This window comes from Arachis duranensis, chromosome 3 (assembly GCF_000817695.3).
Source record: "Arachis duranensis cultivar V14167 chromosome 3, aradu.V14167.gnm2.J7QH, whole genome shotgun sequence".
Lineage (NCBI taxonomy): Eukaryota > Viridiplantae > Streptophyta > Magnoliopsida > Fabales > Fabaceae > Arachis > Arachis duranensis.
Window position 1 is genome coordinate 120,390,481 of NC_029774.3, and position 144,179 is coordinate 120,534,659.

Sequence of the window (144,179 nt, forward strand, 5' to 3'; positions counted from 1 at the left end):
CGAGTTTCATCAAGTTATTACCTCATATGGTTTTGAGGTAAATATTATAGATAAATGTGTATACCGCAAGTTCAGTGGGAGTAAATACATCCTTTTGGTCTTATATGTTGATGACATTCTACTTACTAGTAACGATATAGGCTTGTTGCATGAAACTAAGAAATTTCTATCGAACAAATTCGAAATGAAAGATCTTGGTGATACCTCTTTTGTATTAGGAATCGAGATACTAAGAGATTACTCTTAAGGTATTCTTGGATTGTCACAAAAGAACTATATCGAAAAGATTTTAAGTAGATATGTCATAGAAAGTTATAGACCAATGGACACACCCGTAGTTAAAGGAGACAGGTTTAGTCTCAAGCAATGCCCCAAAATGATCTTAAGAAGACAACAATGCATGATAAACCTTATGCATCAGCACTAGGGAATTTAATGTATGCTCAAGTCTACATACATCCTGATATATCATTTATAGTGGGAGTGTTAGGTAGATACTTGAGCAATCCGGATATGGATCATTGGATAGCTGTTAAACGCATAATGCGTTATCTAAAGAGAACAAATTTGATGACGTTCTACTTGCCAGTAACGATATAGGCTTGTTGCATGAAACTAATAAATTTCTATCGAACAAATTCGAAATGAAAGATCTTGGTGATGCCTCTTTTGTATTATATAGGAATCAAGATACTAAGAGATTGTTCTCAAGGTATTCTTGGATTATTACAAAAGAATTATACCAGAAGGATTTTAAGTAGATATGGCATGAAAAATTTTAGACCACTAGATACTTGAGCATCCTGGTATGGATCATTGGATGATTGTTAACCGCATAAAGCATTTTTTGAAGAGAATAAATGATTACATGCTTACTTATCAGAGATCAGAAAATTTGGAGATCATTGGGTATTCTGATTCTGATTTCATGGCATATGGTTATGACTCTTTGTCACTGAGCTTCGTATAGTAAATGACATTGAAAGGCCATTGAAGATATTTTGTAACAATAAGTCAGTAGTACTATACTCCAATAACAATAAAAGTTTGACAAAATCGAAGCATATAGACATCGAGTTTTTAGTTGTTAAAAAGAAAGTTCAAGAAAAATAGATTTTCATAGAACATATAGGAACAGAGTATATGTATAGCCCAAGTGGGAGATTGTTAGGAAATTATTTAATTTCCTAACTTATTTGTGGGCAATACATATATCAATTATAATCACAAATGATGCTATTTCAAATTAAATGACTTATATAATGATGATCTCATTTATTGTTATAAATGCTAATTGAATAAGTCATTATTACTTTTGATTTGGAATTAAATGAGAATAAAACCGGATATTATCTTTTGTTCCTTAGATAATTATCCTTTTGGATTTTAGATATATTATCTTTTGGGCTTTAGATACTATTTTATTTGGGCTTAAGGGTTTAATGAGTGTCATGCTCAAATATAAATAGACCTTCAGGGTTTCGGTCCCAATATACCAAAGTCGCCTTTGTTGCTCTTTCCCCATCAAAAGAGTTGCAGTACAGCCTCCTAGGAATACAGAAGGCTTTGGTTGAGGAAGATCGAAAGAACCACAAGATCCAAACTCTTCCAATCATAATTTATGTTTATGAATTCAGGTACGCTTCCGCATTATGTTATATTTTTGGTGATTCAATATGAATGATCTGGGTTATTGAAAATTAATTATTCCAACATTATATTTCTCAGGGACATGAACATGACATAGGCATTACGCAATTACAATTCACAACAAAACGCAAACACAGGTTTGAAAACGAGAGGAGCAAAAACAAGGAAAAAAGTATCTTGTTTAACCAGTGATCTGAATGGGCTTAACATCAGGTTTCTTAACTTCTGCCTTGGGAACAGTGACAGTGAGAACACCATTCTCCATGGATGCCTTCACCTGATCCATCTTGGCGTTCTCAGGGAGCCTAAACCTCTGCATGAACTTGCCGCTGCTGCGCTCCACACGGTGCCAGGTGTCGTTCTTGTCCTCCTTCTCAACGTTCCTCTCTCCGCTGATCTGAAGGACACTGTTATCTTCGATCTCAACCTTCACTTCCTCCTTCTTCAGACCAGGAAGATCAGCCTTGAAGACATGAGCTTCGGGAGTCTCCTTCCAGTCCACACGAGTGTTGACGAACGCAGAATTGTCGGAAGAAGTAAGAGAGCTCGGGAATTGGAAGTCTTTGAAGGGGTCCCAAACGTCGAGGGAAAAAGGATCGAAGACGTTGCTCCTTCGGCCACCGAAGAAACTTGGAATCAGCGACATCTTTTCCTCTATTAGATGATATACTTGCTACTCCGAAAGATAGTGATTGTTGTTTGCTATCTGAGAACTGCTTCTGTATGCTTTCTTGATGATGAGCAAAGAGGACACATCGGGTATTTAAACTGCCATAGAGGACTCATCCGGTATTTTCTAGAAAGGCCTATTGATTCGTTAACTTTTTTTTTTCCTTTTTTAAGTATAAATAAGTAAATTTTTGTTTGGTAAATTCCAAGTTTCGAAGAGCTTCGAGTCTTTGGCTTTATTTGGATATAACAATTTTAGCCTTATAGAATCAAACAGAATGCTAACTCGTCCCAATGCCAAAATATTTCAGTCATTTACAGCATGCATATTTTGGTGAATACTATATACATTAAGACACTTTTTAATTTGAATATGGAAGATAAAGTGGTGTTAGACTCAGATGTGGGGAATTCAGGTGCTTTACAGCCATGTGGTGTCAGTGAAATGAACTCGGCCCATGCGAGTTCTTCCTTTCATAAAAAAATTGATAACAACAAACAACTCGGAGGGTCCGTTTTCTAGCTTCCGAAATTCATATTTGTTTACCCACAAGTCGGACCATGCGATTTGTTAAGCAAAATTTTAAAATCAAACAACTCGCATGGTCCGATTTGTGTACTCTGAATTTTTTCAAATTTTTTAACACAAATCGGACCCTCCGATTTGTGTACTCTGAATTTTTTTTAACTTTTTAAACACAAATCGGAGGGTCCGATTTGTGTATTCCCACAATTTTAAAAAACACCCAAAATTACCATATTAAAGTATATCACTCATTTTATTTCCATATTAAAATTTTTTAACCTACATTAAGAAGTGAGGTTGTTATTTCCAAATACGATATTATTATTTTTATTTTATGTAATTTTTTAAAAATTATTTTTAATTTTTGTTATTTTATTTTTTTAATAATAAAAAATTGTATTAAAAATTATTTAGAGATAACGTATAATAGAAAAGTAATATTATGAAATTAAAAGTAAGAATATCCGCTTCCCAAACATTAACAATATTTTCATTAATACAACGAATCATATCTAGGGCTGTCAAATGGGCTAGCTCGACCTATTTAGACCCGGCCTATTAAGTTCGTGGGTTAAACAGGCTGGCCCGTTTAAACCCGCTTTATTCGCGGGCAAGAATTTTCTAGCTCGGACCGTTTATGGTCAGCCCGATGGGTTAAACGGGTCAACCCGTTTATCATTTTATTTTATTTTTTGAAAAAAAATTTTGGCAAAAAATATTACTTTTAGGTCAAAAACCAATAAAAAACAATATTTTTTAGCTGGTGGGTCGGATTTTTGGGTCGAATCGGAAAAAATATTAGCTAAAAGTGCTATTTTTTAAAAAAATGTAAAAAAAAATTAAACGGGCCACTTGTTTAGCCCGCGGGCTAGCCCGTTTAACCCATCATTTTTTTCGGGTTAATCGGGCTCAGCTCGTTTAACCTGAAATTTAAACAGGCTTAATTTTAGAGGCAAAACCCGCCCATTTAAACGAGTAAACGGGCTGACCCGATGAATTTAGCCCATTTTAACGGCCCTAACCATATCATTGTAATTTACATTTCACATTTACTTGTAAAATATTCTCTTGTATAAAATCAATACATAATTTGATCATATTTAGATATTTTCCTCTTAGGTAAATATTCTCAAACGATAGCAAACATTATTTGTCAAAATTAAAAATTCATACATGACCAAAACATAAGCATATTAAACCTTCAATTTGGCTTTATTTTTTTTGGTTGAAGCACATGTTTCTATTAATTTAAATGTTTAATTACTCTATTATTTCATATAGTTTCGCAAAATTTTTAATTAGATCCCTATACTTTTTTCATTTTAATTGAGTCTCTATACCTTTTTTTATTTATGTCCCAACACCAAATTTTTTTTAGTTAAGTCTCTATACAATTAAGCCAATTACAACTAAGAGGGGTTTAATTAAAAAAAAATTGATGCATAGACCCAATTAAAAAGAAAAAAATATAGGAACCTAATTTAAAATTTTGCAAAACTATAGAGACCAATAAAGTAATTGAACCTAATTTAAACTATTAGTAGTTTAAAAGAATTTAGATCATTTAAAATAAAAATATTGATAAACTAATAAAATGAGAGATTAATTAATCACCGTTAAAATTGTAATTTTCATTATATATTTATATGTAAATTCTATTATTTTAATTTAAAAATAATTAATTTTTTATTTTATCATTTTAGAATAATTTGATCCAGTTCTGTTGAGTTAATAAATTAACTAAAATAAATAGTAATGACAAACATTATTTTTGGGCAAAATAAATAATTAGTGTTGATTAATTATAATTGCATATTACTAATTATTTATAAAATATTGCAGGCCAAAATGTGAATTACAGCCCAAATGGAATGAGAAATAAAACAAGGCTGATGGGTCAATAATGTAAACGAAGCCCATAAGAAAACAAGGCTGAAAAATCAAAACGGACAAAAAGGTAGTGATCCGATCCATGTTCTGGTACTTCATTTGGTTCAAATTCCTTCCATGTGCTTCAACCAAAAGCAACGTTCACCTTTGTAAATTGGTCAGAAACTCAGAAAAGTAAGAAAGAGAAAAATAGCTTCTTCCCTAAGCTAGTAACCAAAGAAGCAAGAGAGAGAAGGTTCAAGCTTGAAAGATAGAATGTCAAATCAACAAGTTCAAGCCAAATCAAGTTTAAGAAAAGATCAAAGGTAAACCATTTCCTTAGACATGCAACTCAATTTTTTCTCTTCTTCCCAACTCTCTGCTCAATCCGAAATGGGATACAAAGAAAAGTTGGTTTCTGTTCTTTTCTGCTGTGTATTCACGATCTCAAACTTGTCTTGGGGACCAAGTTAGTTTTCAAGGGTTCAGATTAAGTTGACAACTAGAAGACTTTTGTGGTTGCTGCTTTATGGCTTTCGGCCAAGATGAAGGAGTCAGAAACAAAGTTTCCACTCTAAGGTTTAATGAGAAAAAGTGAATCTGTGGGTTGGTGAAGCTCAAGGCTCAAGATGTTGACCTTGGAAGAAGAATCAAGCAACATGCAAGGAGATAAAAGAAGTTTGGTATTCATTCAGAAACCAAGGAGAGATAACCAGAGTATTGGGGTTTTGTTCTGAGAAGTGTTCTTTGAGAAAGTTCAACTAACTGGACAATGTAACCTAATCAAAAAGTGCATTCTGCCAGTATGAAGAACTGAATCAGAGGCTTACTAATCTGGTTTTCGCATAGCACAAAGGCTGTTGATGAAGTCAATCTCCTTCATATTTTACTGATTGTAATGTACTTTTCTAAGTTTATCTTTCTGTAATTTCTTGTGAGAAAAGGCATTGCGAGAAAACTCAAGTAAAATGCATGAGTGAAAAAAGACAGAGTAATACACTTGAGAGAAAAGTCTAGAGTTATTTTATGATTTCTTTAGGTTGGTTAAGTGTCTTGTATTTTGTACCTGTTAGGTATTCCTTTCTTAGTTGGGTTAGCACTAAGAGTGAATAGTTAGGTGTTAGCATAGCCAATGTCAAATTAGGTTAGAACTTGAGTGTGAAATTGGTGTATGTAATACTTTTAACTATAGTGAAAATTCCTCCATTGTTGTGGTAGGTTGCATAGCACAAGGCAACCGAACCAAGATATATGCTGGTGTTAGCTTTTCTTTTCTCTGCTGTGTTTCTGTTTTCTGATATTCATGAGACAAAAATAAATTATCTCATAAATTTTCGCTGCTGAGTACAAACAGAATCAGAATTAAAAGTTTTGTTTTAAAAGGTTATAACAGCAACTCAAAAGAAAGACATAAATTCAACCCCCTTCTCTAAACCTACCACAACCTTCAAGTTCATATATATTAAATTGGTAAGAATTTTTCCTTTTTTTTTTATATATCGGTAACTATGGCTGGGATTCGAACCTGAGATGTGGCTTCTGTGAGGCCAACATATTGGCCATTGGAGCAATGCCTCGGCCACATACTGGTAAGAACTTGAGTTCTATTATTTATTTGTTATTGGGCTCATTGTTTCATTTTAATCAATCCTTAAGCCCTTTAAGTCATGGGCTTCACACAAGAGGCTGTAATGTTGAATCTAGAGCCTTCTGTAAACGAAAAAAAAAAAAATCTAGAGCCTTCTTGTTGTATCATGTTCTATTTCTCTACTAGCCCCAGAGGAATCCAGAACAGCTTCGAATCGAATAGATGAAGAAATAAGTAGGATATTTCTAGAAGCTGCATCTTCATTCCGTTCCACCATTAATCACTATAAATACCTCTTGTCCTCTCTCACCTTCAACATCATCGGGCACAAGCATTGACAACGACAATTACACCTACATTCTCTGCTTGCAAGTTACAACCTTAATCATCAAACAAAGAGAAGATGTCGCTGATTCCAAGTTTCTTTGGTGGCAGAAGGAGCGACCCTTTCTCCCTCGACGTCTGGGACCCTTTCAGGGACTTCCAATTCCCGAGCTCTCTTACTTCTTCAGAGAATTCTGCATTCGTGAACACTCGTGTGGATTGGAAGGAGACTCCCGAAGCGCATGTGTTCAAGGCTGATCTTCCTGGTCTGAAGAAGGAGGAAGTGAAGGTTGAGATCGAAGATAACAGTGTCCTTCAGATCAGCGGCGAGAGGAACGTTGAGAAGGAGGACAAGAATGACACCTGGCACCGTGTGGAGCGCAGCAGCGGCAAGTTCATGCGGAGGTTCAGGCTCCCCGAGAACGCCAAGATGGATCAGGTGAAGGCATCCATGGAGAATGGTGTTCTTACTGTCACTGTTCCCAAGGCGGAAGTTAAGAAACATGATGTTAAGCCCATTCAAATTACTGGTTAAGCAAAAGTATGCAGTATACAGTGATCTAGTAATCTCTTGTTCTTGAATGCTGTAGTGTGCTTTCTGCGTGTCATGTGAATAAATGGGAAATTGAACGGTGAGGTTCTTGTATTGTATTTTCTGCGTGTTTTCGTAAATGCCGAATCAATTGGTCTTGTAACGTTTTTATATTATACATAGTTTAATAATAGCATAAGTAATTTTCAATACAACTTATATTCTAGCCTCTGGTTGGATGTTGAGGATGGTCTAATTCTATTCGTCTCTGTTTAAAGTGAACACACTGAACCAGAAACAATGCGATCTGTTGGTTAATTTAGCAGCTACTGAGTGAAATCTGAAGAAACAAAAGTTTAGGAAAAAAAATCCCCTCGGACAATCCTGATTTTTTATCGTACTTAAGGGGATATCATGTGAAAATTTAGCTACATATCTTTCGGCGGATAGATAAATAATACAACACTTAAAAACATATCATAATGCAAGAATATTAAAAGTATTTTAGTTTGATGAATTTTTAATTTAAAAGATTTTTATAATAAAAGAGTAAATATTTATGTTTCATTTAATGTATTTAAGTATTTCATTTTATTTAAAAAATATTATATATATTTTATATATATTTGTATGTCATTATATTTTTTAAAAATTTATTTTAATAAATAAATAATGAATATATACTATTATATTTATGTATTAGTGTCTGTGTCCTATAAAAAAACGCAGCATATAATAAATGTGATTTTCTATCAAAAGGGAAACAAAAAATTAGTTTGTCATCGTCCACTACTAAAATAAATTAAACGCACTATTATTAATTCTGCTGCTGCGTACTTGGACGTAAGTGGACTGAAGTTAAATTTAAGAGAACTAAAATAGTAGTAATAAAAAATTAGTTATGCTATATATATAAGTCTTTTTAATTTGTAAATTTTATAAATTGAGCCAAATTTAATAGAAGTTACGTTCACTCAAAAAAACATGTTAATACGCATCATATTTTTAAAGCGCTTTCTTATCATTATGAACGACTCTTTTTTTTTGATAAAAACTATAATTATTATTTTTTTTTTGCGTTTCTCCTCCTTTTTCTCTTCGTCTTCCTTCTTCTTCTTTTTTTTCTTTTGTTTTTCTCCTCCTTTTTCATCGTCGTGTTTCTCCTCCTTCTTCTTTTGATTTTGCAGTATTATGCATTTTTTTATTCTTTGTTTGTTTTTCCTCAAAAAAAATTATGAAAATATGAAATAAGAAGATGAAGAAATAGCAAAAAATAAGGAGGAGGAGAAAGATGAATAATTCTAAATTATGCAAAATTTATCAGAATAAAAATACATCCAAATATTTTTGTTTTACACTTAAATATATTCGTTTTACACCTAAATTTGCTGCAAATACAGAAATGAGTTATGTTACGTTTACACTAAAATTAACCACCAAAGTCAGTCACCAGTATAAAATACATACTGAAATACAAATAATCCATTGAAAATAAATTAAAGCACACATATATTTATACACAAATACATTAGTGGCTGATTTTAGTGACTGATTTTAGTATACAGTAAAATATTTTCTCTAATGCTGTATTTTTTTCTTCTTTTTCTTTTCCTTATTTCTTTCTTTCTTTTGGTTAAATGAATGTAAGTTTATTCTCTTCTAAGTAATTTTGCAGTATTACGTGTTTCTTCTTCTTCTTCTTCTTTGTTTTTATTCTTATTAAGAGAGTAAAACAAAAAAATTTGAGAAGGTAAAACAAAAGATAAAAGATGAATAAGAAAAAGAGAAGAAGAAGATGGTGATGATGATGAAAAAAAAAAGAAGCAGCAGAAGATGATGAGGATGAAGAGGAAGAGTTCTTAATTATGCAGAATTTATCATAATAAAAATACACCCAAATATCTTCATTTTACACTCAGATATCTTCGTATTACACCCAAATATCTTCATTTTACACCCAATTTTTCTACAAATACAGAAATGAGTTATGCACCGTGTACACTAAAATCAGCCACCAAAATTAACTACCAGTATAAAATATATACTGAAATATAAATATACATTAAAAATAAATTAAAGCACAGATGTATTTATATACAAATACATTGGTGGCTGATTTTAATAGCTGATTTTAGTGTATAAATAACATTTTTGTACAGAAAAATATTTTCTCTAATGTTGTATTTTTTCTTCTTCTTCTTTTTCTTATTTCTTTCTTTCTTTTAGTTAAATGAATGTAAGTCCATTATCTTTCAAGTAATTTTGCAGTATTATATGTTTCTTCTTCTTCTTTGTTTGATTTTTTTGTTTTTATTCTTATTAAGAAAGTAAAATAAGAAGAAATTTGAGAAGGTAAAACAAAAATAAAAAAATAAATAAAAAAAGAAAAAAAAAGATAGTGATGATGATAAAAAAAAGAAGCAGAAGATGAGGAGGAGACAGGAAGATGAAAAAGTTTAAATTATGCAGAACTTATCAGAATAAAAATACACATAAAATTCTTATAAATAAATCTAAATATCTTTATCTTACACCCAAATATCTTTAAGTTACACCCAAATTTGCTACAAATACAGAAAAATGTTTCCTATAATGTTATATTTTTTCTTCTGAATTGAACCACATCTCAACCACTTGATTGGATTCAAAACAATAAAAAAATTTTGATTTCCCTACTTCAAATCCAGCTAAGGGATTTGTCTTCTCGGTTGGAGATATTTTCAATTTCCATTTTCCCTCTCTGCTACATGTAATCAATTGATTCTTAATTTCGTTTTCCTTTTTATTTGTGCTCCGAACTCTTGTAGAAAAACCTACAGCCTTCGCATAATTTTTGTAGAATTTTGCAGTATCTTCAAAGGTGTTAAAAGTCATCTCAACCTTGGATACAAACTGCTCATCAACACCACAGATTTGTTGCAAAATACACCCAAAATACACCATATTAAAACAAGTATATATAAACTATAGAATGCAAATACAACTATAAAACCATCATAAAAAATATCAAAAATTAGAGTCATGAATCATCAATAAACAGAAACTAAACACAATAAGACAATTCATCCTCAATGAGATGAAAAGTTATAAACTGTAAATACACCCAAACTTTCATGAAATACACCCAAATATTCTTGATTTACATCCCTCATATAAAATGTAGAAAATTCATTAGAACTAGTACATTAGATTCAATTTAAACAAGGAATAATAAACAGCGAATTTCACAGACAATGTTCCCGCATTATTTAGCTACACAATCATAAACTATTAACTGGATTCAAATTCAGATTCAATTATTAACTGGAATTAAACCACACCTCAGAAATTTTATTTGATTCAAATTCAAAATTCATTTCGCTCTGATTCAGTTGATAATTTGAAGTTGAAACATTCATTATTTTCAAAACAATTTCAGAGCTTAATTTCAGAAACAATGGAAAACGAGAAAAATGAAGAAAGAAAACAGAAAAAAAAAACTTACATAAACGGAGAAGGAGAAGGGAGAGAGAAATGTACGAAAGAGATCGAAGAGAGAAGACAAGAAAACGTAGAGGGAATTTAAAAAAGGAAACAAAATCTTTTCGAAAAAGAAAATTATATATTCGCGCGTTGATTGATTGAAAAATATGTTAAGGAGGCGCGTGAAACATACGTGCCATAAGAAACGCGTCTTAGAGATTAGGGATTTTCAAGACTTGTATGACTTATATATTGAAAAGGCTTGTATTTGGATTAATTCTAAAAAAATAATATGTTAATTTAAATTTAAAAAAAGATTAAATACAATATTTGTTGTGTTATTCAGAGTACAATCTTAAAGATTTTAATTTTTTTTTTACTTTGATACAAAATATAACAATATAAGCTAATATTTTTCATTTTTGTTTAATTTTTTATATTTCTTTCATCGATTTAAGAATTATTACCTATGGTACTTTTTTGTTATCCTTTTTTAGCAACAATATTGATATTCTTTTTAATTTATCTTTTTTATACTCATCTTTAATCGAATTCATTCTTTTCTTCTTAATAAAAACTGCATAAAAATTACAATTAAAATTGAATCAATAAATTTTAATACAAAATGCTAAAACAGAATAATTCATAATAGAAAACAATTCAATTTAAAAATGTCAAATAAAATATATATTAATAATACTAAAGAGATAAAAAAATTATTTAATATTTATTAATTATAATTATTATAATAATTAATAAATATTAAATAAAAAATTATGATTATTTTTAACTATTTTTTTGTTATCAAATATTTTTGTAATTGAAATGGGAATATAGTATGAACAAATATAATTTACATGTCAGTGTAGTTTAATAATCATTAGAGTTTTTATATATTGCTTGGTTAGATGTTCATAAACCATAATTTATGGGATTTATGTGATGATTAAAATTTCAATTTCAAAACACACACTATAGTCTTATTATCAATTAGTCTAAGTAATTTACCATTATTGGTTGAAGATACTAAGTTGTTTCTTCGAATTCTAGATATGAAGGAAGAATATAATTACATGAGTAATCAATCTCCAAAAAGTTTAGTTAGACAAATTAATTGTTAATAACTTTTAATTATTAAATCAGCTTTTAATATTTTATTTTGTTAGATATATTAATTTCTACGTTAAATTTATGTAAAAAATTAGACAAATGAATTATTATTATTTAATAAAAGACACAATAATTTTTAAGAATATTTTAATTCTTATGTCAATATTTTTATATAGACAAATAATTTAATGCGAGAATTTATCTATCTAACGAAATAAAAATTTTAAAAATTGATTTGATGATTAAAATTTATTGATGACTAAATTCAATTATAAATTATTTATGAACTGATATGGGATATTTATTCGTAGAAAATTAAAAAAAAACACTATAGTTTATGGGGCAATTTACATAAATAAAATGAATGAAAGAAACTGTGACGTAAATACAACATTCTGAAAAATCATACGCAAATAGAACAAACCTAATTATATGTAATTCGTGCAAACTAATACGGAACCTGGATACACGTAATTCGCTATACTTTGTCGAGGATTACGTTGAGAAGCTAAAAACTCATAAACCGCTACACCCTGTAGCGGTTTATGAATAGATAGGCCCGAAACCTATTCCGCTACACCCTCTAGCGGATTATGAAGAGAGTGGAAGCTTTGAAGATGCCTATATATACCCAGCAAGTTGTGTAGAGTGTCATTTTCATTCATTCATAACTTGAGGAATGGAGAGTGAGGAGAGTTTTTTGATGTTAGTGCACTCTTCTAGAAAAATAAAAAAGAGTAAGAGGCACGGTGTGAAGTTTACCGATAGGGAACCACTAAGTATTTTTATCAGGTCATCAGATACACTGTTGGATCTAAAGACCGCTATATTGCAGAAGTTGGGCGCGTGTGGCACAAAGTGGCTGAAGAAGCTGTTCTACAAGATTCCTATTGCGATTGTGTCAACCGGCGTGCAATATGAAACATTTGTGTTACGATCAGATGAAAATATGCAGGTGTTGTTTCATTGTCACCGAAGTTTTCCGAAAGTGAGGATACATGAGTTGTTTGCGAAGTTGGAACGTGACATCGATAGTTCTGGGGCATCCGTGCCAAACCCTTAGTCCACCACGATGGGGGTGCCTCTACCTCGATGCCCGTCGTTGCAGCTGAGTGTTTGTTGGAGTATGTAACTGGTCCATTTGAGGTATTCACCTCAGCCCATCCATCTCCAGATGTTGGACGTGAGGGTGAACCGGATCGGGTTGAAAATGCGATGCTAGAGGATGATTTGGATGAAGAGCTTGCTGACATTGGAGGGGACAACGATGATGAAATTCCGACAAACCCAGCAACATGTCAACCACCGTCAAGTGCCAGCACACATGAGCAACCTGCACATTTTTCTACCCTGAACCTGGAAGTTGTCGGCCAACCGGCGGAGTCAGTTCCAACCTTTTGGGGTCAAGGTTTGCGCGAGGAAAATTCTGTAGTTGAGTTTCAAGTTGGCTAATCTTTCCACAGTAAGGAGGAAGTTGTTCTTAGTGTAAAGGATTATAGCATTCGCCGCGGTGTTGAGTACAGAGTGATGGAGTCGGATCATCTTAAGTACCATGGGAGATGCAAGGAGTTCGGCAAGGGTTGCACGTGGATGATTCACATCAGCCTCGAGCGTGAAAGGGAACCTGGGAGGTTTGACGGTACAACGGACCATACACATGCTTGGCTACATCGATATTAAGCGACCACCGACATCTTGATTATCACATGATCTGTGCGAAAACAACATACGGGTTTAGGCCAACTTACAGGAAGACGTGGTTGGCAAAACAGAAGGCAGATCCGCAAGGACCATGATTGGGAATTTTTTTATCGTCTTTCTCCGAGGAAGAGGCGAAACATAATCAACTTGAATTCGGGACAGCTATTCGAAATCTTAGTGAAAGACTGGATTTATTATCTCATGTTTGCTTTTCGTGAAAAAATACCAATTGAAGTGGAGGTTTTCTTCAAACAACAAGGGGCTGGGTCAACTGCTCAATCAAATGATATTGAGCATGTTTCCCATCTCTTCTTGAGAAACAAGCTAGATATACAGGGACTGGGAAGAGTCCTATGCTGAGCTACCTCGTTGGATCCTTGGTGTGCAGTCTACCATGGAGGGGGACCGTTGCCTTGTTGAAGATGTCTCCGATTTGAGTCGGTGATGATGTTGACTCCTCAAGCGTGTACTTTCACCGTCTTTTCTGGACGTTTTCTCCTTGTGTTGAAGCTTCCCGACATTGCAAGCCATTGGTCAGCATAGACAGTACTCATATGTATGGCAAGTATGGCGGGACTTTGCTCCTAGCCATTGGCCAAGATGGGAACTCCAACATCTTTCCTATTGCTTTCACTATCGTGGAGGGAGAAAATGCCGAGTCGTGGTCTTTCTTCCTGACCAACCTGCGCCAACATGTGACTCCGCAGCAGGGGATACTGGTAATCTCGGATAGGCACAACGGCATCAAGGCTACACTAGAGAACCTTAACAGTGGGTGGTTACCCCCTCATGCGTATCGAGCATTTTGTATTCGGCATGTTGCAGCTAACTTCGCACTCAGTTTCAAGGGCACGGATGCAAAGCGTTTGCTTGTGAACGCTGCTTATGCAAAGACTGAGGCAGAGTTTCACTATTGGTTTGACATAATGCGAACTGAGAATCTGGCAATGTGTGATTAGGCGAACAGAATAGAATACGATAAGTGGACTCAGCACCAGAATGGTGGCAGACGATTCGGTCACATGACGACCAATATATCTGAGTGTGTTAATTCTGTTCTGAAGGGTACACGGAATCTTCCGGTTACTGCCCTGGTAAAGTCCACATATGGTCGGCTAGCGGAGTTGTTTGTGATTGGTGGTCAGACGACAGAGGCTTAGTTGGCCAGCGGTGCCAAGTTTTGCCAGTCTTTTATGAGGGTGATGGAGCGCAACTTGAGAGACTCCAAGTGCTTCACTGTCACCCTATTCGATAGACACCAGTCTGAGTATACCGTTGCCGAGACGACACCAATTGGGACCTTTTCACTTGGGACGTGCCGAGTTTCCCTTCAGGATCGTACATGTGACTGTGGATACTTTCAGGCTCTCCATTATCCATGTTGCCATGCGATTGCATGTTATGCCCAGTCATGGCTTGACTGGTCTATCTATGTCGACGAAGTCTATACCATGCAGAAGGTGTTCAGGGTGTACCAGATGGGTTTTGTGCCGCCAATACCAGAGGGACTTTAGCCACTTTATGATGGTCCGACCGTTATTTCGGATCCTAGCTTGAGGCGTTGTCATGATGGGCGACCGAGGTTCCAGCAGAATCCGGAAAAACATGGATGAGGCCGACCTTAATCGACCGAAGTGATGTGGGCTCTGCAGACAGGCTGGGCACACGCGTAGATCTTGCTCCCAGAGAGGCTCCACCATTGCTGGTAGTTCGTAGGACTTGTAGTGTTTATGCTTTTAGTTTTTGAATTTTATTTTCTCATGTAGCGATTTACATTTTTTGGGTGTTAGTGTTAGTGCCTTGGGTGTGTTACTGTTAGTTTCGACCTATTTGTATGACTTATGTTATTTTTATTTCCTGTTAGTGTTAATGACTTGTGACTATTATATTTGTATGACTTATGTAGTAATTACTCCGTGTTAGTGTTAATGCCTGGTGGCTATTATATTTGTACGACTTATTGCTTATGACAAGTATATTTTTATAATTTCGTACATTTTGCATCACGAGTTGTTACTATTATACTGGTATTCATGAATATATTCCAAAGCTTCCACTCTCTTCATAAACCACTAGAGGGTGTAGTGGAATAGGCTTCGGGCCCATCTGTTCATAAATCGCTACAGGGTATAACAGTTTATTAGTTTTTAGCTTCTCAACGTAATCCGTGACAGGGTGTAGCAGATTACGTGTATCTAGATTCCGCGTTAGGGTTTTGCGAATTACATATAATTGGATTTGTTGCATTTGCGTCTGGTTTTTCAGAATGTTGTATTTGCGTAATAGTTTCTTTCATTCATTTTATTTATGTAAATTGCTCTAGTTTATGGAGCACATGATATTGTGATAATAATTAGAATTGGTAGGATGACCGCATTTATAAATTACAGATAAGTTATAATTTTAGATAATAATCAAAATTTCATAGAATAATTAACATAAAAAAGAGAAAATAATACTAATCCCAGTATTAATATTAATATTGGGCTACAGAGAAGGTTTTTTTGGAGTAAAGAAAATGGAAACAACGGTATACCACTAGTGAGATGGGATATGGTGCAAGCTCCGAAAAAGTTATGTGGTTTAGGTGTGGGGGATGCTTTAATCAGAAACGCATCGCTTCTATTCAAGTGGTGATGGCGCTTTTCAAAGGAAGATTGCCCGCTGTGAAAGAAGATTGTATGTTCTTGTAACCATTTGGACCAACTTTGATATTGTCAAAATAGCCATTACCGTCAAGAGGTAGCCCTTGGAAAGACATTTGCCAGCTTAATGTTAAAGAGCAACAGGTAAGAGATATGATGATCAGTGGTCTATCTATAGAAGTGGAAAATGGCAGATGTATTCGATTTTGGGAGGACGATTGGTTACAAAGTGGCTCTTTGAAAGATAGTTTTTTGAGACTATTCTCTGTGTCAAATCAATAAGGATCTGTCATAGGGGACTGTGGGTTCTGGGATGGGCTAGAGTGGGTATGGAACTTTCAATGGAGGAGAGATTTATTCCAATGGGAGCTGGAGCTGCTCAATCAACTTCATGAGCGGCTACAGCTGGCTAGACTATCATCCGATAAAGAGGATACATTTATATGGAAATTTGACAGAACAGGTGTTTTTTCTACTAACTCTTTTGTGCAGGTGGTACAGAAAGAGACTCTCTCAGAGGACATCACAAGCTACAGTTTCACCAGTACCATATGGAGAGGATCGGTTCCTCCAATAGTTAAATTGTTTGCTTGGTTTGTCTTAGTAGGCAGAGTCAGCACGAAAGAGAGACTCAATAGACTAGGAATTATAAATTATGGTGATAATATGTGTGTTATGTGCAAAAAAATAGAATTTGTGCATCATCTTTTTCTTGGCTGTGAGTTTACATGACAGGTGTGGTGTGCTTGGCTGACGAGGGCTGATAGAGCTTGGGTTGTTCCAAGAACGGTCAAAGAGCTGTTTTAGAGCTGGATTGAAGCGCTTGGTCGTAACTCACTGAAAAAGAAGTGGCTGATATGATTTTTTGCAGTAATCTGGAATATCTGGCTGGAACGGAATAGCAGAGTTTTCTGGAGCTGCGAGACAGGTGTTGATGAAATAAAAAATAACTCGTTTTTGAGCTACAGAGAATGGTGTGGTGTGGATCCGTTCGGTTGTTGACGGCAACGCCGGAGATGACAACGGATTGTACCTTGCATCTCACTAGATTTGTCGATGCTAACTGGGATACTTGTGCCGATACTCGTCGCTTCGTTTCCGGTTATTGTTTCATGCTTGGAACTCTCTTATTAGCTGGAAGAGTAAGAAGTAAACCACAGTTTCTAAGTCCTCTGCAGAAGCTGAATATAGGTCTCTTGCTGTTGCCACTTGTGAAGCTAGTTGGTTATCTTTCTTAATGGATTTTATTGGTTTGCTGCTTCAAAAATCTATCACTCTATTTTGTGACAACCAGTCAGCCATTCACGTTGCCAATAATCCAATCTTTCATGAAAGAACCAAACACATTAAAGTGAACTTCCACATTGTTCGTGAAAAGCATTTGTCTGGTCTCATTCATCTTATGTCAGTTCGTTTCACCAAAGCTCTGCCACCGGATCCTTTTCTTGCTAATGTTTCCAAGCTAAGATTGTTAAAATTCTAGCTTGCAGGAGGGTATTACCTAAATTATTTCTTTATCAATAGGATAATTCTCCACATATAAGCGTTTTTTTATACAAGTCTTTACAAGTCATTTATATTAACGCGCTTCGAACCGTTACTGCACGTTCTTCTTCTTGTTGCACGTTCTTCTTCCTCTTCTTCTTCTTCTTCTTCTCTTTCGTTTCTTGCCTTCTCTTTCTCCTTCTTCATTTACGTGCTTTTCTCTGTTTTCTTTCTTTGTTATTCTCGATTTTCATTATTTTTTGACATCAAGCTCTGAAATCATTTTTGAAGAAGAAGAAGCAGCAGAAGATGAGGAGGAGAAAGAGAAAGAGTTCTGAATTATGCATAAGGTGTACTTCAACGAATTTTGGGTGTATTTCTTAAATCCTTTGGGTGTATTTTTGTAATCTTTTGGGTGTATTTCTGTAATTGTTTGGGTGTATTTCTGTAATCGTTTTTCTGAAGTTCCATTATCTTCAAAACAATTTCAAAGCTTGATTTCAAAAACCATGAAAATCGAAAAAAAAAAACGAAGCAAGAATACTAGTGATAAACGCAGGTAAAACAACGAATGAAAAGGCAAAGAGAAAATGCACGAAGAAGATCGAACAAATTTGGCAAGAAACTCGTTTTCATGGAGGAAGAAGAAGAAGAGTCGTTCATAATGCATGGTGAGTAGCGCGTTTTGGAAACAGGAAGTGGTTGAATAACTTGCGTATTATTGGGCTTATGTCAACTTGTAAGACTTGTAAGTCAAAAAGGCTTGTATGTGTAGCATACCTCTTATTAATAATATGTTTACTATTGTAATTATTTTTTTAGTGAGAGTACATAAGGAGTACATAGTATATAAAGGGTAATAACTCAAGAAATATTTTTTAAGAAAATTTTTCATTCTCTTCAACAATGAGAAGAACTTATTTTTCTCCCTCTCTTAGTCCTTTCTGGTTCATCAAACCATCAACATCACAATTTGAACAGTTTAGGACATGAGATTTTTTTTCAGTGTTTGTAACCTGAGAAAGAACTACACTCCATTTAAGGAATGCAAAAAGAAAACACTCAACATTTTAGAAAATAATTTCTAAACAAAATAAGAAGAAAAGTAAAAGTAATTGACGAATTTTGCTCGATAAAAGCTACAAAAACATAGAATTTAGTTGAAGAATTCTATGTAAGTAACCTTTAAATATATTGTCCTCATTGCTCCCCTTTTTTGGGCATAAACCTCTTTACTCTAAATTTGCTAACACATCTTACTACAAACCCACTTAATCGCAAGTTAAACAACACTAATTCAAAAACAGAATATTATTGTAGTCAAAGCTTTTAAAATCATTACATTGCATCAAAAGGTATAGTTTCCTAAAGAACAGTAGATAATAAATTGCATAATTTCTCATGATTTGTTTCATGTCCCAAGTCTTAAATTTAAAATAACGTGACAAAGGCGGAGGCAGCAAGTAACTTTTTCAACATGATGATATGGTAGATCTTAATGGCCATAATTAAAGTTTTCCTTTATTAAATGATTAGACCTCGTTTGAGTGTCACTAACTACTATGTACACGCAGCCTACTAACTCTCAATAATGTTTTCTATAGCTGCAGTTCAAACGGAGAAATGGTTGATTTTACTCTCTCCTACTAAAAAAACCAAGGCACAAATCAAGCTAGATCCACCCCTCCCATACTCAACGGCTAAGAAGACTTAAGAGTTGTATAAAAGAAACTATAAGTCATATCACAAACTTAAACTCTATGTATTATTAAAACTGATATATTATTCTTAGTCATTGCCTTTAATTATTTATTAATAAATCTAAACAAAATAGAAGCCTAAATGCTTGAACTCGTGTATTCAATTCTTGTAGATGAAAGGAATGATTGAGAAATTGAAATCAGTATTATTACTTTTAGATAAACTTCATTAACAAATAAAAAATTAGTAAAATACAGAAATTAGTATTATTACATACTAAATACACATGCGCTAAGTGCCTATTGCAGTAACTTTCACATTATAAAGTAATTCTCATTGTAAAAGCACCAAGACACTTTTATATTCATTTATTGAATAAATCAACCGAAACATGAATAAATAAAGGGATTACAATTCAGAGATTTTAGCTAAGGACTTAATAAGAGTTTAAAAAACATATCACATATGAAATAGCCAACTATACAACAAGACTCCAAACTTTGTAACAAACAACATAGTTCCAAATAAATTTTACGAAAAAATCCCTTGCAATTAATAATCCCAAACCCATTTCATTGTTTTAATAAATCCCTAGCAATCGATTTATTGAGGATCAAGTTTAGAGACAGAAATACCTTAATGAAGTCAATTACCTTACTGTTGCTATGAAAGCATTGCCTACAATTCAAAAGCAAGGATAATTGGTAAGGCAAAGCACATCCCTCACTTTTTCATCAACACAGTTCTTGCAAAATACAAAAATATTTATAACTTAATCTAATTATGTAAAACATAGAAAAGATAGAGAGAGTGGTGTCTAATGACCATAAACTCTTAAAAGGAATTGTATATTTACATATAAAAACATATATAAACTACGTTTGAATCGATAGAAAGTAGAAAAATAAAATGGAATAAAACAGGATAAATTGTACGAAACAGGATGTAATAATACAATTATTTGTATAAAATAATAATATTTATAATTATATTTTATCATATTTCCTTCCATAATTAGAGGTAAGAAAAGTGAAGGATAAGAAATAGCTATGTTGGATAAGAAATGGTTAAGGGCCCAGAGGATACACCTGGATATTGGGTTGTCACAGGTGCAAAGTTGTGTGTGGATAATGGCAGAATCTCAATCAAAGCCAAGTATTCTTTGTTGACTATTATACCAGAAGAAGCTATAGAGTAAGTAGCATTCGGGATTATAATATAGGATTACAATGTATGATTTAATATTATAGTCTGCTGTAAATACGTAACTTATATTGTATGATTCATTCAAAAATGAGTGTCATCTTATGCAAAGTGAGAGAGATTTGTTTTGGCATAACTGCCATCAATAAAAAAAGTATCTGAATTTCGAAACACACAAAATCGTGTCGTTTTTCCCTTTTCGCTGATCCTGATATCTAACTCTACAAGTGGGCAACAGAGACTTAAGTTTGCAACTTGGTATATCAGCAAATGCAACATGACACATTTGGCGAGTTCTATAGAAGTATATAATGATTGATATGGGGTGCGGATATGGTACTCAACAAAAATAAGTTGAATGAACGTCACATGTTAAAGGAGGACTCTTGTATTTAGTCAAGGTTCAAAATCTGTTAAAGAGTTCCTCCACGGCACCGTACTTGTGGAAATTTTAATAGGATACGATCAGATTAAGATTACATGGGAAAGAAAGTTTGGATTTGTGTAAAATTTTACTGCTGCTTTGACAGAAAAATGGGTCCAAATAACAGCTTCAAACACGTAACCGTTTTAACGGTAAAAACTGAACCAAAAGAAAATGAGAAAAATTTTCCCATGAGAAAGGTAATTGCTTTTAATTACAACTCAGGTAAATATAAAATAATAAAGAAAATTTTCTACATGCAATCTGCTAGCACGCTGGCCTTTTTTTTTTAAAATAAATTAAGAAAGTAAAATGTTCTAGAGGGAAATGGGGAAATCAATGGAGTAATTAAGAAGAAAAACCAAGAGATGAAATTTCAAATCCCTCAACTGATAAAAGAAGGAAATTATTATTATTCACATGCACTACATACTTGATTACATCTCATATCACAATAATCTTGCTTTCTTACTTACCACTACTACATGATTTATATTTCTCAGGGACATGAACATGACATAGGCATTGCTCAATTACAATTCACAACAAAACGCAAACACAGGTTTGAAAACGAGAGGAGCAAAAACAAGAGAAAAAGTATCTTGTTTAACCAGTGATCTGAATGGGTTTAACATCGGGTTTCTTAACTTCTGCTTTGGGAACAGTGACAGTGAGAACACCATTCTCCATGGCTGCCTTCACCTCATCCATCTTGGCGTTCTCGGGGAGCCTGAACCTCCGCATGAACTTGCCGCTGCTGCGCTCCACACGGTGCCAGGTGTCGTTCTTGTCCTCCTTCTCAACGTTCCTCTCTCCGCTGATCTGAAGGACACTGTTATCTTCGATCTCAACCTTCACTTCCTCCTTCTTGAGACCAGGAAGATCAGCCTTGAACACATGAGCTTCGGGAGTCTCCTTCCAGTCCACACGAGTGTTGACGAACGCAGAATTCTCTGAAGAAGTAAGAGAGCTCGGGAATTGGAAGTCTTTGAAGGGGTCCCAAACGTCGAGGGAGAAAGGATCGAAGACGTTGCTCCTTCGCCCACCGAAGAAACTTGGAATCAGCGACATTCTCTTCTTTTCTTTTTGTGTGATCGAGTAGAAAATGATGTGTGTGTGATTGATTACGAAATACTTTGTTGTCTTGCTAGCGTGATGCAGAGGAATGAAGATACTTGAGGTATTTAAACGCTGTGGAGGAGGAGTCAGGTATTTTCCAGAAAAGTCTATCCAGTATCTACCAATTATTCCTTCACAAGATGTTGAAACCTCCAAAACCTTCCAGATTCTTCAGGTTCCACGTAGAACCCTCTGGCTTACCTCTATTTTCTTTTTTGGGTCTTGCTGGCTTACCTCTATTTCCCTCTTGGTCATGGCTGGCTTACCTCTTAATCTCGTATGACTAATAGAGTATGTTTTGAAGCCCAAATTGTTTTTTGGGCCTACGATAGGAAGACGAATCTTTAAATGTTACATTTAGGGCCTGACCAAAGGCTGAAAGGAAAAAAGAAATAAGTGTTCAAGACAAACAAAGAAACAAAAAAGTTGATAAATACCGACTCTGAAAAAACAAAAAGAAAATCAAAGAAATTTTATTTATGACTCAATTTTGTGAACAAACATGAGCTTTCTCCTACTTCCACATAGTTAGCTTTTAAATTAAATAGTTGCACAATTGTGCAAATTATTAGTCATCACACGTATTGAATAATCAATAATCATATACTTTACAAATACTTTTAGATAATTTTAGTCATATCTTTATTATCTTTCATATCAAAAATCATATAACTATCAATCAATCAAGTACATCATGGTGAATTATATTAGTATTAATACTAGAATTAGTATTATTTTCTCTTTTTGTATGTTAATTATTCTACGAAATTTTAATTATTATCTAAAATTATAGCTTATTCTGTAATTTCTAAACGCGGTCATCATACCAATTTTAATTATTATCTCAATATCATGTGTTCCATAAACTATAGTGCCTTTTTTTAAATTTTCTACGAGTAAATATCTCAGATCAGTTCCCAATAATTTATAATTGGATTTAGTCATTAATAAATTTTAATTACCAAATCAAATTTTAAACTTTTATTTTTTTAATTATTATAATAATTAATAAATATTAAATAAAAAATTTTGATTGATACTATTTTTTTTGTTATCAAATATTTTTGTAATTGGAATAAAAATGATAGTATGAACAAATATAATTTCCATGTCAGTGTAGTTCAATAATCATTAGTTTTTATATATTACTTTGTAAGATGTTCATAGACCATAATCTATGGGATTTATGTGATGATTAAAATTTTAATTTTAAAATACACAGTATAGTCTTATTGTCAATTAATCTAAGTAATTTACCCTCATTGTTTGAAGATACTAATTTGTCTCTTTGAATTCAAAATATGAAGAAAGAATATTGTTATAATGGGTAACTGGAGATTAATAGGCTGGACTGGTAAGGTAGGTCTAATCGTCTGCTGGAGGAGGTCTCCGACTTGATTCGCGTTAGGGAGCCGCCGTCCGACTTGTATGTATGAAAAAATGGGGTGTGGTACTTGCAAGGACACTCCGATGCCTAAGTCAGCAAAGGGCTTTACAGGTTTATAGAGTATTGGAACTTAGAGATACCTGATGGGTGCCAGTGTATTTATAGTGGTGAACTAATAACCACCGTTGGAATAGTTCCACCTTTTAAGGAGGATAACCGTCCCTTTATTTTAGGGAAGTTGAGATATGACTTCTGGAAGTGATCCGAGAGATTTTAGGGACAGTTACTTATTTGAATAAGTATTATTTGCCAGTTATCTTTCAGGCCCCACTTCTCGGAAGCGAAGTAGGCGTAGAGTCCGACCTCTTTGAAGGAGGTCGATTGTCAGCAAAGGCAATTCTTTGGATTGGGCCTTCTTAGCTTATTTGGACTTGGACCTTAATGTTTAGGCCAGGGTATGAACAGTGCCCCTACTCGAGTCCGATCTCTTTCATTTACGAGTTAGGCTCGAGTATTTGAACTTGGGCTTGTAGCCGACGTGATTTAAATTTCTCAACAGTTGCGTCTAATCAAACATCGCGTTCGTTAGAGGTTGCGTATTTATGCGTGAGGAGCAGTTTCATTGGTAACGGCGTGTTTCTTTAATGATTGCGTCGATTTACCTTTCTGCCCCTGCTGTGTTTATAAATACTTTTCCCTCTTTTTCTTTGTTTCCTTTCTAAAAACTTTTGTTTACACTCTCTATTCGAAAGAAAACTCTTCCTTCTTCGAGTGCTTTAGTCGTCGTCGCGCCTTCTTCTTTTCACGAACAAAGGTCAGTTCTTTTCCTTCTCCTCTTTTATTATTGAATGCTCTATTTTGCATTTTTAGAGGAGCTTTTATGTGCTTGTAATGAGTCTGACTATAGGGCTAGTGACTCTGTTTTATTGAGGGGCTTGCTTTAGATTTTTGGAGGTTCTGTGTGTGATCCTTTTCCATTTTTCTTTGTAGGTCTTTGTTGCCTTTCACCTATTTTTTACCGAAAAAGATGTCTTCTCATGTTTCTGAATGGGTAGATGTTACTGTTCTTGGGGAGGAACCCTTAGTGGATACCAACTATCTCTCTGAACTTCGCGTTCATCATAGGTTTTGTGGCTCTGATGACGATGAGCCCAAGTATGAGTTGATTGCCCTGAGTCCTGAAGATTGGGTTTGTTTTGGGAAAGCTGCCAATGCTGACCCTCACTTCTTTTTTATGTATGAGAGTCTCTTTACCCGTCTAGGGGTTTTTCTGCCTTTTACTGACTTTGAGATAGAGGTTCTAAACCATTGCCGAGTTGCTCCCACCCAACTTCACTCCAAATCTTGTGGTTTCATGAAAATTTATCAACTTGTTAGCCGTGAATTGGATTTTCCGACCTCTTTAAAGATCTTTTTCTATCTCTTTCATATGACTAAGCCCTTTAGTGGGCAAAATAATAAGCAACAATGGATCTCTTTCCGGGCCATTCAAGGTCAGAAAGTTTTTTTTTCTATCTTTGACGAGTCTTTTTATGATTTTAAAAACTTTTTTTCAAAATTCAAGCCGTAGAGGGTCACCATCCTTTTTTTTCTGAACGAAAATTCTTCTCCTCGCTTTCTTCTTTACTGGCTGGAGGCTTCTCCTATGGAGAAATATGGCCTGAATGACTTGGATGAGGTTGACGAGGCTGTTGTGGGGTTCTTTCAAGAAGTTTGGGGAAGAGCCCCTTACTTGGATACAAAAAAGTTTCTTCAGGGATCTTCAAGTTTTGTGCGGACCCAATTAGGTGGCTTTATTGTTGATTTTGATAATTTTCGACTTGTAATCTTCTTATTTGTTATTTTCGACTTGTAGTTTTTCGATTTGTAGACTTAATTTTTGTTTCCTTCATTTTAGAGATGGTGAAAAAAGGTTCCAACTCCTCCTACCAGAAGGTCCAGGACGCCAAGAGGAGGTTTCGGGCTCGAGTCGATGCTGCCAGGGCCGCTGGTACTCTTCCTCCTCCTCCTCCTCCTAATGATTTGGGGACCTCTTCTCGTCCTATTTTGGTATCCTCCTCTTCTACTTCTTCTCTTCCTCCTCCCATTCCTCTAGCCCGATCTTCCCATGAACCCGCTTAAAAGAAGCGCAAGACTTCTGGCTCTTCTTCTAGAGGTTTTAATTTTGATGGTCTCAAATTCGTTCTGAATCACATCTTTTCCCATATTAAAATTGATATGGATGATGTTTTCGTTGGAAACCATCTTAATATTATAGTTCAGGGGAGTGTTAGAGCTGCTGGTGTGTGCACAAAACTTCTTCATATCTTGAAAAAGATTCTCCTTAGCTCTCTGGGTTCTACCCAAAAGGTTGAGGAGTTAGAGGGGAAGATCTTCCTTTATCAAGAGGAAGAGAAGAGGCTGAAGGAAGAGATCGCCGATCTGAGGGAGGAGAGGGACCGTCTCCAGGAGAGGGAGAAGAGGTTAATGGGCAAGTGTGTCATGGCGAAGGGCCTAAAGGAAAAAGCGGAGCAGAATTATGTCAGGCTCTTTAGGGATAATCTTGACCTGAAGAAGGAGCTGGCAAGAGGTCGGGAGGCTTATCAGGATTTAGAGGACTCCGTGGCTGAGAGCTCGGAGGAGGCCTGGAGGATCTTTAAGGAGTAGGTCAGAGTTATCGCTCCTGGCCTGGACCTTTCTCCTCTCGATCCTGATAAGATAGTTGTTGATAGGTTATTGTCTCTCCTCCCCGACCTGAGACTGACTCCGACCTGAAGACTCATGGGAAGAGAATAGTAGAATCTCCTCCTCGTGAGGAGCGGCCAGATAGAGACCTACCGAGTTCTTCAGGCGTGCCTGCTTCTGCTGCTGAAGAGACTGCTCCGTCCTCCCCTACTGCTGATCCGACTACTATCCCTGACGCTGATCCAACCTCTGGTGGCCCTTAATTTTTCTTCTTCCGATTGACTTGAGCTATTTTTTGAACAATTTCATTTGTTTTTTGTGGTTTGTTTATAACTCTTCCTGGCCTTTTATGGCCGTTAACAAAAAATGCGTTTAATTTCTACCCTTTTTTTGGATAAGGGGTTTAAGATTGATTTGGCGTGTTCATGCTTTCTGCAAATTTTCATTAGGTTTTTCTTAAAACAAAACCCCCCTTTTGATATTTTCATCTTTGAAAAAGCCTTCTTATCTGGGCAGGCTGTGTCTTGTCTAAGTTGTTTTTGGATTTTTCAAAGACTTGAGTCAGCTTGTGCCTTCGCTTTTGATGGCTTTCTTTTTTCTCTTTTTGGTATTCCTTATGGATTCGAATTTTCTTATTTGAATCATTCCTAACTTAGGTTATTTTCGCGATACATTTCAATTCTTCTCGGTTTTTCCAACTTGTTAGTCAATATATTTCCGAGTTATTATGATATGTTTTTATGACCTCTTTACACCGACTCGTACCTCGTCGTTTTATCCTGACAACCACTTAGGTCGGTCATGGGGTTTTCACATTTTGTTGAGCTTAAGTTCGGTGCGTTTCATAGAAAAATGGTGATAACTTAATGAAATTTACAAAGAGATGTAGGAAAAGACCTTTATTTATTAGGCAAAAGGTACTTTTTGCTACTAAGGGTTTAAAAATTGTTGCCCTTTAGTCTCCACTTTGATGCCTCGTTAAAACCCCCTTCAGGAAAACCTTTTTTTGGGAAAAAACCAAGAAGTCGGGAAAAAGAGTACATCAGGGAGTGGAGTTCGCTTTTAACTATAGTACCTTTTCATGTTACAAGCATGCCACGACCTAGGTAGTTCGGTGTCGTTTAAGTCGGTCACCTTGTAGTAGCCTTTTCTTAAGACCTCACTAATTTTGTATGACCCTTTCCAGTTAGCAGCAAGTTCCCTCCCCGACTTGTTAACTCCAATTTCGTTTCTGATCAAGACCAAGTCGTCTGGAGTGAAGCTTCTTTGAATGACTTTCTTGTTGTATCTATTCGTCATCCTTTGCTTTAGCGCTGCTTCTCTTATTTGGGCTTGCTCTCGGACTTTGGGAAGCAGCTAGAGTTCTTCTTTGTGCCCCTGTACGTTTCTAACTTCATCGTAGAAGCTCACCCTTGGACTTTGCTTGTTAATTTCAACTGGTATCATGGCTTCTATGCCATAAACAAGTCGGAATGGTGTTTCTCCTGTGGCAAACTGAGGTATGGTCCAATAAGTCCATAATACTTGAGGGAGTTCTTCAGCCCATGCTCCCTTTGCCTCTTGCAACCTTTTCTTCAACCTAGCCAGTATGACTCTGTTGGCTGTCTCGTCTTACCCATTTGCTTGTGGGTGCTCTACCAAGGTGAACTGATACATGATCTTCATACTGGCTACCAGGTTTCTGAAGGTAGAGTCTGTGAACTGAGTTCCATTATCAGTGGTAATAGAGTGGGGTACCCCATACCTAGTGATAATGTTCTTGTAAAGGAACTTCCGACTTCTTTGGGCTATGATGGTGGCTAGTGGTTCTGCTTCTATCCACTTCGTGAAGTAGTCTACTCCCACTATTAGATATTTTACTTGTCCATGCGCTTGGAAAAAGGATCCTAATAGGTCCAATCCCCATTTTGCAAAAGACCATGGAGAAGTTATGCTAATGAGCTCCTCGGGGGGAGCGACGTGGAAGTTTGCATGCATTTGGCATGGCTGACACTTCTTTACGAATTCATTGGCATCTTTTTGTAAGGTCGGCCAGTAGAACCCGACTCGTGTCACTTTCCTAGCCAAGGACCTTGCTCCAAGATGGTTCCCACAAATACCATTATGAACCTCTTCTAAGAATTTTGTTGTCCTTAAAGTCGGAATGCATTTTAACAATGGTGTAGATATCCCTCGTTTATAAAAGGATATTTTTTACCAAAGTGTAGTTTTGTGCTTCCATCCGGATCTTCTTGGCCTCTTTTTCCTCTTCGGGTAGGATGTCAAATTTCAGATATTCGATTAGTGGGTTCATCCACCCGAGGTCCAATCTGGAAACTTCAAGGACGTCTTGTCTGCCCTCTATTTTTGCGACAGAGGGTTCTTGCAGAGTTTCTTGGATCAGGCTTCTATTATTTCCCCCTGGCTTGGTACTAGCTAGCTTGGAGAGGGCATCTGCTCTGCTGTTAAGATCCCGAGTTATGTGTTTGACCTCGGTTTCAGCAAATTGCCTAAGGTACTCAAAGGTTTTGTCTAAGCACCTTTTCATGTTGGGGTCTTTGGCCTGGTACTCTCCATTAATTTGTGAGGTCACCATCTGGGAGTCGCTGAACACAACTATTTTCGTTGCGCCGACTTCCTCTGCCAGCTTTAACCCTGCAATCAAGGCTTCATATTCTGCCTGATTGTTAGAAGCCGGGAATTCAAATTTGAGGGAGACTTCTACTTGAGTTTCCTCCTGGTTGATTAGTTTTACGCCTGCACCGCTTTCGATTTTGTTGGAGGATCCATCCACGTATAGTTCCCATGTCGTGGAGGCTTCCTCTTGATCACCTGCATATTCTTCCACGAAGTCGGTGAGGCATTGGGCCTTGATCGCCGTCCAAGTTTCGTACTTGAGGTCGAATTCGGATAGCTTTATGGCCCATTGAACCATTCTTCCCGCAATATCCATTTTCTGAAGGATTTGCTTCATGGGCTGGTTCGTTCAAACTCTTATTGTGTGAGCTTGAAAATATGGCCGTAGCCTTCGAGAGGCTACTATTAAGGCATATGCAAACTTCTCAAGTTTTTGATACCTTAATTCAGGGTCTTGTAGAACTTTGTTGGTGAAGTATATAGGATACTTCCCGACCTCATCTTCCTCTATTAGGGCTGATGCTACAGCTTTGTCGGCTACGGACAAATGCAGCACGAGTTCTTCCCCAACTTTAGGTCGGGTCAGAATGGGAGGTTGGCTTAAAAACCTTTTGAACTCCTGGAATGCTTCTTCTCACTCAGGAGTCCATTCAAACTGGCATCATTTTCTTAGTAGGGAGAAGAGTGGTAGGGATCTTAATGCTGATCCTGCCAAAAATCTGGAAAGGACGGCAAGTCGGCCATTCAGCTGCTAGACCTCCCTTAAACAAGTCGGGCTTTTCATTTCTAGGACTACTTTACACTTGTCAGGATTGGCTTCAATCCCCTTTTGTGTTAACATAAATCCCAAAAATTTTCCAGCCTCTACCGGGAAGGTGCACTTTGCGGGATTCAATCTCATCCCATGCATTCTAATGGTGGCGAAAACTTGCGAGAGGTCAGCCAAGAGGTCGGTCTCATCCTTGGTTTTTATTAGCATGTCGTCTACATAGACTTCCATTATTAGATTCCCAAGGTGAGGAGCAAACACTTTGTTCATCAGCCTTTGATATGTGGCCCCAACACTTTTCAGCCCAAAAGGTATGACCACATAGCAATAGTTTGCCCTATGCGTGATGAATGATGTTTTTTCCTGATCCGGCTTGTACATCGGGATTTGGTTGTATCCCGAGTATGCATCCATGAACGACAAGTATTGATACCCAGAGTTAGAGTCTACTAAGGTATCAATGTTTGGTAATGGATATGGGTCTTTGGGACACGCCTTATTCAGGTCAGTGTAATCGACGCACATCCTCCACTTGCCGTTTTGCTTTTTGACTAGCACCACATTTGCCAGCCATGCCAGATACTTGACCTCTTTGATGAAACCGGCTTTTAGGAGGGCTCGCACTTGCTCTTCCACCACTTGGGCTCGTTCAGGTTTGAGCTTCTGTCTTCTTTGCTGAACAAGTCACGATCCAGAGTATACTAATAGAGTGATAGTTTATGTGACATGAGTTCAGGATCTATTCCTGGCATGTCGGAGACTTTCCAGGCGAAGAGGTCGGAATTCTATTGTAGGAGCCTTATAAGCTTCTGTTTCAAATCTTCTTTCAGGCTGGCTCCTATGTTGGTATTTTTTCCTTCCTCTTTTCTGACCTGTACCTCTTTAATTTTTCCTCCGGGCTGTAGTCACAATTCTTCCTTAGCTCGGACTCCTCCTAGCTCGATGGTGTGCACCTCCTTGCCCTTTCCTCTCAGGTTTAAGCTTTCATTGTAGCATTTTCTTGCCAGATTTTTATCTCCCTTGATGGTTATTATTCTCTCTAGTGTTGGAAATTTCATGCAAAGGTGTGGGGTGGACACCACTGCTCCGAGGCGATTTAGGGTTGTCCAGCCTATTAGAGCATTATATGCAGAATCTATGTCGACGACTATGAAGTCGATGCTCAGAGTTTTGGACTTTACCCCTTTCCTGAAAGTTGTGTGTATGGGTATGAATTCTGGTGACTTTATTGGTGTATCACCTAGCCCATATAGAGTATCGGGATAAGCTCTTAGCTCCTTTTCGTCCAACCCCAGCTTATCAAATGCCAGTTTGAACAGGATGTCAGCTAAGCTTCCCTGATCCACCAGGGTTCTGTGAAGATGGAAATTGGCAAGGATCATGGTTATCACCACTGGGTCGTCATATCCAGGAATGACACCTTGCCCATCTTCTTTAGTGAAAGAGATGGTTGGGAGGTCGTGTGCTTCGTTTTTGACCTGGTAGATTTCCTTCAAATGCCTCTTGCGAGATGACTTTGTGAGTCTGCCTCCCCCGAATCCTCCCGAGATCACATGTATATGTCTTTCCGGGGTTTGTGGTGGTGGGTCTCTTCGGTCCTCGTCATCTCGCTTCCTCTTAGCATGATGGTCCGACCTTTCCATAAGATATCTATGCAGCCGACCTTCTCTGGCCAGCTTTTCTATCACATTTTTGATGTTGTAACAATCATTTGTGGAGTGACCATATAGTTTATGATACTCACAGTAGTCGCCACGACTCCCCCCTTTTTATTTTTGATGGGCCTAAGGGGAGGTAGTCTTTCAGTATGGCAAATTTTCCTGTAGACATCAATTAGGGAAACTCGTAGAGGGGTATAGGAGTGATATCTCCTAGGCCTTTCAGGGCTGACTTTCTCTTTTTTCTTGGGCTCTCTCTCTTTCTCTTTTGATGAGTGAGAGTGCCCAGGTCACCAGCTTGGCTCTCGAAGCCTGGTGTTTTCCTTCATGTTGATGTACTTCTCAGCCCTTTCCTGTACATCACTCAAAGAAGTCGGGTGCCTTTTTGAGATGGACTGGGAGAAGGGGCCTTCTCGGAGTCCATTTACCAGGCCCATAATCACTGCCTCTGTGGGCAGGTCTTGAATCTCCAAACATGCTTTGTTGAACCTTTCCATGTAGTTATTCAAAGGTTCTCCGACCTCCTGTTTTACTCTCATGAGGCTCGGTGCGTGCTTCACTTTATCCTTCTGGATGGAGAATTGCATAAGGAACTTACGCGAGAGGTCGTCGAAGCTAGTGACCAAATTTGGAGGGAGACTATCGAACCACTTCATCGCTACTTTCGTCAAGGTTGTCACAAAAGCCTTGTAGCGAGTAGCATCAGAGACGTCAGCTAGGTACATCCGACTTTTGAAATTGCTCAAATGATACTTTGGATCTGTAATTCTGTCTTAGTGATCCATATTAGGGCTTTTAAAGTTCCTTGGAACTTTTGCCCTCATTATGTCCTTGCTGAACGGATCTTCTCCTCCTAGAGAAGAGTCTTCTCAGTCGTTGCGAGAACTTTGACTTTTGAGAGCGGATTCTAATCTCAGGAGCTTTTCCTCAAACTCCTTTCGTCGTTTGATCTCATTCCTCAAATTCCTTTTCGCCTCTCGCTGTCACTCTAATTCTTGTTCCAACTGCTCCAGTCGTCCCTAGTGGCCATGGAACAATCCCATGAAGTCAGTTGCATGGGATTGTCCTTTTTTCTGATTCATGCCCCTCAGAGGAGTTTTTCTTTGGGTCATTCACCCCTGAGGTTCTTTCTTTGTGCTAATTAGTCACCCCTTGGTGAGTGACTATTCCTCTATCGTTATTACTAGCGTCCTGATTCTCTTACTCAGAGTTAGACGCTGTGTTTCCATCCTTGTTGAAATCGTCTGTCATTACTGCTTGATCTCTCGGGTCCCCGGTAATGGCGCCAATGTTACGATGGGCAACCGGAGATTAATGGGCTGAACTGGTAAGGTAGGTCCAATCGTCTGCTGGAGGAGGTCTCTGACTTGATTCGCGTCAGGGAGCCGCCGTCCGACTTGTATGTATGAAAGAATAGGGGGTGGTACCTGCAAGGACACTCTGGTGCCTAAGTCAGCAAAGGGCTTTACAGGTTTATAGAGCATTGGAACTTAGAGATACTTGAGAGTTGTCAGTGTATTTATAGTGATGAACCAATAATTACCGTTAGAGCAGTTTTACCTTTTAAGAAGGATAACCGTCCCTTTATTTTAGGAAAGTTGAGATATGACTTCTAGAAGTGGGCCGAGAGATTTTAGGGGCAGTTACTTATTTGAATAAATGTTATCTGTCAGTTATCTTTCAGGCCCGACTTCTCAGAAGCGAAGTACGCGTAGAGTCCGACCTCTTTGAAGGAAGTCGATTGTCAGCGAAGGCTAATTCTTTGTATTGAGCCTTCTTAGCTTATTTAGACTTGAATCTTAATGTTTAGGTTAAGGTATGAACAAATTTAATTACATGAGTAATATAATCTTTTAAATCAATCTCCAAAAAGTTTTTAGTTAGACAAATTAATTGGTTAATAACTTTTACTTATCAAATTAGTTTTTAATATTTTATTTCGTTAGATAGATAAATTCTCACATCAAATTATGTCTATATAAAAAATATATAAATTAAAAAATTCTTAAAAATTATTGTGTCTTTTAATTAATTTGTCTAATTTTTTACCTAAATTTAACGTAGAAATTAATATATCTAACGAAATAAAATATTAAAAACTAATTTGATAAGTAAAAGTTATTAACAATTAATTTGTCTAACTAAAAATTTTTTGGAGATTGATTTAAAAGATTATATTACTCATGTAATTATATTCTTCATTCATATTTAGAATTCGAAGAAACAAATTAGTATCTTCAAACCTTAAGACTATAGTTTGTGTTTTGAAATTGAAATTTTAACGGTCACATAAATTTCATAGATTATGGTCTATAAACATCTTACAAAGTAATATATAAAAACTAATGATTATTAAACTACACTGACATGTAAATTACATTTGTCATATTATCATTTCTATTTCAATCACCAAAATATTTGATAACAAAAAAATAGTAACGATCAAAATTTTTTATTTAATATTTATTAATTATTATAATAATTATAATTAATAAATACTAAATAAATTTTTTTATCTTTTTAGTATTATTAGTGTTTTGGCAAGAATACTCCTTTCGAGTTATATGTCGGCCTCGCGTCACAGCCTCACGTTAATCCTAAGACACTTTGTAGCCTAAATTGAACTAGAAGTATCCTCGTGAATTCGAAAATATAGTACCGGTAAAAAATACTTCGACGCCCAAATTAATAAAAAAGATCTCTTAAAAATAATAGCGAGTATATAATTAGAATATTGTTTTATGGTGTGTTGTTGTGGGGTTGAATTTCTTCTTGTTATATTGTCGGTACCGTGCTTGATTTATAGCTCGGTTAATATTGAAATAGTCGTTGATTTTATCCGAGATCTTTGCGACCGATCTCGTGGCAAGATTACAAGGAGTATTCCGTTAAAATAGAGCCGTTTTTATAATAAGTTGTGTCGAAATATAACTTGGTTTTATCTATAAAGTGTGGTACAATAGTACAACTAGTATATCTTTTTATTTGACATTTTTTAAATTGAATTACTTTCTATTATGGATTATTCGTTTTTAGTATTTGGTATCGAAATTTATTGATTCAATTTTAATTGTTTTATGCAGTTTTTATTAAAAAGAAAAAAAAAGAATGAATTCTATTAAAAATGAGTGTAAAAAAGATAAAAAAATATCAATATTGTTACTTAAAAAAAGGATAACAAAAAGTACCATAGGTAATAATTCTTAAATTGATAAAAAATATAAAAAATAAAAAAAGAAAATAAAAAATATTAGCTTATATTCTTATATTTTGTGTTCAAAGTAAAAAAAATTAAAATCTCTAAAATTGTAGTGTGAGTAGTACAACAAATATTGTATTCAATCTTTTTTTAAATTTAAATTAATATATTGTTTTTTTATTACTACTATTTCAATTTTCTTAAATTTAACTTCAGTCCACTTACGTCCAAGTATGCAGCATGTCACGGCCTTGGACACACTCCAACGCTACCGTGCCGGCACTCGGACTTACTCAACCTCTTGAGCTAAGACCAAGTCAGCCTAACCCTCAATACTTAGCAAGAAAGCTAAGAACACAAGAGAACACAAGAGAAAGGAAGCTTTGGTGGAAAGAACCCTTTATTACTCAAGTGTTGGTTACAAATGATTCACACACACCCAAACTCTAACTCTTACCCCTATTTATAGCCATCCACCTCCTCAATGGATGGTTAGGATTAAATCTAATCAACGGTCCAGATTAATCATCCAGAACCTTCTTTACAAATATCTATCCTACCACAACTCTCTAAATGTTTCTAGATTATTCCATACCACTCTTTATACTTCTATATACATCTACACTCTTCTAGAATAATCTATGACCTTTCAGAGTCTTCTAGAATCTTCTAGGATATTTCGGGACTTTCTAAGACATTCTAAAATGTTCCGAAACTATCTAGAGTATTCTCAAACATCCCAAAAAACTATACAAATACTGTTAAATTTAACCTTCTAAAATTTACCGTGACACGATGCTCTAGAATTTATCGAACATGATCAGATGCAAAATTCTTCATGATATGGTTTAAGCATACTCACATGGAAGACCGGGTGAATCTTCATAGAGGGAGGAAGTTGTACTTTGTAAGCAACCTCCCCAACACGTCCAATGATCTCAAATGGCCCTTCGTATTTGCGGATTAAGCCCTTATGAACCTTGCGAAAGGCTTTGAATTGTTGTGGAAGAAGTTTGATCATTACCTTGTCTCCCACTTGATAGCTTGCATGCCTCCTCTTCTTATCTGCCCATTTTTTTCATCCTCTTGGCAGCTTTGTCGAGGTAAAAACGAGTGACATCTGCTTGTTCTTTCCATGACTTAATCATATGATAAGCTCCAGGGCTCTTCCCTGAGTAAGGGGAAGGAAGAGAGTGAGGTGTAAGCGGTTGTTGTCCAATCACAATCTCGAATGAGCTCTTCCCTGTAGACTCACTCCTTTGCAGATTGTATGAGAATTGAGCAATGTCTAGGAGTTTTGTCCAATCCTTCTGATTAGCGCTTACAAAATGCCTTAAGTAACACTCGAGTAACGCATTCACTCTCTCAGTCTGCCCATCGGTTTGAGGATGGAAGCTTGTTGAGAAATGAAGCTCCGACCCAAGGAGTTTGAACAGCTCTGTCCATAGTCGTCCTGTGAAGCGTGGATCTCGATCACTAATGATGCTCTTAGGTAATCCCCAGTACTTCACCACATTCTTGAAGAATAGTCGTGCTGCTTCCTCTGCAGTGCAGTCAGTAGGGGCAGTATAAAGGTAGCATACTTCAAAAATCGATCCACTACCACGAGAATAGATCCAAACCCCTCGGACTTCGGTAAGGCAGAGATGAAATCTAGAGAGACACTTTCCCACGGTCGCTCTGATGGAGGCAGAGGTTCCAACAACCCGCTTGGTGTCTTATTTTCAATCTTATCTTGTTGGCACACAAGACAAGTCTTCACATAGATCTCCACTTCATCTCTCATTTGAGGCCAATAATAAGAAGATTCAATGAGTGCTAAGGTCCTTCGCTGACCTTGGTGACCAGCCCACTTGGTGTCGTGGCATTCTCTTACCAACTTCCTTCTCAGATTTTCCCATTTAGGAACGTATAGTCTTCTCCCTTTTGTGTAGAGAAGGTCGTTTTCTAACCAAAATCTTTTGGTCTTACCTTCTCTAGCCAACTCCACCAACTTCTTGGCTAATGGATCGTGATGCAACCCTTCCTTGATGGTATGCACAATATCTCCTTCAACCATAGAAATGGCCCCCATCCTGTATGGTTTTAAGATAGGCGGTTTTGCTCCTAACTCCAATTCAATGTTGTCATCCATCTTTCTTCTAGGTGGTAACTGCTTTGGCAACTCGAGAGGTATCACATCCTTATTTTCTTCAAGGACTTCCTTGATTTTATAGGAAACATCTTCTCCTTTGGCTGTTGACTCCTCTTGTAGTAAAGCCAAAGACATCATCTCCTCCTTCTTGAAACCTTTCTTGAGTTGCATGGTCGAGAGCATCGGGATTCTTCCCAGAGTTGCATGGCAGACAGTATCGGTGGTCCGCCAACTTTAAAGACTGTAGGGACCATGCATGGAGACCCTTTCTCCATGACGCATACTATATTGTAGTATGGCATAGGTATTATATTTGCCTTCCTTTGCAAATCGAGCCTGATGACTATTTTAAAATCGTCCATGGGTGCTACTGAGAAATCCACAAGGCCCTTCCAAGAACCAAGAGTCATCTCAACCCCTTTTGCTACTCCCTTAAGGGGTTCACCCTTGGTGTTCACGGGTTTGAACCAGCCATTCTTTTCGGTGATCTTCAACCTAAGCCTCTTTGCTTCATCAGGCGTGATGAAGTTGTGTGTAGCACCAGTGTCGATCATAGCCATGACGGATTTTTCATTGATAAAGGCTTTGACATACATCAAGCCTTTCTTTTCTGCAGTGCTTGCCTCTTTGGTCTTCACAGCATTTATGTGTTGGATAGATCCAACACACTCAGTTACTTGAGTTTGAGCTTCTCGTTCCTCAGCGATAGATGCCAAAGTCCCTAACTTGGGACAATCCTTCATTTGGTGTGGTCCCTTGCACACGAAGTATCCTCCTTTGGGCACGAAAGCCTTCTTCTTTTCTTCGTACTCTTTCTTTGAAGAGTATTTTCCTTCCTTCTTGGTTGAGAAACTCTTCCCCTTGTCTCCCCCACCTTTAGCAAAACTAGGCTTGGAGGAAGACTTGGGTTTAGAGTCTCCCCTATGATACTCAGTGAGTGATTCGGCCGCCACGATGGCCTCATCGGCATCCTTAACATTCCTTCTTTGTAGTTCTTGCTTTGCCCAAGGTTGGAGTCCATCAATGAAGAAGAACAATGCATCCTCTGATGTTAAGTTGGGGATTTGAAGTGTGAGAGTAGTGAACTCCTTTACATAGTCACTAATTGTACTCTTGTGCTTCAACTCCCTCAACTTCTTCCTTGCTTCATAAACCACATTTTCAGGGAAGAATTGTCTTTTCAACTCCCTTTTGAAATCTTCCCATGTGGTTATGTTGCAAGTACCATTTTCCATATCTACGCACTTTCTCCTCCACCACAAAGTAGCATTATCAGAAAGGTAGAGAACTGCAGTGTGTACCTTTATTGCTTCTTCGACCACCCCTTGGCCTNCTTTCTTTGAAAGCATCTAGTTCTCCTAACACATGAGTTTCGAGGGTCTCCTTGTCATGTTCTATCCTTTGGAACCGCTCATCCATAGAGGATAGAACATTTTCCAACATAGAAACTCTTTCTTCTAAGAAGTTAGAGTCCTTACCACTAGGCTCACTTGAAGAACGTACCTTCTTGCCTCCCCATTGAGAAGGAATAGTATCCCTTCCCCTTTGTGACTCAACATGCTCCATGGTGATATTTGAAGCCATACCAACAAACCACTTGTGCTCCCTCTCGAACCTTGCTCGGATACCAAATTGTCACGGCCTTGGACACACTCCAACGCTACCGTGCCGGCACTCGGACTTACTCAACCTCTTGAGCTAAGACCAAGTCAGCCTAACCCTCAATACTTAGCAAGAAAGCTAAGAACACAAGAGAACACAAGAGAAAGGAAATTTTGGTGGAAAGAACACTTTATTACTCAAGTGTTGGTTACAAATGATTCACACCCACCCAAACTCTAACTCTTACCCCTATTTATAGCCATCCACCTCCTCAATGGATGGTTAGGATTAAATCTAATCAACGGTCCAGATTAATCATCCAGAACCTTCTTTACAAATATCTATCCTACCACAACTCTCTAAATGTTTCTAGATTATTCCATACCACTCTTTATACTTCTATATACATCTACACTCTTCTAGAATATTCCATGATCTTCTAAAGTCTTCTAGAACCTTCTAGAGTATTCCAGAACCTTCTAGGACATTCTAGAACATTCCGAAACCATCTAGAGTATTCTCAAACACTCCAGAAAACTATACAAACACTGTTAAATATAACCTTCTAAAAAATTTACCGTGACAAGCAGCAGAATTAATAATAGTGCGTTTGATTTATTTTAGTAGTGGACAATGATAAACTAATTTTTTGGATAGAAAATCACATTCATTATTATCTTCACCGAAATATATATTCATATCTGTTTTTTTTTTTTTATGACAATGATATCCCATTCGGTACGATAAAAATCAGGTTGTCAGAGGGGCTTTTTATTCCTAAACTTCTGTTTCTTCAGATTTCACTCAGTAGCTGCTAAATTAACCAACAGATCGCATTGTTTCTGGTTCAGTGAGTTGAAATTTGTTCACTTTAAACAGAGACGAATAGAATTAGACCATCCTCAACTTCCAACCAAAGGCTGAGAGCACTCCTATATGACTTCATGATTGATTATATAGCACATCAAATGGTGTTTATTATAACTCACGGTTGCATTGGGAACCTATCGGCCGTTTGGTTCGTAATTCCCAGATTTGTACCCAAAATATAAGTTGTATTGGAAATTACTTAAAACTATGTATAATATAAAAACGTTACAAGACCAATTGATTCGGCATTTACGAAAACACGCAGAAAATACAATACAAGAACCTCACCGTTCAATTTCCCATTTATTCACATGACACGCAGAAAGCACACTACAGCATTCAAGAACAAGAGATTACTAGATCACTGTATACTGCATACTTTTGCTTAACCAGTAATTTGAATGGGCTTAACATCATGTTTCTTAACTTCCGCCTTGGGAACAGTGACAGTAAGAACACCATTCTCCATGGATGCCTTCACCTGATCCATCTTGGCGTTCTCGGGGAGCCTGAACCTCCGCATGAACTTGCCGCTGCTGCGCTCCACACGGTGCCAGGTGTCATTCTTGTCCTCCTTCTCAACGTTCCTCTCGCCGCTGATCTGAAGGACACTGTTATCTTCGATCTCAACCTTCACTTCCTCCTTCTTCAGACCAGGAAGATCAGCCTTGAACACATGCGCTTCGGGAGTCTCCTTCCAATCCACACGAGTGTTCACGAATGCAGAATTCTCTGAAGAAGTAAGAGAGCTCGGGAATTGGAAGTCCCTGAAAGGGTCCCAGACGTCGAGGGAGAAAGGGTCGCTCCTTCTGCCACCAAAGAAACTTGGAATCAGCGACATCTTCTCTTTGTTTGATGATTAAGGTTGTAACTTGCAAGCAGAGAATGTAGGTGTAATTGTCGTTGTCAATGCTTGTGCCCGATGATGTTGAAGGTGAGAGAGGACAAGAGGTATTTATAGTGATTAATGGTGGAACGGAATGAAGATGCAGCTTCTAGAAATATCCTACTTATTTCTTCATCTATTCGATTCGAAGCTGTTCTGGATTCCTCTGGGGCTAGTAGAGAAATAGAACATGATACAACAAGAAGGCTCTAGATTTTTTTTTTTTTCGTTTACAGAAGGCTCTAGATTCAACATTACAGCCTCTTGTGTGAAGCCCATGACTTAAAGGGCTTAAGGATTGATTAAAATGAAACAATGAGCCCAATAACAAATAAATAATAGAACTCAAGTTCTTACCAGTATGACAAAAAATAAGTTCTTACCGCTAATATTTCCAAAATAAATAAATAAAATTATTCTTAACAGCTTACCGAATACCGATATAAAAAGAAAAGGAAAAATTCTTACCAATTTAATATATGTGAACTGGATCAAATTCTTCTAAACTGATAAAATAAAAAATTAATTATTTTTAAATTAAAATAATAGAATTTACATATAAATATATAATAAAAATTACAATTTCAGCGGTAATTAATTAATCTCTCATTTTATTAGTTTATCAATATTTTTATTTTAAATGATCTAAATTCTTTTAAACTACCAATAGTTTAAATTAATAGAAACATGTGCTTCAACCAAAAAAGTAAAGCCAAATTGAAGGTTTAGTGTGCTTATGTTTTGGTCATGTATGAATTTCTAATTTTGACAAATAATGTTTGCTCTCGTTTGAGATTATTTACCTAAGAGGGAAATATCTACATTTGATCAAATTATGTATTGATTTTACACAAGAGAATATTTTACAAGTAAATGTGAAATGTAAATTACAATGATATGGTTCGTTGTATTAATGAAAATATTGTTAATGTTTGGGGAGCGAATATTTTTACTTTTAATTTCATAATATTATTTTTCTATTATATGTTATTTTTAAATTATTTTTAATATAATTTTTTATTATTATAAAAAATAAAATAACGAAAATTAAAATAATTTTTAAAAATTTACATAAAATAAAATTAATAATGTCGTATTTGGAAATAACAACCTCACTTCCTAATGTATATAGTATTCACCTAATTGGACTAATGATTTATATATATCGTTTCCACTAATATGTAATATACACAATGAAATAAAATAATAGAGAACACAATAGTTTTAAATAATTGATAATTATTGCGTTTTTTTTAAATTGAAAGACGGGATTAAACTCACTAAAGTCCAGACAAAAGAAAACTAAGCTACAAGACAAAAGAGAAATTCCTCTTGAACTTAACACGAGTTAAGAGAATTTTAATTTGAGTAAAACCCATCTAATTTTTTTAGAACAATGCTAGGGGCCATCAATTTTTATGATTGTTAGCCATCAACTAGCCATCAATGATGATTTGATGGTGTGAGATTGGTATGAGATTTCATCCAATGGCTCACCTTCTTCTGCTGGTTACATGCTGGCCAAAATTCAATAAAACTGCTGGTCCCCTAGACTTTTCCTTCACGAAAGAGTAATGCTAGGAGGCCAGTAATTTTTATGATTGTTAGCCATCAACTAGCCATCAATGATGATTTGATGGTGTGAGATTGGTATGAGATTTCATCCAATGGCTCACCTTCTTCTGCTGGTTACATGCTGGCCAAAATTCAATAAAACTGCTGGTCCCCTAGACTTTTCCTTCACGAAAGAGTAATGCTATGAGGCCATTAATTTTCATGATTGTTAGCCATCAACTAGCCATCAATGATGATTTGATGGTGTGAGATTGGTATGAGATTTCATCCAATGACTCACCTTCTTCTGCTGGTTACATGCTGGCCAAAATTCAATAAAACTGCTGGTCCCCTAGACTTTTCCTTCACGAAAGAGTAATGCTAGGAGGCCAGTAATTTTTATGATTGTTAGCCATCAACTAGCCATCAATGATGATTTGATGGTGTGAGATTGGTATGAGATTTCATCCAATGGCTAAAATATTTTGACATTGGGATGAGTTAGCATTCTGATTGATTCTATAAGGCTAAAATTGTTAGATTTGGGTTTTCTAAAATTTCAATTTTATTTTAGAAAGTAAAGTGTAATTTTTTATTATTTATTTTATAGATAAGACTAAAAATAAATATGAGAGAGAAACCATTCAAGAGTAAAAGATCACATCTTATTCTCTAAAAAAAATTTAAAATTTAGAGGATTCAAATCCAAAATTGTTATATCCAAATAAAGCCACGGTAAAGACTCGAAGCTCTTCGAAACTTGGAATTTACCAAACGAAAATTTATTTATTTATACTTAAAAAAGAAAAAAAGAAGTTAACGAATCAATAGGCCTTTCTAGAAAATACCGGATGAGTCCTCTATGGCAGTTTAAATACCCGGTGTGTCCTCTTTGCCCATGATCAAGAAAACATACAGAAGCAGTTCTCTGATAGCAAACAAAGCCACAGAACACAACAATCACTCTCTTTCGGAGTAGCAAGTATATCATCTAATAGAGGAAAAGATGTCTCTGATTCCAAGTTTCTTCGGTGGGCGAAGGAGCAACGTCTTCGATCCTTTCTCCCTCGACGTTTGGGACCCCTTCAAAGACTTCCAATTCCCGAGCTCTCTTACTTCTTCAGAGAATTCTGCGTTCGTCAACACTCGTGTGGACTGGAAGGAGACTCCCGAAGCTCATGTGTTCAAGGCTGATCTTCCTGGTCTCAAGAAGGAGGAAGTGAAGGTTGAGATCGAAGATAACAGTGTCCTTCAGATCAGCGGAGAGAGGAACGTTGAGAAGGAGGACAAGAACGACACCTGGCACCGTGTGGAGCGCAGCAGCGGCAAGTTCATGCGGAGGTTCAGGCTCCCCGAGAACGCCAAGATGGATGAGGTGAAGGCAGCCATGGAGAATGGTGTTCTCACTGTCACTGTTCCCAAAGCAGAAGTTAAGAAACCCGATGTTAAACCCATTCAGATCACTGGTTAGACGTGCGTGAGAATGAAGCAATTCTGCATCCAATTAGCTGTTGAGTCTTGTTTGTTTTCCTCTTGTAGTAATGCGTCTGTCTGTGTGTGTGTAATCTCCGCTTAATTCTGTTATATTTTGCTTGAAAATGGTGTGATTTCTTCAAAAGAAGGACTATCTTGCAATTTAGTTTATATGGTTTGAAATTGAACAAGGTAAATAAAAATCACAGGCCTATTAGTTTTACGTATTTTCCTCGCCATCCAAAAAGGACCTAAATGAAGAATGGAGACTTGTAATTTAATCCACGAGTTTTGGCGAATAATTCTCCTAACCTTCCCCAACGCTTCCTAAAAGGAAACAAGTTATTTATTCTTGTGTTATTAATGTTGAACAAGTTAATTACAAGAGAAAATCGCAGATTAAGAAATGTCGATTATCCCAACGACGAACCCCCTGGAGGAAAACTCTTCCCTTGCACTGCCACAACTGTCACGGGAGGACCCCTTGTTCGTGAGCAGAGACGTGGATTGGAAGGAGACGGCAGAAGCGCACGTGTTCAGGGCTGATATGACGGGTCTGAACAAAGAGGAGGTGAAGGTTGAAGTTGAAGAAGGCGGTGTGCTTCAGATAAGCGCCGAGCGGAGCGTACAAAGGGAAGAAAAGAACGGTGATGCCACGCACCGCGTCGAGTGCGCCACTGGAAGATTCTCCAGGAGCTTCACTCTTCCTGCTAATGCTAGAATGGATCAGCTCAAAGCTTCCATCGACAATGGGGTTCTAACTGTCACTGTCCCCAAAGACGACCTCAACCTATTGCATGCTGTTTCCAATTGACTGCACCAAACTCTCGCTCTTCGTTTTTGCTGGATTTGAATTTCATTCTTTGCTTCCTTTTTTGTTTGTTTGTGGAGTTAGAAGAAAGAAATAAATGTGTTTGTGTTAGTTAACGTTATCATCACAAGTATTTTCATTCATTAATTGTATCAAAACAAGATATCTTCGAATAGAATAATGGCATTTTCTTAATTAATTGATCCCACCATGACCATTGTAGTGAAAATTGTTGAAATTTGTTCATTATTATTAGACTATGCATTGATTTCCCCAAGGGTCATAGTCAGACTTGGTTTTCTCGCTAGTATTACGAAGTTGATTCACTAGCAATTTCTAATCTGTACTAAGCAATTTTTCAAGAAGAACGAAGCTGATATTCAACGATGTAATCCTAGTGGAAAATTGATCTAATTAATAGCCGGAATGTCAATAATACGATGACCTTGACTTCGAAACCTAACGATTTAAGAACAGAGCCACACCAACCGGAGATAAATAATTAGTGTTATTGGATTCCTTAACGTATATAAGCTCACCAATTGCAAATCTTTTTTTCTTATGTGTGCGTTTGAAACTAAGAAAGATGTTACACATTGAATCTTTGTTTTTCCGTTTTATGAAGATCATCCAATTCTTTTTCATCAGGCTATCCGTTTCCAATGGAAATGAACTACGAATTATAATAGGTCTTATGAGTCATGAGGATGATTCAAGATTCATATTGCCAATATATAGCAAAATAATTCAACAGTAGGCTCTTTCTTTATCTTTTTTTGTTTTTTCCCCAAGAAAGCGATACATCTCTATCTACTTGTCTAGTGGAGTTGCTTACAAGGATGGATAAATTGATATCTCATCAAAGTGGGCACCATGTCAAAGGTGCCACTGCCACAATATCCAATCCAAAGGATGGATCTTTGTCCCGGTTTCCTGCATCAAAGGACGACTGTTGATTGATTCTTCTCTTCTAAGCAACTTAAAGCCTCTGTTAGTCGCCTAACAAGGTTGAAAGAAACAAATCCTGCACAAAACCAGATCTCCCAGCTGCTTGTCTCATCCTTTTCTCCCGCTCTTCAGCGCTCAACGACGGATCAAAGCTGCAGACACATACAGAACAAGGAATGTTATGTAACCCCATTTTTTTTAATATGCATTAAGCATGATGGTCCATGCACGTTCCACTTAGTGATGACTTGAGAGACTCAGAATTTTAAAGCACCTTGATTTCCATATATGTGAAGGTGCTGTATTCTTTGCAGAAGACTCTTCAGCACTGGTTACCACAGATTTAGAAATTTCTTCAGCTTCACAAGCAGGGAAATTTAAAATAAGAGAGGACAAGAACGGATCAGTGGCTGCATTAGATACTGTGGAACTGTTTGATGACCGATATCCGCCACTGCCACCAAGAAGCACCTGTAAATGAGCCTCACGAAGATCACGACCCAAGAGTGACAATGTTTGACTGTTTGGGATGGCAACTCTTCTTAACCTGCGCCTTCTCTGTAAGTAATCAATAGTTAAGGGAATCAATGAAGCGTGTTCATTTAGACTGCCCATCATCTTAGCAAGCACTTTGCAAATACATAAATAATAATCAGAAATGTAGAAAGGATATCTTAAACAAGTGCCCATGTTGCAGTGTTATGTGACTCAACATGTCCCTTGCAACTTTAACTGAGCATATGGGACAAATCTGTATCATAGAAAAAACAAACAATGAACCTATTATAAACAGGTTTAAAGATTAATTCAATCTTTGAGGCAGGGATATAAGGTAACAAGAGCACACAAGACAAATACAAACAATCAATCTTCAGCAGCTTTGATTTTTCCATTCAAAACTCGGCACAAACACAAATCATACATATTCTAGTTTCCACTACATGATCAGATGAGTTTAATTAATGATCTTTTCATCCTTAACATCTAGGGTTCAGGATTTGTAAGATTGTAACAAGCTACCTATCTGCATAAGAAGTTGCTGAGAACAAATGTCCTCAATGATGTTGAATATAATGTATAAATGAATTACACACAAGCATACAATACATACGGCAATTATCAAGAAACGGAGAAGATAACACAATTCTCGTTGAAGCTATATGCTCAATATCTAGGAGGAAATAAAAGGTTCAGCCTCAAGACCCCAAAACCTGTACTATCATTTAGCTCTGTATGAATTGTTCTTCAAGCATACTTATTCGAAATTATCACAAAATTTAAAACTAAACCATAGAACTCCTCTTCACACACACTTTCCTCGTCTACAAGGTTTACATTAATCAGTAAGAAATCTATCTAGATAATTTATCCCATATCTGATTATTCTAAATCCTGAAAAAGTATCACATCAAAGACATGCCAATTCTGAGAAAGTATCTCATGTAGCCACACTTTTGGCTCCGGATTTTATATGTAAACTACCTCATACAATACCTCTAAGCTAGAAACATAGAGAAAAATCCATTTCTGCTAAGCCATAAGGTTCAGCTTCCAATCAATTGAGTAAGCTATAATCTAATAAGCTACCAGCACCTTTGCTATCTATGCTAACCAATTTCTCTCCACAAATATTTAAGAACAAATAGGATCTAGCTTTAGATTGATTTATTTGTTCCTTTTGCGTGCGTGTGTGTGTGAGACAAAACAAACATAATCACATGAAAAATAACAGAACAACCATAAGATCTAAATAGCAACGTAAGGCAAGGAAGTGATATCAAAAGAAGAAGAATCATCATCTACCGTGACCCTGGATTCACATGAATGTTCATCTTCAAGATGCGAACACAAGGAGGCGATGTCGAAGTCCTCGTAACAATAGGGGCACGGAAAATCTGGTCGCACCTCTTCCTCCAAATCAAAATCATCCATTCCCAACCGATCTGAAAACACACCCCCAAATATATATAAAAAAATCAGATTTTGACTTGAACCAGAAATTTTTTCTCAACCATAAAAAAAAGATAGCAGCGAAGAAAAGGTACCTAGGTGTGGGTGATGATGCTGAAGAGCGTACTGTCTTTTTGCAGCGGCAAGGCGTGAGGTCCAGAACTCAGAATCCATCGAAGGATCAAAGATACAACTTTGATTGGAAAGGGGGGAAAAAGGTGCTATGAAATCAAAATTCAATAAAATACTAACAAAATAAATGGTTTTTAAAATTTGTTGCCCCGGATAAATTAAAATAATTTGTAATTGAAGCTGGTCTCCATGCTACAGGTCTAAAGCAAGAGATAGGTAGAGGATGAAGATTATTTTGTTGTCTGTAATATTATTTTGTTCAGAAATGAAGATTAGAAATATTTAGAATTGACTTATTCTAAGAGCTCGGTTGAGAGAATGCGGATTGAGATAGCCGACTGAAATGGGAAAGAGAGAGAGTTACTTTGTGGTTGCCGAAAAGATTTTTCATATGGGTTTAAACCTTTTTTTTTTATCGTTGTTTTTAATTTGTTATACCATAAAAATATCCAACTTATTTTTACAGTACGACTAAGTTTTATTATTGCTTCTTTTTTTTTTCTTCTTAAAAGCAAAGGAAAAAATTCCAAATACTAAAGTTGAAAATTAAAATAAAAATTAACAACTCTGTTCATATTAAATTTTAGTATCAAATGGTTTATATAATAATTCAACTTATGTTTTACAACTTTGAATATTACACTAAGATAAGTGTTTATAAATATATCATATATATTAAACATCTAATAATTATATCTTAATCATCATATTAATTTATATCATTGAATTTTAACGGAATAGACCATAAAATTAGCTTCCAAGTTGCGATGGCTTTGAGCAATTGGGAGGAAATGTCGGACTTGTCTTGGTTGTTGGGTGATGTCTCCGTTTTGCTTTCTATTTATTGTTATGTGGCTACGAGACAATTTTATGGCCTCGTTTGTGATTCTTATCTACGATATTAGTTTTTGCAGAATTTAAGAGACAATAAAAAATTAATAGGGTCATTGGATAATATTAAAAGGTTTATCTATTATAGGATACATCATACCGCTTTTTATTTTTCATATAAAAAAACTAGCGTTATCCATCGTTATTGAAGTTTTGTGTGTTATCTAAGGAATTAAATCTAAAGTAGTTTTTAAGGTTCACAAAATGAATTAATTTAGTTTTTGATTTTTTAATTGTACTATTTATGTTTATAAGATGGAAAAAAATACAGTTAATTGATTCCTTCTCATTTTTTCGTCCAAATTATTTTTAGACGGCAGTAATTTGGCAAATGATTGTCACATTAGAGTATTTAATGGTTATATGACATGACAATTGAAAGTGTTTAATTTAATGTGGTTCTTGAATCTCTTTTTTAATTCTAATTGCAAAAGTAGCGCACCACTTCTTATTTTTCTTTCTCTTTGTTCGTTTTCTTCGTTGTTGTTGTGCTAGTTGGAACAATGGTTGGACGTGCAAATGAAGGAGACTGGAGTTCTATTCGATCAACGACAAAGACGCCAAGTCGCAGTAGAACCTCGCGAGTGCCAGAGCAGTGTGGATTTGGAAAACGCCCTGTGTTCCGATGATCTGGAACGAATACCCACCAAAACAAACCCTTCTTCGGATGCGCGAATTACAATGTGAGTTTGTCTTTAAGAAGTGTTGTTGAATTTTTTCGATGGCAGACGTTGTAGAAGATGATAATGAAAATTTTGAAGACGCTGCAGCATATAACAATGAAGAATTGAGCATGAGTCTTGCTTTGAGGATTGGCAATTAGGAGGTTAAATTAAGGACCCAAAAATATATAATAGAAATGTTAGGATTGCTGATTTTTTTTCTTGTTAGTTGTTGTACTAGTTGTGATGGTAAAAATATAACAATTGTGTATGAAAGTATTTGTTTATAAATGTATGAGCACTCTTTGGATTATTGGTGTGGTCTGTGTAAATAGATTACAAAAATAATAACCAAACTGAATGAATAGAACAGAACAAGTAAACTAATAATAGCATATTTTGATTATAATTAACACAATGTCAATATAACACACTGTCAATGGATCACATAATGATAAGGGTTTTCGTCCCTAAAGTTTGAGGTAAAAATCAAAACCGTCTCCGACCTTTTTTTGTTATTAAAATCATCCCCAACGTTACAAAATGTTATAAAATCGTCCTTTTCTACTTTAATTATATTTTTGACCAAATTACCCTTAACTATTAATAAAAATAATAAAAAAAAGACTGAAGTATGAATGCGGAGCCATTTTTCTCTTCGACACAGACTCTCTGATCACCTCCCAACCCTAATCTCTTCAACTTTCTTCCTACGAAATACAAACGCCACCGTCAAACGAAGTCGTCGCGAGTCGAAGTCTCACCGTTGCGGGTCGAAGCCTCACCATCGCGGATCGAAGCGTCACCGTCACTGTCACCGAAGCGTTGGCATCGTCTGGTTGTCGGCTTGGTGTCGTCATGGTCATCAGCTTGTTGTCGTCACCATCACTGAAGCGTCGTCATCTGGCTCTGGCATTCTGTGCTCTCCTGCAGTGAGTACTAACTATTGAGGAATTTTGTTATTCAATCTTTTTGAGTTTTTGTTCTTTAATTAATTTTGAGTTTCTGTGCTCTGGCCTTCCGTCATCTTCAGGACCAAAAGCACGTTGCCCTCCCACAAAAGCCAACACATCAAGATCGGCCCAGCCATTCCATTGTATCACTTGGATCTGTTTTCACCTTTTCTTCGTCTTCCTCGCCTTTTTCTCGTCGATTTTGTTGTTGCCGCGCCTCTAGTAGTTGCTCGATTTTTTTAATGTGGCAGTGAGTCCCTGTATTCCCTTCTCTGTTTTCCTGTTCTGGAGATCCTGCTGTTCAATTTTCATTCTTGATTTTTTAGTATCTATTACAGACAATGCTTTCGATTTTCTTTGGATAATTGATTAATTGTAATAATGAATAATATAGGTTCTGAATTTTAGATAAGCAATCTTAATATTTGATGGAATGACTTATTGATTAGTTTTTAAATTTAGACCTTTTATGGAATTGTTTTAGACAAATCTACCAATCCTATGCACCTGGAGTGAGAAGTTTATGGATTAGCAATGGCGATATGGTGTTTTTGTGTAGTAGCTTGTGAAAGAGTCAGAGCAAGAAAGAGATGTTGGGGAGTGGGGTGGGGTGGGGTTTTTCTTTTTTTTAATATTATTTTTATTAATAGTTAAAGGTAATTTGATCAAAAAAATATAATTAAAGTAGAAAATAATGATTTTATAACATTTTGTAATGTTGGAGATGATTTTAATAACAAAAAAAGGTCGGGGACGATTTTGATTTTCACCTCAAACCTTAGGAACGAAAAAAGTATTTAACCCTAATGATAAATACCATAATACAGCCACCAAAAAGAAACCCAAGAAGATCTCCAAGTTTAAAGGTTTCTAACTACCAAAAGTGAAAATAAACCATACAGTCTGGTTATGTGCTATTCTTAATTGAAAGTAACAAAAAAAATAACTAATGCCCAAATTCTATATGTAATCAATCAAATATCAATAGCTAGTACATCTAATTATTTAGTGTTTTTCTTCCTTGGTGCTTTGAATCCTAGAGATGGAACAAATTTCAGAAAGCTTGCCAACTTAGAAGATGTTGCTGCACTTACTCCTTACATGGAATCAACAGAAACAGTTACTGGTGGTGGTGAGTTCCTCCTTTTGGTTGGTAATTTATGTGGCCTTCTTATTGTTGGTGGTGAGTTCCTCCTTAAGGAGCAATGACAAAAAAAAGTAAAAAATAAATAATAAGAAATTTTTTTTATCTCATCTTGTGTTCCACCATAGTTTGGTTGGGATAAATCTATCTCCGTAGCTTGGGATACAGCCACGGATGGTGGAAGGTTGTCTGTAACAACCACATGAGGAGGATTTTGAATACCTGTACCAGGAAGAGCTTCAACTACTTGTGGTGCCTCATTGGCAGTGTTGCTTACTTCTACTGCAGGTATACTCCTAGTTGGAGTAGTTTTGGAGTTGGCAGTCGCCACAACAGCCGCTGTAGCTGCAAGCGTAGCACCAACCTCATCAGCTCTCTTTTTTTTATATCCCCTCTTGGTGTGGCCCTTTACTCCACAATATGTGCATGTGAACGGCTTCAACTGTCTCTTTAGAGTAACGGTTGGCTTAGCTTTCTTGTTTCCATGAGTACCCTCATTAGCATCCTTTCTTCTTTTGGTTGTCAGTTTTCCTGATTTTCGTTTAATGTTAGGAGCTTGTGGCTGATTGTAAACTGATTTTTCCCACAAGGATTGGCTTGGGAGAGGATTGATGTTGAAGGTTGTAATAGGCTTAGAGAAGGGGGGTTGAATCTATGCCTATCTTTTAAATTACTGAACTTAACCCTTTAATGTAAACTTTCAATTCTGATTCTATTTGAACTCAGCAGCGGAAATTTATGAGACAATTTATTTTTGTCTCATGAATATCAAAAAACAGAACTGAGCAGAGAAAAGAAAAGCTAACACCATCATGTATCCTGGTTCAGTTGCCTTGTGCTATGCAACCTACGTCCAGTCTCTACCACAACAGTGGTGGAATTTTCACTATAGTTAAAGTATTACATACACCAATTTCACAGGATTGACACAATCCTCTCACACTCAAGTTCTAACCTAACTTGACATTGGCTATGCTAATACCTAACTCTTCCTCTTAGTGCTACCTAACTCTTCCTCTTAGTGCTAACCCAACTAAAAAAGGGATACCTCACAGGTACAAGATACAAGACACAGACTTACCTAAAGAAATATGAAAATAACTCTAGGCTTTTCTCTCAAGTGTATCACTCAGCCTCTTTCTACTCATTTGGCTTTTACTTGATCTCTCTCATTCTGCCTTTTCACTCAAGAAATTATAGAAAGATAAACATTAAAAAGAAAATTACAATCTGTAAAATATGAAGGAGATTGACTCTTCAACAGCCTCTTTGCTATGTGATAAACTAGATTTGCATGTTTCTGATTCAGCTCTTCATTTTTTGGTGAAAAGATTCTTTAAAAGAAAACACTGTCCAAATAGATGAACTTCCTCAGGGAGCACTTCTCAAAACAGAACCTCAATACCCTGATTCTCTCTCCTTACTTCTGAATGATAAAAAAATCTTCTTTTATCTCCTTGCATGTTGCTGGGTTGCTCTTCCTAGGTCAACTTCTTGAGCTTTGTGCCTCACCAACTCAACCGTTCACTTTCTTCTATTTTTACTGAAATTAGGGACTTTGGTTCTGACCTCCTTGGTTGACCGAAAGCCTCAAGATAGCAAACACAAAACATCTTTCAATGGTAAGCCAGATCTTGGCCATTGAAAAATAGCTTGGTCCTCAAGTTGTATTTGTGATCGTAGATGCACAGCAGGGAAGGATAGACTTTATCTTTCCCATGTATCCCAATATGGAGTAGCAGAGAGTTGAAGATGAAGCGAAGAAAATGAGATGCATGTAGAAGAAAATAAAATCACCTTTAACTTTTGACCTCTTCTTAATAAAGATTGATGTCGGTGATTAGACTTCTACCATTTGTTTAACCTTCTCTTTCTTGCTTCTTTGGTGAATAGCTTAGGGAAGAAGCTCTCTCTTTCTTCTGTGGTTTCTTAATAAAGATTGATATGGGTGATTAGACTTCTATCATTTGTTTAACCTTCTCTTTCTTGCTTCTTTGGTGAATAGCTTAGGGAAAAAGCTCTCTCTTTCTTCTATGGTTTCTAACCAAGATGGGAAAAAGTGAACGTTGATTTGGTGAAAGCAAATGAGAGGGAAAAGCTTGCTGTCGGGCTTGGATTAGATCATTTCATTCAATCCGTTTTTATTTCTCAACTTTATTTCCTTTTGGGCTTTGTTTGATGATTCGTAGCCTACCAGTTTTGTTTCTTATTTTCCATCCTCTTGGGCTACTGCAATAATAAGTTTTGGTCTGCAATATTTAATAAATAATTAGCAACATATAATTATAAACAATCAACGCTAATTATTTTATTTTGCTCAAAAATAATATTTGTCATTATTAATTAATTTAGTTAATTTCTTACTCAACGGATGTGATGTTCATAGGTCTTCTTGTATGACTCCATGGTGACCAAGGGATGACAGAAATTTTTGGGTCTCTTGTTCACCCGTGCAAAAGTAGCACAGACACGAACACAGAGAATGCTTATAGTAAATTAATCAACTCTAATTTAACTCCACACTAACTCACATAATAATTGAAGTGAAGCCATTTATAATGAAAATAAAAATAAAATCGGTGTAAAGGTTAATAATATCACATGTTAACATCCAGAACTGGCAGTGCAAAGTCTTTTGCCTATATCAACAATCATGTTTGTTGGGTGTCCATAGACTTCAAATTTTTCATAGTCTTCATCTCCAGTCCATATAGAGACACATTTCTTTGATTCTTTTCTAACCTTTTCTAACCGACTTTGAATAACAGAAGGAAGTTTCTAGACATGGTTGTTCAACTTTACCTTATTCTTTGGAAGTGAACTTGGACTTGGGCTTTGGTTGAGTTTTGTTGGGGTTTAAAATGTGGTTGGACTTTGGAGTTGGCTTCTGATTATGCTTGACAATGGGAGGTGGGTTGGGCTTCCTACTGGGTTTCGAGTTGGGTCTATGATTAGGTTTGGGGTTCTCAAGATCACCCATGGAGTTGGTGGGTCATCATTGGTAGGATTTGTGGTGGGGGGATGAGTAGCAAGTTTGTTTGCGATGGAATTTGGAGTAGCAGGAATTGGATTTGCAGTTGATTTGTTTGGAATTGGGTTTGTAGTTGATTTGTCATCTGGAGTTTGATTTGAGGTATCCTCAAGTGTGTTCTTGTTAGTCTTTAAGTCACTGTCACAAACCTCTTGTTCTTCATAATCAAGTAACATCACAGCTCCTTTTCCATCAAACAGTTCAGGTGTGGAAATTTCATGTTCAAAATAAACATCAACTACTCCATCATTCTTCTGTGCATGGAAGCACATCTCCCTTAATTCATCATCACTGGTCAGAGCTCTCAGTCCAACCTCCAAGCTCCTGCCCGGAACCAGCCACCAACACTCAACTACCTTGTGATACCCCAACTCCTTGAAATAGTTTCTCACGAAAAAAACATCAAGTGTATCCTCATTTAAATCTCCTAAGCAACTTCTATTATCAGGTGAGTAAACCAATATTCCATCAACATTCTTCTTAAACGTTCCACCATGGTAGAACATGATATCCAACAATTTTTTCATCTACACCGAAAAAAAAAGTATAACAATTTATCTAATGTATACTGTTAATAATACAATCAGCAAACTACAGTAGAACATAATCCAATATTGTTTATAGACTTCTACTTCATTGACATTGCCATTATAGAAACACATTTATTTCCCGTGTGAAAACAGAACATTCTGAAAACCCATACCTACACCATCCGGTGCAAAAAATCCTAGCTAATAATATAACATCAATGGTTTTTCATCAACCAACACGAAATTTTCAAGTCAAATTCATAACGATGGATACCTCAACACTATAAAAAATAAATAAAAAATATTTTATTCATTGCATGCCTACTCTGTGTCAGGGGGCTTCGCGAGGAAGCTTTACTCCTTCTTTCACCGATTTTGAGCCAACGATGAGCAGGTTTCGACGGACTCGAATTTGCTTCACCACAAAGTCACCAAGACTAGCGAATGCCAGGATATGGTACTTTCAGTTCGAAGAAGATGAAGTGGCGAAGTGATCTCTTTAAATATGGGGTTTTAACTTTTGGTAACTCCTTCCTACTTGAAACAGCATCGTTTCCTTATTTTAGCACCAAAACCTAATGCGACGATGTTTTCTATTGTCCAGCGTGACAATCATTTGCTAGGTCATTGCCGTCAGAAAGCAGTTTGGATGGAAAAATGGGAAGGAACTAACTAGGTGCATTTTTTTCAATCTCGAGGACATAAATAGTGCAATTGGGAAGTTAGGAACCAAATCGGTGTATTTCGTGAATTTCAAGACTACTTTACGATTTAACTCGTTATTTAGGAGTGTAGAAGATAATTATAAACAAATTAAAAGATCTGATTTAGCTTGTCATAATTGAAAGATCAGTATTGATTCAAATTAAAGGGTTAGATTTGAGTCTATCCAACAGCCAAGTTTAAATTCACCAGGATTGGACGGACGCTAATGGCTCCACAAAATCGAGCTTCAGATTTCGTTTACAATACCGAAAATCCGATATGTTCATAATCTTATTTTAAATTTACCAAACCCCAAATCAGACCTTAAGTTTTCTCTCTTCAATTTTGAATTGTAATTTTAAAAAAAGTCACCATATCTATAAAAATTACACCAACAATCCATAACAAATTAGCAATGCATAACACGTAATGAGAATCCATTACAACATGTTAAAATTATTAAAAATTAAATTTTAAATTTTTTAAAATAAGATTTTAAACTTGGAATCATTTTTAAAAATAAAATTTTTAATTTTTAAAAATAGAATTTTAAACTTGTATTCACTTCGTCAATGTAAAGTCCCATCTCATTCCTTCTTATCTGTTTGTGGCATGCTGCTGTACCTTCTGCCGCAACTCTTCTGTGCGTTGCGCGAGATCGGACCGACCTACATCGAAATATCCCAAATTTAAAAAAAAGAAACATCTAAAGTTTAACAAAAGAAGCATTCTAATTTAACAGTAGAAACATTCTAAATTTTACAATAAAAATACATCACAAAAAAAACATCCTACGGGTAGTTTAATGAAAGAAAATATTTTAAATTTTTACGAAAAAAATATCCTAAGTATAACAAAAAAACATATGAATCTCGGTAAAAGGAAACATCTAAATCCCACAAAAAAACATCTGCAAAAATGGGTAATACATTAAAAGAAACTTTATTATGAAAAAACATCCAATCATCAATTACATGTTCCAAAATTATATTAGGATTAAGTTTGAGTAATGTTACGAGGAATTTTTTTTTTTGTTATTGGATCTTTTTATTGCAACTCACATTGTAGCTAGTAGAGTTAACTAATATCCTAGTTGGTTTTCTAAATGTTTTCTATTATATTTTTTTAATATTACTTTAATCTTTAAGACTATTATTATTATTTTTTATTTCATTTTGCATTTAATTAACGTATAAATGAACATGCCGCTAGATTCAATTTGCTAATCTTTGAGTTTGGATAGGTTAATCTGACCCATTTAAATTTGATCCGTTTAGGTACGTCGATTAAACGGACCGACCTGTTTATACCCGTTTTATTTATGAGTAAAAATTTTTAATTTGGACCCTTTATGACCAACTCCATGAATTAAACCGGCTTGTTTGTTTATTCTATTATTTTATTTTTTAAAAAATATTTTAACAAAAAATTTTATTTTTAAGTTAAAAGTCTTAAAAAAAATCTTTTTTTTAATTGATAGGTCGGAATTTTGGATTAGATCAGGAGAAATATTAGTCAGAAGTACTATTTTTTATGAAAAAATAAATAAGCTACTGTTTAAGATTTTTTTTTGGGCTATTCGGACTTAACCTGTCTAGCCTGAAATTTTAATGAGTTTAATTTTAGAAACAAAATTCACCCGTTTAAACGAGTAAATAGGTCGACTCGATGAGTTTTGTCTATTTTGACCGTCCTAAATTTGTATTAAATTGATTTTCTAAATTTGATTTTGATAAAAAGTAAGTTAGTGTTAATGTGATTTATATTTAGCAATTTTATATTAAAATAGATTATAATAAAATAAATATTATTTAAATTATACTACTAAAAATTACTTTTAAATAAAAAATTATTGAAAGATATAAATTGAAACAACTTTTAAAAACGTTAGTTTTGTATTTTTCAATATTCTTTTTAAATCATATTTTTCTTTTAATACTCTTAATACTTTTTTATTTAGTATTATTTTAGACTATAATTTTTTATTATTTAAAAGGTTGGTAAAAATAAATTCTTAACTAATTGTCCAACGATAATAAGTAAATGCAATAGAAAAAATAAGTAACCAAATAAAAATTGAAGTATTCAAAAGACTTGAACCTATTTTTCATGATTCAAGTGCTAAATCAAATACATCATATGTCTTTAAATCTTATTTTAGGAGGGTTTAGAGTAACGACTAACGAGAGTAGATCCCCTTTTTTTTATTATTATTTTGTTAAATATAATTTTTTATTATTTAATATTTTTTACATATTTTTTTGTTTCACTTAAAAAATATATAATAAGAGATCATATTTAGTAAAATAATTTTAAAAAATTAAAGAGAATCCATTCGAACCCACCATTTTATAATTGTCACAAAACTAATTAAATGCTTTTACAAGAAAAGAAAATAAAAATTTCTTTATATATTATTTAACCATTAAATTATCATTATTTTAAAGATAAATTACATATATAAAATAAATTAGTTAAAATATTACAAAATATCTTAAATCAGATTTAGTTACGTTTTCTTTAATTTATGTAAATCGACGAATTAGAACTTTCAACTAAATTATATACTATGATTTAGTTTAGAACAAAAAATGTACAAATTGTAAAAAAATTCCACGATTTAACTTGAAGGGTTAATTACTAAAAATATTTTTGAATTATTTAAATATTGATAAAAATGTATTTAAATTTTATTATTGACAAAAATATCTTTAAATAATTTTAAAACGTGACAAAAATATCTAATAGTAAATATATATTTGCAAAAAATGCTTTAGAGATTGAATTTTAATGTGATTTTTTGCAAGAATAATTAAAAAAAATGAGACATTGTTATTCTTAAAATTTGGTAATTTTTTTCTAAGTATATATTTTTTGTAATTTTTTAAAAATATTATTAGTTATTAGCAAAAAATTACAAAAAAATATACACTTAACAAAAAATTACCAAATTTTAAGGATAATAATATTTTTTTATCATGCTTGCAAAAAATTATATCAAAATTTAATTTTTAATTTATTTTTTGAGAAATACATATTTAATGTTAGTTTTTTTTTGCAAAATTATCTAACATTAAATATGTATTTCTCAAAAAATATATTAGAGATTGAATTTTGATGTGATTTTTTACAAGTATGATTAGAAAAATGAGATATTATTCTTAAAATTTGGTATTTTTTGTTAAGTATATATTGTTTTGTGATTTTTTAAAAGTATTATTGGTTGTTAACAAAAAAGTTATAAAAAATATATACTTACCAAAAAATTACTAAATTTTAAGTATAATAATATCTTATTTTTATAATCATATTTGTAAAAAATTGCATCAAAATTTAATCTTTAAGATATTTTTTTAAAATATATATTTACTGTTAGATATTTTTATTGTATTTTTAAATTAATTGAAGATATTATTATCGGTAGTAAAATTTTAATATATTTTTATCAGTATTTAAATAATTTGAGGACATTTTTTATAATTAACCCTAAAAAATAGAGAAGTGTATAAATTATGGGAAATCACCCCAATTTAGCATCTATTGTATTATTTTTATAGACTTCATTTTATGGTTGGTAATAGTAGCGACACAATCACATATTTAATGCTACAAGTTTCATCTTTTAAAATATACAATATTTGGTGTAAAAAATTTGATTATATTATTATATAAAAAAGTTCACCATCTTTTAGTTGATTATTTTATGAAAAAATACAAAATAATATGTATAAATATATAAAATAAATAATAACTCATTTTTTATTCATAAAATACTCTTATATACTATAATATGTCCGTTAAGAAAAAAAATAATAACCTATTACATTAACAAAAAAATTAATAACCATTTACTATTTTACTATTTAAGATGTTTTTATAAATTTCTTAATAATGGATAAAATAAATAAACAAATAAAGTATTATTGATAAATATACGAAAACTCTTTATTAAAAATGTAAAATTTTCAATATTTTTGTGACATATTTAAAAAAATAAAAAAATCCTATTTAAAAAAAATTATATACATGATATTTTGCATACGTATATATATTTCATATTTTCACTCTTTAATAATAAAAATATTAAATAAAAAATACTATAAAACGTCTTTTCTCAATTAACAAAATCCTACTGATACAATTACACGAAGCTGTAACAAGAAGAACTAGGTCTATTATAGAACCATTAAAATAGATTTATCAAAATTCAAAAGTCATGTGTTAAAATTATTAATTATTACAGTTTTTATTAATAATAATCTTAATATATATTTTTACTTTTTTAGAAAACACTTGTGAATTGAAACTACTTTCACATATAGTTAGATGTCACGTGACGTTTAGCGATTCGATGTAAAACTCAAACGACGTGTCGCATCATTTCCAACAGAAACATTTATGAGCAAAAATAAGCAACTGATGTAGAAAGGGAAAGCCTTTCATTTCAATTATACACTCCTCCGTCTTGTGTTGCAGTATCTGAGAGAAACCCATCAATCGATTTCATCAGAAAGTAAAAATCAAAATAAAAAAGTGGAAGCTTGTTGCTGTCGTTGATCAATGGCGTCGAATCAGCAGCAGGGAAGTGCGGAGAAACCGGCGAAGAGGAAGCCAGTGTTCACCAAAGTGGATCAGCTGAAACCGGGAACCAACGGTCACACCTTGGTGGCGAAGGTGTTGTCTTCAAACACCGTCTTGAACAAAGGGAGACCCTCCTCTTCCCAAAACCTTCGCCCCACTCTCATCGCAGAGTGCCTCATCGGCGACGAAACCGGCACCATCCTCTTCACCGCTCGCAACGATCAAGGTAGATTCCCTTTTTTGCTTATATTCTCCTTTTTGCAATTGTAAAAATGTAAACTTTCCATGTGGGCACGTGCCTTGTTTCGAATCTAGTAATGCACTTGGGAATGGAGATCCCGAATGTTGTGTTGTTTTGTTGGGTTAGGTTGCGTGGAATCTAAAATCCTACTTAATTGGAGTCTCTTTCGCGTTTGGATGTGCTGAGCTGGCTTCATCTGCTTTAAGATTTGATTAAAGCTGTAGTACAGACACAGTGGATTCCTTAACTGTTTTTTGTTGTGTATATATGTTGCTTAGTAAACTTGTTGGGTTTGGGAATGGTGATGATCAATAGTGAATTATCTTGCAACTGTAAGGGTGTTAGATGGATCCAATCCATGGTTCAGTTATGTAAAACAAAAAATGAAAAATAACATTGATTTGGAGGTGATAATTTTTCAAGTACAACCAGCTATTAGTCTTTCTGCCTTTGAGTTCTTATTAGCTCATGCTTGTTTTACTGCCATTGCCCATTTGGTTACCGGGATCTTGGTTTTATTGTGCCTTTTCATTTATCTCATCTATAGTCCTTTATCGTATTGGAAGATCGTGTATTCATATATTGATCTTATTGACAATGATGTGTGGGTAGTTTCAACTCTCAAGTGATTTCATTTTATGCACGTTACCACTGATTAGCTCTTGTTGATTGGTAACGCTGCTATTGATGCATGATATATCTGTAGAACAAGCTTTTTGTTCATGCCATGCAAGAAGTAACTTCTTTCCCTTACTTCTTATTGCAGTTGAATTGATGAAGCCAGATACTACGGTGATTCTCCGAAACGCAAAGATAGACATGTTTAAGGGATCAATGAGGCTGGCTGTCGACAAATGGGGCCGCATTGAGGTAACTGAACCAGCAAAGTTTGTAGTTAAAGAGGATAACAACCTATCTCTGGTCGAATATGAATTGGTGAACGTGGTTGAGGAATGATTCTGCTGAAGAGTGCAAACATGGCTTTATGATTTGTTTATTGCACAATGGATACTGGGAAGGTGAAACATAACTGGTGATGGATTGGACTGGTATACGTTCTTACTTGTATCTAGGCGGTATTTCCCTTTAACATGTGACATTTCTTAGGGCTAAGCTTAAGTCACTTGGATAGTATTGTCTCAACACTAAGATTTGCTATTATCTTTGTCAGCAGCTGTATCCAATGGAGAAAAGTATGATATTTTGTTTATATGAATATGTTATTCCCCATATTCGTTTCCATCAGCCTGCAATGTGTTTTTATTTTTATTATTTGGGTGTACTTGCAAGCCAGTGACTATTCCGTTGTTGACATTCAATTCTCGGTTACCTAAATGTTCAGCTGCTGAGTCTCGGCCTCTGGGGTACTCCAGAATCTCAGTATTGAGAGTTGTGGCTATTTTTTTTTTGTAATGGAAGTAAAAGTGGTGATATACTTTAACATGGTAATTTTTGGTGTTTTTCAAAACTGTGGAAGTACACAAATCGTTGGCACCGATTTCTGTACTTAAAATTTTTTAATTTTTTTTTAACACAAATCCCTGGCACCGATTTGTGTACCTACACAAATCCCTGGCACCGATTTGTGTACCTTTCACAAATCCCTGGCACCGATTTGTGTACCTCTCACAAATCCCTGGCACCGATTTCTGCTTCTCTAGTTAAACGATCCCACATTTAAGTATAACACCCCAATAATCCACATTTAAGAAAAACACCACTACCACTCCAATATTAAAAATAAAAAATTCGAGAGTTGTTTGCATAAAGTAATATTTTTGTTGGCAAACTAGCATAAGTAGATTTTTTTTAATTACGTTAAAACCGAATATAGAGATACTAATATCCAATATATATAAGAACGAAATTGAAATGAGCACATTTTTAACTAAGATCATATTTTTAACTCAATGCCAATGGCAAAAAATGCTATCACTCATCTGCATCACAATTTTGTTATAATACCTGTCACCCATGCTTAAACTCGTCATATCAGATCTACACAATATGTACCATCTGATTATCAATTTATCACTAACTCAACCAAAACATGGTACAATCATTTCCCTTTTATTAGAAGATTAATTGATTATGCTGGTTCCGGTAGTTACCATAATAGACTCGTTAATAATAGTTATGAAATCATCTGTAAGAATAGGGTGACATAAAATATTGTAAATAAACTAAAATAAGTTTAATAATAAAATTACAGTCGTTTCTAGCACGGTACCCTGCTGTGGACGCTAGCACATTTACACAAAAAAGTGTTGGAATTATCACACGGGGCCAAGCAGAAAACAACTGAAATCCATGGAATGTAGCGTGCACCTCATTCACAAACAACAATCATCCATCTACAATGCATCAAGAGGATAAGCATGAAGAAATCTATACTCTTAACACCCTATATAGTATATACTGATCATATTACTTAGGTATATAACTCGTCAAATAATAAAGCTATTTAAGGAAAACAAAGCAAGTGGAAATAACGAAACATTACACGGCAAGTCCCAAGCATAAAGCCAAAGAGCAAATGATCACGACCCTAAACAAGGAAACAACCAGGGTCAAGAAGGAATATAGCACCAGCAGAAACAATGTAGAAAAACATCAAGTTGCAGCAAACAAAAACAAACCTTCAAACACATTTTTCACTTTACGATATATGATGAAGTCAAAAAGTTTTATGTCTTACTATGTACTTCATCAAGGGACACCAGGATTGCAGCTGCGCAATGAAAATCTACCTCTATCTTGTTAAAAAACTAGCGCCCAAGTACAAGAGACACATAGAAACAACACGCAGAGAACATTCATGATTCATTGAGGTTAGTCTCAAGATTACATTGCAACTAACAGATGCTGCATCATTTTGGTATCTGAAAATGATGGTAAGCTTGACAATGCTACGAACATTGATGCTTTTACTTAAAACTGGACAGATCATGGAATCTAAAATCCAGAAGGACTAATTGAATTATGAATCTTGTTAAAAATTCATTCATTGGCTGCAGTTAGGCACGAAAAATTACTGGTAACATATTCCAAAAAGACATCAGTGCAACTCTAACAAGATGTGTATTCCTGATGGCTGTAATATATTGTGTTTGCCTTTAAAAATGGGTCATCACAAGTGCTATGTGCATGACAAGCAATAGTATCCAGAATTATATAAACTTTTCTTTTTTCCCAAAGATTTATGGTCATCTAAATTACTAACAGTAAATGAAAAGAAAGAAGAAAAAGAATTTTTACTTAACCACCTTATTTAGAGCTCATCTATATAGACTTTTCTCGAACCCTCTGTCATTCATCATAGATCATCATTGCAATCTGAATGAATACAATCAATCAGTATGGTCTCCATAATGTTATCTCTAAAAATTCATTCAGTGTGGTCCAGTTCAAATCAAATGTCGTGAATCCATAAATATGATTACTCAGTATCTCTCTTGCTAAAACAATTACTCAATATATCCAGAGGTCATATATGCACAAAATAATCAAAAGCTTGACATGCCAGCAGCTAGAAAAATCTTAAAACTATCCTACTTTCCAAAATAAACAACCTATATCACTGCAAGTTGATTTCAAAACATTATTAATGAACTAGACTAGGGTGACAATTTTCATCTGAAATCCATAGTAACTCTGCCAAGGGCAAAGGTTCTCTCTATAGTTCACCAAAAAAGGTTCTCTCTATAAGATGTTGCAAGACCAATTTATATGACCAGGGCAGCGGATCCATTTTGTGAGAATGTGATCATCATTTTAATTTGCATTCAATTTAGAAATCCTGCTCTCTAATCTAATATAAAAAAGAGACATTTCTCAATACTTGAAAACCAAAAATTTGAAACAAATCCAAGTGACAGAATCAGTGATGCATGCTCGATCTTCATCTAGTCTTCTGTTGCCCTACAGAGGGGAAAGAATATGCATGGTTTCATTGTGAGAGCATGGAAGTGCCCAGTTGAAAAATATGCCTAAATACTAGAAGGAAAAAATGTAGAAGTTTTCAATATGCACCAAAAAAGTAAAGTCACAGAACCCTTTCCTTTTGATCCAAAATGGTTAAGAGGAACACAATCAAGTCAGTAGTAAATGACATAAAATCAAACACTTGGTGATCATCACAATAAGGTCCTAGTACATAAGACCAACATAAAGCCACAATAGATCATCACACCAAAGCTTGCAACACAAAAGTTGAGTTTCATCAAAAGATTTGCAGTCATGAACAACAAGAATTGGCATGGTTTCAAATAATGCAGGCAAAGCAGTGAATGAAGGAATACCTTCATGAGTCCAACCATAAGAGCGGGGGCAAGCGGAGAGCATCGAAGTCAGCAATGCGGAAGCCGTGGCCATGTGATACGGCTGCATCGATTCAACGCAGCAACTCATTGCCGGCGGCGGCGACCTTTGCCGCAAATTTCGGGGGGAAAAATACAAATGTTAGTGTTGTCTAACTTGTCTTACATTTAGTAGACTTGAGAGTTAGTTAGGGAGTGTTACCTGAAAATGCGGTTAGAGAGTGAACTTTGCTTCGGCACCCGAAACGGAGATCGGGTGGGTCTTGACTTGCCACCGGCGGCAAAGTTCACCGTTCGTGATGCGGCAGAGCGCAGGAAACAGCGGGCGGCGACGGTTGACATCTTTACTTACGGAGATGGCGAGGTTCAGCTTCTTTTTTGCTTCCTTGTTCCTACTCTTCTTTTTTATTTTATTTCTCTTTGGGCTTTACGTTTTGGGCTTTTTTTTATATGGAGATAAAAGTAATGATATACCTTAACATTATAATTTTTAGTATTTTTTAAAAGTGCGGAAGATACATAAATCCAAAGGTCCAATTTCTATACTTCAAAATTTTTAATTTTTTTTATCAGAAATCCCTCGATCCTATTTTTGTACTTTCACAAATCCCTCGGTCCGATTTCACAAATTTCTCAGTCCAATTTTTGTACTTCTCACAAATCGAATTTGTACTTCTCACAAATCAGATGGTCCGATTTTTGTTTATCTAATTAAACGGTTTCACATTTAAGAATAACACTCTATTAATCCACATTTTAAGAAAACACCGTTGCTACTCCAATATCAAAAGCAAAATCTGTTGACAAGTATATAGTTTGGGTTGCTTAAGTGTCAAGTTTTGGATTATATAAAAAAATTTAAAATTTTGTTTCTCCAATAAAATATACTTTAAAATAACCATAAATATATAAATAATCCAAAGCAGCTTATTTTTCATGCATATAAAAAGAAGAAATAAAATCGATGTACTCAACCCCAATTCTTTTATTATTATGTATAATCCCCATAATCTGAAATATAATAAGTTACAATAGAGTTGTGAAAGATCAAATGGACCATTCAAGAAAAATGGGATGAAAATCACTAGTTAAATTCTTTAGTGTGACGGCATCATATTCATATGGTAGGTACTAGGTAGTAGCTAGTTCCTTGAAGTTCTCTTAGTTTTGGTGCTGATTCTGAGCAGGACATCAAGTAATGTGGGTATGCAAATGCCTTCAGACACATCCACTTCTTGTACCTTTGAGTTAGATGAATCAGAACAAGAAGCATCTCCTAATGTTTTCTTCTCACTAGTGTCTTCAAACCTCAGCGTGTTTGGCAAGTACAATCGTCCTCTCTCCCCTCCTCTTATTCCTATAAGACGCCCAAGGGATACACTCTTGTCTTGGAAGAAAGATGCTGTTGACTGCTGGTTTCCAATGCAAGAAAAAACAGTTATAAACACCAATTCTTCTCGATACATTCTTATATTGGTGTCTTTGGAGACTAATTAACTTGGTGTATATATTTCAATACAAAAAGGGGACAAAAGTAGATTTGGTTCATTTTACCTCAGTATCAAGGTTGGAGGATGAGAATGAGGAGAAGCTGGTGGATGGCATCTGCGTCGATGAGAAAGGCTCGACCGGTGCAGCTGCGGGTGCCTCTGTAACTCTAAGCTTTATATTCAAAAACCCAAGACCCAGTGGCCATCCATTGGGCATCTCATCATTCTGAAAGTATGTGGCAATGAAAACAATATCAACATTATTACAACTTACTTCAACTTTAAAATAAGTCTTAATCAAAGGTTAGCAAGCAAAACATACATGTATTCTATTGCATTTAGAAAAGGGTAAAAGCATACATCAGCAGATTAGTCACAAGAATTCCCAAAAGAATTTGGCATCTCCAACACAATATAGTCAACTTCTATTCATGGAATTTTCTCCCCAAACATGTACATTGATTTTGAATTCCCAATTCTACTACTGTCCACCTTATGGTACTAGCTAGTTCCTTGCTATGTGCAGAAAAAGAACCTTCAACAGAGATGAGGTTAGCAGGATACTGTGGCATCGGATTCTAAAATCCAGATAACTTTTTCTGGCCACTTTTTTTTTTCAATTGTCACTTATTAATCCATGTTACTAAACTCATCTTAAGGACCCTCACACCAACCTTACCATGATACATCTGCTAGATTTCAAGTCTACAGGGCTGGTTGTTTGATACAACAAATTAAAATATGCTCCATTTCTTGTTAGATATGATATCCTATTTCTACCAGCATTAATTATTTAAGGGAATAAGACCGATAGAAACTAATGGAGATTACACTGTCGGATTCACATTCAATTTTGGAGGCAAATAAAGTTGTAGAAAAAACATATCTATATGTGCTTACGATTCGGTGGTTCTTATGAGCTCATATATCTAGATATTTATTTTCCAGATCTATTTTTCACTCTTATGATTGCTATTGCATCTCAAAACTTTATTTGTATTTTATATTGTTCCTTCCTGTTTCGAATTTGGCCCACATCATGTGCCACTGTTAGACTTCCATAGTTCCATCACTTATTAGATATCATTGTTTAAGAGGAGAATGGTTTTACAGATAATAGTTCCAGTGAGAGAGACATTTTAGTGAAAATGTTTCTACAACATCTAAATTTGACATGCTGTGCTAGAAATGTATCAATTGGATCTGCAGTTTTAGTGCAACTTCTTAGTTCTTATTAGCTTAGACGTGATTATGAGAAATTATGAAGAAATAGAAATGCACGACACCTCTGATACAACTTCAATTGGATCCACTTCTCATATGTTACACTATGAGGAGTAATCTACATCAGCAACCACATTGTTACAATAAAGTTCAGACAAAAAATATTGAAGGGTTTTAATGAAATGTTAATTTCAGAGGCCACTGATTGAACAACCACTCGTCACTATGGTCCTAACTGAGACACAAATGGGTCTATCCTTTAATGTCAGTCCATCTGGAAAGTACAAATTAAATTTCACAGTATACTCATTTATTCATGCCACTCCATCTGGAAAATTCAAAATTTCACTTGCAGATAGAAAGATAACAATAAACTCTCTTAATAAGAGCATAGGTAGGTATTCATTAAAGAGACTACTTAACAAGAGGTACACATATAACACAGAACTTCAATTGCAATTCCAGTATAAACACCTCATACAGTCCAAAACATATTTGACATATATATTCATCAGTAGCACCACAGAGAAAATAAATGTCATTATCTTCTTTCACCGACACATCTATACAATAATGCTATACATGATCTAATAAACTTGCTGGAAGAAAATGGATGAAAAAAAGAAGGCATATATATAGGGTGAGAGAGAGAGAATGAGTATAATTTGTGAATTATTGTTGTTACCTCTGATTCTGAAACTGAAAGCATGTTGACTCTGGGCTCAAGCCGTCCAGTTGGGAGAATTAGTTGATAGAAAAATGATGATCACAGAAACAAAAAAAAATGAAAGAATTTTGTGTATACTGACAAAAACGAATGGAGCATTTACGTGTCTCCTAACTAGTAAGTAGTAACTAGTATTCTTCTCCTTAAACATTAATACCATGGGTCCCACCTCACCTGCTAGATCTATGCTCTCTCTCTTGGTCTATCTTAGTTTCCAAATATAAAGAAGAAGAAGAACAAGAACAAGATGGCATCCAATAATAATAATAATTCTAAGAGGGTACATATAATCAAATGTTAAATAATGTTGTGGCCTTGCCGTTAAAAGAGGATTGTGATGATTGATAAATATCTTTGAAATAAAATAAAATAAAATAGTGAAGTTTAGTTGCATTATACTGCTATTTCGCTGAATTCATTGTACCTTTGCTGTTTCTAGAAGTATCTCTAAAAGCATTTGGATATAATTTATCCTAATTGTCGGTTAATTAATAGCATTATGATTTGCAGGGATAAGAAAGACAATAACAAAAATATTTTCTTTCTATTCTAGCTAGCAAAACGTTAAGATCGAGTCTTATATATAATTTAATTCTTTTGTCATTATTGTGTGTCTACTGCTTGTTGGGTGTGTGGTTACTGTGTTATACACACGTACATAAATCCCTTTTATTTTTTTCATTAGTCAACAAGCATTAAAAATTTATTACGTTGAAAGGGATCGGAATCATAGAAACAGACATATATATAAGTCTAATTTGATATCCGTGGCTATAAATTTTAATTGGTTTGCAAGAATGTAAACTTTTCAGCAACTTATCTTTTCAAGAGTCGTCAAAATAACCTATTGTATGTTTCAACTTTCAATCAGTACCTTTGTAAGTATGTGAATGTAAGTACCAAGTAGTGCATGTGTGAATGTGAGTGACAGCCGCAACTTGGTTCATGCGTTTTAATCTTGATGGGTACTTGCTTGGTGGGAGAGGGAGGAGAAACCAATTGCATTATAGATATTTGTTGTCCCTGCCATATGACTATGTATAGTTTATATTATATCAAAATAATTGCATATCTTAAAATTTTATTAATGTCTATTTTCAAAATATTCATCATCATTCATTTTGAATAATAAGTAATAACTAGTGCGGTGACCTATATCTATATAAATTATGCTATACATATAAGTTTTTTGGTTTACAAGTCTTACGAGTAGGGTCAAGTCTAACAAAAACTACATTCACCAATTGGCGCGTGATAACACGCAAGTCACTCAATTATTTCCAAAACGCGCTCTCACTCACCATTATGAAAAACCTTCTTTTTTTTTCACGTTCCTCCTTCTTCTCCTCCTTATTTTCCTTCTTTTTCTCCTTCTTCCTTGCGTTTCTCCTCCTTTTTCTTTGTGTGTTTTATCTTCATCGTTGTTTTTTTATTACTGTTGTTGTTACTGCATTTTTTTCTCCTCCTCTTTCTATTGATTTTGTAACATTATACATTTTTTTCTTCTTTATTTAATTTTTTTTCCCAAAAAAAATTATAAGAAAACAAAATAAGAAGATGAGAAAGAAGAAGCAGTAAAAGCAGCTTAAAACGTAAGGAGCTTAAAACATAAAGACTTTTATTAAAAGCAGCTTATAAATAAGTTATTTTGTATTTGGATTTTTAGTTATAAAAGTATTTATTTTAAAATTGTAGCGTTTGGATAAATAACTCAAATTATAAATTTTTTTATAAAAGAGAATGAATATTAAAATAACCATGATAACAAATACTTTCCAATATTGAATGTTGATTTTACATAACCTAATCACTAATATTGTGTATGATATGGTAGGTGAAAATAAAAAATAAATATAAAATGTGTGTCAATGTATATTTTATTGCTGTTTTTTATTTTTTATTTTTACTCCTATTAGAACTCTCTTCTAGGTCAAGAACTTGTTATAATTAACTATAAAAATAATAATAAACTATAAAATTACATATGAAAAAAAATAAAATTAAAACTGAAATTTTATACCACACTTGAATACAAATTTAATAATAAAAAATAATGATAAAATGATAAAAAATACTTAGAAGGAATATATGCAGTAAGTTGTTCAGATGTAATATTGTCTGAAAATGTGGTGGAGGATCAATACTTCCATCAGATGTTTCATTACGTAAAAATGGTGAGACTTGGAACATTGCGTGAGAATGATGGTGGAAGGACAGTGCTTCTAGCAGACCTTGTGTGAAAATAGTAATGAAGGGTCAGTATTTTTCATAGAGTCAAGAAGGAAAGTAGATTCTTTTTTGTTTTAAAATTAATTTTTTTTAAGTAGGTGATAGAATGACTTCTCGAGAAGCAAGAAGTCATATATTTCTACTTCTTCAAAAAGCTGCAAATTAACTTTTTGGGAAGTTAAAAGCTTTTTTTAAAATAGTGCCAAACACATAAATTGTGACTTTTCATAATCCAAAAGTTAAAAAAAGTAGCTTCTGCTACTTTCCAAACGGACTCCTTCTCCTTCTCCTCCTCCTTTTCTTTCTTTTTCTCCTTATTCTTTGCGTTTCTCCTCCTTTTTCTTTGTGTGTTTTATCTTCATCGTTATTTTTTTATTACTTTATTGTTGCTACGTTTTTTTCCTCTTCCTCTTTCTATTGATTTTGTAACATTATACATTTTTTTATTATTTAATTTTTTCTCCCAAAAGAATTATAAGAAAACAAAATAAGAAGATGAGAAAGAAGAAGCAGTAAAAGATGAAGAGGAGGAAGATGAAGAGTTTTGAATTATGCAAAACTTATCAGAATAAAAATACACAAAAAAAATCTTAAAATACACCCAAATATTTTCCTGTTATACTCAAATATCTTCGTATTACACACAAATTTGCTGCAAATACAGAAAAATATTTTCTCTAATGCTGCATTTTTTTTCTTCTTCTTTTTCTTATTTCTTTCTTTCTTTTAGTTAAATGAATGTAAGTTCATCATATTCTAAGTAATTTTGCAGCATTATGTATTTCTTCTTCTTTTTTGTTTGCTTTTTTTGTTTTTATTCTTGTTAAGAGAGTAAAACAAGAAAAAACTTGAGAAGGTAAAAAAAAAGATAAACAAAAAAAAAAGAAGATGGTGATGATGATAAAACAAAGAATAGAAGATGAGGAGGAGGGGGAAGAGGAAGAGTTTTGAATTATGCAGAACTTATCAGAATAAAAATACACCCAAAAATTCTTAAAATACATTCAAATATCTTCGTGTTACACCCAAATATTTTCGTGCTACACCCAAATTTGCTGCGGAAAAATATTTTTTCTAATGCTATATTGTTTCTTCTGAATTGAACCACACATTAGCCACTTGATTGAATTAAAAACAATAATCAATTTTGTTTTTGTTCAATTGATAATCTGAATCTGAATTATCTGTTATCTTCAACAATGAAATATCTGATGATGGAGGAGAAAGAGAAAAAGAAAAAAAGAGAAAAAATTTCTAATAAAAAAAGAAGAAAAAAGAGGAGGAGGAGGAAGAGGCGACGAGAGAGAAAAATTACGAAAAAGAAGAAGATGAGGCACGGAGAAAAAAGAAGAAAGAAGAAGAGGAACGGAAAAAAAAAAGAAGAATCACGCCGTAAATCAAGTAATGTATTTGCCAAGAAAAATTAGGAAGTTATAATAAATAAACAAAAATGAGTCATTATCAAAAGAAAAATATTTGGTAAGAAAAAAAATAGTCAAAATCTGTCCAAACTTTCTATTTTTGGTTTTATTAATTTTGATTTAGAGTAATTTATTTTGCTTCTCTCACATGCATAGTTATAGTTGATTTTAATAATTACAGTTAATATGGGAAACATTCATAAACTTTTAATGTGATGATTTATTTATAGAATATGTTATAATTATAATAAAAATATATCCCATGATTCTTGTAGTTTAACTGCCGTCCTGTGAATATAAAAGCTTATTAGTAACACATTCACTATCTCAATTGATGTTCTGCAAATATAAGTTCTAGCAATCAAGAAGAAAAAAAAAATACTCCGTTAAATCGAAAGAAAAAAAAATTCATTGATGGTTTATTAGTGGCTAAGAGAATGGAGGTTGAATTTTAGCCCTTTTTTTGCTTAGTAACTCTTGCTGTTCTTCAGAACACTTAAGAAGATATTTTTTGTTTTTGTCTCGTACCTAGCCACGAGATTTTTTCGTTTTGTCTCGTGACCAGTCAGGAGATATTTTTCAGTTTTGTCTCCTATGCAGCATAATCAGAAATGGAGTAGAAGAGAGAGAAAATTACACCAAGATATATCTTGATTCAGCTGCAAAGTGCAATGCAACCTACATCCAGTCTCCATCACAATAATGATGGAATTTCACTATAATCATCTTTGATTACATACACCAATTCTCCCCAAAAACTACCCTTCCTATCCGGGACAAGTCCAGATTCTAATCCCAAAGACTAAACTTGACTTGGTCACTGCCAAACTTTCAACTGCTAAGTGCTAACCCAACTTGCAAGGAGATTCCCACAGAATCATGAAACACAACACAGATGTACAAAAAACCTCTAAGGACATCTATGACTTTTTCTTTTAATTTTTCACTCTCTACCTTTTTCCGCTCTATGGCTATTTCTTACAAACCTCATTGTTTGCCTTTTTCCATGAGACTCAAGACATACAAAATTAAACAGGAAAATACAAAATGAAGAACATTGAAGGAGAATAACTTCTGTTAGCTTAGGTAGTTATGTGAACACTGTGCTTTCACTCTTTTCCTTACTTCAAGCCCTAGCTATTCTCCCTTATTTATAGAGGAGGAAGCTTCCACGGTTGAAACCATTTGAACCAAGCTAAACTTCTTCTTCTTCATGCAAACCGGTTCGGCCAGAGAGAGAGGAGAGATAACCGAATGTAATAATGAACATACAATTACCTCTGTGTCTTCCCTTTACACCAAACTTCACCAATCCGAGCCATCCCTCTTGACTTGCACTCCAAGAAGGACTCCTAGCCCTTGATGCTTCTTGATGCATGACAGCTCCTCCTGCTCCACTTTTGCTTCCTTCTTCACGTAGTCTTCCTAGCTACCTTCTGTGTTGAGTGAATACAAAAGCAGAGACGAGTCATGCCTCTGAGATCTTCTTCCTCTGACCGAGATCTCCTCTTCTATTTTTGGTATGGAGAGCATGAGCTTACTTCACCAAATCTTACCTTATTTTGGTGAACATCTCAGGCACAACATACTTTTTGTTTTCTTTTTTTTGATGCCATAATCACAATGGCTTCTTACTTGCAACTAGCTTTTTTGTGATTTTTACTGATAGCTTGCTTCATCCTTCTTTTCCTGCGAGACAAGACCAAAAGAGAGAGGAGAGAGAACAGAGAAAAGCTTGCTATGTAACTAAGGAAGAAAATGAAAATGAGTTAAGTTTACTTACTCATGCCTAGTCTCTACTTCCTTTACTTGCTTCTACCATTTTCTTCTCTAACAGTGAGGTGACCGAATGCAAAGAAAGAGAAGAAAGAGAAGTAAAAGGAAAAACTTTGGAAGTAATGAGTGATATCTAGATCTATTATAATCAATTAAAATAAATTGAAACCCACTTCTCATGCTTTTGCTTTGTAACGTGCATAACTCATTAAATGCTATCAAATCAAATTTTCTCTTTCCATTTACCAAGGCATTTAAAGCTAATTTATAAAATTTGAATTCCAACCAAAAGTGGAGAGTGTTATCCGTGGAAAGCATGAAGCTTTGCTTTCTTTCCTCTTTTAATTTTGGACCAAGCTAGTTGGTCTCTCAAAATTAATTTGGGCTAATACAATAATGATTAAATCTGGCCCAACCAATATAATTATACTTTAGCCACAATTTTTAAAACATTTTTTGTAACCAAGGCTGGATTTCTTCAACATATTGGGCTTGTGATTTTTTTTCGGCCCAAAGTAAAAATCTTCAAGTGACAAAATTATTAATTAGCAAATATGAATTAAAATTCAAATTAATAATTTTGTAATTAATTATGTTAATAATGTTTGATCATGATCAATTTAATTTGGAGTTTTCCAAACTCATCAATCTTCCCCTTGATGACAAACATTAATTAAAATTGAAATGGAAAGAAATCAAAGATTTGAGTACTCCCTTTGAATACTTGAATTTCTTCCTTTCCAATTGTTACATGGCTCTCCCTTAATGTATGCTATTTTACCAAGGGAAGCTTTACCTGTAACTTTTGAAATCAAGCTTTAAGGCAACTATGTTATTCAACATATAAAATTTAAGCTTGATTTATGAGCAGAGTTGAAGATAAACAAAACTTAATTTGTTATTATAAAAATTTTATGCTCAATATACAACCAAATTAAAGCATGCTTAAGCATTTTTAGAGTACATTTCAACATATGGCCAAAACTCAACGTACTTTAATTTAACATGTACAAACAAATCCTGTTGATATGATTTTCTGCCTAACTATTCAATCAAATAACAATTCAACAATTCAAGTAAATACTGGCAAAATATCAGAGCAGAATAAAAAATATCAGAGCAAAATCATACTATGAAAACATAACTCATAACCGAAAATCAAAGCATAAAACATAAAAATGACCAATTTAAGCACAAACCAATCAGAGCACACAATCACAGGGATAATCATTAATCATTCAGATTTTAGTCCCTGTTCAATTCCTTGTTTTTCAAATTTTCCGACTTTTCTCCCCTTTTTGTCATTAATTGGGTCTTGCAAAATAAATAAAAACAACATACAAAAGGCAGGATATTTATTTTCATCAAAACACAATGGTCTAGTAAGCACACATGCATTTGAGCAAATGACAATCAAAGTTCAACTCGAAATTAATTCACTAACACAAAGTGCTCAAAACAGAGCAAAATAGGTCTGCAAAATAGTGCAACAAATCAATAAAATATAACAGTTTCAATTCAGCCCTTTTTCTCTTCTCCCCCTTTTTGTCATCAAGGAGGGACCCTGCAAAAAAAATGACAAAAAAGCAATGCAGTCCATAATAATTCAAGACAAGTGAAAATAGTTCCACTGAGTCAAATACACAGAGAGTAAAATGACTGAGCGTTCTGCAGTAGCAGCAACAGGGAGCAAACTTAGGCATCAGAATTTTCTTTATTTGATTCCAGAACATCATCTTCTTTCTCGAAAGGAGCCATATCCTCATCAACTGAATCCAAATGCTTTAAGAGCAAGTTTACCCTTTCATGAAATTTTAGCCAAGCCTTTTCATTTTGCAATGCAAGCTTTCTAGCTTCTTTGCTGGATTTTACCATTTGCTTAGATGTGGTAGCAAACTCCAAGAGAACTTCTTTACCTTTAGCATGTTACGGTACACCACCACCTTTGATTGTGGACACTTTATTCTCAACAGGCTCATTACTCAAATCAGCATTAAAATACTCAATCAAGCAAGTCAAAAACATACCATATGACAAGTTACTCCTTCCTACAAGATTTGATATGACAACTTCCCAAAAGTATGATTAAAAAAAAATGAGAAACGGGTCAGAGTGAGGTCAAAGAGATTTGGTGAGGCCCAAAATAATTAACTTCAGTTCAATCTTCTCCTGTATCATGGCCCGTTTAACACATTCTGAAATTTGTCTCCTGCTTTCCTATGAGACAAAACCAAACAGAATCAAAAAGTTCACAAATTTTCAATAGAACTTAATTCTATCATTCCCAAACTATTTCTTAAGGTGTAGAATCTGTCTTCACACAAGGGCTTAGTGAAAATATCCACAAGTTGATCTTCGGATTTTATAAATTGAATATCAATAGTTCCCTTTTGCACATGTTCTCTAATGAAATGATATTTAATTTCAATGTGCTTAGTTCTTGAGTGCAAAATAGGATTTATTGAAATATTTATGGCACTCATATTGTCACAAAACAAGGGTATACTATTGATCTTTAATTTGTAATCCTCTAATTGAGTTTTTAACCATATTAATTGTGAACAACAAGCAGAGGCAGAGATATATTCAGCTTCGGCTGTGGATAGAGCTACTGTGGCCTGTTTTTTGCTTGACCACATGTTGAGTGAGCTTCCAAAGAAGCAACACATGCCCGATGTGCTTCTTCTATCCACCCGATCTTCCACATAATCTGCATCACAAAACCCTACTGCACAAAACTCATCAGATTTTGGATACCATAGACCATAATCACTAGTTCCCTTAATGTATCTAATGATGCGTTTAACGGCTGAAAGATGGGATTCTTTTGGGTGAGATTGAAATCTTGAACATACACCCACACTTTGAACAATATCCGGTCTAGAGGAGGTAAGATACATAAGTGATCCGATCATTCCTCTGTACCTTGTTTCATCCACATCTTTCCCATCATCATCCTTTTCAAGTTTAGTGTTTTGATGCATTGGTGTTTCCATTGGTTTGGAATTTTCTAGGCCAATTTTTTTTATTAATTCTTTATCATACTTTTCTTGGTGAATAAAAGTATCATTAGGAGTTTGTTTAATTTGGAGGCCAAGAAAGAAAGTTAGCTCTCCCATTAAACTCATTTCAAACTCACTAGTAATGAGTTTTCCAAACTCTTCACACAAGGATTCATTGGCCGATCCAAACACAATATCATCCACATAAACTTGAACTAGGAGAATATCATCATTAGATGCTTTAATAAATAAAGTTGTGTCGGTGGTACCCCTTTGAAAGTGATTTTCCAATAAGAAGGCACTAAGCCTTTCATACCAAGCTCTAGGAGCTTGCCTAAGACCATAGAGATCCTTAGAAAGTTTAAAAACATGATTTGGAAATTTTTTGTTTTCAAAACCGGGGGTTGTGCCACATACACTTCTCTATCAATAAAGCCATTAAGGAAAGCACATTTAACATCCATTTGAAATATTTTGAAACCCTTATGGGCAGCATAGGCAAGAAGCAACCTAATTGCTTCCATTCTAGCTACTGGAGCAAAAGACTCATCAAAATCTATACCCTCTTCTTGATCGTAACCTTGGGCCACTAATCTAGCTTTGTTACGAAAAACTTTTTCATCATCACCAAGTTTATTTTAAAAAACCCACTTAGTACCCGTGACTTTCTTACCATCTGGATGAGGTACTAGTGTCTAAACCTTATTTTTGTCAAATTGAGCCAGCTCCTCTTGCATAGCTTTGACCCAAGAGGGATCTTCAAGGGATTGTTTCACATTGTTGGGCTCCCTTTGTGATAAGAGAGCAAGGTTGCTTGGTTTGGATTACTTTTTGGATGAGGATCTTGTGGTTACACTTTGTGATGGATCACCAATGATAAAGTCATGAGGATAACCCCTCATGGACTTCCATTCCCTTAGTTTTCGAAGGTGTGTTGAGCTTTGATGAGCTTCTGTGGGTTGTTTTGTTCCAGTTTCTCTTGCTGATTCAGGAGACAAATCAGAAGTGTCTCCTCCATTCTGACGAGACAAAATTGGCAGACAGATTCTTCATTTTGAACAGACTTGGGATTTTTTTCATTGGTTTCTTTATTGACAACTTCTTCACAATCTAAATCATTTTCTATAACAGTACTGGGAATTGAAATAGAATCACAAAAAGATACATGTATGGATTCCTCTATGGTTCTATGTTCTTTGAGGTAAATTCTATAAGCCTTGCTAGTGGTGGAGTATCCAACAAATATTCCCTCATAAGATTTTGGATAAAATTTACCAAGATTTTCTTTGTTGTTAAGTACAAAACATTTGCATCCAAAAATATGGAAATACTTAAGATTAGGAGGGGTTCTTTTCTATAGCTCATAAAGAGTTTTCTTCAACCCTTTTCTAATGATGGTCCTATTCAAAATATAACAAGCTGTATTTACAACTTCAGCCCATAGAAATTTTGGAACCTCATTTTCACATAACATAGCCCTACTCATCTCTTGAAGGCTTCTATTCCTTCTTTCAACAACCCCATTTTGTTGAGGTGTTTTTGGGCATGAAAAGTTATGAGCAATTTCAAAATCATCACAGAATTTTTCAAAATCTTGGTTTTCAAATTCTTTTCTGTGATCACTTCTCAAATGAGAAACTTTTAAATCTTTTTCATTTTGAATTCTTTTGCAAAAGGTTGAAAAGGCATGAAAAGCATCATTTTTATGAGCAAGAAAAAATACCCAACCGAATCTAGAGTAATCATCCACCACCACTAAGCCATAGTGTTTACCTCCTAAACTTTGAGTTCTTGTTGGTCCAAAAAGATCAATGTGTAACATCTCTAATGGCCTCTTGGTTGAAATTCCATCTTTTACTTTAAAAGAGGATTTTACTTGTTTGCCTAATTGACAAGTATCACAAGTAAGATCCTTATTAAATTTAATATCTGGAATTCCTCTTACAAAGTTTTTCTTAACTAGCTTAGAAATTTGGTACATGCTAGCATGACCCAATTTCTTATACCATAGCCATTTTTCAGATTCAAGAGAGGTAAAACATGTCACTTTTTTATCTTTTAAGTCCTCAAGAGTCAATCCATACATGTTATTGCACCTTTTAGCCTCAAACAAAATATCCCCAGATTTTTCACAAACAACTAGGCACACAAACTTTCTAACAACAACTTCAAATCCTAGATCACACAATTGGCTAACACTAAGTAAATTATGTTTCAAACCATCAACAAGAAGAACATCATTTATAGAAGATGAAAAATTTTTACCAACTTTTCCAATGGCCACTATTTTTCCTTTACCATCATCACCGAAAGTGACAAACCCTCTATTATACTCATCAAGCTTTATGAAGAAGGTTGCCTTTCCGGTCATATGCCTAGAGCATCCACTGTCCATATACCACATATTGTCCTTCCGCTTGGATGCTAGGCAAACCTATAAAATGAGCTCAAATGACCTTAGGTATCCAAATCTTCTTGGATCCTTTCACGTTAAACCATCTCCTATGTCCCAAGCCATTATAGTCAAAAACAACTTTGTAAATTTTGTCACCAATCATTCTTTCACCAAAAAAGCATTGAATGGGAAAGTGGCCATTTCGGTTGCATAATCTACAAAATCTTGGAGTTGTTGTTTTGCTAAAGCTTGTTGGGTTTTGAAACCTTGTATCATTTGAAGATGAGGCTATGTTTTCAAAATAAGATTTTTTAACAGATTTGAAATTCTTGTGAAACCCCAAGCCAGCTTTATCATATAGAGGTTTTTGACTAGCCAAGATTTGATTTAAATTTTCAGAACTTTGAGTGAACATGGCTAAGTCATTTTCAAGATTTTTGATCTTTTTCAGCAACTCTTCATTTTCTTTAAAACAGTTTACATATACAACAACAAAATGATCACTTTCACAGCTTCTAAGTTGAGCTTTTAACTGCTTGTTTTCTTCAACAAGTTCAACAACAATTTCAGTGTCCCTTAGTTTTTCTTTAAGAAAGCCATTTTCAGCTTTAAAAATGGTGATTTACTGCTCAAGATCTTGGTTATCAAGCAAGAAACATCTAATTTTTTCAGAAAGGTGGTCTATCATAAGATGAAGATCTTCAGTATCAGGGTTATGAAAAACTACCTGTTCAATGTGATCTGCCATGAGACATGGCTGGGACTTGGTCTCCGATTCTTCATCATCGTCCGAGTCATTTTCCAAGTCCTCCCACGAAGCCATCAGTCCCTTTTTCTTTCCTTTCTTTGGCTTCTCCTCCTTCTTCAACTTAGGGCAATCAGATTTAAAATGTCTAGTCTCTTTGCAGTTGTAGCATGTCACCTTACTGAAATCTTTCTTTTGTTTTCTTGAACTGCTTCCCTTGCCTCTTTCCTTGAACTTTACCATTTTCCTAAATTTTTTGGCAAACAACACAAATTCATTTTTAGAGGAATTATCACTGGATTCATCATCCAGGGTGTTAGTAACATATGTAAAAACAACTCCTTTCTTTTTTGAATCTTTTTTCAAATAAATGTTTTCGAAAGAAAGAAAATTTCCTCTCAAGTCATCATATGTCATGGAATCTAGACTACTATTCTCAGATATGATTAGTGGTTTAGTTTCCCACTCTTTTGTAAGACATCTCAAAACTCTTCTCACAAGCACAGAATTAGGATACGTAATCCTCATAGCATCCAAGCCAACAATGATGATGTTGAATCTTTCAACTATTTCATCAATAGATTCTCCTTTCTTCATTGCAAAAATTCCATACTCTTTGTTCAACATATCTATCCTGGTCTTCTTCACTATGGTGGTTCCTTCATGTGTGATTTGAAGTTTGTCCTAGATTTTCTTTGCTGTTGTGCATCGTGATACCCGTCGGTATTCCTCAAAGCTGATAGCACAGTTGAGCAGATTGATAGCCTTGGCATTGAGCTCAACCTTCTTTCTATCTTTTTTGGTCCAGGTTGCTTCGGGTTTGAGAGAGATTACTCCTTCTGCACTTGTGGTGGTTGGAAATTGAGGACCCTCCAGGATAATTTTTAAAAGTCTGTAGTCCACTGGTTGTACAAAAATCTTCATTCTCTCCTTCCAATAGGTGTAGTTTTTCCCATTGAAAAGAGGAGGTCTGTTGCTTGACTGTCCTTTTGTCAGGTTGTAGGATACCAGATTAGAGCCACTATTTTCTGCCATCTGGATCTTTTCTCCAAGCTGCAAAGCTTGATCTCTTTGAGACCAAGCTCTGATACCAATTGATGGTTTATCAGTGGCTAAGAGCAGGGGGTTGAATCTTAGCCCATTTTTTGCTTAGTAACTCTTGGTGTCCTTCAGAACACTTGAGAAGATATTTCTTGCTTTTGTCTCGTGCCTAGCCATGAGATTTTTTTATTTTGTCTCGTGACCAGCCAGGATATATTTTTCAGTTTTGTCTCCTATGCAGCAAAATCAGAAATGGAGTAGAAGAGAGAGAAAATTACACCAAGATATATCCTGGTTCAGTTGCAAAGTGCAATGCAGCCTACATCCAATCTCAATCACAATAATGATGGAATTTCACTATAATCATCTTTGATTACATACACCAATTCTCCCTAGGAACTACCCTTCCTATCCGGGACAAGTCCAGATTCTAATCCCAAAGACTGAACTTGACTTGGTCATTGCCAAGCTTTCAACTGCTAAGTGCTAACCCAACTTACAAGAAAATTCCCATAGAATCATGAAACACAACACAGATGTACAAAGGACCTCTAAGGACATCTATGGCTTTTTCTTTTAATTTTGCACTCTCTGTATTTTTCTGCTCTATGGCTTTTTCTTACAAACCTCACTGTTTGCCTTTTTCCATGAGACTTAAGACAGACAAAATTAAACAGAAAAATACAAAATGAAGAACATTGAAGGAGAAGAACTTCTGTTAGCTTAGGTAGCTATGTGAACACTGTGCTTTCACTCTTTTCCTTGCCTCAAGCCCTGGCTATTTTCCCTTATTTATAGAGGGGGAAGCCTCTACGGTTGAAACCATTTGAACCAAGCTAAACTTCTTCTTCTTCATGCAAACCGGTTCGGCCAGAGAGAGAGGAGAGATAACTGAATGTAATAACCAACATGCAATTACCTCTGTGTCTTCCCTTTACACCAAGCTTCACCAATCCGAGCCATCCCTCTTGACTTGCACTCCAAGAATGACTCCTAGCCCTTGATGCTTCTTGATGCATGACAGCTCTTCCTGATCCACTTTTGCTTCCTTCTTCACGTAGCCTTCCTAGCTACCTTTTGTGTTGAGTGAACACAAAAGCAGAGACGAACCATGCCTTTGTGATCTTCTTCCTTTGACTGAGATCTCCTCTTTCATTTTTGGTATGGAGAGCATGAGCTTACTTCACCAAATCTTACCTTATTTTGGTGTAGATCTCAGCCACAACATACTTTTTTTTTCTTTTTCTTGATGCCATCATCACAATGGCTTCTTGCTTGCAACTAGCTTCTCTGTTATTTTTACTGATAGCTTGCTTCATCCATCCTTTCCTGCGAGACAATACCGAAAGAGAGAGGAGAGAGAACAGAGAAAAACTTGCTATGCAACTAAGGAAGAAAATGAAAATGAGTTAAGTTTACTTACTCATGCCTAGTCTCTGCTTTCTTTACTTGCTTCTACCATTTTTTTCTCTGACAGTGAGGTGACCGAATGCAAAGAGAGAGAAGAAAGAGAAGTAAAAAGAAAAGCTTTGGAAGTAATGAGTGATATCTATTATAATCAATTAAAATAAATTGAAACCCACTTTCCATGCTTTTGCTTTGTAACGTGCATAACTCATTAAATGCCATCAAATCAAATTTTCTCTTTTCATTTACCAAGGCATTTAAAGCTAATTTATAAAATTTGAATTCCAACCAAAAGTGGGGAGTGTTATCCGTGGAAAGTATGAAGCTTTGCTTTCTTTCATCTTTTAATTTTGGAACAAGCTAGTTGGTCTCTCAAAATTAATTTGGGCTAATACAATAATGATTAAATCTGGCCCAACCAATATAATTATACTTCAGCCACAATTTTTAAAACATTTTTTGTAACCAAGGTTGGATTTCTTCAACATATTGGGCTTGCAATTTTTCTTTTTGGCCCAAAGTAAAAATCTGCAAGTGACAAAATTATTAATTAGCAAATATGAATTAAAATTCAAATTAATAATTTTGTAATTAATTATGTTAATAATTTTTTATCATCATCAATTTAATTTGGAGTTTTTCAAACTCATCATTCATCATCTATCTTAACTTTTGTAAATGTTCAATTTTTATTCATGATATAATAAATTTTTTTAATAAGTATTGCCTTTATTTTTTTATTTATTGGTTGTTCTTTTATTGTTTATTTGGAGTCCCTTTCAAATATCAACTATTCTATATTTCTATTATTTTCTTCTACATTTCAACTTTTGCCAGATGCATCTTCAAGTATGGTGGGTTTCACCACTGTGGACTGTAGTGTTCCGTCTCAATTTAGGAATGCATAATTATCACTAATTAATATTACAGAGCTACTACACATCCATATAACCATATAATCAAGTTGGCCTAAATTCAAATAGATTCAGGCGCATTAAATAAAGAGTGAAAAACATGCGCCAGACACAAAAAAACCCTCCTTTTTCATTCGTGCTTCATTATAAAAGAATGTTACATATTCAACACGAAACCAATACACCAAAATACTCATTCTCTTCGAATCTCTCTGAACATCACTCAAACTTTAATCACATTTTTTGCAGAAACCACTAATGCAAAGGAATCGGAAGAAGATTTTGCAAGCAACAACCATAAACAAACGAAAATAGCAACAAAGACTACAAAATATATGAGAAAACTACTGTTCATTTAAAATCTTGCAATGTCGTGTTTCGCTTAGTTTCATTTTTGTTTTACTGGTTTGATTTGCTTCATTTAGTAGATTGAACTATTGTGAATGATTTTTACAGTATAACTAGGGCTTTAAGATATATGTACTTGTTCTTATTGGTGTGGATAGTTTAACTAGAGCTCTGTTACTATCTTCAATACTTCTTTTGCATTGAAGAACACTATTCTTGTTGATTGAAAGTTGATAATGATTTATTAACCACATGAACGTTTTTTAGTTCGGTGGCCTTGATGATTTGGTTCTGTGCATGAAGGATTTTCGGTTCAGTGGGTTGTGGCATTTTAATTTACGTGATTAAGATATACATGCTTGTGGTTGTTGATGCATTAAATGAGTTTTGTTTAGGACAATTGACATTAGAGACAACTCTTTCACTTTGATAAGCCATACTACTGTAAAATTGTCTCATTATATTTGATTAAGATATATGTGGTTGTTCTTATTTGTGTGAATAGTTTAACTAGAGCTTTGAAAATGATTGTTACTATCTTCAGTACTTCTTTTGCATGGAGGAATAGTATTCTTGTTGATTGAAAGTTGATCATCATTTATTAACCACATGAACATTTTTCGGTTCGGTAGCCTTTGTAATTTTGGTTCTGTGAGTGAACGATTTTCGGTTCGGTGGGTTATGGCATTTTAATTGACTTGATTAAGATATACATGCTTGTGCTTATTCATATATTGAATGAAATATTGACCAAAATTTTTCATTACAACAAAACACAACAAGAAAATGGCAACAATGAAGGAGAAGATATATTATAACGTAAGCAGATTAAATATATTTATCCATTTTCATTCGAATAAAATCTATTTTGTATTATAAATATATCCTCACATTTTGTTTCAAAACTTGCAGAAAACTCACTATTGCAGATGTCAAACAAAAGCAATAGCAATAGTGTACAGGAAAATGACTCAAGAAAAGAAAGATATTGTGGAAGAAATGGGAGAATATACATAACTCCTCGAAAAGTAGCAGATGCCCTCAGCATAACCAAGGAGGTAATACATTTTCTATTTACTGCTTATTTTCAGTTCATTGGTGTCCGAAAAATTAAACTGACCATTTTTGTCTGATTTTTTGCTATTAAAATATTGTAGGGAATCTTTTTCTTGAAAAGGTTGATTACAACAACCTGAATCCAACAAACAAGGAATGTGCTAGATATGAGTGTAGAAGGGGAGGAGAACAGGAAAAAATTTAAGAGGACTTTTGTTTTCTTCATACAAAAGTGCTTCTTGCTCCCCACAATAATAAGTGTGGCCTCCCCAATCCACAAGCCACCAATCTTTCATTTGGACAACATTTGGGAATGGGATTGGGCAAAGCATGTGCACAACTTCTTGATGAAAGGAGTTGAAAACAAGAGAAAGGAGAAGAAATACTCTGTTGATGGCTGTGTTTTTGTATTAATGTTGATATATGATGAGCGGATAATTTATACGCTTTTGGCATTATTTTTAGGTAGTTTTTAGTAAGTTTTAGTTATTTTTTAGTATATTTTTATTAGTTTTTATGCAAAAATCACATTTCTGGACTTTACTATGATTTTGTGTATTTTTATATCATTTCAGAAATTTTCTGACTGAAATTGAGAGACCTGAGCAAAAATCTGATTCAGAGGCTGAGAAAGGACTGTAGATGTTGTTGGATTCTGACCCTCCTGCACTCGAAGTGAATTTTCTGGAGATAAAGAAGCCCAATTTGCACGCTCTCAATTGCGTTGGAAAGTAGACATCTTGGGCTTTCCAACAATATATAATAGTTCATACTTTGCCTAAGATTTGACGGCCCAAACTAGAGACCCTTTTCTGGTGTTAAACGCCGGAACTAGCACAAAAACTAGAGTTAAACGCCCAAACTAGCATCCAAGCTGGCGTTTAACTCCAAGAATGGCCTATGCACGTGAAAGCTTCAAAGCTCAGCCCAAATACACATCAAGTGGGCCCCGAAAGTGGATTTCTGCACTATCTGCACTTAGTTACTTATTTTCTGTAATCCATAGTAACTAGTTTAGTATAAATAGCACTTTTTACTATTGTATTAAAGAGCTTATGCCATTTTTCACATTTGGGAGGCTGGCCATTCGGCCATGCCTAGACCTTTTTCTCTATGTATTTTCCAACGGTGGAGTTTCTACACCTCATAGATTAAGGTGCGGAGCTCTGCTGTTCTTCATGAATTAATGCAAGTACTATTGTTTCTCTTTCAATTCACGCTTACTTCTTCTCCAAGATATACTCTCGTACTCAATTCAATTAAGTCAGAATGAAGGGGTGATCCGTGACAATCATCCACTATCTTCGTTACTCGCTTAGCCAAGATCCGCGTGCCTGACAACCACAAGTCTACATGATGTTCAACATAGTCATTGGACGACAGCTGGAGTATAGTCTCTTGGGTCTCTAATCCATGGATTTGACTCGCCTCTCTTGACAACAGAGCATTCGAATCCATGAGATTAGAACCTTCGTGGTATAGGCTAGAACCAATTGGCAGCATTCCTGAGATCCGGAAAGTCTAAACCTTGTCTGTGGTATTCCGAGTAGGATCTGGGATGGGATGACTGTGACGAGCTTCAAACTCACGAATATTGGGCACAGTGACAGTGTATAAAATGATAGAGAGATCCTATTCCGACACAAGTGAGAACCGACAGATGATTAGCCGTGCAGTAACCGTACCTGGACCATTTTCACTAAGAGGACAGATGGTAGCCATTGACAACGGTGATCCACCATCATACAGCTTGCCATGGAAAGGAGCACGCATGATTGGATGAAGACAATAGGAAAGCATAGGTTCAGAAGCAACAAAGCATCTCCAAACGCGTATCTGAAATTCCCACTAATGAATTACATAAGTACCTTTATTTTAATTTACGTTTTATTTATCTTTCAATCATCAAAACTCATAACCAATTGAATCCGCCTGACTAAGATCTATAGGATGACCATAGCTTGCTTCAAGCCGGCAATCTCTGTGGGATCGACCCTTACTCGTGTAGGATTTTATTACTTGGACGACCCAGTGCACTTGCTGGTTAGTTGTGCAGAGTTGTAAAAGTGTGATTGCAATTCTGTGCACCAATATACTTCCACGAAACCAAGTTCTCCCGTCCGTTTGTACCTGATGCTCCCCTTGCACCATGGGTGGCCCATTGGACAAGGAAAATGATGATTGAACGGATTTCATCCGAAGCAACACAACCATTGGTAAATATTCTACTAAAATTTCCCGAAAAATTTGCTTTCAAATGTTTTTAAAATACTCTACTAACTAAATAAACTTCTATTTTAGGTTATAATTAATTTATTTGTCCTACTTGCAATTGTTAGTTTGTTGATTTGAATGTTTCTACATTAAGAAATATTTTCCTTGATGATTAAATAGTTGTCATGTACTATTCACCATATGAATATTTTTTGGTTCGATGGGATTGCTTCATTTGCTTCACCGGATTGTTAATTTATTATTTTGATAATTAAATAATTGAGACCTTGTTTCTGTTTTAGGGACTTCTGTACAGAAAGGAAAAAAGAAAGAAAAAACAAAAATAAGTAACTTGGACAAAAAAGAAAAAGGAAAGAAAATAAAAAAGAAAATTGTTGAGATGGATTCTTCTTCGGAAGAGGAAAGACTTTCCGAATCTGAATCCAAAAGCCAGTAAGTTTAATTTTTATATTGATTTCATTTAATTTGTATTTGCTTAAATTTGTTCTTATGCGCTTATTCTTATGTATTGCAGAGAAGAAGAAATAAAAAAACCGGAACAAAGAAAAGAAAACAACCACTGAAGGTGGTTAAAAAATAAACAAAAAAAAACAAAGCCTGTGCCTATAGATTCAGAGAGCACAAGCGAATTTGATAGCGAGTAAGTATTGCATAATTTCTGTGAGACGTTTTGTTGATTGCATATATATTTATTTTCGGTTTAGTGGAGTTCTAAGTTTCGGTTTAGCACTTTAATTTATTTCGATTCGGTGGTGTCTGTGAGTTTGATTGACTTTATTGTTAGTGTCTTGTCTCCGGTATAAATTCAATGTGTTTATCTGTTTTACAGAGAAAATGAAATTGAGAAAACACCCGTAATAAAAAGAAAACAACCAGAAAGGGTGGCAAAAACACCAACCCAACCTGACAAGGAGTAAATTTCTCGAATCATATTTTATTTTATTGATACTTTCGTTCTAGATTCCTTGATACTTATTTTGTGAACTTTCAAAATTGAACAAGAAAAAGACAATACTTTGGAAAGAAGAAAACAAGCAATGGAAATGATAAGAGAAAAAATATCAAAGAGAAGAAATGATGGAGCTCAGTCAGCAAACATTGCTCCGGATCAGTTTGACTCTCCAAAGGCACAAAATGAATTCTCTCAGACGTAAGATTCAGTTTATTATTTGCGAGTTCTTTTTCTTTCTTTGCTTACTTTTGCTACAACCTTTTGTAATTCCTCTAGATTGAATTACTAATATTTATTTATCTTGATTAGAGTGCTGACTGTAAATCTGGATAGTGAGCAACTCGTACAAACTCAAGGAAGCTCTACACCTTCTGTAAATACCGCGAGCAATACCAGGTAAATTGGTTCACTGCATATTGTATTTTTGGTTTGGTGGTTGCCCAAAAATGAATTTAATGTGTTTTTAGACCTCTGCTTTTAATCTTGGTTTCTAATTTTAATTTGTTGTCTTTTTTTAGGAAAAATACCCCGAAAAGCATGGTCAAATATTTTAGAAAAAAAAATCTTCCCAAGAAAGACTCTTAAAACTCCACCAGTATAAGTTAAAAATATTTATGTTACTTTTTTAGATTTAGTTAGTAAATTTTGTTTAATTAATCTCAAGAAAATTGTGTTTAAATGTCACTAGACTACACCTGATTCTGACCTACAAATCGTTGAGTTTCAACAACAAACTCGTTCTCAACCTTTGGAAGTGCGAGTTTTTCAATGTACAAATTCCTATTTTTTAAAACAAATTCTAATTATTCAACATTAACTTTATCCTTGTTTACATTCCTTAGACCTCCTCTTGCATTGTCTCTTCCAAGTTCAGTTCAGGAAGAATTGATGAAGGATGACTTCATCTATGTCCCTCCACAAAAGGAAACACAACAAACTTCTAATAATGAGTAAGTTAATAAATATTTATTCACCACATGAATCTTATTCAATATTTACTGCTTATATATGGTTTAATTATAGTTCAGCTGAAACCAGAAATGAATTCAATGTGTTCTTGTCTTTGGACTCTCTTCTATTTATTACAACTGCCCTCAAGAACCCGACAAGCAGGGAGTTACAGTGTCTCTTACGAGTTTTGTAATTGAAGACTTATTCAAAGATGACTATGTGTATGAAGTTTCTAATGAAGAGTAAGTTTCAAATAAAAATTGTTAATTTCAATGGTTGTTATTGAACTGCTTTCTATTTAATGCAACAGCCCTGGCAAAGAACAATAGCAGCAAGCCCAAGAACCTCTGGTGCAACAGCAATCAGAACAACAAGTATCTGTTAATGTGTAAGCATTAAATTCTTTAATATTACTTTTGTTTAGTATAATTTGGTTCACTATAGGTTTGGATTTTGGTTCACTATAAGTTTGGATTTTGGTTCACTATAATGATTAATGTCATTTCTGTTAAATATCATTGTTAAATATGATAATAGTTTGGGATAATTATAGAAATATTTACTGTTTAATGCAGCAGACCTCTGAAACAGCAACAACAATCCTGTGAAGAACCAACAGCGCAACAATCTGAACAAGAAGCACCTGTTGATGCGTAAGTTTTACTGCTTATATAAATACCGATAATGTTTACTACTTATACATGGTTTAATTATGGTTCATTTGAAACCAGAAATGAATGTGTTCTTGTCTTTGGACTCTCTTCTGTTTCTTATAGCTGCCCTCCAGAACCCAAAAAGCAAGGTGTTACAGGCTTTCTTACAAGTTCTGTTATTGAAGAGTTTTTCAAGGATGCCGATGTCTATGAAGTTTCTGATGAAGAACAATCCAAAGAACCTCCAGTGGCACGACAATCAGAAAAAGAAACTCTAATCTTGTCATCATTTGATAGGTATGTTACTTGCTTTTCTTTAATATCATTTTTGTTTAATATCATTTCGGTTCAATTTAAGTTTGGATTTAGGTTCACTATTCGTTTGGATTTCGGTTCACTATAATGATTAAAATCAATTTTGTTTAATGTCATTGTTAAATATCTATCATCTTGCAGTGCTGCTCAACCTAGGGAAAGGGAAGATGAAAGTGGAAAACGATCCAACACAAAACTCACCGGCAAGTGTACCGGGTTGCATCAAGTAATAATAACTCACATGAGTGAGGTCGATCCCACAGGGATTGAAGGATTGAGCAATTTTAGTTTAGTGGTTGATTTAGTCAAGCGAATCAAGTATTGGTTGAGGGGTTTGTAATTTGTAGAAACTAAATTGCATGAATTGTAAAGGAAGAGGGAAGAATTGCAGTAAATTAAAGAGAACAAGGGGGTAAAAGTGCTGAATCTTAAACAACAAGTAATTTAAATTGCAGAAGCTTAGATTGCAAGAAATGTACATGACTGAAACTTAAAGTGCAAGAAATGTAAATTGCTTGAATTATAAAAGGAATTGGGAATTGGGATTGCATAATTTAAACAAGCAAAACTAAATTGCAATAAACAAAAAGGCAAAAGATGAATTGAATTGAAGTAGATCTCAAACAGAAGAGTAAAATGCTTTGAGAAATAAAACAGAAAATGACTTGTGCTTAATTGCAGCAAATTAAAAGAGGTTGAAGATCTCAGGAGTGGAAGAGACTAGAAAACAAGTCTAGATCTCAAATCTTTCCTTGATCCAACAAGAACAATTGCAACAGAAATAAAGAAAAGTAAATTGCAGAAAGAGTAGAAGAATGAAGCAGTAAACAGAAATGGAAATTCAATTATGCAGAGAAAGTAAACAAGAGATCTCAAGGTGAGATTGAAACAGAAATTCTTCAATTCTCCACCCAAGATCCAAAGCAAGAAAATTAAAGAGTGCTCAAGCAAGAACAAAGAAGAAGAGAGATCAATTCTCCTTCCCAATTCTCCAAGAACTCAGCTCCAAATTACAAACTAAAAGAAAATTTAAAAGTAAGTAAAAGGTGTGTAAAAAAAAGAAGGTTCCAAAAAGTTTTTTTTTCTTTCTAAATTAAACTAGCTTTTATTTATACACTTTCTATTCTTGGATTTTAGAATTTGGATGGACTCTCAAATTTGGTGAAGAAATGAATTAAATTGGATTTTTAGTGAATTTTTGGCCCAAGTGCACCTTCCAGGGGCAAGCTCAGTTCAAATACCAAACTGAGCGCCCAACTTGCATTGCTTGTCAATTTTGGTCCCTTGGTGTGTCAAAGTTGTGCGCCAAAGTGTGGGGAGCTTGGGGAGAGTAGCGCTCAGTTGGGAAAACCAACTGAGCTCTCCATGTGTGCCTTGCTCTTGTCTTCAAGGTCCCAGGTTCAACTCTTGGTGGAAGCAAGTGGAGGCTATTTTTCTTGGAAGAGTTGGACGCTCCTCCCTTGCTTTTCATGAAGTTTCCTGGTTCGAACCTTGGGAGAGCCATCTTGGCTCATTTTCTTTGCATTAAAAGTAGCGCTTCTCCCTTGTCTTGCATGAGCTCCCAGGTTCGAATCCTAGCCAATTCACTTTGACTTAATTTCCTTGCAAGCTAAGTAGCGTGTGGTTCCTTGTTCGATCCTTGGGTGAAGCATTTTGGCTATTTTCTCTTATTTTCCTTGCAAGGAGCGTTCCTTGCTCTTCTTTGGGTCATGAGTTCGACACCTTGAGGTTTCACTCCTTGGAATTGCATCTTGAATTAATTTTGAGAAGTCCCCGATAAAGCTCACTTAGGTAGCGTTTGTTTGCGAGACAGAGACAGAGAGACAGAGACCAAGAGACAGAGACAGAAATAAGTATAGTATTGTGTTTGGTGTAATGGTGTACAAGACTGAGTTATGTCTTAGTATCGTGTTTGGTTTGAAGTAAAAGATGAAGACTAAATTTATGAACTTACTAAAATGCCCCTTTAATTTCAGCAAAAACCCTAACCCCCCCAAAAACAATTTCATTTTCGATAGTGGCAAACCCTCACCCCCATTCTCCTCTCAGCCACCGTTCCTGCTGTCCTCTTCCGGCAACATAGGTTGGAGCCTGACCCGCGGCCACTTGGACCTCAGGTTTTCAGCCTTTTTTGGTCGGATCGACGAAGGCCCCTCGGCAGTGATCCCTGGTTCGACTTGGTGGACCCGTTAGTGACCCCTGTTTTGTGACGCCACTGCGGAATCGATCTTTGTGGGTGTGCGTCGCCACGGTGCCGGATCTGTGCCTCTGTTCATCGCCGTTTGTGAGGTAACGTTTGTTTGCATTGCTGTCTTTTTTGTTTTGCTCCTTTCTCAAAAACCTTAATTAGTTCATCTTTAATTTCAGCTTCTCTGTTCAGACCTCTCAACCGTTTGCCGAACATAGAATTGAATTTAGAATTTAAAATATTGAGTGAAGGCATTTCACAGGAATTGCTGTCAATAATTGCTCATATTTGTCTTCCAATGGTATTTCGTTTATGTATGTTCTACTGTGAAATTGTAATTCTGCTGGCGAATATTTTCTCTGCTGAAAAGAGAAGTGAGCTTAATTAAGCAGGTATCTGTTCCAGCAACTATCTAAAATTTAACCTTTTATCAATTAAATAACCTGTTCAATTTGAGTTATCCATTTATTTATCCACTTAACCATCTTTATGCTTTAATCACTCATAATAAAGTGTTTATATGTACTCAAATTTTGTTATTTGAACTTTGCCAAGTAAGAGGTGACACAGTTAACACTTGATATGCAAGTTATCATAGAATTTTCCTGGTAATTGTTTGCGAGATGTTTGTCACGAAACTAGCTGTAAGGCCGTTTTGCTGTAGTTGAAAGATCCTCCTAAGATGTATCCTATAGTTGGTTCGCTAGGTTCATTTTATTGTCTTGCAATTTAATGCAATTCAGATTAGGAGCTGTTTTGTGACCATACTCTACTACTAAGTGTAGTAGCAACTAATTTAGCTAGCAAATGCACTAAGCACACTTGTTCCTAGAAAATGCACTAAGCACACTTGATTTTCTCTCTGCAACTAATTTGTGGTTTCAATGAATTTGTCCCTTTTGCTTCCTAACAATGGTTTGTAGTGCAGTTGTTAGAAACAGGCTTTTTGTGTCTGCCTGTGTATTAATTTGTTATTGTATATGGTTGAGAGGGTTTATGCAAACTATTATATATACAAAATTTATATACGTTGTAATTGCGCAAAGTGGAAATCTTTTGGGGAATAATGACATATCCTTCTACACAGAAATTGTTCATTTCTTCTTATCTGATATTCATCCTAACTAGTTGACCATTTATAATATTCTTATAATGTAATCTCCTGTTTGTGAATTGCAAATGAGTTAACAATTTCTGAATCAGTGTAACCTGCAATACAAGTCTACAGCAGTTTTGATGATATACTATGTCTAGATGCTCAAACTATTCTAAGAAACTTTCCTTTTGTTTTAAAAAAAATGAGAAGAACTGGTACAGAGACATGATTGCAACCAAATTTTTTTTTTACATTTCTGCATTTGTTTCGGTTGAATCATCATTGGTTGTTTCATATATGAATCCTCTTCTTCTTTTATGTGTTGTGTGTACTACATTAAAATTGTTTGAGTTACTGTTAAATTTGTAGGGTGGTTAACAATGGCTTCCTCAAGTCGAAGATCAACAAGTGGTACGTACGGCAGCGGGAACATAACGGGAGACCGTTTTTGTGAGTGTGGGTTAAGAGCACCGTTACAAGTTTCGAATAGCGTGGCCAACCCGAGTAGAAAGTATTACGCGTGTCCAACAAGGTGATGTGGATGGTTTAGATGGGCAGGCCTAAATATCCAGCCTTCTGACTCCGGAGATGATCGATCTTCTCAGCTTAACTTTAATTTTAAGACGAGCGAATGAGTGGAAAAACTTCATTCTGATGTTGTGTATCTGAAGTTTCTAATGTGCGGTCAACTTGTTGTCTCTGTTTTTTGTGTTTTGTTGATCATTGTTGTGTTGTGTAAGTTGTAGTATGGCCTTTGAACAAGATGTGAATAACAGTAGCACATATTTGGTATAAAAGATGGAAGGAATTCATATTTTGAACCAATATTGTCTCAAGGCCATTTTTGCCTGTGAGAGAAATTTTACCTTTGTTTGTATAAGTGGATATGTATGTTTACACTCATGATGTAGTTTTGATGAAGTCATTTGGCTGCCAAATGTATCAACATGTTGCCTATGTGTGTGTTATAAAACACTATTTCTGTTAAAAAGAATTGAAACAGAATTATTAGACTTACTAGGAAGAAATCTTTGTAAGTTAAATCCTAATACAAATTAATATAACCGGAAAATGGAGGAACTTGTTAAGCTTGATAATCAACCACCAAAGTATTCATCCAAAAAAGATCAAAACAAAGGAAATTCCATAGTTAAGGAACCAAAACATAGCAACACACAGAGGGTACCAAAGTTTTTCCGTGCTAAACATAACAATGTTCTTAAATCCTAAGACCCAACCTCCAAAAAGTTAACACCCTTAACCAAGCTTAATACCAGAACCCAATGTTAATAAATTTAACTAGTCTTGAACTTCATATAATGGAACGCACAAGCGCAATCATTTGCGAATCTGACAAGCCCCAGAAATGTGCATACACATTAGGACTCTCGGCAAACTTCAGAATCGCCCTCACCACATCGTCATCACCGAATCCAAGTTGTGTGAGCTTCTCGCCAACCTTCCACTTCTCGTTCACACCAACAATGGCATCAGCTATCAGCTGGGCATTCTTTCGCTGGTCAGTCGATGATTGCTGAATCTGATCGGCCATCCTCTCGAGTAAGTCAACTTGTTTTCTCTTCCTCCCACATAGCCTTGTGCTTCCCGCGGTCGCACCGGCCTCAGAATGTGATGCTTGTCCTTGCATTGCTGAAACTCCCTCTTGGTCTGGAGGTGGAGACATCTCAGACTGATCAAATCCAGCAGCAGTGTCGTCTGTCTCCTCGTTAACCTGTTCCTCCGCATCGAAGCCACTAACGGCCCCGGCTCCCGTGGCTCTATCCCTGCCAAATATACCTTCCAGCCGGTGAAATAAAGGAAATGGCTTGCCAGGAGTGTAGAACTTGGTCGGATGTGCCTGCAAAACATGTACAACGGAATCAGTAATGTTCAGAAAATAACACAATTCCAGATAATCAAACTCGTCAAACAATACATGCGTAGTAATAACGAATCCGAATTAGTGGTGATTTGGGGTTCAATACATGAGTAGTTAGAATAAAAAAATCTGAATTAGTGGTCATTAGTGGTCTCTGCTTCATAACCTATTTAGAGACTACGATGTTAGAATAAAAAATCATAATCATGTCTTGCTGTTCTGCTATCTGATTAATTCTTTTGTAGTCAATGCTATTGCTGAAGAAGCATTTTTTAAAAGAAAAAGAAAAAAAAATCTAGATTGTAATGCTCTTAAGTTCACTGGTAACTAGGATCCTATCATGTCAAATTTCAATTCAAATAGCGAAATGCTAAAACAGAGCAATCCTAAAGGTGAAAAATTTCACCCAAATAATCATGATTGATTAAATTATAACCCAATTACTCAAACAGATTTATCAAGTAGCACAAAATGGCAACCACCCAATGGAATTCCTCAAACACACGCACCTTCAACCAAGCATCAAGGACGTCTTTGCTGTCAACCTCTACACATTCTTTCTCGTTGTTCCATCCGAATCCGCTACAAGCAAGCATATCAGCGGCGTACTGGTACTTCTCCTTGAGCCGCTTGTGCTTATTCTTGCAATGCTTCGTGGTCAGTGTACAACCAGGGAAAGCCTCCAACATCTTCAAAGCCAGCTTCTCGAATGTTCCCGGTTTAAACTGCCCACAGTCAGCCCTCTGACCGTCAACGACAAACTCCTCCATGGAGCCAACAAAGGCCAGTGTCTCTTCATCACTCCACATTCGCTTGTTCTCCATTTCTTGCTAGCAACATTAAGATAATAAAAACCCTACATTAATGACGTAAGTTACAATAACATTAATTAGCCAATGTAATAAAGTAGGTCATCAAAAATTACGAATGGAGTAGCAAAGAATTACACTACAAACAAAATTAGTAAAGCTGGTCTTTACCGTAAGAGATGAAATAAGGAAAAAATAGTCAAGTAGTTCAATTATTAAAACACTGGTCGTTGCCACGACAAATGGAAATAAAACAGCAAACAATATCACAAATACGCAGTAGCCGAAAATTAAATGATGTGCTGTTACAATGTCTCGACACTCTACTATTCATACAAATTAACTTGCCGCCATTACAACATCCCTAAACCACACAACACTACTCTGTACGACTTGCACGCCACTCTTCATACATCTCATTTGCTATGTTGTCACGCCAGTGACTCCACTCGTTCGTGTTTTCGACCACCTCGATCAATCCATGTTGTTCCTCGTCTCCATCGGGCGTAAATTCATCCAATATGCTACCTTCCTCCTCCGGATCCATCTCCATACTCTTTCTAATGAAATTTTGCAGCAAACAACAGGCAATAATTATCTGAAATTGTGTCTTTACGGGATAAAAGCTAGGGCTCCTTAAGATGGACCACCTCTTCTTCAGCAAACCAAAGCATCGCTCAATGATATTCCTTGCAGAAGAGTGTACCCGGTTAAAATATTCTTGGTAGTTGCCCGGTGCACGTGCTCCTTGGGCCCACTCTCTTACATGATATCGAGTCCCTTTATACGGTGCAAGAAACCCCGGACCATTTGTGTAGCCGGCATCAACTAAATAGTAATTATCTATGCACAAATAGCGCAAACAACGTAAGATGATGGCTATCATGAACTCAATCTAGTTGTATATACTTAACTTTAGAGATGGCAGAATTACCGTGGGGTATCTTAAGACTATTACGATGAGTTATTGCATCTCGAAGTACCCGTGAATCAGATGACGAACCCTCCCATCCACTGAGTACGTAGACAAAACCCATCTCCCGGTTACACACTCCTAAGACATTCATGCAGATTTTACCCTTTCTTGTGCGGTACCTTGCCTTCTCAGACTCGGGGACTGTCACCTCTATATAAGTGCCATCTAATGCTCCCAAGCAACCCTACCATCCATAGAAAGCTATGATATTCAGATAGAGAATCCATCAGATAAACATGAATCATAGAGAACATCGAATAAGCTCTACCTTAAACCTTCGCCATATGGGGTCAACACAGTCCTCGGCAACTGGTGTAGCCTTCGCGAACAACATCCCTTGAATCCGTATTACAGCCTTCAAAACTTTATTAAAATACTTACTAACTGTCTCGCCGGACCTACAAAATCTAACCTGTAGACTACGATTTTTTCTTGTGATGCGCTAAGATAATTAAGAAGGTCGCAACCTGCTCCGGCAGGCTTACATGACCATCCTCTGTAAGTCCGCCCTGAACTTGGAGCAACTCACACAAGTTAGCAAAGGCATTTGTGTTCATTCTCAACTCCCAGATACAATTCCTATCACCCTCACCAACAATATGCTCTAAAGCCTCACGTCTAATTCTACTATTCATTCTTCCGCCTAACGATAGTTGGCTACTAGTTCTATCCCTAAAGTAAACAAACAGCGTAAGCACAAAGAACAACATTCTTTCTTCATGGTTGGATCTCATCTCTTCATAAAAAGATACGCATCGCTTAATAATTTCTGACCGCTCCATTTCTTCCTAGCAAAATCGTTACAAAAAAAACATAAACTTTCCAAAGAACTCTTACACAACTTCAGAATTTTCATTACAATTTATTTATTAATAACATTATTTCATCCAAACAAATGCTTACCATATATTTTTATTAACTTAAAAAATATGAAACACACAAAACTTTAAAGGGAGTATGGAGTTTGGACTTTGGCATTTTTATGAAAACCAAGGTTAACAACAAAGCAGTGTAAGTCTCTAAATTAGGTTAACTCCCTTCTCCCTTTACCTTATGCTTATCCTTATACTTAGCTGTGACAAAAGAAAATTTTATTTTGACATTTTCAAAAGTAAGGTTATCATTTAACAATGAGTCAAAGAGTAATTAAAGATGTGGTTATTTGATTTCCGGTAGCAAAGTATAACAAGACAAGAATGTTAACAGAAATATGCAAGCGTGCAATCCCTTTGCGGATTCAGAAACAAGGGCATCATCTAAATCTGTATGTATCAATTACAAAACCTAAGCTCAAGCTTAGTAACATTGTCAATTCAACAATTAATTTCATTTCGTACCAAACTACAAACATAGTATCAGATTCAGAAAAAATAAACACATTATAAACATAGACACAACTACAAACATTGTATCAGATTCAGTTACATCAACTGTCACAAACTATGAATACCTTAATTACAACATAAAAAATGGATTCTGTTTGTCATATAGAACTGTAACAAATTAACAAAGTAGACTGTCTTTCAGCTGCATTCATGAATTAAATAAATAATCAACAAATGAATAAATTCGAATAGACCATGCAATTTGTCGTGGTTAACCTTCTACACATCTTGTTTGAATGTATAATCTTCTATGTTCAATTCTTAATCTGCTTTTTTCAGTACCCCTTAACAGTAACTAAAGCATACATTCCACTTCAACTTTCTTCTCCCACTTCCCAAACCCAGTAAACCAAAAACAGAGCATAATCCACAAAATAAATTACACCCAAACCTCTTCATACAAACTGCATCCCACACCAAATGAAGTAACAAGAACCCAGATCACAGACAGGGAGCTTTACTAACCTGGATAATGGAAACTGTGCTCGCAACAACTCTCAGATGGCCTCCACACCGACACGGCAGGTTCTCTCTTGTAGCTTCGTCGGACCACAAAATCTGTGAGCAAGCGAGAAGATGTCAGAAATGGAGGCCTCGAAAGGGGAGGTTGGAAGTGCCAATCGCTTACCTTCAACTGGTTAGGCCGGCGAGCTGGACGGACCTTTGGCTATGGACGCCGAGCAGGACCTCTTTCAAGCAACAAGGAGAAGATGTATCGAGGGGCTGTTATAAACTCAAGCCCTAATTTCAGATTGGGAAAGGATAATGTTGGAATTAGATAATTACATTAGGGGTATTTTAGTGATAAAATAATTAGTTGAAGTTCTGTCTCTGTCCCAATCTCTAGTGTCCCCAATTTTTTGAAGCACTGAAATACTCAAATTATTAAGACAGAGACACAATTTTTAGTGCTAGTCTCTACCTCAACAAACACAATACTGAGACCCTGTCCTCCAGTATCAGTTCTAGTCTCTGCAAACAAACACTACCTTAGTGAACTGAGCTTTATGTTATTTCCTTGCTTTCTTTAGTACTCAGTTCACTAAGTGAACTGAGCTTTGTATCTTGCCTTCTCCTTTTATTCCTTGTGAAGCTCAGCTCATTTTCCCAACTTAGCCTTCCTTCTTCCTCAATGTTGCCACACTTTTTCTTCCCTTGGGAACGCTTTTTGCTTCCTTTGGAACGTCCTTTATGCCACGCTTTTCTTCTTTTCTTCTTTCTTCACCTACAAGTAATCAAATCAACCAATCAAAGTATCCCCAAATTCACAAGGTTTATAAATCAATTAATTATCAATTAAATTTAGCTTAAACCTCATGATTTTGTATCAATTAAAGGGTGGTTGATTGATTCAAAGGAACCATGCAATTCCACTCCAAATTACTAACTTATAATGCAAGAAAGTGCATAAAAACTAGTGAAACAAGTGAAATTAGCTTGAAAAATAGGTATATGATGACTTGTCATCAGAAAGGCCTTCCTTTAGCCTTGGCATAAGTCCACCAGCATCTCAACTAACTCAGCCCTCTCAAAAGAGTGTTTCAGAGCTTGAAATCCTGGCAGAGGCGGTGGTAGATGTTGGAGTGACAGCAGCAATAAAATTTGCTAAAGCAACATCTTCCGAGCCAAACTTACCGACTGCTGAAGTTTTCAAAACTCCAAAAAAAAAAGATAAAAATCTCGAAGGAGTTGATCGAAAAGTGTTATCATTGGATGACACATGTGAAAAAGACAAAGGACAGTAGCAACGAATATGAACCAATATTTGTCTTGAAATATGAGGCGCTTTATGAGGGGTTAAGAGAATATTTCATGTCTCTAATGCCCAAAGAACAAGTGCATGCTTCGGTAAATTCTTTTCCAATTGCGTTAACAATAATAATTTTTCTAAACATTGTTATATAGTATATCTCATAACTTTTCTTTGTGTAGGTTGTCAGTATACATAGCATGATTCTCAACGAAATAAAAGTTCGGCGGTATCAGGAACAAATATAAATTGTGCCACTGGATATTGTGGTAAGCTAAATTTTTATTCACTGCTGATTCTTCTTCAGTTCGGTCAGAATGTTAATATTGGTTCACCTGATACTTATGTGTTCTATTGAGTTCTTTTGCATTAAGAAAACGTTTCTCTCGATAATTGAATGTTTTTCATGTTTTATTCAGCATATGAATTGTGTTCAGTTTGGTAGAAATGTGATTTAACTGATGTTCATTTTGCAGAATTTTATGTTGGGAACACATGGCGTGGAGTACACTGATTAGAGGATAAACAAGGCCTACAGGTTTGATATTAAGTAGAATGCCCACTACTGCCAGTTTCTTGACAAAAGGAAACTTGCATCGCATCCATTTGTAAGTTGTAATTTCTAAAAATTCTTTGATAATTCTATTGTTTGCTATTGTTTCGACTGAAATATTCTATAATTTTTCGAAACTTCAGCTATTTGCCCAATTTGCAATGGAGGGCATTGGTGGTTGTGGATTGCTAATGTAAACAAAAAGAAATTCTATGTCCTTGATCCTATCAATAAGCTGCTAAAAAATATACCTGAATCTAGAAAGCAACTGAACAAATTTGTTGTAAGTTATTTTCTTGTAAATTATTCAAATTATTCTGTACATGAGAAGAGTTTGGTTCACTGTTGTTGGTTCTGTTTATTTTTTTTGTCTCTTTCAGGGTTTAATAATTTTCCAGATGAGGGTGTACGCTGGGGCGGAACCCTTAATGGAGGATGGACTGGGAGAGGAAGCAGAGTATATCCAATTGAATGGTCAACATACAAAGTAAGAATCTTTCTCTGCTATAGTGCTATTTTTAATGTGTTTTATTTTGTATACTATTGATAGTATTATACTCAATTCTTGATTAGCTATAATTGTGGAATATACGTTATGAAATGGCTTGAAACAATAGATCCACAAAAAATCAAAAGCGGGAAGAGATATAAATATAAAGTTTGGACATAAGTAAGTACTTTCTAAATTAATAGACTTCTTTCTTTTCTTATTTCATTTAGTTAAGTTGATAGTGTAACAAGAGCTTTGAAGTTGGTTGTTACTCTTTTTAATAGTTCTTTTTCATGCAGAAATATTATTCTTGTTGATTGAAATTTGATCACCATTTATTCATCACATAAACAATTTTCAGTTCGGAGGGTCTTATAATTTTGATTCACCAAGTAAATGTTTTTCGGTTCGGTGGACTCATTTTAATTTGTTCAGGGTTTAGGGTTACTGTGATTGCATTTTTACAGTATAACTAGGACTTTGAATGAAATTTGTTATTATTTAATGTGATTTTGATTTACTTGATATTTAGTGTGTTCAGGGTTCAGGGTTATTGTGATTGCATTTTTACAGTACGATTAAGGCTTTGAATGATATTGTTCTTATTTCATTGGGTTCATTTCTTTTGTAACTAATTCATTTCAATTGAAATGTAGAAAGACATTGATGAGTTCAGATACCAATATGGTCCAAATCTTCTGTTTTATGAAATGAACAAAATCAGAGACAAAGTGATTTAGGAATCTGAAGCAATAAGACTCACCAAGCCATCTGCTTTCCTCTCTAGCCCTTATTGTAAATACACATATGAGAATTTAGATAGCAAATAGCATATAGTAGTTGTAATTAACAATATTTTGTTTAACTTGTTTAAAAAGTAAAAAAAAAATGCTTACTTCAAATGTATATATGTCAATGAATGTATCAAACAATGCATATAGTAGTTGTATATATTTTGTTTAACTTGTTAAAAAAGCAAACAATGCTTCTTTCAAATGTATATATGTCAATGTTAATATATATATCTATTCTTAATATCAATGTATGTATCAAATGTTAATATTTATATTTGATTCAAGATGGATTACTAATCTGAGATGTTAACTTATATATCTGTTGGAACTGTCTGGCTGCTGTTTTATTCCAGGTTCTCAGTGATTGCAATCACTGTATTTACCAATACATTACAAACTCCAAAAGAACACAGTGAACTGAAATTAATACACTGGGCAAACCGAAAGGTAGAAACACATTGAAACCCTAAACCCTGAACTCTACACCCGAAACCCTAAACCCTAAACACTAAAACCAGAACCCTGAATATTGAACCATGAACCCATAAACCCTGACTCACTAAAACCCTAAAACTATAACCTAAACCCTAAACCCTAAACCATGAACCCTAACCCTGAACTCTGAACTCTAAACCTTAAATCCTAATCCCTAAACCCTAAACCCTAAACCCTGAACCCTACCGTAAACCCTAAACCCCCAAAACCCTGAACCCTAAACCATAGACCCCTAAACCCTAAACCCTAAATCCTAAACCCTAAACCCTCAACCATGAACACGGTGAACCAAAATTAATACACGGGGCAAACCGAAAGTTTGAAACACACTGAACCCCTGAACACTGAACCCTGAACCCATAAACCCTAAATCCCTAAAACCCTAAAACCATAACCCTAAACCCTAAAACCCTGAACCCTGAACCCTAACCTTGAACCCTAAACTCTAAACCCTGAACTCTGAACTCTGAACCCTGAACCAAAAAAAAAAACAAGTTCTAATTATTCAACTTAGAAATTAATACACTAGACGAATCAAAAAATTGCATATATCAATATAGAATTTCACAAAAAAAAAAGTGACTATTCATTAAAGACTATCAACATTCAGAAATTAATCCTGCTATAACCATGGTGAACTGAAATTTGCTCATAGGAGAACAAAAGTTTACATTAATAAAAACTAAAACTTGTACAATCCTCTCTTGGATAATTCATATCTAGTGTATTGTAAAGAGTGGAGCTTGACTGAATCGATGATTTGAAGTCTAAAAGGTTCAACTACAAAAGACATAATTCTATATTAGCAAAATGAACAATTGAATTTTTAACTAATCAAAAGCAAGTCAATTTTACCTCGCTTGGAGCTGTCTTTTTCGTTTTCTTCATGGCATTTGAGATCTTTTTCTCCAGGTTTGATCCAAGTCTGTTCTTGGGCCGACCTCTTGTTTTGACACGTGGTGGGCTCTGAAGGTCATTCACATTGCTTAATGTCGCTTCTTCGTGAGTTAACAAACTTTTTCCTTTGCTTCTCCCTTGATATTCTTCCATCTCCGCCATGACCTTGTCAATTGCTCGGTGCAAAATTCTGGTCAACTTTTCAGACTCAGATGTAATTTCACATATATTGTGTGACTGAAACACCAATTCGTCAAATCTCTTAGTTCTTGGCTCCAGTAGAGGTTCATCTTGGCTGCTCTTAATGTGTGTATGCCTCCTCTTTATGTTCTTGCTCCAACGTTCCAATATGTATTTCGGTTCCACGTTATCCACTCGCTCAAAGCTTGGGACACTTAGGTAATGGCGGCACAATATACCCCTAGACTCAAACAGCAAGCAATGGCACTTTACATCTCGTGATATTGTGTCGTAGGTGACGAAAAACTTATTGAATGTGGAGTTGGAAACCTGCTCTATTACTTCATATGTTGTGAAACCTAAGGTGGAATGCATTGATCTTGTGATACAGTTCACTTTACCTCTGAATTGAGCTTGAACTTCTCATGGGTATATACATGCTGAAAATGTGCCTCTATTGCTGATTTTGTTGCACATTGTATCACGGTGTGAAAATTTGCAGCATCGAATTCTCTCTCTCTGCTTGCTCTCTTCTTGCTAGGAAATTGTCGTATTGCTTCACGAATTGTCTCAATGAGTTATTCCGTGTGATGAACTTGTTAAAAAATAAATGCATACTCTCGCTCCTTTGCGTGCTTCTCATCCCGGCCCAAAAGTGGTGATCCAAGTAAATTGGAATTCATATATGGCGATCCTCGTACAACTTTGCAAACCAAACCGAAACTATAAGGTCTAGTGAACCGAAAATAGTCTATGCTTTGGGTAAAAAAGATATGTGCATAAAAATTATTCGAATTGAAATCTCAATTACCTGAAAGCCACTTGTTGCCTCCGAGGCCATACTTTGTAAGGAAATCGTTCTAGTTTCTGTCAAATGCGTCTTTTGTGTACGAGTTCCAAACAACATGGCTCATCTCTTGTTCAATATCGATGTGCCCCTTGTAGCCATTTAATTTGCTTAGAAACTTCTTCATAATGTGCCAGATGCACCAGCGGTGAATTGTTGTTGGCATGCACAGCTCAATTGCCCTTTGAATCGATGCGCATTGATCGGTAAGAATACCTTTTGGTGCCTTCCCTCCCATGCAACGTAACCAATACTCAAATAGCTATTTGAATGATTGGATGTCCTCATTTTTCATCAGCGCACATCCAAGAAGTGTCGACTGGCCGTGGTAATTCACGCCAACAAAAGAAGCTAAAACCAAATTGTACCTGCATAAATAACAACCACAAGGTGGTGAACTGAAATATATACACTCACTGAACATCCAAAATATGTTTGAAAGAACCGAATACCTGTTTGTGTTTTAGGTGTCAAATAAAACCACGTCTCCAAAATAATCAAATGCAGCCCTACTTCTTGCATCAGCCCAGAATGCATTTTTAATGCATTGATCGCCTTCAAGGTTGAGCTCAAAGAAGAAATTTTAGTTCTTCTCTTTCATTCTAACTAGGTACTTCCCAAATTCTTTGGCATTGTCTTCTTCGAAAATATTCCGTACTTTCCTTGTGATGTAATTCCTTACATCTTTTTCTATAAAACCTAGTTTGCGATGACTGCCAGCTGCTGCCACAAATGATTGGTAAGTTTTGCTCGGTTTGATTCCGGCTTTCTCGTGGGTTTCGATGGTTTGACGCACGAACATGCTAAGCTCCCTGTGTTGTTTGAGCATCTCAGCCTGGTCTAGACACAAGGATGTGAGTGATTCAAAACAACTTTGGAAATTGTCCAAAGACCAACATCTTTCATTATGTGTACGTAAATTCTGGCCGGACAATTTAACCCAGCTAAAGGGTTTGTCTTCAAAGTTAGAGATATCTTTTATTTCCACCTCCCCTCTCTAGAGCATACAATTAGTTGATTCTTAATCTTGTCTCCGTCCCGAGTCGTGTTCCTTATTTTGGTAGAAAAATCGACAAGTTTGGAATAATATTTGTAGAACTTTCTAGCTTCTTCTAATGTCTTGAAAATCATTCCCACCTTTAGGACAAATTTTTCATCCACAATACAGCCGGTCTCCATGGTGAACCGAAATCTTAATTATGGTGAACCGAAATCTTAATTACGGTGAAACAATTATATAGTGCTTAGGGAACAAAACAGAATATATTCGTCTAAATTTTTTTAGACTCCTTTCTGCTTAACGAATCGAACACATGCACATGGTGAATCAACTCTTTAGTACTTATCGAACCGAAAAGTTACTCACAATTACTCACAGTTACATATTATCAATTCAATTCAATTCAATTCAGATATAGATCACCTCAATCCATTCAATTCACTTCAAATAAAATTAGCAATTTCATTTCATTGAATTAGATTCAAAATTCAATAATCTAAACCTCATCAAATTGATACGTTTTGGAATAATTATCCAAATCGCACTTATTCAACTGATTTGAAGTTGATTCATTCATTGTTTCAATTCAGAAGTGCAGATCGAAGAAGAAAACGAAGAAGAAGATGAACGACAAAGTTAATTACGTTAAAGTCAATCCAAATCCATAATGCAGAGAAGAAAAACGCGAATAAAAGAGAGCAACGGAAGAAGAAGAAGAAGAAGAAGAAGGAGGAGGAGGTTAATGATGAGCGGATAATTTATACGCTTTTTGGCATTGTTTTTAGATAGTTTTTAGTGAGTTTGAACTACTTTTAGGGATGTTTTCATTAGTTTTTATGTTAAATTCACATTTCTGGACTTTACTATGAGTTTGTGTGTTTTTCTGTGATTTCAGGTAAATTCTGGCTGAAATTGAGGGACTTGAGCAAAACTCTGAAGAAGGCTGACAAAAGGACTGCTGATGCTATTGGAATCTGACCTCCCTGCACTCGAAATGGATTTTCTGGAGCTACAGAACTCCAAATGGCGCGCTCTCAACGGCGTTGGAAAGTAGACATCCAGGGCTTTCCAGCAATATATAATAGTTCATACTTTATTCGAAGATTGACGACATAACTTGGCGTTGAACGCCAAGTTCATGCTGCTGTCTGGAGTTAAACGCCAGAAAAACGTCATGATCCGGAGTTGAACGCCCAAAACACGTCATAACTCGGAGTTCAACTCCAAGAGGAGCCTCAGCTCGTGGATTGATCAAGCTCAGCCCAAACATACACCAAGTGGGCCCCGGAAGTGAATTTATGCATCAATTACTTACTCATGTAAACCCTAGGAGCTAGTTTATTATAAATAGAACATTTAACTATTGTATGAGATATCTTTTGATCACTTTAGATCTTAGGATCAGATCTTTGAACGCATAGTTCTTAGACCATGGGGGCTGGCCATTCGGCCATGCCTGAACCTTTTACTTGTGTATTCTTCGTGGTATAAGCTAGATTGATGGCGGCATTTATGAGGATCCGGAAAGTCTCACCTTGTCTGTGGTATTCCGAGTAGGATTCCGGTAATGAATGACTGTGACGTACTTCAAACTTGCAAGTGCTGGGCGTTAGTGACAGACGCAAAAGAATCAAGGGATTCTATTTCAGTAGGCGCGGGAACCAACCAGTGATTAGCCGTGCTGTGACAGAGCGCGTGAGCGTAGTTTTCACTGCGAGGATGGGATGTAGCCATCAACCATGGGTGATGCCTCCAGACGATTAGCCATGCGAGTGACAGCCGCAGAGGATCATTTTCCCGAGAGTATTGAAAGTAGCCACCGCTGATGGTGAACCCCTATACACAGCTTGCCATGAAAAGGAGTAAGAAGGATTGAGTTGAAGCAGTAGGAAAGTAGGCGTCCTTGAGCCATACAGTACCTCCATTCGCTTATCTGAAATTCCTACTATTGATTTACATAAGTATTTCTATCCTTTTTATTTTATAATTTATTTTCTTATTTCTATTTTCGAAACCATAAACCAATTTTAATCTGCCTAACTGAGATTTACAAGGTGACCATAGCTTGCTTCATACCAACAATCTCTGTGGGATCGACCCTTACTCACGTAAGGTTTATTACTTGGACGACCCAGTACACTTGCTGGTTAGTTGAACGGAGTTGTGTCCACTCGTGCCAATTTCAAATTCCATAATTTTACAATAAGTACAACTCAAAGAATAGTGATCAGTTAACGTTGTATGAAAAGGTTTACGTTGAGAAAAGTTTAACAGACAAAATAAGAATTAGGTTATATACGTTATATGAGACGCGTGTACACAAATAAGTGTGTGGGGTGTAATGGGACATAGAGTAAAAGAAACTTAGACAACATTCATGTAATTTTTACATGAATGTAGAGCTTTTCCATTAATATTATCGTTGATTACTTAATGCAGCTATCTAAGTGTATTTTTTGTAATTAAATACAGGAATCTTTCTAGAGATCGTAACTTAGATGCTTAGATTTGATATTGTAGCCAGCCGTAGCGCATACGGCTTCAGAGCACTGAGTTATATCCGCATGTACTTGCTGGTTTATGATTCATGCAACACGAGATTTCCATCAACGGTTAGTTATGATTCATCAAGGGTTGCTACATTAAATTAATCTAATTATGATGACAATGAAGGCTCGTAACGACGTCCTAACATTATTATGGGGATAAAATAGTGGGTTTTTTTTCTCTCTTTCTTTCTTTCTCTTTTTAATAGACGAGATGATTGAGTAGAAGCAATGCTAAGCGGATTAAATTTGGATATGGTTTGCTTAAGCTTCAATGTAATTAAACATGGCATTTAATGGGCAATGTTTATCTCCTTCTTCAACTAATAAGTATAATCATATATGATTGACGATTCTGAGTTTTCTTAAAGTGATTTCTTCCTATTTCTCTTCGGATTATTACAATAATAAATGTATGATAAATTAGTTTCGTAGCACAATTGTCAACGATCGATGTGGTAAATTTTTGTGGGATTTGGTAAAGACTGCTTTGAATGGGGATTCGACTATGAAAAATTTTTTCATGGAGATGGGGATGGGAATGGGGAACAAAATTCACCCGAAGCAGGCGCGGGGATCCGAGCGGGGATTTTCGCCGCATTCCCGTTAATCTCCGAATCGTCACACGTTACCGTGCCATGATAACTCTCATCCAACTTCTCTGCAGCCACCCTCTCGCTGCTCTCCCTTTTGACCGCATCGTCACACCTTACCGTGCCATGATCCTCACTGCGTCGTGCTCTCTATTTGTGGCGTTCCTTTCCGTAACTTTACCGTCATGTCCATTCTCTTCTCTGTTGCCGTGTCTCCCACCTTGTTCACTTCTCTATGCTCGCCATTGCATTCATCCACTGCGTCATTTCGAAAGAAGTCACCATCTTATCGTTTAGATTTTTTTTTGTATAAAATCTTGTTATTTTTGTATAGAATGGATACTTACATCTCTATTCATATAGAAATTAATAATTAGTTAAAATTATCAGATAGATGGGGAATGGAGTCCCCGCAAGAAATGGGGCCTTATGAGGAATGGGGATGGGGAGCAATATTCCCCCACGATAGAGAACGGGGACGGAGACGGGGAGTAAATCTGGGGGTAGAGATGAAGAGCAGAGAATCATCTCCCGCCCCCGTCCTGCCCCATTGACATCCCTACACCACAGAAATTTTTAGGGTATTATATGTTGGAATATAAATACATATTAAAAATAAATTAAATTATATATGTATTTATATATAGATATATTAGTAACTAATTTTAGTAACTGATTTTAATACATACATGACATTTTTTTAACACTAACCCTCCTCTAATGCTGTAATCTAAAATGAGTCTCAACATGTTGGGAGGTTGATAAACTTTTTGTATTGATTTTTGTTTTTTGGTAGTATGTATGGATCTTTTATCTTACTAGTTGTCAAATCAAGCCCACCTATTAAAAGCTTATATGAATTTGGGTAATAGTAATACTATAACGGATAAACTGAGTGTGAGTAGTCTTTAATGGGCTTACTGAATGACGAAAAGAACTGCATTCCATAGATCTGGGCCTTGAATTTTCGCTGATCAGTGGGCTATGCTTTCAACTCAATGAGATCGGATGCATAAATCACAACCAACGTGGAAAAAAAAAAGTGATATGTACATCACATCACCTTCGTGTAAAAACTTTTTATACTAAAAATAATTAATAAAAAATTATTAAAAAAATTAGATTGATATAGTGATTAGCTTACTAATCTACTCAGGGTTCGAATCCTGCCTTATGCATGCAACAATTCATTGGCCAAGGACAAATTCTTAAATAAAACTACTAGTGGGAGATACGGTGAAAATAAAAAATTAAAAAAATATATTTAATATCATAAAAAAATTCAAAAAGATTAACGCAAAATGCTATGGGTGTTTGTGTTTATGTTTTTTGAAATAAAAAATGAAAAGCGTCCTTATAATTAGAAATTATTCCATTTAATTTTGCAAATTATTTCAGTATAACTACTTCTATTTTAAAAAAAGTTTTATGCATAAATTAAATTATGTCTTTATTGTATATATAGCAACATAATTCAGTTATTATTTATTCTAAAAACCTCATAAATATAAATATTTAATTAGTTTTTTTTGTGACTAAATATTTAATTAGTTTAATGTATAATAATTATACTCTTGTTTTATTAAAAGCAACACGAGAAGAGAAACAAAAGAACAGGTTAAGATGGTGGCAAATTTTGCGTCTCCATAAAAAGCTTTTGATTTATTTTATTGAAGGTGAATGCTATAGTGCCTATTTACTAAAAATAGTTAAAAGTTATTATTTTATTTAAAAGATATAAAAATAAATAATTTTTAAAAAATTAAAATTTACTACAAAAAATAAGTTAGGTAACATTTAAGTAAAAATTTATAGGCACCATAGAACCGACCTTTATTGAAATTGGTATCCAACCATACCATCAGTAATATAAATAATTAAGAAATGTATGGACGCCCTAATGCATGCGTTATCCAATTCATCTCAAACCTGACATTTTCTAAGTTGCAAGACTAATTGTCTTTTGGGATTAAAATTGAAAGACTAGATTTCTTTTTGGTGAAATTTCTATATTTATCTTAACTTAAATATAATATTGAGAAATAACTCAATTCAATATATTTTATACCAAACATAATATATAAACTTAATTTAGTATTTGTCTTTCACTTTATGTCTCAAATCTTTATGTGTGAGTCTCAATTTTTTTTTGTTCAAACGCAGCCTAACTGCTCTATCTCACCATTTCCGTGAGAAGCGTCAACCCTTACCCTCCTCTGTTGAATTAATATATCAATCTACAAAGTCAAGTACCTAACAAGTAGTAAGTACCGATAAATTGACTAAGTCTTTGAATATTTGATAGTACTACTAGTAGACATATAAGTAAGACATTTTACATGCAATGCAAGCCTTTTTTTAAATTTTAAAAATCATGGTGACAAAGAGCATAGATAAAGTGCGACAAAATCGGGTGGTGCGCTTTGTAGAACCGTCAATCACGGAGGGTAAAAAACTTTATTTGTCTGCTTTAACAATTTAGGTACTTTAGCTGTTTACCAATTAGCATGCGGGTCCAACCAATTATTGAATAAAATTGATGAAGTTGAAATATTAGATCATGCTACTGATTTCTGCACTGCCTAATTGACAAATGACAACCAGAGAGAGTGGGAAAAGGTATTCATTACATTATTTTTGTATCCCTGAGAAGCAAACATGAGTACATGAACAGAATGATAACAGTCTAACTATGAATTTTGGATGGAAATAAACTTGGTGAGAAAAATGGCACCACAGAAGGAATGGTATTCTCAGTAGTATAGAAGCGAATAAAGGCTAATTTAGCAGTCCTAACATAATCACTAATCACTATCTTTCTTACTTGCCATAGTTGAAACTGTAAGTGTGATACAGAAGGGAAGGTATCACTGTCAAAGTCATGCACCACTATCTTTGGGCTGGTTTTGAAAACAAAGTTAAAAGTAAAAAATTAAAACATTCAATAATATAAAAGTGTTACATAAACATTTGATGATATATTATCACGTTGACAACTAAATAAACGGGAGACAAATATGACATTATACATGGACAGTATTTCTAAATCTTGGGCAAGATTTAATAGGATTATCATTAAGTAAAAACATTTAATTAACACCCCATAAATAAACCTACCCTTTTAATTCTTTTTTGTGAATCTTGATCTAAGGTACAGATAAAAAACAACATTGAACACCCCATACTATGAATACTCCAAAGCAAGCAATAATGCAAAGTGAACTCTGAAGTTCACTTGGCTAGCTCATCATGGCTCGAAGACCTCTTGGTCATCCTCAAAAACCTCTTGGTTCTGGTAACCTTCCATAGATTTCTTGTTGTCGTAGTTGTTGTTGCCAAAGTAGCCCCTATTATTGTACCAGTTCTCAGAGCTCACTCCTGCTCTTGCTGTTGGGTTGTACTTCTCTGAGTTAACATCATAAAAGTATTTACCACCCTCCATAAACCTGGTGTCACTCAACCCTTGCCTCTCACCATTGTTGTAGAAGTACCTGTTGTTGGCACCATTATTGTTGTTGAAAGAGTATCTGTCATTATTGTTGTTGTAGTAATACTTCTGGTTGCTGTTCTGGTTTTCCATGGGAGAGTTGTATCCTCCTTCTGTGTACTTTGTGCCGCTGAATCCATTATCCTTGGTGTTGTCGAAGAAATAGTTGTTGTTATTATTGTTGCTGCTGCTGCTATAAGAATTCCCCGCAAGCCTTGCATCACTCAATTCATTTTGGTTGGTGCTAAAGGAATCTTTGTTAAAGCTATAGAAATTGTTGTTGTTGTTGGTAAACTTGCTAGTTTCCTCAGACTCAGTTTTATATGGCTGGTAAGTAGTAGTGGTGGAGGTGGAGGAGGAGGAGGAGGGAGGGTTGAGGCCAGATTCATGGCCATATAAGCCATAGCTGTTATCTGTCTCAGGGATGAACACAGCTTGCTTTTCCTCTGCTGGTCCTTCATTGTTGGGAACAACCTGTGTGTCTTTGACATTGTTGTTGAAGTGGGGGACTTTGCTGAAGAACTGGCTCTCTCTTGCATCAGTTTGCAGAGAAAACAGAAGGGTTGTCAAGAAAAGGAGAGAAATGAGGTTTGAGGATGGAGCCATACCTAAGTCACAGTCAAAGACAGGAAGGATGCTTGAGACTCTCTGTTACCCTATCATACCTTTGGTTTTTCCAACTTTATATAGAGCTACTTCAACTTTATTAATTAGCAGTGGCATATCGCATACATATATGACACTTGGACACGATGGATAATTTAATAGTGCAAAAGCCTGGTCATTTATCCTATCTTTCTCTTTCTCTTTAGACCATATACTAATAAAGCCAAACATTTAATAAACTAACATCCTAATAGATATAACGTTTCTTCTAAGCAAGCACTAGTGATTTCAGTAGCATCATAAACTGAAACAGCCACAGAATGAATGATGAATGCAAGTAGCAAAAGTGAGGGGAAGTTTGGGTGGGTGATTTGCATTATTATTCCCAATTACTGATTTTAGAGTTAGGAAAAATATAGTTAGACAATAAAAATATTAAACAATATTAACAATGAATATATCATATTTTCATTTCACTAGGTGTGCGGAAGGTTATTCTAATATTAAGATTTATGTGAGTAATTTAGAGATGTAGTGTGTTTTGATTTGATTGATGGTTGTTCATGTTGTTCAAAAAAAAGTATTGGTTACCTAACATAACCCAGTTAGTTATCCGAACACTGTCACAATTGTTTATTTAGTGCAAATTGCACCATAAATTAGGGCTCTATGAAACACAAATAAATAAAGAAATGACAAAGTTAACTTTTACAATTAAAAATTTTTGGACAGAAAAAATATCATTAACACCCATAAATGGCGTCAAAGAAAATCCCGAGGAAGATTACAGTTAAGTGAGACTTAATTAAGAAGATTACCACCTTATAAGATAATAATTAATGTTTGTCAAAAATTAAAAGTGGAGGGTAAGTAGTGTATACATATGAAATGAGAGCGTTCGAGAGAGAGTAATGATGCGTGTGGATTGTGGGAGTGGGTGGGACATAAGAAAATAATAGCATTTGGTGGCACTAACCATGTCCATGTGAGAATGGTCTATGCTTTTGTGTACACTATGGAGTGCACCTAATCCTTTTACTTCTTTGAGCAGTGATGACTTACTCTATGATCCGATATCCTCATCAACAACGCGCTTATTTAGTAGTGCCTATTTCTGAAAGTTAGTGGCACCAAGGTCGGTATTCAATTGAATTTCATTCATTCATTCGTTCATTATTCTTTTTGGTTTTGGAACTATAGAGTGGAGTCAATGAAATCTAAGTTGGTTAATGTCAAATTCAATATGTTTTTGGGAACTGATGGAATTTTCACGAATAATGCAATGTGTTTTAATTTCCTCGCTAAATAACACTTATTCAATGGTGCATTTTTGTGTTTCATCACTTTCATGTATTATGTATGCAAAGCCAACTACTACATTGGTCAGTGGTCATGTTCATGTGATTATGCTATGTTAGTTGTTTACTTGATTCATCCCATAAAAGGAGGACATAAAAAAATGTGACTACGTTATAGAAGATGTTAAATAGTATTTCCAATTCTGAATTTATTGTTATTGGTTCTTAGTGAAGTAAAAGAAAAAGAGGCTATAGGCATAGCAGTCTCTAGGCAGTCATTGAATGAATATAGTTTTGTTAAGCAAAGTAAGAAACTATATATTATAGTCATCATTCATAAGGTATGGAGATGGATGCTTATGAAAGCTAAGAGAAAGAGAAAAAGAAAAAGAACATGGGGGTGAACAATTTCAAAAGGATGGATTGAAGGTAAAGAAGGGCTTCTTGGAAGTTTCTTTGTGCAAGAAATGAGATCACAATGAGAAAGTGCAGGTAGCAATAATCATGAAAGTTGATTTTATAAAGTGGAAGTGTCTAGTTCAATTCAGTCACTTAGACCAGTCTAAAGCCCACTGGTCACTACCAAAAGAAAAACTAAAGGGAGTGTGTGAGTGCCAATGAACTTTAGCTCACACGGCATTCCGCTTTCTCCCCATTTCAAAGGTCTCGAGTTCGTTCTTCTTCCTAAAACAGTTTGCATTCTTGAAAGCATTAGAAATTCTTAGCGGAGAGGCCATAAGAGTGAAGTGAAGATATTGTTTGAGTTTGTGCTATCGTATTAGTGCAATGCTATAGGTGAATATTAGAGCAAATATCATAAGTAACAATAATGCACAAAATTCCAACCCAAAACAAATGTCCTGAATCATTTTTCTATTTTTAATACAGTTTATGTCTTCATCAATTTGATTAATTGTGTTCTATAATTTGTTCACATCTTTCTTTACTTTTGTTGTACCTTTAGTAAGGTTAATATTCTCTCGACATAGTTGTTTCTATAGACTTTTTTCAATTTTTTTTTCTGTCCCTATATCTGCCTTCAACTTCATTAGCCCATACAAAATACTCACATCTTTGTTGAGTATTATGTACGTTTTACACACTTATTATATCAAAGAAAGAAAGAAATAAATAGATGAAATCCTAAACCCAATTTCAAATAATAAGGCAAGATAAAAAATTATCTCTTATAGAGTTCATGGAAAAAATAATCTACCTATATTTCAATCTTCATACTTCAGTATAACTGTTTTAAATTCGTACAAACACTTCAATATCACTTCTTCTTTTTCTTTTTCTTTTTGATCTTCAGTAATAAAAATTTGCTGCCAGAAACACTACCATAATTTAGGGATATAAGACTCTTGGTTTCTTGAAGTGAAGCCATATTTTTCGTTCTCTGTTAGAAATTTAGAAATGTTGGCAATTTTTGGAAATAAAAAGATAGATGGTTTAGGTTTATTTTCACTTAAAAAATTAATTTTAAAATGATTTTATCTTACATGACAATAAAATAGACACATCACTTATAGTAACAATATCATTCTGGACCAAAGTCCTTTCACATGTGTAGTAAAACTAACGGAGGTACACGTCTTTGGTTAGAAGGATAAATATGTCCATCAGAAAAAAATAAATAAAATATATATGACTCATTAAATGATTTAGATGTAATTATGATCATCGTATAAATTTTCAAGTGTATTTTTATTATTTTTTTTTTTGAAACGAAAAAAAAAGCTCAACACACAAGTGGAGTGAGAAAGTTAGAAAAAAAATTCACCTTGAAAACACCTAGTAAAAACTCACACCAATAGTTATTCCGATGTCATTTTTGCTATTGCCATCAACAACAAAAGAAATTTTCGTCCTCTACTCCTTGTAATGAATTAGAGACATGTTAAAGATTTCTTTAACACCTTTTTTTATATTATAAAACAATCTCATATTTCTTTTCAACCAGAGGTTTCAAACAACCGCAAAGTGACTTATGAACCACTTGTTACGCTTTTTTTTCCTATTTATAACACCTGTCCAACTTTGAAAATGTTCCTTTAAAGTACCTCAGGATCATTGTCTGCCAAATACGGATAACCAAGTACACCACACCTGCCAAGTAAATTCACAACCAAGAAACAAGTGGTGAACATATTCAACATCCTGATTACATAATACACACAAATTATCACCTTGATTAACAACTTCTAGCCAACACAACCTTTCTTTTGTATTCACCCTGCCCATGGATGGTTCCAAGCATACTACTATGGGGGCAAGTGCCCCCACTACAATTTGAATTTTTTTTTTTAGTAATACATGGTAATAATATTTATTTGCCTCCATTAGATTATTAAATTTGACCTCACAATAATTTTTTATTTAACTTTTGGTAAATAATCGTCAATTTAAAAATTTCATAATAGATATTCGTTAGAATGATCAATTCTCATATTTAAATGAAATTAGTGTTCTTTTTTAAAAAATCAACTCAAAAGAATATTATTTATCTTTTTTTGAAATTAACTTTAATTTTTGCATAGCAACTGTATTAGTTGAAAGAACTTTTTTATTATGAATATCAATAAGAGTCGGCTTCTAATTGAGTTGGGAAGTGAATCTTTAAATAATTGTTTAGTAATATATATAGAAAGAGAAATTTTGATGGTAGTGTTAAGAGAAAAATCACTTAATTTTTAAAAAATATAAAACCTAAAATAATAGAATTTTAAATTATATATTATTATTTAAATTACAATTTTAATGTTTTAATTTGTATATTAGATATTTTGAAGACTAATTGTATTTTATAATAACAAAATATAATCATGATAATAATCATGCTATGTACACATAAAAAATAACTATCCGTATAAAATATATATTAATATAAAATATACATTAAAAATAAGTTAAATAATACATGTATTTATACACAGATATATAGTAGTTAATAGATAATTTAATATTTAATTTTTTATATACATATATTATTTTTATTATAAATATTATTATCATGTTATATAAATTTTGCCACTACTACCAAAATTTTCTGGATCCATCACTGACTCTGCTGATGCGTGAGCATCTTTTTTATCTTTTTCTAGTGAATTTGTATTTAAATTGTTGAGTTTAATACATAATTAATTATCTTTTGCCCACTATAGATGCTACTTTGAGTCTCATGCAATTTTGTTTATTTTAGATAGCATTTGGCTGGATTTGATGGAGAGGAAGCTTGCACAAATGGAAGGAGCTCAAGAATTAAAGGAGATGATCAGCGATGAACAACGCGTACGCGTGCCTGACACGTGCGCGTGATTTGGAGATTTGTGCAGCGACGCGTGCGCGTACCTGACGCGTACGCGTGACACGCGAAGAAGACCATCGACGCGTACACGTGACATGCGCCACGTACAGAAAATGCTGGGGCAAATTTTGGACCCCATTTTGGCACTCAAGTAAGGTGCAGCTCTCTGCCAAGTTAGGCGCGGATCCAATGAAGTCAAGTGGTCCCCACGTTACAAGGCGCGAATTATTTAATTGATTCTGATTCAAATTTGAATTTGAAAATAGGAAAAGATATTATCTTAATTTTAGATAATAGATTTTTAAATTAATTAGGATTAGTTATAAAAAGGAGAAACTTTTCTTCTATTAGGGGGATTCCATTAGGAAATTCTATTCCAATTTACATTCCGTATTCCACAGTTTACCTGAATCCTAGTTTTCTTCTCTGAGTCATGAGCAACTAAACCTCCATTGTTAAGATTAGGAGCTCTGTCTATTGTATGGATTGATACTATTATTTTTCTATTTTAATTCATGTTTAGATTTATATTTCAAGAATTGTTTTCATTCTTTATTTATGAATTTGGGTGGAATGGAAGTATGACCCATGTTCTAATTGAGTTCTTGTATAACTTGGAAAAACTTTTTACTTGAACAACAATTTGAAAACAATTTCTCCTAAATTTTAATTATTTAGATTTAACGGGATATGTGACATATAATTCTCTTATTTTTGGATAATTAGAATTTTTGTGGCATATAAACTGGAATTTGATCATCACCCTCTAATTGGAATTAATTGACTAAGGAATTGGCAGTTAATGAAATTTTAGAGGAGATTAGGAAGGTCTAAGGAATTAGAGTCTAGTCACATATAGTTTGCCATGAATTAAATCTTGCACGATTAAAATAAATTAATAAGAAAAGTCAATCCAGAAAATAGATATCTCTAAAACCTTAACTGTTTTCTCCCATATTTTATTCCAAACTTATTCACCTGCTATCTTCAAACTCTGAATTTACTATTTCATGCTCTTTGAACACTCAACACTATTTTCTGTTTTCCTAACTAAGTAGTTTAACCAACCATTGTTACTTAGTCCATCAATCCTTGTGTGATCGACCTTCACTCACCTGAGGTATTACTTGGTACGATCCGGTGCACTTACTGGTTAGTTTGTGGGTTATAAATTCCGCACCAAGTTTTTGGCGCCGTTGTCGGGGATTGACTATGATTAACAACTATCAGTTGTTTGATTGCTTAGATTAGGCGTATTAGTTTTAATTTAATTTAAATTTTATTTAAAAAAATTTCGAAAAAAAATTTATGTTCTGTCTTCTTTGTTTTCCTATTTACCACATGGTGCATTTAATTATGTTTGGTATTTTGTGCTAAGGAAAATAATGGAGAGAGATCACATGGGTTACTACTCACACCCAAGTAGTGATTCATATTATGGTGGATGAAAGAACTATCCAAATTTTGGTTGGCAAAGTCAAAACCAAAGAAACTTCAATGCTCTATGTTCCAACTGTCTAGAGCCACCACCTCCATATTCATATCAAGAACCACCATCTTCATATTCATACCAAGAACCACCACCTCTTTATCCATATCAAGAACCATCATCTTTTTACTCATATCAAGAGCCACCATCTCCCTATTCATACCAAGAATCATCCTCTTTTTACTCTTATCAAGAATCATCATCTCCTTCTTATTCATATCAAGAGCCACCATCTTCTTATTCATCTCAAATACCATCAGATCTTGAGCTTCTCATGAAAGAATTCATACATGATATAAAGACGAGTGTCAAAAAAGTAGAGAATTATGTGCAGCTGATTACCAAGTCCCAGGAAAAAGAACAAACAAATTCCTTCCCAAGAGATATAATACAAGATCCTATAGAAGAAAGTGAGGAAATCAATCAAAGGAGTTCATACTCTAGTGAATTTGAGAACTTTCCATCCTCACACATGGAAGAAGAGGAAGATGCAAAAACAAAGGAGGAAGATGCACAAACAAAGAAGGAAGATGCACAAACAAAGGAGGTTATAAGGGATGAAAACAATTATAGAAAACTACACTCCAATAAAGTAGAGACTAACATAGATAGTGAGTTTATTGAACCACCAATTCAAGAAGTTCTTGATGAAGGGTACACGCTAACCATCACACAACACCCAGAATTTGAAATCAAAGAAGTGAAGAAAATCAAGGAAAGCATTGAAAAGGGAATTGTGACCAAGAAATCAAAGAAAATACCCATGAACAAGAGAAGGTCAGAAGAAAACAATCCGACCTCTACACCAACAAGCAAGGTGAATCAAGTTAATCACAATAAAAGAAAGCTTGTTTGGAGGAATTTATATCAGGAGGCACTAATTTTCACCTCTCCCCCTAGAGACATTTCTTCTAACCAACTAGAAGAAGAGGAAGAAAATTCAACAATCAAGTGTCAAGCTAGTGACATTAAAGAAGCGCTTGTCGGGAGGCAACCCGATAATTTCGTATCCTTAGCTATTTTTTGTAGTAGTAGCTTTCTTACTTATTTGATTTTTTGAGTTTTTACTATTTTTCTGATCATGCAGCTATTTTAGAACAGGAACCGGATATTTCAAAAAAAAAGAGGAGAGAAGTAGGAAACTTACCCGAGAGATGAGCAGGAGTGGCGCTGGAACTATGCTCTGCGCACAAACAAGACCACGCGTGCGCGTCGTTTGCGCTTTTAGCCATCCACGCGTGCGCGTCCCTGTCGCCTACGCGTGACCCTGAAAATCGGCGTCAATGAGTGTTTGGGCAGAGAGTTGTGTTGGCTTGGGGGCTGGAAGCATGCTAGACGCACAAACTTGTTCACGTGTACGCGTCTCTGACGCGTGCGCGTCCTTTGTGTTGGAAATAAGAAGTATGACCACAATACAATTAATCATGTGTCAAATAATTTGTTATCATTTTTATATTAAAATGTTAATATAATAAGGTCCTTGATTAAATTTAGAGATTTATCATTGTGATAGTGATCATAATATTAAGAGATAAATCTTTTATAATTTAATCTAAATTGTTCTTGGTCATATGATTATTAAAAAGGACATTAATAAATGAGATCTATTATATATATATATATATTGGTCTTCATTGGATGAAGATTAATAGATCTCATTTATTAAATTATATATATATATGGTGCATATAGAGATATGACCATTGAACTGACTCACTTTGAGAATTACTAATAGTTATAATTACCGTATATTTGTCAATAGGATATTCTCAAGATGAACATAGTAATATAGTTTCCTTTGACCTGCAACTGTTATAGTAATTAACAATGTATTTATTATACTTTGATTATGGACACATAATACTCTAGGGTAATAATTGAATGGATATTGGGTATGATTTAAATACTTGTAGAATTAATGATTAGTCAATAAGAAATCTGTCAACTCTCGGTAAAGAGTTTGAGCTCTATGATTATAATGACTGAGAGGAATAAAACCTTGGCCAAGGAGATTCAATGAATGAAAAAATGAGTTTCTTAGGTCATTCACAGTTCATTATAATAATGGTAACAAGTTAGAGTTTGACAATTAAACCATACTCTAAAGGTTAACCAAGAGCTGGAAATATGGAAGGAATTGTACTTTGTTCTTCTAAGCTTCTTAGTAAAAATATATTACTTCATACTATCGGGTCGTTGAGGAGTGTTGCTAGACGCCAACCTTGATTAGTAAATTTAGTATGACTAATTTACTACCCGCTTAGTATTGAACCTATGGGGTCACACACTAACGAGTGTTCTAATCTTTGCTATAGAATTATTTAATTATTATTTTGATTTGATCAAATAAATAATTATATTAATTCAGATGGAATATTATTATATTTTTTGCTAGCACCAAGAATATAATAATAGTATGATAATTGAGAATATTAAATGAGATTTGAGAATAATTAGTTATTCTAGTTTAAAATTTGAATTCTAAATTTGGATGAGATCCTAACTGATTCTGTTTCAAATTGAGTTATGATATGATTCATAAATTTGAAGGATTCAGATTTAGAATTTTAAGATATGATTCAAATTTGAATTGAGATTCAAATTTAAAATCATTAACAAATCTCATACTATATATATGTGTATGCAAGAGTAGAGAAATCACAGAAAAGAGAGAATAACAAGAGTTTTATTCCTTTACCTCTACACACATAAAGGTATATAAGCCTAATTCTTGGAGAAGAATTTTATGGCATGCAAAGAGTTGTAAGAGGTTTCTCAATTTAGATCAGATGTTCATTGGTCAAGGAGTTGACAGTAAATGTTGGTCTCGGTGTGGATACGTATGGAGTCTTCGTACAATCGAAAAATAAAGTTTTTACTAAAGCGTTCAAAGGTATTTAGATTCGATCTAGATCTGATTGTTTATTATTGGAATAAAATTTAAGCAAAAAATAGATCTTTAAGATTACATTCTTTTCTTTCGCTGCATGTTATGAACACATGGTAATCCTTAAGTGGTATCAGAACTTTGGCTTTTTTATGTTTAAATTTTTATTCCTATTTTTTTAAAAGTTTGTAAATTAATAGGATTAATTCAAGTTGTTTTAAAGCATGTGATGTATTTATTTCTATTGAGATGGTTTTCTAATAAATTAAAAGTTAATTTAATTTAATTATTTAGTTGTGATTACATTATCATTCTTTTAATATAAAAGTTATATTTATAATCAAGTATTTTGTTTGATTTTATTTATATATTAAATTTTATTGTGATTTTGATCACAATAAAAGAAATAAGATGCAAAATATCTTTTGTTTATTTCTTATATATATATATATATATATAAGTATATATAAAGGTCAAATTTGATTTGATAATTTTTTAAGGTTAAACATTAGTACATGAAAAATTAAATTTTGATTTGATTAATATGTTTTGAGCACAATAATTTTAGAAATTATTTTTTCTAATATTCTTGATTATAAAGAGCGGCTTGACAACCAGGAGTTTTATTTTCAAGATAATAATCAGTATATACATTTGATGTATTAGGGATTTAATTTTATATTTTGCCTAGACAACCTGGGAGTATAAAATTTAATCTCTATGAGTACTGATGAAAAATTCTCTAACAATAGAGATAAATCCTAAAAGTTAGGAGATTGTCAAAAAAAATAAATTTATCTCTTGTTTACAAGGAACAACCTGACAATCAGGAGACTTGTATTGAAAGATGGAATTTATTTATGCATATGATGATGTATAAGGAGAATTAATTTTATACTTGAACCTAGACAACCTAGGGGTATAAAATATAATTCAGTTAAATAATTGTCTGACAACCAGATAATTATTTGGGATTATAATTATATGTGATACAATTTAATCATATTTATTTGGAATAGGTATAAGTAACAAGTTGACAACCAAGGTACTCATTCATGATTCTAAATAATTTTAACAGAAATATAGATTTCTTAATTTACTTTCATATTTTAAATTTTTAAATATGTCCATCTTTTGTGTGGCATACTTAAAAGTAATATAATGGCTAACATCTGAGAATTGTTCTCATGTATGAAAGGGTTATCATGAAAATGATAATTTTATTAAAATAATATCCTCCAATAAAATTGGTTTTGGAATGGTCATAACTTTTGAAGTATTTGTAATATTATTTTACCTGGTTGTTTTGACAACCATAAGTTCTAATTTCAAAGGCATCTCCCCACTATTTATTACTGAACATCTTGAGAAGATGTGGTGCCCAAAGTAAAATAGTATGACTATCAAAAAGTTTGTTTAAATTAGTGGGAGTATTGGGCGATATATTTTGATCTAAATAACTTTAGAAGTTGGAATGCCATTAGACAAATGGCTTTAGCGAGAATTGTTCTTGCAAGTATTTTTGGAGATTTATTTTGTTACAAATAATTTATAATTGGTCTTAATATGATTAAGGTTTGTGATCATTTTTGAAAAACTCAATATAAGTATTGAAGATATGAATTAAAATTGCTCTTAAGGGTTGGTTTGACCAATAATAAAGATATGAGTATTTTTATTATAAGAGCTTAAAGTAAAATCTCTAACATCTAAATTGATATTCTATTAAATAGAGAATGAGATTCTCTCAACGCACAAATACTAGTACTCTATGTACTCTATCATGTTTAAAGAAATATGAAATTTGATTTAGTTGAGGATTACTATTTGTTAAATATTTGGACTACGTTTTAGAAATGTTGCTAAATTAACAAATTTCTTACTAAATCAATTTTTTTATCCATATGAGATATGAAAAAGGCATAAGTTGAAACTCAAGAACATTAGAGTTTGGAGATGTCTTGTATGTATTAAGAGATTGCACAATAATAGAATTGATATTAAGTCCAATAAACGAGATTTATTGGTTATCTTAAAGAAATAATGAGATTATTTTTATCACTCTTCTTATGACAAAGTGACTGTGATAAGAGGTTAAACTCCTTTTTAAAAAAAGGATTCCATCTTAAAGAAATAGTGGGAGTACAATTATTTTTATTAGAATTGTATACCACTCAATAGAGGATATACTTTCTCTTGCAAGTATAAAATGTTTGATCGTCAAACTAATTTTTTAAAAAGTAGCCTATTTGTATAATGATACAATTCTATAAAGATAGATCTAATGGTTACTTAGATTTTTTATAATCATGTTTAATAAAGATTGTCCTTAAAATAAAATTATACACTATTGTAGTGGGAGATTTCATGTTTTGAGAAAACGTGATATTTATTATGCACTAAGCGTATCTTGCAAAAGGTTAAGCACATGTGCTCAAAAGCTAAGGTGTTTAATGTCAAAAGAGTTTTGATAAACACAAATGTGCATTGAAAATTATACACATGATTGATTGGCTCTAGTGCAAGTGGGAGATTATTGTGATAATAGTATGCCCAAGATCCAATCTATCATGATTGGCTCTTGTGCAAGTGGGAGATTGTTGGGAATAAGAAGTATGACCACAATCCAATTAATCATGTGTCAAATAATTTGTTATCATATATAATGGTTTTCATTGGATGAAGATTAATAGATCTCATTTATTAAATTATATATATATATGGTACATATAGAGATGTGACCATTGAACTGACTCACTTTGAGAATTCCTAATGGTTATAATTACCGTATATTTGTCAATAGGATATTCTCAAGATGAACATAGTAATAGAGTTTCCTTTGACCTGCGACTGTCATAGTAATTAACAATGTATTTATTATACTTTGATTCCAGACACATAATACCCTATGGTGCTAATTGAATGGATATTGGGTATTACTTAAATACTTGTAGAATTAATGATTAGTCAATAAGGAATTCGTCAACTCTCGGTAAAGAGTTTGAGCTCTATGATTATAATGACTGAGAGGAATAAAACCTTGGCCAAGGGGATTTAATGAATGAAGAAATAAGTTTCTTAGGTCACTCACAGTTCATTACAAGAATGGTAACAAGTTAGAGTTTGACAATTAAACCATACTCTAAAGATTAACCAAGAGTTGGAAATATGGAAGGAATTGTACTTTGTTCTTCTGAGCTTCTTAGTAAAAATATATTACTTCATACTATCGGGTCATTGAGGAGTGTTGCTAGACGCCAACCTTGATTAGTAAATTTAGTATGACTAATTTACTACCCGCTTAGTATTGAACCTATGGGGTCACACACTAACGAGTGTTCTAATCTTTGCTATAGAATTATTTAATTATTATTTTGATTTGATCAAATAAATAATTATATTAATTCAGATGGAATATTATTATATTTTTTGCTAGCACCAAGAATATAATAATAGTATGATAATTGATAATATTAAATGAGATTTGAGAATAATTAGTTATTCTATTTTAAAATTTGAATTCTAAATTTGGATGAGATCCTAACTGATTCTGTTTCAAATTGAGTTATGATATGATTCATAAATTTGAAGGATTCAGATTTAGAATTTTAAGATATGATGTAAATTTGAATTGAGATTCAAATTTAAAATTATTAACAAATCTCATACTATATATATGTGTATGCAAGAGTAGAGGAATCACAGAAAAGAGAAAATAACAAGAGTTTTATTCCTTTACCTCTACACACATAAACGTATATGAGCCTAATTCTTGGAGAAGAATTTTATGGCGTGCAAAGAGTTGCAAGAGGTTTCTCAATTTAGATCAGATGTCCATTGGTCAAGGAGTTGACAGCAAATGTTGGTCTCGGTGTGGATACGCATAGAGTCTTCGTACAATCGAAGAATAAAGTTTTTACTAAAGCGTCCAAATGTATTTAGATCCGATCTATATATATTATTTATCATTGGAATAAAGTTTTAACACAAAAATAGATCTTTAGGATTACCTTTTTTTCTTCCGCTACGTGTTATGAACACATGGTAATCATTCACTTTGCACAAATGGCCATCCACGCGTGCGCGTGCATGATGCGCACGCGTCATATAAAATTTTGATCCCCAAGCCAAGCGAGCAGAGAGTTGCGCGTGCACGCGGCTGGCTTCGCACGATTCGCACAATCCAAGCACATGCGTACGTGTGCTTGACGCTCACGCGTCACTATGATAATCGCGCCCTACGCGTACGCGTGCCATACGCGAACGCATGGCATGCGCCGCACACCTCCACCAGTGCGCCGTCCAATTTTTAATTTTTATTCTTTCTCTCCCAAATCCTAATTCTCTCTTGTTCTTTTATCATTTTCTTCTTCTTTCATCATAATATTCTTTTCTTCTTATTTTCAGTTCTTCTTTGCTTGAGGACAAGCAAACCTTTAAGTTTGGTGTTGACGCTTCGCTTATGGCTTTTCTGTCTAGCACCAAAGGGAGAAGAATGTTCTTCATGAAGGAATGAGATGACTACCAGCATAACTGAGGTGGTTGAGTTCCTTTCATTCTATTTCTCCTCCATTCTTATTTTGTTGTCTTCTATTTTCTGTTGCTTTGATTGCTTGCATGATCTTTAGTACTTTTAGTCAAAAAAAATTATGCCTCATGTATTGCTCACTGAGTTTGAATTTAAAAGAAAAAGAAGTGATGTATTGCATGAGAAATCGAGTTTATATTTAAGAGTAGACTTATTCACTTAAATATTGTGGTATTATTTGTGATTTTGAATGCATGACATGAACAGTGCATATTTGAATTTGAATTAAAGGATGTTGATGTATAAGGAATAGGAATTTAGAGAATTATTATGACTTCTCTACAACAAACAAAAATTTAATCCTTGAAACAAAAGAAACAGAAAAAGAAAAAGAAACTATAAAAGCAAGGTCCAAGGCTCTGAGCATCAATGACTAGGGAGGTCAGATATGATTAAAAGCTCAAAGAGTCATTTTCCTAGTCATATGCTTGTGGTGTGATTGTGTCAAATAATCCTTGAGACAGAACACTTAGAGTCGAGACCAAGTGCGTTTAACAGAGTATGCCAAAGGCTTTGAGCACCACTGTCTGGGAGTAACTGAAAGAAAAAAGAAAAAAAATTAAAACTCAAAGAGAGTCCCCCAGTTAAGTGCTTGTGGTGTTTCTGTGTCAAGTAACTCTTGAGACAAAATATTTAAAGTCACGGCTAGGCTCAAGGTGCAAAGCACCAAAGAAAAATAAATTAAAGAAAATTATGCTGTGTTCAAGAATTAAACTGAAGTATAAAGATCAGAGAATTCATAATATGATCTGTATTCTAATTCCGAATGACACTGACGTTCTTCTGATTCAAAGGAAAGTAAGATGTCAAAATTGTTCAAAGTTACAATGAATAAACCCCATTTTAAGAATAGACGTGAGCATGACTAAACTCTCACTTCTCATGCAAATTCACATCTTAATCATGCACTTATTTTGGTTGTTTGAGGACAAGCAACAATTCAAGTTTGGTGTTGTGATGCGTGAGCATCTTTCTTATCTTTTCCTAGTGAATTTTCATTTAAATTATTGAGTTTAATCCAGAATTAATTATCTTTTACCCACTATGGATGCTACTTTGAGTCTCATGTAATTTTGTTTATTTTAGGTAGCATTTGGCTGGATTTGATGGAGAGGAAGCTTGCACAAATGGAAAGAGCTCAAGAATTAAAGGAGATGATCAGCGAGGAGCGACGCGTACACGTGCCTGACGCGTGCGCGTAACACGCGAAGAAGACCATCGACGCGTACGCGTGACATGCGTCACGTGCAGAAAACACAGAAAACGCTGGGAGCGATTTTCGGACCCCATTTTGGCACTCAAGTAAGGCGCAGCTCTCTGCCAAGTTAGGCACGGATCTAATGAAGTCAAGTGGTCCCCACGTTACAAGGCGCGAATTATTTAATTGATTCTGATTCAAATTTGAATTTGAAAATAGGAAAAGATATTATCTTAATTTTAGATAATAGATTTTTAAATTAATTAGGATTAGTTATAAAAAAGAGAAACTTTTCTTCTATTACGGGGGGATTCCATTAGGGAATTCTATTCCAATTTACATTCCGTATTCCACAGTTTACCTGAATCCTAGTTTTCTTCTCTGAGTCATGAGCAACTAAACCTCCATTGTTAAGGTTAGGAGCTCTGTCTATTGTATGGATTGATACTATTATTTTTCTATTTTAATTCATGTTTTGATTTATATTTCAAGAATTGTTTTCGTTCTTTATTTTATGAATTTGGGTGGAACGGAAGTATGACCCATGTTCTAATTGAGTTCTTGTATAACTTGGAAAAGCTCTTTACTTGAACAACAGCTTGAAAATAATTTCTCCTAAATTTTAATTATTTGGATTTAACGGGATAGGTGACATATAATCCTCTTATTTTTGGATAATTAAAATTTTTGTGGCATATAAACTGAAATTTGATCATCACCCTCTAATTGGAATTAATTGATCAAGGAATTGGCAGTTAATGAATTTTAGAGGAGACTAGGAAGGTCTAAGGAATTAGGATCTAGTCACATATAGTTTGGCATGAATTAAATCTTGCATGATTAAAATAAATTAATAAAAAAAGTCAATCCAAAAAATAGATATCTCTGAACCCTTAACTGTTTTCTCCCATATTTTATTCCAATCTTATTCACCTGCTGTCTTCAAACTCTGAATTTACTATTTCATGCTCTTTGAACACTCAACACTATTTTCTTTTTGCCTAACTAAGTAGTTTAACCAACCATTGTTGCTTAGTTCATCAATCCTCGTAGGATCGACCTTCACTCACCTGAGGTATTACTTGGTACGACCCGGTGCACTTGCCAGTTAGTTTGTGGGTTATAAATTTTGCACCAGCCTATCAATACAAACCAGGCAAACAGCTCTATTTTTGGAGGGATTAATCCTTTCCAAATAATCTTAGTAAAGCTATAGCTTGTTACGTTATCCGAAAGCGTTTATTTTCAGACAACTCTATCCTCTCTATCAAAAACTAATTTAACTGATTTCTTTTTTTTTTTTTTAAAGCTCCATTAGTAATAACACATGATTTTGATATATGTTATGGACTAAGTCATATAATGTTTTTATATGTAATAAAATTGAATGAATCCGAAACACAATAGTATTCTGCATTAGACACAACCAACTAACAAGGTTTGACTTTTGGCCGTGGCCGAATCCCTTGGCTCAACTTCTCTACTATCCAATAGATTTGTATCTATTACAATTAGATATCCTTTAAATATTATCTTTTATTTGGTCTGTAGAGGAGAGAAAAAATAAAAAATAAATAATTTTCCTAATTTTTTAAACAACTAATATGTGAAAGTTGATATTTAAATTAATTAAATAATAATAAATCTTTAAAAAGACTGACTAAAGATTGAAAATTAAAAGATAACTAACATTTTTATTTTTTTATTTTTTTTATTTTACAGTATTCTGTATGTCTTGAGCGGTGTAATGTGGAGAGAATTCAATTTGCCATATAGTTTTCTCTTCTCATTTCTTTTGCTTTTCTTTTTTATTTTTATTTTCCCTTTATTCTCCTTGAATGAAGTGAAGTGGATTGCGCAATTGGCGGAACTAAACTTTCGATTACTTTCTGCTCTCTTCTAAAACGGAATAAATAGAAGAAGGATGAGGGGTCAAAGCAAATTAAGACGAGGAGACACCAAAAAGAAAAAAGCAAACTAAGACGAGGGGAACACTACATAGGAGAAAATAAAGTCAAAGTGAAAGCATTCACTTTCCTTTTCAAAAGACTTCTAGAGAAGGGGTACAATATTTACATGTTTATCATATCGTAGAAATAAATTAATTAAAAAGAAAGAAAGAACAAGTTTCACTACATCATTATCATCTAGTGAGCGAGACAAGTGAACTAATAAAGGAAGACTTCATTACTCAAATAAAAACCAAAAATTAACTGCTGATACATATTTTCAACTTTGAAGCAGGACCTGATGCTGAAACTTTTCGGTTGTTGAAATTGATTTCAAATTCCTTCTTCAACTGATCTTTCAAGAGAGAAATTTATGATCAGTAAACTCAAAATATCACATTTGGGTTTAACCCAAAGATATCCATGTCAGTTAAAGATGTCTCTTTTTTGAGTTATAGGAACAGAGCGAAGGGCAAGCAGCTGAACCCATTTCCTTAATAGAATAGAATGGGGCTAGTTGGCGGACTTGATGTCATCTAAATCAACTGGGGAAATCGGCTTCGATCCTCTTTGCGTTGATTCTCTAGTCGGAGAGTCATTTAATGATTATCCTCTTGATTTGTCTTTGTTACACCGGGCTTCCAAGTAATAGTATGAACCGCTTGCTCTGCTCGCAGCTTACACAGGGCTGTGGGAGGACTTGAGCGATGAGAACCTGCGAGACCTCATCTGAATAGGTCTCGCTCCGTCCGTGCCTTTTGATTTGACTTGGGATGGGACTGAAAAACCCATGATCTCAGGTTCGAACTCATTATCACAGCATGGGCTTCGGTTCGGAGCTCTGAATCGATCAATCAAATGGGACTACTCCGATCTTCGCATCGGTGAAATAACGCATAATAGATAGACCTGGAAATCGATGCTTTCTGGCTCCTCACTTCCGGCTTGATTAATGAAATCAATAAACTCAGAATAGCTATATCATTGACTTAAATAATAACTAAGGTATAAGACCTTTATTAATTAATGAATATCTATAACCAGGAAAGAAGCAATAAGGGTAAGGGCGGCCTTAAAGGCCCTCCCTCCGTTTCAGAGTGCTTAAAATTACAAAGCTCCATTTTTGCAATGGATAATATACAATGTATCTCTGTCTACTCTCAGTTTCAAGCCACGGAATGGCATGACTTGGTGCTTCATACTTAGTATTAAAGCTGCAATATCAAAAATGTAATGCAGCCTCCACATCCAACCCCTTCCTTCCGTTGAATCAAAAACATTGTTCTAATCAGATGAATCTTCAGAATCATCAGAGTCCGAGTCATCATTCAAAACTCTATCTGCAATTCCATCTGAACCCTCCTCACTCAAAACATCATCACCCTCTGATTCTTCCTCTTCGTTCTCTTCAAGCCCAACATTGTTGTCATTGTCCTCGTCTGAAGCTTCTACATCTTCATCCATCATTCCAACCACATCCCTACTCCACCTGTTGGGGGTGTTATTGAAACCTATTCCCCAGTTTCCTTGATCATATTCCACTGCTTGGCCATTGTCATCCGAGTCCACTGCTTGAGCATTGTCATCTGAGTCCACTTCTAGAGGATTGTCATCGGAATCCACTTCTTGAGCATTTTCATCCGAATCTGCTGCTTGAGCATTGTCGTTGGACTCTGCTACTTGAGCATTGTCATCAGAATCTGCCTCTTCGGCACTGTTACTATTGTCGACAGCCCCCATGTGGATGGAAGTCATGGGACTTGCCTTTTCATCATCGTCCCATTCCTCATCCAGGTTTCTCAATGGTTCTCTAACAATATTGGAACTGTGTGTGCCAGCCTTGTGGCCCAGCAGCAAATCTTCAACAGCCCTCTTTTCCACTCGTCTTTTCCTGACAGTTCGGCGACCACGTCCACCACTTTGTCCTTGTGCTCCTCGCCCCTGCTGTTTTAGTCTTTGACTAAGATTCTCTGTGACCTTAACACTGCGGCGGCCAGTATCTTGTTTGGAATCATGCATTCTTTTAGCTATCTTTTTACCCCGTCCTTTATCACTATTCCCCCGTCCACGTTTATTGCCACTTTGTACAATTTTCATGGGAGCAGACCTAACTTTCATGAATTCATCATGGTCCAAGTCTGCTGGTTCCACTACTCTACTAGATTTGAAAGGATTAGATCTTGAAGGAAGCTTCTGTATGAAAGCAAAGCAAGTTAGAAGATTATTGACTATTATTAGAATGAAGATTGTCCAGTAGAATGAAAATTGTCCAGCCAAACTCTTAAACCCCAATTGGTTAAAAGCTATTATAACAATAAGTATCTCACTTCAGCAGTTTCACAAGAATATAAATGACATCTTAACTTATTCATTTCAAATGTTTCGTGGTAATATCAAAGACTGATTGCAGTTAAATTCAAGAGCAAAAGCTAGAGAAGTTAAAAACAATGAAGGATAAGAGAGACTGACCATGTATTCTATAGTTTCTTTCTCCCTGCGATGCTCAGATTTTTCAAGCTGAACATAGCTAATGGACGCATCAAACTCAGAGAGTCTGAGAGACACAGCTGAGGTGGTCTGTGGAACCCATGGAAGTACAGCAACAGATTCAGGATCGGTAAAAGCACTCTCTGACATGCTGCTTGATCCCAACAATTCTTGTGTTGTTGAGAAGGATGACGATAAAAAATCTCGCTTTATTGCTCTCTCAAACACAGTCAATAACTGAAAAACATGTTAAATTCGGAAATCTCTTAAGTACGGATTCCTTACCTTAAAAATAATGTGAAGATATGGAAGATAAAATACTAATATGTCAAACCTGAAGAAGTTCCTCGACAGAAGATGATTTGCTTAACTTCAAACCCCAATGCCTTCTAGTATCTTCTGTCCAAGTTGATTGAAATGCTTCGGAGGGAACAGATGCCTGTAAATCAAAATATGAGTATAATATAACCCTCAAAGTTAACATAAAATTTCATCAAAAGATAGTTAACAACGTAAAGTAATAATCAACTCACCCAAAAGATAGTTAACAACGTAAAGTAATAATCAACTCACCTCAATAAAAGCCAGCAGGGCCTTAAGCAATCTTGTCCGCAAGGGAAGAGAACAATCCAGAATACAAATATCTTTGGACAACTTGCCCCCACATTGAAATATATGTTTTGAAAAATTAAATCCGTTATTTGAGGGAAAAGTACGATGGCAACAATTGCAATGGGAGTCTTCAAAGAAATAAGGGTTGAGGCAGATATCACAGATGTCCACCTGAGGTTTGCATCTCATTTTCCCATATTTCATTGCAGATAATATGGATGAGTTATAGCATTCTTTCCACATCCATTTCTGGAAATCTTGATACCTTCTAAAGGCACCTTTCTTCTCACTCTCACTTTTCCCAAGCTCAATTTTGAATGATGAAGAAGTTTCAGATGTATCAGAGTTCAAGCCACAGAGTGTACTGCTGGGACTGTCAGACAATGCATGGCAATCAGGACTGGACTCTGCTTCATCAGCTTCATTTTTAATATTAGTTTCATCTCTGCTTCCAATATTGGCAGATTGTGCATTCTTCCTAACATTTTCTTTGAAGGAACTTCCAATCTTTTGCAACATTATGCGCAAATGAGATTCCCTGATCCCACGCAAATCCAGTGAATTAAAAAGAGCATCAAAGGCCTGCATAGGATTGGTTGAATAAATTATAAATGTATATTGTAAGAATTAAGAAGAACTAAGCATATAGTTAAGATGGAATTTGTTTAGTGATGAGACAATGAAAACAGGATATATGTTGGATGCCTAAGAAGTGAGTCGATCAGCAAGAAGGATCCGCATATGCGAGAAAAATGGAAAAGGCAAAACCAAAGCAATCTCTACCTCTTCAGAATCAATAAGCCTCCAATTGCCATCAAGATATTCAACAAAGATCCTGCCAGAGCCAGGATCATTGCAAGAAGCAGATGCAACGAATTGCCAATAGCGATTATGTCTGCGATCTTGACCAAGGGGTAAAGACCTGTATACGGACATCTCTTCTGCCATGTGAGAAATATATGATTTCAACTGAGAACGAGACCTTTTCGAATAGGGAGCAGATAGTTGAGTTTGAGGGTTATCTGGACCAATGCAGTAATCTTGACCTATTGAGGGCTTTTCCATGGCAAGGTTCTGTACAACTGCAGCCTTTTTATTTTCTGCAGTGCTAGGCGATGCCTCATTATTATTATTATTGTCAATGTTTATGTCAAGCAATGGGCTTTGGTTCCCCCCCACAGCAGGACTTGTGTATTGTGGTTCAACTTTATTCCCATTGATAGATGGAAAATCTGATTTATTTACATTATCATCTCTCAGTCGAATTTTATCTATCTGAGCTTCTGCCCACATTTGCTTCTTCAGAGCATTTGCTGCTTCCAAACGATCCTGGAAAACTATTCAGGTCAATTCAATAAACTACACATGAAAATTAACTTAATACATCCTAAAGAATAAAGTTTACCTCAAGAACAACGCGGATTGAATTTCCTTCATTTGCTACACCAACCAATACAACAAGAGCATTTAAACGTTCCTCTACACTGAGATCAGAATATTCTCCTTCTGCAAGCCCTTCAACCCATGACTCTCCAGTCTTGCTTTCATCAATTTCCATATTATCTTCCTCAAAGTTTGTAATAACGGGTTGTCCAGTGATAGCATCTGGAAGATGAGCATCTTTAGAACCATCCACATCCTTAGTACCATTCTCCGGAAGATCCTTCTCAAACTGATCTTGAATAAGTTCTACCTTATGACCCAAACTTTCTTTTCCAATAGATGAGAAATCATCACACAGAACAGATGTTTTGTTAGCACTTGAAGGACCTAGCAAATCGTCAACTTCAGGATCATCATCAACTTCTTCACTTTCTGACTCTTCTTCTCTTTCTACATCATCATATCTTTCAACATCATCTCTTTCAATATCGTCTTCTCGTTCAACCTCATCAGCATCTTCACCAGCTAGAAACCCATTTTCAAATATCTGAATTTTCTTTCTTGCTTCTAAAAGAATAGACTCGGCATCCGCTGGATCCTTTCTAAATGCAGTACGTACGCGATATGTCGATGGAGCTATTCTTTCAAAAAGCTTAGCATCTCTTGTCAAAGCGACAGAAATCGAGGCCTCCGGTGTCTTGCTAGTTGTCAGGTCCCGAAGGCCGGATTTCTGACAGATTGTTATAAGAAGTTAAGCACAAAGCTAACAATTTACAAAAGCATTTAAATTGAAGAGGCAGCTTACCTGAATTTTTTCTGCAAGTTCTAGTACTGTCAATCCTTCACCACGTGTAGAAATGATATCTTCACAACTCCTGCCCTGTAAATTAATGAGAGGGAAAACAAAACATATTAAACTGGATTCCAAATGAAAGCAAACTTTTTATTAAAAAATGCGGGCAAAACATCCATGGCGACCAAAAGCTAACATCAAATTTGCACCCGAGATTTTATCTTCAATTTATTTTAAGTCTTATAATTAAAACAATGTAGTTCTTTTTCTTAACATCACTATTGTATTGTTTGGATGTTGCTAAGAAGGGAAAGGAAAAAAAATTGTCATTACTCTTGTTTGCATGATTTTAATGAGGGGAAAGGCCAAGTAATCCCCTCCTTCCATCCCTCTTAAAATCAAAATGCCTTTTTATTTGGAAGTTCAAAAGGAAAAAGGGGTTCTATATTTTTCATTTAAGAATTTATGGAATTAAAGGCATACTATGTACTTCCATCATACTATTACTTCCATTATGAGAAATATAATGCTACAACCCTTTTTCCCTTCTATTTTATCTCTCAAACAAAGGGAAAGGTATGCCTGCCTTATTTTTATTTGAACACTCAAACGACAGTAAATAAGTCTCGTTCCATAGTTCCTTCCCTTTCCACCCCTTTCCATATCACCTCATGTAAACATAAAATTCATAAAAGTTTAAGCCAAAACTTATTTAAAAAGAAACAAATTTGAGTATCGAACCTCATCTTTATCATTTGCATATGACCATGTAATATTTCTTTTCTTCAACTGTGGTCCATAACCTGCTGCTAATGCTAGCTGTCGAAAAATTTCTGGCCATGTCAACTGATTTAAGTGCTTATGCCAATTACGTATGTCAAAGCCCCATGCATATGCCTGATGCATTCAAAAAATAATAAATAAATCACAGGAGTGTCCCCCCAAATAAAACCACTAGTTCTAATGGGAAAAAAACAGATACAAAATATTACAAAATATCTGAACTGACCCCTTCCACAATCTCTGGATGGCCACCTCCTGAATTAGCTGCACCATTTTGGCTCATTCCTAATCCAGTGGAAGGTGTCCTTGCAACATCTGCAATGTCTTTTATTATCACCTTAAGGAGAGCAACATGTATTTCACCCAACAGTCTTGAATCCTGAAATCAAATGGTTTGAACACAGGATGAGCTTCACCAGTGCACAAAAATAGTTTAACTGAAAGCACAAAATCACCAGCTCATGAAAGCCCAATCTGACTCACATAATCATGAAAAGCTTGCACAAACTCATCGAGAGTAAAAGGCCACAACTCAAGAATATCAGCAAAAGTAATCAAAAATTTCCAAACCTGAAGTAGACCATCACAGCATTCAAGCGTTAGTTCAAGAAAAAAGTGGAATGTAAGGATCTGGTACGTTACGTATTTTATAAGGAAAGCATAATGATGATGATACCATACCATGAGAAGGTTGCCAACATTCTCTTCTGAGTTAATCCAGGGTTGGATCGCAAATGGTTTTCTTAGCTTTACACTCTTAGGTGGGAAAACACACAATGAATCTTCAAAATAACAAGAAAGTCTTAGAAATAAAAGGCAGAAATTCATTCAATTTTTCTGTATTTGCAGACAAATGGTAGATTACGAAAGAAGTTAAATATATAAAATTACAGAAAACAAAAACAAAATAAATTGCTTACCCCTAAATGATTCAAGGTTTTGCAGAGTATCAAAATCAAGATGAATTATAGAGGACAATCCCTTGCTTGAAGCAGCAAGCTCCATCAATTCCAGTTGTTCGTCTTCAATTAGTTCCATGGATTCCTTGGCTATTCTACGAGCAGTTGCCTTCTCCAAGGCAGCTTTGCGTCTCTCTGCTTCTTTCTCTTTGCGAAGCTCTTCCTTTTGCCTCATTTTCTCAGCCTTTTTAAGATACAACATGTGAAAACAGGGAAATGATCAACCAAATACCTAAGTTCTCTAAATGCAAGACCATCAATACTAGGATTACAATCTTACTTTCAAATTTTCTTTCAGCAAAAACTTTTCCCTTCGTTCGAGCTCACGTTTTTGCTCACGCCTTAATCTTTCCTCTTCTCGCTGTCTCTCACGCATCAACCTTTCTTCTTCCTTCCTTCTTTCACGATCTTGTCTCTCCATTTCTTTCCTCATTCGCTCTTCATTCTAAAAAAAAGGAGAGAGAAAAATGGGGATCAGTTTAAATGAATGCAACTGTGATTCATTTAAACCTCTACAAAGGTCATATAGCAAGCTAAATTTAATTTCAACAAAACCTTTCGTCTAAGGTTATCTTGTTTCTCAAGCTCTTTCTTGATCCTCATCTCATGGGCTTCAACTTCCCTTGCACTTCTAGCATCATCACTCTACAATAAAGATGGTTACAAAATTTTGGTCATCCTTTACAAAAGATACATTAAATAGTTTCAGCTTTCAAGAGTTGAGGATTTGAGTCTAACACATCAATTATCACATATAGAATAAGATACCTTTCGTTTTTTCTCAATCTGCATTGTAGTGATATGGGAAACTTGTCCACCTGGTGGGTTATAGGGATTTTCGGGCCCAACAATTTGGTAATCAGTAGAATGAGAGTTCACTCCAGTGTTCACTACATTTGTGTGCAATTGCTTTTGGGAAGCAACATCATCATCTTGAGGAGGAGATGGATGAGGAATCCCTTGCTTATCTTGTTGAGGTAAAATACGGACTCGAGAAGAATGACCTTGGGTAGCATGACTTCTATGTAACTGTTCAGTTCCATGTGCAAAATGGGTATTTCTTGCAGGACCTTCCATCGGATCATGTAAATGATGTTGGGGATATTGTCCAAAACCATCAGACCTGGGGCCAGCCTGGTTCCGTAGAAATTGATATTCATGGAATGCCCTTGACATAGCCTAAAATAGACCTCATTTATAAGCAAATTCTAAAATAAAGCATTCTAGCAGTATGAATATTTATCACCATAAGAATCCTGTATTCTACCAGCTATTTTTATGTTAATTAAAATAGTAACATAAATATCCATGTATCTAATTTCAAGTACTTCTACTCGTAATTGATCAAAAGGTAGAAAACCAAACATCATAAGAACTACAGGATAAATAAATGCCATTACATCACCAAACTTATGACTGAAATCATAAGCCACATATACAGCTCGACACTAGTTACATTACAAAGAGATCATACTGTTAAGGATAATGAAACCATAAAACCAACCTTATTTGGTCTAGCATTATGTCTTTCATAAACTTTACTGTCATAGGCATGACTTGGTCGCTTCTGCTGTTCTGCAATGGTTGCTCCATAGAAACAAACACAAGAAGCGTCAGTCACAAAACAAGTTGCACAACCCTATGACAAGCAACGTAGACCACGTCACCATAATTGTTTCAAGGCTTTATACCAAAACTTATTCAAACAAAACAGACTGCACTTATATATTTTCCAAAATATAGCCACCATGGTCAATAGTATCATCATGATGAACAATGCAAGAGAATTCGGTTAAGATATGTGAAACATAGGATATCAATGTTTAACTCAACAATTTTAGCTACGCAGTCTTTCTGTAAGTGAAAATAGGAATACAAATTCTCTGATTATATGTACCTAAGGGCGCCCCAAATGCATCTGGTGGCAATGCATCAAACTCTATTCCTAGAATGGGTCCATCTTCCCTCAATGGCCCCCCTAACTGTGCCTCCACACAAGAAATTGCTCTGAGCTCGAGCGCAGCCTGCTGTGATTCATAATAACCCCGTGGCGCCACACTCCTGGACTCTGACCGGGTAAACGGGCTTGACCCAGAACCAGACCCGGATCCATCCTCATTGCCTAGCTCGGGGCCCAATCTGTGGTCATCCACTGGGGAATCCGGCACTGGTTCAGGCTCTGGCTCCCGCACTTTCTCCACGGCCTTCTTCGGCGGCTTCTTGGGGGGCAAGTCTTTCTTGTCTTTCAGCCTCCGGTGGCAAAACCACATCTGCAGCTGCCGATCAGACAACGCCAATTTCTCCGATAGCTCGGCCCTCATAGCCTCAGAAGGGTACGTCTCCACTAATCAAAACACCAAAAAACAAAATCACCGAATTAACCCAAAAAAAAAATCTGAATTTTACTGAACAATTAAAAATTGAGGAACAAGGGTTGCTGGGTAAGGAAGACTCACAGGCATAAGCTTTCTCGAGGGTTTCGAGTTGATAGGGTGTCTTCATCTGGCGCTTGGGCTTGCTCTGCCCCTCATTGGAATTCGCAACTTTGCTATTGCTTCCATTGATATTTTCATTGCTATTATCATCTGTGCCACCCCTTCTCTGATTATTCTCTCCCTCTGAACCACCCTCCCCCTCCATCGACGAAAATCGATCAAAGATCGAAACTTTCTCCCTCTATCCGTGATTCCCCCTTTCACAAACCCTAGAAATCGCAGAACACGCTAGAGAAAACAAGTAAAAGAAAGAAACCAAACGAAGCAACACCAAAATTAGGGTACCCGAAAAGAATCAATTGAGTTTGTGTTTCTATCTCTACGGCTTTCTCTCTCTTCTTGAACCAAAATTCCGTGATAGTCAAGGAATGGAAAAAAGGCAGAACAAGGATTAGCGAATGACGAAATTGACAATAACAATAATAAATTAAGGTAAAAGGAAAATAGAAAAGCAGCGTGTGATGAGGGATTGAAAAAGAACAACAACAACAAAGAAGAATAATAAAAGAACCGAGAAAAAACAATAATAATGAGAAGATGAAGAAGTAAGAATAATAATAATAATCCAAAACCAAAATTAATCAACCAATTACAACAACAGTTGCTCTTGACTGCTCCTACTATAATTCCATCACCACCTTTCATATTAATTTCCCTTTAATTTTTATTTTCTTCTTCGAATAATAATAAACAGATTTTTCTTTTTAAAAAAAAGATTTGTTTTGAGATCTCCCCTTTTTTTATGAACGAACGGTGTCAGTGCGAGTGTTGTGTATAACTATATATGTTCCTGTCAAACAGGACGTAATGGGGGCAAAAAAAAACAAAAACAAAAAAAAGATGAGAAGAATCCCCGTTCCTTTTATTTTCCTTTTGATATTTTTTTCTTCTGTTTCTCTTTTTTTCAGTCTCGAATTTTACGTTTTCTATTTTATTTTAAAATTTGTCTCTTTTTTCTATTTGGTTTTGCTAAAACAAAAATGAAGTTTCTCAACACCAAAATAATTAAATTAAATGCTTCTGTGACTGCGTGCGTGTGTATTAATTTTGATGAACTTTTTTCAAAGGCTCGTGTCATTGTCTGGGGTTTCATATTTTTAATATTAATTTTGTTTTGTTTGTTTGATTTGTACTAGTAGTACTATTTTCTTTTCTTTGTTATTAACTTATTATAAACTGTAAAGTTTTGGTGAATTAATGTGTTTGTACGAAATTGTGCGATTATTGAAGAGAGATATGAATTGCTGACTTTGCTTCGGATTCGTTCTTCTAATTGTAAAATGAAAGTCATGTTTATTGGTTTTGGGTGGTGTGCTCTATTTGGTTGATTTCGGTGATTTGGATTCTCTCGATGTTTCACGTTTTTATGTTTTAGTGGGCTTCGATTTGGGCATTTTCATGGACTGCCTTCCATCCTCTTCTCTCTATGGGGTCCAAAAGAAAGTGCTCTAAAGTCTAAACTAAATTTTGCATTTTCCAATTTTGACCACATTACCATTTAGTTAGGAAAAATAGCATATTAGACTATTAGTACTTTTTCAACTAAATCATGTATTTTTTTTAATTATTGAATTAGTTAAATGTATTGAATTCATATATAAAATTTAGTTATTTTTGTGTCATTTATAATTAGGGATGTCAATAGGATAGGTGAGGGAATAGGAGATGCCTCTGCTCCTCATTTCTATTCCGGATTTACTTTCCATTTTCTGCTATGGGGGATATTACTTCCCATTCTTATTCTCCATAGGACCTCATTCTTTGCGGGGACCTCATTTTCTATCTCTCTAATAGTTTTGACTAGTTATTAATTTTCATAGGAATAGAGCTGAAAGTATCCATCCTATGCAAAAACAGCAAGATCTTATACAAAAAATCTAAACGACAAGATGGTGACTTCTTTTAAAATGACACAGTAGGAGATGCCACGACGAGCCAGAGCACAGAGCAGTGGATGAGGTGGAGGACGCGACAGTAGAGAGGAGAAAGGACATGACGATAGAGTTATGGAAAGGAACGCCACGAATATAAAGAACGATACGGCGAGTGTGATAGAACGGTAAGGGGTAACAATACGATGAGACGGGATGTTGAGTAAAGAAATTAACTAACTTAAATGATGATAACAAACATTGATTTAATGGGTTAAACACCTAATTAGTTTTTATTGTCTTAGTTAATGTTGTAGGCCAAAATTATAGTAGCAGCAGCCAAAGAGATAGAGCAATGAAACAAAGATTTTCGGTGGGCTCTCTAATTCTCAAAACCCAAAGAAATAAAGCAAAGAAATCAGTTGGGCAAAATGGAAAATAAATCCAACCCAAGTCCAAGAAGATTCCATCAAGTTGAAGCCTTTCAAAGCCGACGTTCACAAGTCTGCTTCGGTTAGAATCAGAAAGAAAGAGAGAGCTTCGACCTTCTTATTCATTCACCAGAGAAGAAAGAAAGAGAAAGGCAAATCATAAAAGCAAATGTCTAATCACCCTAATTAAAGCAAGCTAAACTAAGTTAGAGGATAAAGGTGACTTATTTCCATTTGCATGCAATTTATTTTCTTCACTCCTTTTTCAAATCTCTGCAACGCCAATTTGGGATAAATAGAAAAAGTAATTTCTGATAATCACTGCTGTGTATCAAAGGCTCAAATTGTTTCTTGGGGATAAAGCATAAACTCAATGGTTCAGATTTGGGTTTACCATTGAAATATTTCTTTTTTGCTTATCTGAGGTCTTCGATCAAGCAAAAGAACCTGCTTTGAAATTTTTAATTTGGGGATTAAATGAAGAAAGTAAGATGACAAGCAAAAGAGGCTCAAGGTTCAACGAGTTGCCTTAGGAGAAATCCAAACAGCAACTTGGTAAGAGGTACAAAAAGAAAAAATTTGTTTTCCTGAAAAAATAAGGAGAGAGAACCAGAATCTGAGTTTGTTTTGAAGAGCTTCTCTGTGAAGAGTTCAACATTTTTTGACAGTGTTTTCTAAGTTAAAGAAGCATTTCGCCAAGATGAAGAACTCAATCAGAGTTAGCAGAATCCGGTTCAACTTATAGCAACAGAGGTTGTTAATGCATTAATATCCTTCATGTTTTACAATTTAAATTTCATTTTCAATGTATATATTTCTGTATTATCTTTGAGAGGTAAAAGGCTGATAGAGAGACATTGTGAAAAAGCCTAAGAGTGAAAAAGGCTAACTGAAACACTTGAGAGAAAAACCAATAGTGGAGTTTGATTTTCTTTGGTTGTAACTTTATGTCTTATGTCAAGTACCTGAGAGGTGCCCCTTGCAAAGTTGGGTAAGCACTTATTGTGAGGAATTAAGGTATTAGTATAACCAAGTCAAGTTTAGGAAGAAACTTAAGAGTCTAGATGGGATTGTGTGAATCCTAAGGAATTGGTGTATGCAATACTTTGACTATAGCGAAATTCTACCACTATTGTGGTGGAGACTTGATGTAGGTTGCATTGCACAAAGCAAATGAACCAGGATACATGACTGTGTCATCATCTTCTTTCTTCTACTATTTTATTTTCTGATATTTATGAGACAAAATGAAACTGTCTCTTAAATTTTCTGCTGTTCTACTCAAACAGATTTTAAGTGTAAGTTTGATATTAAATGCTTAATCCATTAAAGCAGAAGAGGGTTATAGATTCAACCCCCCTTTTCTAAGCCCTCGGTAACCTTCACTTGGTATCAAGAGCCAAGGTCTCAAGAATCAAGTTTCATTGCTTGGAGCAAAGGTCCAATGGCAAACAACTTGGGAACAACCATAGTTGCCTATACTCTAACAGAAGGTCAGTTAAAGAACAAGTCTCCCTTCTTCAATGGGAAGAACTATGCCTATTGGAAAGAAAGGATACGAATCTTCATCCAATCCATCAACTACAACTTATGGAAGATTGTTGTTAGTGGCTCTAAAATTCTAACAAAAACAAGTGCTGATAGAGTGGTGACTCTAAAAGAGAAAACTGAATGGAATGACAACGACAAGAAGAAAGTGGAACTGAATGCTAAAGCCATTAACTTGTTGTGCTATTAGCTTTGAAGAGTACCGAAAGGTGTCTAGATGCAAGAAGTCAAAGAAATCTGGGAGAAACTCCAGGTTATACACAAAGGCACCAAATAAGTCAAAGAAATAATGATTGATATGCTGCGAAAAGATTATGAGATGTTCAACATGAAGGATGGAGAAAGTATTAATGGAATATTTGAGAGATTATCAATCATAATAAACATCCTTGATGCTATGGGTTTAACACACACAAAACAAACACTAGTGAGACAAGTCCTTAGAAGCCTCACAAAAGAATAGGAAACAAAAGTCAATGTCCTAACCGAGAGTAACAACCTAAGTCCCATAACATATGATGAGCTGAGAGAGAAACTTCTTGCTTATGAAACCACGCACACAAGCCAAGACTAGAAGAAAAAGAGAATAGCCCTTAAGTCAAAAATTGAATCAAAAGAGTGTGAATCTAGTGACTGTTTTTCAAATGATGAATTTATGTTTTTTGTTAGAAGACTTAGAAGGCTAATGAAGAATAAAGACAAGTACAAAGGCTCGAGTTCAAAGGAATACAAGAAGGACATGAGCAAAGTGATTTGCCACAACTGCAAGGAGGCTGGACATCTAAAATACAACTGTCCGAAACTCAATAAGGAGGACAAAAGAGAGAAAAAAAAGAAGAGAGTGCTCATTGAATCTTGGAAAGATCTTGAGAATGATTCGGATGAGGAAGAAGACTCCGAATTCGAAGCTCAAATCTGCTTCATGGCTAGTGAGGATCAACTTGATGAGGTAAATTACTATGACCTGTCCATAGATGACTTGCATGTTATCATAGATGATATCACCCTCAATTCTGAAAAATTGCTGAACAAATACAATAAATGCAAATTTGAAAAAAAAATGTTGAAAGTCGAAAATGATTTTTTGAAAAAAAATGGTGAAGAAAGCCGAATGTGTTTTGGATATTATTGAAGAAAATAGATTTCTAAAATCTAAAATTGAGAAACTAAAAAGAAAGTACATTGTGGATCCTTCTCAAGAGCTTATTGCTAAAAATGAAAGATTAAATAAAATGATTAAAAGATTGAATAGTGATTTAGCAAAATTTGATCATAGTTCTAGCAACTTGGACAAACTACTTGCAAATCAAAGACCATTGTTTGAAAAATCTGGTTTAGGATATGTGACAAAAGATAATGCAGTTTTTTATCATTCTTCTACAAAATCCATGGCCTCTTCTTCAAAAACAAAATCTATCATCAACAAATCTGGTTTGGGACATGTTCCCACCTATGAAGAGGAATTTGAAAAATCTTATTTTGATGAAACTGCATCATCCTCAAGAACCAAACCAATATCAAACAAGTCAGGTCTGGGCTATATCTCAAATAATGAGGTTGCTTTCAAAAATCCATAGTTCCACAAAAGAACCTCTTATTCAAGAAGCCCATATGGTTTCAAAAATACTGGTTTGAATGTTCTTGCAAAAAGAAATAATAATAACAAAAATAATTTTGTCAAGAGAAATGTCCATTTTTCAAAAACCAGAAAATCTCAGTTTACTAATCATTTCCAGCATCAAAACTTAAATCAATTTTAGCAACATGCATCAGAAAATTATTGCTTTAATTGTAAGAAAATTGGTCACTCTTACTTACAATGCTTCATTAAAAAAAGAAAAAGTAGGAAACCAAACTTACAATGTTGTTTGTGATTTTAATGCGCTTGGGCAACCAAGGTGGATTAAGTTCAAAGGATCCAAATTAATTTGGATACCTAAGGTTACTTGAGATTTTATGCAGATTTGCCTAGCATCTAAGAAGAAAAAAGATATGTGGTACTTTGATAGTGGATGCTCTAGACACATGACTGGAAGGTCAACTTTCTTCATCAAACTCAATAAGTATGATGGATGGTTTGTGACATTTGGAGATGATAAAAAATGTAAAATCATCGGTGTTGGAAAAGTAGGTAATAATCATTCTATTTTCATTGATGATGTCTTTTTAGTCAATGGTCTAAGACATAATCTTTTGAGTATTAGTCAGCTGTATGATTTTGGTTACTTGGTAATATTCAAAAGATTAGAATGTCAAGTGGTAAGTGAAAAATCAAATGAAGTGCTATTTGTAGCAAATCGATGTGATAGTGTGTATAGTCTCACTCTTGATGAACTAAATAATCAAAATGTAGCTTGTTTTCATTCCAAATAATCTGAAAATTGGCTATGGCACAAAAGATTAGGCCATGCTAGCATGTTTTAAATAAACAAGCTTAGTTTGTCAAGAAAGGATTAGTAAGAGGTATTCCTTTGATAAAATTTGACAAAGACATCACTTGTGATGCGTGTCAAATGGAAAAACAAACAAAGAACTCATTTAAATCAAAGGAAGACATTTCTACTAAAAGACCACTTGAATTGCTACATATTGACTTATTTGGTCCAACAAGAACTCAAAACTTAGGTGGTAAACATTATGGTTTGGTGATTGTGGATGACTACACAAGGTTTCATTGGGTTGTATTTCTTGCACACAAAAACGAAGCCTTCTCGACTTTTGAAATTTTTAGCAAGAAAATTCAAAATAAAAAAGAATTTAAAGATCACTTCAATAAGAAGTGATCATGGAACTGAATTTTAAAATCAATCATTTGAATCCTTTTGTGAGGAATTTGGAATATCACAAAATTTTTCTTGTCCATGAACACCACAAGTCCACAACAATATGGTGTTGTTGAAAGAAGAAACAGAACTATTCAAGAAATGACTA

The 144,179-nt window shown here is 34.9% G+C and overlaps 11 protein-coding genes across 21 annotated transcripts; 4 read left to right on the top strand and 7 right to left on the bottom strand.

Annotated features, from left to right (window-relative positions):
* Positions 1-1,712: 1,712 nt before the first annotated feature.
* On the bottom strand, positions 1,713-39,946 carry LOC107480777 (17.3 kDa class I heat shock protein). Of its 4 annotated transcripts, XM_052259166.1 has the most exons (3): positions 39,539-39,915; positions 21,626-21,741; positions 1,713-1,961 (listed from the first exon to the last, which is right to left on the bottom strand). In XM_052259166.1, the coding sequence occupies exons 1-3, from the start codon at positions 39,746-39,748 to the stop codon at positions 1,832-1,834; spliced, it is 456 nt and encodes a 151-aa protein (XP_052115126.1). In that variant the 5' UTR covers positions 39,749-39,915; the 3' UTR covers positions 1,713-1,831. The 4 variants fall into 4 exon arrangements, with proteins under 4 accessions (XP_052115126.1, XP_015956434.2, XP_052115125.1 ...); XM_016100948.3 differs by lacking the exon at positions 21,626-21,741 and having other exon boundaries at positions 39,423-39,946; XM_052259165.1 differs by lacking the exon at positions 39,539-39,915 and having other exon boundaries at positions 21,626-22,162.
* Positions 6,452-7,334, top strand: LOC107480778 (17.3 kDa class I heat shock protein). The gene has a single exon (XM_016100950.3). The coding sequence runs from the start codon at positions 6,706-6,708 to the stop codon at positions 7,159-7,161; it is 456 nt and encodes a 151-aa protein (XP_015956436.1). The 5' UTR covers positions 6,452-6,705; the 3' UTR covers positions 7,162-7,334.
* A 2,297-nt stretch (positions 39,947-42,243) lies between the features above and the next one.
* On the top strand, positions 42,244-42,968 carry LOC107480774 (17.3 kDa class I heat shock protein). The gene is given in 2 exon segments (XM_016100946.3): positions 42,244-42,801; positions 42,804-42,968. Coding segments are annotated over 2 exon segments (507 nt in total). The 5' UTR covers positions 42,244-42,353; the 3' UTR covers positions 42,863-42,968.
* Positions 42,969-43,187: 219 nt separating this feature from the next.
* Positions 43,188-43,742, top strand: LOC107480775 (18.5 kDa class I heat shock protein-like). The gene has a single exon (XM_016100947.3). The coding sequence runs from the start codon at positions 43,227-43,229 to the stop codon at positions 43,632-43,634; it is 408 nt and encodes a 135-aa protein (XP_015956433.1). The 5' UTR covers positions 43,188-43,226; the 3' UTR covers positions 43,635-43,742.
* Positions 43,743-44,339: 597 nt separating this feature from the next.
* LOC107480773 (protein DEHYDRATION-INDUCED 19) lies at positions 44,340-47,034 on the bottom strand. 2 transcript variants are annotated; one of them, XM_016100945.3, is made up of 5 exons: positions 46,625-47,034; positions 46,383-46,522; positions 45,253-45,330; positions 44,854-45,143; positions 44,340-44,731 (listed from the first exon to the last, which is right to left on the bottom strand). In XM_016100945.3, the coding sequence occupies exons 1-5, from the start codon at positions 46,701-46,703 to the stop codon at positions 44,623-44,625; spliced, it is 696 nt and encodes a 231-aa protein (XP_015956431.1). In that variant the 5' UTR covers positions 46,704-47,034; the 3' UTR covers positions 44,340-44,622. The 2 variants fall into 2 exon arrangements, with proteins under 2 accessions (XP_015956431.1, XP_020994674.1); XM_021139015.2 differs by lacking the exon at positions 45,253-45,330 and having other exon boundaries at positions 44,854-45,137; positions 46,625-47,032.
* Positions 47,035-58,963: 11,929 nt separating this feature from the next.
* Positions 58,964-60,671, top strand: LOC107480770 (uncharacterized protein At4g28440). Its single transcript, XM_016100944.3, has 2 exons — positions 58,964-59,384; positions 60,166-60,671. The coding sequence occupies exons 1-2, from the start codon at positions 59,138-59,140 to the stop codon at positions 60,354-60,356; spliced, it is 438 nt and encodes a 145-aa protein (XP_015956430.1). The 5' UTR covers positions 58,964-59,137; the 3' UTR covers positions 60,357-60,671.
* Positions 60,672-61,316: 645 nt separating this feature from the next.
* Positions 61,317-64,081, bottom strand: LOC107480769 (protein NUCLEAR FUSION DEFECTIVE 6, mitochondrial). Of its 4 annotated transcripts, none has more exons than XR_001590510.3 (4): positions 63,921-64,081; positions 63,701-63,825; positions 62,666-62,735; positions 61,317-61,753 (listed from the first exon to the last, which is right to left on the bottom strand). XR_001590510.3 is itself a non-coding variant. In XM_016100942.3 (4 exons), the coding sequence occupies exons 1-3, from the start codon at positions 64,058-64,060 to the stop codon at positions 61,940-61,942; spliced, it is 273 nt and encodes a 90-aa protein (XP_015956428.1). In that variant the 5' UTR covers positions 64,061-64,081; the 3' UTR covers positions 61,317-61,753; positions 61,903-61,939. The 4 variants fall into 4 exon arrangements, 3 of the variants coding, with proteins under 3 accessions (XP_015956428.1, XP_015956429.1, XP_015956427.1); XM_016100942.3 differs by lacking the exon at positions 62,666-62,735 and adding an exon at positions 61,903-61,947; XM_016100943.3 differs by lacking the exon at positions 62,666-62,735.
* Positions 64,082-64,685: 604 nt separating this feature from the next.
* Positions 64,686-67,426, bottom strand: LOC107480718 (uncharacterized). Of its 2 annotated transcripts, none has more exons than XM_021139019.2 (3): positions 67,118-67,426; positions 65,273-65,434; positions 64,686-65,130 (listed from the first exon to the last, which is right to left on the bottom strand). In XM_021139019.2, the coding sequence occupies exons 1-3, from the start codon at positions 67,139-67,141 to the stop codon at positions 64,861-64,863; spliced, it is 456 nt and encodes a 151-aa protein (XP_020994678.1). In that variant the 5' UTR covers positions 67,142-67,426; the 3' UTR covers positions 64,686-64,860. The 2 variants fall into 2 exon arrangements, with proteins under 2 accessions (XP_020994678.1, XP_015956366.1); XM_016100880.3 differs by having other exon boundaries at positions 64,686-65,127; positions 67,118-67,421.
* Positions 67,427-93,195: 25,769 nt separating this feature from the next.
* On the bottom strand, positions 93,196-94,586 carry LOC110279469 (uncharacterized). The gene is made up of 2 exons (XM_021139021.2): positions 94,272-94,586; positions 93,196-93,741 (listed from the first exon to the last, which is right to left on the bottom strand). Exons 1-2 carry the CDS (start codon positions 94,584-94,586, stop codon positions 93,196-93,198), a joined length of 861 nt encoding a protein of 286 aa, XP_020994680.1.
* A 15,409-nt stretch (positions 94,587-109,995) lies between these two features.
* Positions 109,996-111,241, bottom strand: LOC107480768 (protein E6). Its single transcript, XM_016100940.3, has one exon. The coding sequence runs from the start codon at positions 111,168-111,170 to the stop codon at positions 110,325-110,327; it is 846 nt and encodes a 281-aa protein (XP_015956426.1). The 5' UTR covers positions 111,171-111,241; the 3' UTR covers positions 109,996-110,324.
* Positions 111,242-128,870: 17,629 nt separating this feature from the next.
* Positions 128,871-138,174, bottom strand: LOC107480767 (homeobox-DDT domain protein RLT1). 3 transcript variants are annotated; one of them, XM_021139024.2, is made up of 18 exons: positions 137,360-138,174; positions 136,801-137,247; positions 136,408-136,490; positions 135,672-136,082; positions 135,459-135,548; positions 135,184-135,348; positions 134,865-135,087; positions 134,626-134,726; positions 134,428-134,514; positions 134,171-134,323; positions 133,903-134,058; positions 133,174-133,248; positions 132,391-133,098; positions 131,769-132,314; positions 130,947-131,567; positions 130,708-130,812; positions 130,356-130,610; positions 128,871-130,076 (listed from the first exon to the last, which is right to left on the bottom strand). In XM_021139024.2, the coding sequence occupies exons 1-18, from the start codon at positions 137,541-137,543 to the stop codon at positions 129,171-129,173; spliced, it is 5,316 nt and encodes a 1,771-aa protein (XP_020994683.1). In that variant the 5' UTR covers positions 137,544-138,174; the 3' UTR covers positions 128,871-129,170. The 3 variants fall into 3 exon arrangements, with proteins under 3 accessions (XP_020994683.1, XP_052114068.1, XP_015956425.1); XM_052258108.1 differs by having other exon boundaries at positions 128,871-130,079; positions 137,360-138,172; XM_016100939.3 differs by having other exon boundaries at positions 128,871-130,079; positions 136,408-136,478; positions 137,360-138,171.
* Positions 138,175-144,179: the final 6,005 nt, after the last annotated feature.

Coding starts and splice junctions, on each gene's coding strand:
- LOC107480767 (XM_052258108.1), bottom strand. CDS start 137,543: ATGGAGGGGGAGGGTGGTTCAGAGGGAGAGAATAATCAGAGAAGGGGT. Junction 137,248..137,359: donor CCTCGAGAAAGCTTATGCCT/GTGAGTCTTCCT, acceptor TGTTTTGATTAG/TGGAGACGTACCCTTCTGAG. Junction 130,611..130,707: donor CTGTCGAGGAACTTCTTCAG/GTTTGACATATT, acceptor CATGTTTTTCAG/TTATTGACTGTGTTTGAGAG.
- LOC107480773 (XM_016100945.3), bottom strand. CDS start 46,703: ATGGATTCTGAGTTCTGGACCTCACGCCTTGCCGCTGCAAAAAGACAG. Junction 46,523..46,624: donor GCATCATCACCCACACCTAG/GTACCTTTTCTT, acceptor GTGTGTTTTCAG/ATCGGTTGGGAATGGATGAT. Junction 45,331..46,382: donor CATGTGAATCCAGGGTCACG/GTAGATGATGAT, acceptor TCTATGATACAG/ATTTGTCCCATATGCTCAGT.
- LOC110279469 (XM_021139021.2), bottom strand. CDS start 94,586: ATGGAGAACAAGCGAATGTGGAGTGATGAAGAGACACTGGCCTTTGTT. Junction 93,742..94,271: donor TCCTTGATGCTTGGTTGAAG/GTGCGTGTGTTT, acceptor CATGTTTTGCAG/GCACATCCGACCAAGTTCTA.
- LOC107480777 (XM_052259165.1), bottom strand. CDS start 21,960: ATGTCGCTGATTCCAAGTTTCTTCGGTGGGCGAAGGAGCAACGTCTTC. Junction 1,962..21,625: donor AGCGGCAAGTTCATGCGGAG/GTTCAGGCTCCC, acceptor GTTCATGCAGAG/GTTTAGGCTCCCTGAGAACG.
- LOC107480768 (XM_016100940.3), bottom strand. CDS start 111,170: ATGGCTCCATCCTCAAACCTCATTTCTCTCCTTTTCTTGACAACCCTT.
- LOC107480778 (XM_016100950.3), top strand. CDS start 6,706: ATGTCGCTGATTCCAAGTTTCTTTGGTGGCAGAAGGAGCGACCCTTTC.
- LOC107480718 (XM_021139019.2), bottom strand. CDS start 67,141: ATGCTTTCAGTTTCAGAATCAGAG. Junction 65,435..67,117: donor TTTCAGTTTCAGAATCAGAG/GTAACAACAATA, acceptor ACATACTTTCAG/AATGATGAGATGCCCAATGG. Junction 65,131..65,272: donor CCTCCAACCTTGATACTGAG/GTAAAATGAACC, acceptor ATTGGAAACCAG/CAGTCAACAGCATCTTTCTT.
- LOC107480770 (XM_016100944.3), top strand. CDS start 59,138: ATGGCGTCGAATCAGCAGCAGGGAAGTGCGGAGAAACCGGCGAAGAGG. Junction 59,385..60,165: donor CACCGCTCGCAACGATCAAG/GTAGATTCCCTT, acceptor TTCTTATTGCAG/TTGAATTGATGAAGCCAGAT.
- LOC107480769 (XM_016100941.3), bottom strand. CDS start 64,060: ATGTCAACCGTCGCCGCCCGCTGTTTCCTGCGCTCTGCCGCATCACGA. Junction 63,826..63,920: donor CTCTCTAACCGCATTTTCAG/GTAACACTCCCT, acceptor TTTGCGGCAAAG/GTCGCCGCCGCCGGCAATGA. Junction 63,321..63,700: donor TTATGGTTGGACTCATGAAG/GTATTCCTTCAT, acceptor TCCCCTCTGTAG/GGCAACAGAAGACTAGATGA.
- LOC107480775 (XM_016100947.3), top strand. CDS start 43,227: ATGTCGATTATCCCAACGACGAACCCCCTGGAGGAAAACTCTTCCCTT.